The 144179-nt window shown below is 34.9% G+C and overlaps 1 long non-coding RNA gene across 1 annotated transcript; it reads left to right on the top strand.

Moving 5' to 3' along the window:
* The first annotated feature begins 27474 nt into the window (after positions 1 to 27474).
* LOC130853052 (uncharacterized) lies at positions 27475 to 95405 on the top strand. The gene is made up of 3 exons (XR_009053655.1): positions 27475 to 27528; positions 81907 to 81985; positions 95389 to 95405. It is a non-coding gene; the product is annotated as an uncharacterized LOC130853052 (long non-coding RNA).
* The last annotated feature ends 48774 nt before the right edge of the window (positions 95406 to 144179 follow it).

Here is a 144179-nt window from a genome sequence, read left to right as displayed (position 1 = left end):
TCTCTGCTGTAACAAAGTAAATATTTAATTCAACAGATATTTTGAATAGGTATGATTGTGTTACATTTTATTTAGAGAAGAGATTTACCCTTTTTTTAAGGATCTTATGGTTGAGTATGTGAGATTGTCCCAAAATAATAAACTTTAACATAAATAAGGGAACTTAGGGGAAGGTAAAAAAAGGAAAGCAGAGATAAACAAATAAAGGCTAAGGGCATCGTCATGAAGCTCAGCCTTGAAAAAATGGGCAAATGTTAATAGGCAGATAAGTAAGGAGTGAAGGAGGAAGGTGAAGTTCAGTGTGAAAGAATGGGGAAAAGTCATAAAGGTGTAAGAGTGAACATATATTTGAATATTGAACAATGTGTAGAAGTTCCAAGTGGCTGGAAAATAGGGTGCATGGAAGGAGCAGCAAGAGATACATGTGCAAATGTGTAACTGTGAAGAGCCTTAAACACTAAGTGTAAAGAGTTTAAAATCTTACCCTATAAATAATAGAATATGGTAAAAATTTTTGAGAGACCAGGATCTAACTTGTACTCTAGTTTAATGATGGCTGACAATTTGGGATAAGGTAGAAATTAAAGATATAAAGACCCAGTTAGTAAGCTATCACCATGGTTCATTTGAGATGTGATATGGATCTGAACTATGGTACTGGGAGAGAATGGAAAGGAAATAGAACATACAGATTAGATATGGATGATAAGAAGAACTGGATATGACTTCATAATTATCCAGAATGACTTGTGAGGGTGGAGATGTCATTAACCAGTAAAGAGAGAATAGGTGAAAAAAGGAATTTTTGGTGTAAAGAAAATTTCTCTTTGCTTACTTTTAGCTTTGCTTATGATTAATTTGTGATGTGGGAGGAGTTTAAAGTGGAAATGCAAGCTGACAATAGTATGTTAGAGTTAACACAAGTCTCATATTCAAAATCCTACCTTATACATACCTTAATATTTTGAATATTAGTGACATTAGCTATACTTTTTATAATGTTACTTATAATTACAAAATGTTATATATTGGTAAGGAATTGAATGTGTAAATCAATTGTCTATGCTGGGTTTAAACTTTAAATTATAAGTAATTGTTAGAAGGGAGTTCAAGAAATGGAGAAAAGTTGGAAAAGAAGGAAAATTAGTATTCAGTACTATCCAAAGAGAATGTTGAATTACTTTTACTCTTTCCACTTAAATTAAGAATCAATAGAAACACAGATTTTGAAGGATCACTAAAATATGTCAAGATACCAGACACAGGGACTTCCCTGGTGGCACAGTGGTTAAGAATCCACCTACCTATGCAGGGGACATGGGTTTGATCCCTGGTCTGGGAAGATCCCACATGCCACAAGGCAACTAAGCCTGTGTGCCACAACTACTGAGCCTGTGCTCTAGAGCCCCCGCTCTGCAACAAAAAAGAAGCCACCGCAGTGAGAAGCCCATGCACTGCAACAAAGAGTAGCCCCACTTGTCACAACTAGAGAAAGCCCATGAACAGCAATGAAGACCCAATACAGCCAATGAATAAATAAATAAATTTATATTAAAAAAAGATACCATACACAAATTATCAATGGTCTATTTTCTCCAAGAGAAGGATCCATAGACTTGGCTGACTGTCAAAGAAGCAGATTTTAGATTAATGTATTTCAAACTTTAATTCATACAAATCTAATGCACTTTAGTCTTAAGATACACACTCTGATATAGTCAGTCTGGAGTGGGATCCAGTATTCAGCATTTCTAACAAATGCCAGATAATGCTAAAGCTGCTGGTGGTGACTTACAGTGAGAACTTTGGAAGAGACGCATTTGATGATTTAAAATTCCCCAAAGAATGTTCTAGCAATCCACAGAAAAAAAGCAAGCTCTGGGGCTTTTTGTATTAAATTATTGAACTCATTTTTCATACCTAGTTTGATATGATTCAGATTCTGAACACTGGCCATGTAGCTGGAAGTGGCTGATCACACTGCAGAATGTGAAGTCACAGGTGTTTTTCAACCTCAGTTACCTGAAAATTGAATCTTGAGTTGTGACGAATTCTTAATCTTGGCTCAGCACAGGATGGCCTCAGGTGCCACACGTCCCTGGAAGCAGCACCTCCTGTTCTAATGTTGCTGTGAGATTTTCAACAGCTTCTTCATTTTTCCCTCTTTGCTTTGAAGTTTCTTTGATCTCTCAGTTACCTGAAGAGAATGGGCAAACTTTCTAGCCTATCAGGAAAATATCTCTCAGCCACCTGTACTGCAAATAAAAACAAAAAATAAACCTCAAATGCACAATCCATTTTTTTTTCCTTTTGGTTTTCTTTGCCAGATATTTGATAATGGATTCAGTCACAGACAAATTTGTGAAGTAGCTAAAGGTTAACTTTAATAACTTTCCAATCCTCAAAACCCCCTTCTTTATCCATTCCTAGGACTCCATAATCTTTATTTTTCCCTCTGCTTGTTAGCAAGCCATCTGTTTGATCTATGCACATGAAGGTAGACATGATTTGCAGCTGAAGAATTACTTCTCCCTTGAAGAATTTACACTATAGTTAACACAGACTAAGTTTTAACTGCTAAATTTCAGGCATAAAATCAAGAACACAAGAATTAATTTGGGATGTTCAGTCCTTCTCTATGGTTCTTAAACCACACCTATTTTCTACTAGGTCAATAGAAGACTATCAGACAAGGCAGTGTCCTGAAAGAATTCATACGCATGTATGACTTGATTAATAATAACTTAATGAGCACCTGACTAATAACCATTAGTTATTGGAGGTCATTTCTATTAATGCAGGACAAGGAAATTTGGAGTCTGCAATATGCCATGTCATTCCAATTATGGGCAACTGTGGGAAACAAAAAGAACCAAAAATTTAGGGTTTTAATGTCTGTATCCAAGTCAATTTTGTCACCTTGTTTCACTAATTTGGTGGCTTTTAAAGTTGATTAAGACCTCTGAAATTTTGTTTAGGCAAAAATTAAGTCATTTGCACTGTGAGAACTGCCATCTAACCCATGAATGTCCTCGATTGGTACTTAGCATCTGCATATAAATATGACCTTTCTATCTTTCTCTATCCATCCTTACCTACACAGTAATTCTTATAAGTTATACTGTGCTGCATTGAGCATCAATATTTTATGTTATAAAGATCTCAGAAATTATCCTAAGACATAATAAGAATCTATTGAGCTTAGACTGAAAATGGGCACTTTTTTCATCCTTGAGTGTTTCTATTTTAGTTTCTTGCCTAACTCTTATTCTAATTGTGACTTTGTGTTTCTGAAAACTAGAATATTAAATCCATTAAAACTATTAAAATTGGTCTAAGGAATTTCATATATATAGGAAATTCCATATGTACATAGATTTTAGGGCACTAGAGGAGATTTCTCCAAAATATGTTTTTCTTCTCACAGTTTCTTAGTTATTTAAAAGACCATACAATTGTTTAGCATCCAATAATTTTGAAGACTCTAGGGATTTTTCCCCTAACACTTATGCATATTAAAACATCTTGACTCATTATTCTGAATGTTTATGGTTATTCTACCTCATGTCTTTCATATTTAAATTGCATGAGTTATTTGTGCTTCAATGGAATGTTTGTTCTCTTTTATTTCTTTGTACTTCAAGAAAACAATTATCATAACACATAAGTAGAATTTTTTAGATTTTATTATTTCTCTAAGTTTTGGTGTACTTTTTTGTATTTTGCAAACCATGAGCACTTTGTTCTTTAGCATTGTATATGCTATAAGTTTCTGGTAACAGAGTATAAAGTAAATATATGAAAGCAGAGAGAAGCAAATCTCTGCTAGAATTGATTACTCTAAACAAAGGGATCAAGGACACTAACATTTTTACATTGTGTGAGATTAATTATTGATTCAATCCCATTTCTTATCTCTAAAGGAAGTATTTTGAATCTTGGGAGAAAGGACATTTTGATACTAAATTAAAGCCAGAATATATCTGAAATTACCCCTGAAGTTACTTTTAAAACATTTCAACATTCAAATATTTAAAATAAGATATTTTCCTATTACCCATATCTTGAAGTAGTTTTGATTACACAAGTAAATTTGTGAGCTTATGGTGGTGTAGAAACAGATAATCTCATTTTTAGAATTCTGCAAATAGATTTCTGTTCATCTTTTCCTACCAATCTTAATTTTACAGCCTCCTGTTTTTTTTTTCTGTTTTCTCTTAATAGTTATTTTTCCCAGTGAAAATCCTAATCTTTTTTCTATTTTCTCTATCTCCTGGTAATTCTAGTTGCCTAATTTTGAATATTCTTTTGCTTAACTACTATGAGAAATAATAAACAAAAAATAAATACATTATTGTATATTAGCATATTTGTTAAGATTTTTTTAAAAAGGAATTTTAAAAGAGACCAATTGGGAGATTTAATATAGATTTGGAAATAACCTTCTGAGCAAATGATATTTAAGCAGTATTTTCAGAGACCAGGAAAATAGGTAAGATTTAGCTGATTGAAAGTGAAAGGAATTACCCTCTAGGTAAAGGAAAAACATGTGCAAAAACCCTGAGGCAAGAACATATGTGGTGAGTTAATAGACTGAAAAGTGCCAGGGTTTTTAGAATGTAGTGAGAAAAATGTGAGAGGTGCATGGGATGCTATTGGAACAGTAGTTATTAAAGGCTGTGAGAAAGATTTGGTCTTTGGAAGACATTGGCATAAAATTTGTAATTGGCATAATATTTGATATTGAGGGAGAATTTTGTTTCTTTCCTCAGGTTCCCACAGGAAAGTTATCCTAGTTTTCATAAGTTCCCTAATAGGTTTTTTAAAGCACCTTCTTCTTTTAAAGAACCCTCCCTGGGTTCTCTTACCATATATATTTGTATTTGTTCTTTTCATATATATTCTTAAGAAACATATATACAAGTAGAAAATATAATTATTCTCATTTTTGGAAATTTTTTGCTTTATAACTTTTGTAAACATTAATCTAACATAAGGGTATCTTCATAATGTTATAGGTGATTTTCTATTGAAATCAAAAAGTCATCTTCCATCGACACAAGTACTGAAAAGCCACTTCATTACTGTATCCTCAGTAATATTTATTTTAAACTTACTCATACTCTGATGGAATTTTTTTCTCTTCTTAGACTATGTAGGCATTTTATTAATGAGACAATTCACTTCTTGGAGCTTTGGGTTTAGATGTATTTTAATTATGCCATATGCTTCACTACAAATGGTGCTATTATGGATATCATTATATTCAAACTTTTATCACAATTGTTCCAACTGGAAGGCTTTGCACAAAAAAAAAGATGTAGAGAAAATATAGATACTGAGTATAGTGTTATACCCATAAAATCCTTGCTGCATTAATCCTTTATAATTTTAATTGATTTAGATGTTGGACTTCCACCATTTTTCTTGGGAAGATCCCTTGGATCAAAATGATTTGTTATATTACCAACAAATTTTAAAAATACTGACCACATATTTAGTTTCAAGTGATCTTCTTAGCCAATCTATCAGCTGTCCTGAAACAAACTCTCTTTTTATTAATCCCTAACATATTTTGATATATAAGTATTTTAGGTTCTTTGGCCTTCAAATTGATATCATTTAAAATTAACTGGTATACATCTAATGTATTTCCATGATTTTTATCAGTGATTTTGTTGACTTTTACCAATTTTTCATCTCCAGATTTCTTTTAGTTTACTCATCTCTTTATAATAATGGAGTCATTGCTAAATTAGCTATGCTATCTAACCAGAGATTATATTAGATACTACAGGAGATATAGAGGATGTAAATTCTTATTCTTTGATAATCACTTTTTCATCTCAATCAGTTCAACACTGTTTATTTCTCTTTTTTTGTCTCAAATTCATCCTTCCTTGTTGTTTTGTTTGCTCTGCTAATTCATTTTATTTTCTTTGATCCAGAGATTTAAAAATTGTAGTTAGTTTTATAAATCTTAACATTGTAAAGATGTTCATTATTCCTTGATGGATAAATCTATAGATTCAATGCAATCTCAATTAATATTGCATCATTTTTTATTTTCTGTGTGAAAATTACAAGTTGATTTTTAATTTTATATTAACCAAGAATTCTTGGACCAGGTATAACTAAGAAAATCTTGAAGAACAAGAACAAGATATCAAAACATTTAGTAAAATTATACTAATGAAAACAGTGTGGGGTTATTCCAATTACAGACTAAAGGAACAAAGTAGAGATTTCAGAAACAGACTGACAAAAGTAATACAGCTGAACATCAGTGGAAAAATGTTTTTGTGGCAGCAGACATAAAAGCTAGCATGTTGGGTTTGTGACTCACATTGGAGTGAGTGGGGAGGGAGAAGGCAGAGGAAGTACCTACCAGCTTATTGGAAGCTGGACCCTTAGGCAGCAATTTATAGAATCTACAGTGAGATTCTTTTCAGAGAAAGACTGGGAAATGAATGTTTTTGCATACTTCCTCTGCACTGAGCTCTGGGGGAATAGTCTGAATGCTCAAACATTAGCCCTTTAACAATCACTTCATTGTTTGCTACAGTATTTTATGATGAAAGAATGCTAGTGCCATTGACTATTAGAGGCAAATGATCCAGGGGCCATCCCTTGGGTGGTACATACAAAGGCTGGAACATGAGTGGCTAAAATCTAGAAGACTGATTCTGCACAGCTTTGGCAAGAATGTAAGGCAAGTGGAAGTCTCATTTACTATAGGCAGGACTGTACATTGGCATAACCACTTTGGAACACTATCTCACAGTATTTACTAAAGTTGAACATCAACTTGCCTTATCATCCAGAAATTCTATGCCTAGGTATTTTCCAAAGAGATATTAATGTACCAAAATACATATACAAAAATGTACATACCAGTGTTATTCATAATGTCTCTCAACTAGACTCTATCCAAGTATTCATCAAAAGTAGATTTTGGCAAATATATACCTATGAAAGCCATTGAACTATCATTATTCAGAATAACATGAAAGAATATCAATAATTCATTGAAAATTCATCAATGATCTTAGCATATGTGATTTTAGCACCTTATTTGCTTGCATAGTAGACTGAGAAAATAATGTTAGTGTAGTTAAATATAAGCACTACACAAATAACTTACACTTTAAAAAGGAAAATATTTTAAATTTAAAATTAGAGGTAATAGAGAATGATAAGCAAAGAAAAAGGAGAGAAATAAATTAGAAATTGCAATATTTATTTCTATAAGTTTCTTTTAGCTGTTTGTTATTTTCACTGGAAAGCAGTAAGTGCTGTAAAAAATGGAAAATTAAATTAGTTCTTGTCTCGACTAAGAAAAAAAATTCAGTTGATAAGACTAAACAAAATGAAAAGAGAAGCAAATAAAAGTTTAAACAAATTTTGTTGGATACAAAGGAGAAGTGTAGCCAGGAATCAGGAATCCTGGAGGAAATGGCATTGGCATAGCTTTGGAGGATGGATAAGACACTGATGTGTTTTTATAAGGGAGAGTCCTTCAGAAGGGTTAATGTATTTAAGGAGGAAAGTGTAGGGCAGAGTTGGGAAATGAACAAATCAGGCATTTCTGGATTGCATGTGCTAGGATGAAAAAAGTGACAGAAAATGATGAGAAGGTAGGTTGGGTACAGATGCTGGGTAGTGCTGAATCACATTCTAAGTAATTTGGATTTTTTTCTGTCAACATTGAGTTCCTGTGGGAAGGATTAGAGTAGGAAGTTGATATTTGATTTACGTTTTGAAAATATAATGAAAAGAAATGTGAAGGGAGGATATAACTGGGGGAAAATAATATGATTTCAGGGGAATTTCGAGAGTACCCCTCCTTTTATTTAATAGATGATAAAAGAGGCTCATAGCAGTTGATAGCTCCGAAAACTGTAGAATCCACATTTCTGAAATTTTAACCCAAGAAATCCTTTCTCCAAAACTAGAATTAAGAACAGGTAGAACAGGTATACACTATTGTATAGTGTAGGTGAGGAGAGATGATGGCATGAACTAGGGTGGTGTTCATGACACATGAGAGAGATTTTGAACAGGTGTGACTGACAAGATTTGGTAAGTAATTACATGTGAGGACTGAAGGAGAAAATTTTTGGATTCCAGCTTGAATGACTAAAAGGAGGGACTTTTTAACTGAGCCAGAGAAGAGGGGAACCAGCAGGTTTGGGAGGTAAGAAGAGATGTCTAATGTATTTCTGCATACAAATCATTAGCTTTACCCAGGAGTCAGCAATAAGGTCAGAAGCCCTGTTCAAGACTTCTTTTCAGGGATGAGATAACATCATGTCAAAATGACAGGTTCAGCCTTTTGAATGATTTACTCAAATCAATTGCTATGAATTTGATTGATTGTTTGGGTAATCAGATTTATAAGTGCACTTTTTTTCATCTAGTTGTTTTAGTGCTATATAGGCCTATTAGGACTTTTCCCTCATAAAAACATTTCTAGTGTTTGTTTCTTTGAACTTTATTTTGGGCTTCATCTAAGTTAACTGTGGAAGGAGGAAAAAAGATGCATTGTTTAACAGCAGCTGTATTTTTCCTCTCAAAACAGCTTTTTAAATGCTCGATCGAGAATTCTGTCTATAATGATTCATATATTCAAAAATAATGATTGAGTTCTTCCTGTGATCCAGGCACTATGCTATCCCTAGGAATAGAAAGGTGAGCAAAAAGAAAAGATGCAGACCTTGCACTCATGGAACTGACTGAATAGTGTGGAAGCCAGGTCAATCAATTTATCACAAAATATAAATTTTTAATCATAAAGTCTCATTGGGTTATGTGTGTGAAGCAGAGAAAGGTATGCATCTCAATCTAAAATCAGTGTATAAAAAAGAATTAGCCTGAACAGTGTTTGAGAATCTAATTTGAATATGTTTTTTGAAATAGTATAAATAATATTACACTAAGAATCTAAACTAAATGCTGATTTAGATCAGTGAAATTTGTGATTAAATCTTGTTCTAATATATTACAATTTACTAAAAGTCAAATATATGGGTCATGGCATATCAGGAAAATTAGTATAAGATATTTTTTCCAATAAATGCACTTTTCACCTCAAGATACTTAATTCATTTGAATTTTTATATGAAGTGAAAATCTTACACAATTTAATTAATTCTAAATTAATTACTTGAAAAATACTACTTTCTAAACTTTACTAAAATCATCTGGTCTATTTAAATGCTACCTTATTTTTGTAGAATTTTATCATCAAGAAAATTATCTCTGTTTATTCTAACAGAAAATTTAAAAAATGACCTATAATCTCCCTAAACCCCAAACAAAATATTTTATGTTATATGCAGGATACTTTGGATTCTTGGAAGACAATCTCTGGATTGATTACTCATCTCCTTTGCCTGCTTCTTTTTCTCTAAGCTCTGCTTAAATCCGGGTTTCTACAAGTCTTGACCTCAGCTCCTTCTCATGTTATATGCCTTCTTGTGTAACCTCATTCACTCCTATGGTGTAATTATCTTCAGTAATAGAACTCTATCTTCATTTCCAGAACATGGCGATTTGCTGATTTTCCTCCAGGCATCTCATGGTGGAAATTCACTGATTTTCCTCCAGGCATCTCATGGTGAAGAGTTTGATTCTTTTATTCTTTTGCTTTCTTTTTTTTTTTTTTTTTAATGTGATTCTATGTCTTCCCCCCCCCCCCAGTTTTATTGAGATATAATTGACATACAGCACTGTATAAGTTTAAGGTGTACAACATAATAATTTGACTTACATAATCATGTAATGATTATCACAATTTAGTGAGCATCAATCACCTCATAGAGATACAGCATTAAAGAAATAGAAAAATTTTTTCTTGTGATAAGAACTTTTAGGATTTATTCTATTAACAGCTTTCATACATACTGTACAGCAGCATTAATTATATTTACATGTTGTACATTGCATCCCTAGTACTTATTTATCTTATAACTGGACGTTTGTGCATTTTGACTACCTTCATCCAATTCTCCCTTCCCACAACCCTGCATCTGGTAACCACACATCTGATCTCTTTTTCTATGAGTTTGCTTGATTGCTTTTATCTGAAGTATAACTGACATTATATTAGTTCCTGATACACAACCTAGTTATTTGATATTTCTATACATTTCAAAATTATCACCATGGTAAGTCTAGTCACCATCTATCACCATACAAAAATATTATAAAATTATTAACTATATTCCCTATACTGTACATTACATATCTGTGACTCATTTATTTGCTTCCATATCTTGGCTTTTGTAAATAAAGCTGCAAAGAACATACGGATGCATATATCTTTTCTAATTCATGTTTTTGGTTTTTTTTTGGATAAATACCCAGGGGTGTAATTGCTGAATCTTATAGTCGTTCTATTTTTAATTTTTTGAGGAAACTCCATATTGTTTTCCGTAGTGTGGCACCAATTTATATTTCCACCAACAGGGCAAGAGGGTTCCCTTTCCTCCAAATTCTTGCCAACACTTGTTATTTGTTGTCTTTTTTGATAATAGCCATTCTGACAGGTATGAAGTGATATCTCATTGTTGTTTTGATTTGCATTTCCCTGATGATTGGTGATGAACTTTTTCTCAGGTGCCTGTTGGCCATCTGTATGTCTTCTTTGCTAAGATCAATGTCAAAAGAGTGTATTCCCTGTGTGTTCTAGGAGTTTTATGATTTCAAATGTTAAATTTGTCTTTAATCCTTTTTGAATTTATTTTTATATATGGTGTGAGAAAATAGTCAAATTTGTATTTTTTGCATGTAGTTGTCTAGTTTTCCCAACACTATTTGTTGAAGGGGCTCTCTTTCCCCATTATATAGTCTTACTTCCTTTGTTGTAGATCAATTGATTATATAAATGTGGGTTCATTTCTGGGTTCTCTATTCTGTTTTATTGATCTATGTGTCTGTTTTTGCTCCAGTTCCATACTGTTTTGATTACTGTAGCTTTGTAGGATAGCTTCAAATCAGGGCGCATGATGCCTCTAGTTTTGTTCTTTCTGAAGGTTGTTTAGGATATTCAGGGTCTTTTGTGTTTTCACACAAATTTTAGAATTATTTGTTCTAGTTCTTTAAAAAATTCCATTGGTATTTAGATAGGTATTGCGCTGAATCTATAGATTGCCTTGGGTAGTATGGTCATTTTAACAACATTAATTCTTCCAATCTAAGAACATGAGATATCTTTCCATCTTTCGTGGTTGTCTTCAATTTCTTTCATCAGTGTTTTACAGTTTTTTGTAGTACAGATCTTTTTTTTTTTTTAGCTCTTTATTGGAATAGAATTGCTTTACAATCTTGTACCAGCTTTTGAGGTACACCAAAATGAATCAGCTGTACTTATACATATATTCCCATATTTCCTCCCTTCTGCAACTCCCTCCCGCTCTCCCTGTCCTGGCCCTTTAAGGCATCACCCATCATTGAGTTGATCTCCCTTTGTTATACAGAAACTTCCCACTGGCTATCTATTTTACAGTTCATAGTGTATATATGTCTATGTTACTCTCTCATTTTGTCCCAATTACCATTTGCCCCCTGCCCCCCCAACCCTATGTCCTCCAGTCCATTCTCTGCATCTGCATCCTTATTCTTGACCTGTCACTGGGTTCACAGGTACCATTTTTTTTCTTTAGATTCTGTATATATGAGTTAGCATACAGTATTTGTTTTTCTCTTTCTGGCTTACATCACTCTGTATGACAGACTCTCGGTCTATCCACCTCATTATATATAGCTCCATTTCATTCCTTTTTATGGCTGAGTAATATTTGATTGTATATATGTGCCACATATCCTTTATTCATTCATCTGTTGATAGGCATTTAGGTTGCTTCCATGTCCTGGCTATTGTAAATAGTGCTGCAATGAACATTATGATACAAGTTTCTTTTTGGATTATGGTTTTCTCTGTGTACATGCCCAGGAGTGGGATTACTGGGTCATATGGTAGTTCTAGTTTTAGTTTTTTAAGGAACCTCCAAACTGTTTTCCATAGTGGCTGTACCAACTTACAGTCCCACCAACAGTGCAGGAGAGTTCCCTTTTCTCCACACCCTCTCCAGCATTTATTGTTTCTAGGTGTTTTGATGATGGCCATTCTGACTGGTGTGAGGTGATACCTCATTGTGGCTTTGACTTACATTTCTCTAATGATTAGTGATGTTCAGCATCTTTTCATGTGTTTGTTAGCCATCTGCATGTCTTCTTTGGAGAAATGTCTATTTAGGTCTCCTGCCCATTTGTGGATTGGGTTATTTGCTTTTTTGGTATTAAGCTGCATGAGCTGCTTGTATGTTTTGAAGATTAATCCTTTGTCAGTTGCTTCATTGGCAAGTATTTTCTCCCATTCTGAAGGTTGTCTTCTTGTCTTGTTTATGGTTTCTTTCACTGTCCCACTTGTTTATTTTGATTTTATTTCCATTATTCTAGGTGGTGGGTCAAAAAGGATCTTGCTTTGATGTATGTCATAGAGTGTTCTGCCTATGTTTTCCTCTAGGAGTTTTATAGTGTCTGGCCTTTCAGTTAGGTCTTTAATCCATTTTGAATTTATTTTTGTGTATGGTGTTAGGAAGTGTTCTAATTTCATTCTTTTACATGTTGCTGTCCAATTTTCCCAGCACCACTTATTGTAAAGGCTGTCTTTTGTCCATTGTATATTCTTGCCTCCTTTGTCAAAGATAAGGTGCCCATATGTGCTGGGGTTTACCTCTGGGTTCTTCATTCTGTTCCATTAATCTTCTTTTCTATTTTTGTGCCAGTACCATACTGTCTTGATCACTATGGCCTTGTAGTATAGTTTGAAGTCAGGAAGCCTAATTCCACCAACTCCATTTTTCCTTCTCAAGATTGCTTTGGCTATTTGGGGTCTTTTGCATTTCCATACAAATCGTAAGATTTCTTGTTCTAGTTCTGTGAAAAATGCCATTGGTAATTTGATAGGGATTGTGTTGAATCTGTAAATTATTTTGGGTAGTATAGTCATTTTCACGATGTTGATTCTTCTAATCCAAGAACATGGTATGTCTCTCCATCTGTTTATATCATCTTTGATTTCTTTCATCAGTGTCTTATAGTTTTCTGCCTTTAGGTCATTTGCCTTCTTAGGCAAGTTTATTCCTAGGTATTTTATTCTTTTTTTTTGCAATGGTAAGTGGGAGAGTTCCCTTAATTTCTTTTTCTGATCTTTCATTGTTAGTGTATAGGAATGCAAGATATTTCTGTGCATTAATCTTGTATCCTACTACTTTGCTAAATTCATCAATTAGTGCTAGCAGTTTTCTGGTAGAATCTTCTGTGTTTTCTGTGTATAATATCATGTCATTGGCAAAGAGGGACAATTTTACTTCTTCTTTTCCAGTTTGGATTCCTTTTATTTCATTTTCTTCTTTTATTACTGTGGCTAAAACTTCCAAAACTATGTTCAATAATAATGGTGAGAGTGGACACCCTTGTCTTGTTCCTGTCCTTAGAGGGAATGTATTCAGTTTTTCACCATTTAGAATGATGTTGGCTTTTGGTTGCTCATATATGGCTTTTATTATGTTGAGGTAATTTCCTTCTATGCCCATTTTCTGGAGAGTTTTTATCATAAATGGATGTTGACTTTTGTCAAAAGTTTTTTCTGCATCTATTGAGATGATCATATGGTTTTTATCCTTCAGTTTGTTGATATGATGTATCACATTTATTAACTTGCATATATTGAAGAATCCTTGCATTCCAGGGATACACCCCACTTGATCATGGTGTATGATCTTTTTAATGTGCTGTTGGATTCTGTTTGCTAGTATTTTGTTGAGGAGTGTTGCATCTATATTCATCAGTGATATTGGCCTCTAATTTTCCTTTTTGGTGAAATCTTTTTCTGGGTTTGGCATCAGTTTGATGGTGGCATCATAAAATGAGTTTGGGAGTGTTCCTCCTTCTGCTCTATTTTGGAAGAGTTTGAGAAGTATAAGCATTAGCTCTTCTCTAAATATGTGATAGAATTTACCTGTGAAGCCAACTGGCCCTGGGCTTTTGTTTGTTGGGAGATTTTTAATCACAGTCTCAATTTCTGTGTAGTACAGCTCTTTTACCTCCTTAGTTATATTTATTTCTAGGTAATGTATTCTTTTCAATGGGATTATAAGTGGAATTTTTTTTATAATTTCCTTTTCCAATAGTTCATTGTTAGTGTATAGAAATGCAACAGATTTTTGTATATTAATTTTGTATCCTGCACCTTTACTGAATATCATTGATGAGTTCTAGCAGTTTTTTGGTGGCATCTTTAGAATTCTCTAAGTGTAGTATCATGTCATCTACAGTGACAGTTTTACTTCCTCCTTTCCAATTTGGATTCCTTTTATTTTTTGTCTTGTTGATTACTGTGACAAGGACTTTCAATCTTATGTTAAATAAAAGTGGTGAGCGTAGGTGTCCTTGTCTTCTTGCTGACCTTAGAAGAAATGCTTTTAGCCGTTCAATGTTAAGATGTTCTCTGTTAGCTTGTCATATATGACCCGTATTATGTTCACTGTATACTGACTTTGTTGAAAGTTTTTGTTATAAATTGGTGCTGATTTTTGTCAAAAGCTTTCTCTGTATGAATTAAGGTGATCATATAATTTTTATTTTTGAATTTGTTAGTGTGGCTTATTGCATTGCTTGATCTGTAGAACTGAACAATCCTTGTATCCCTGGGATAAGTTTCACTTGATCATTGTGTATGGTTCTTTTAATGTATTGTTGAATTTGGTGTGCTAATATTTTGTTGACGATTTTTGCATCTATGTTCAACATATTGGTCTGTGTTTTTCTCTTTTTGTGGTGTCTTTGTTTGGATTAAGTATTAGGATGATGCCAGCCTCACAGAATAAATTTGGAAACATTTCTTCCTCTGCAATTTTTTGGAATACTTTGAAAAGGATAGGTGTTAACATTTCTCTAAATGTTTGGTTGAATTCACTTATTGAAGCCCTGTCATCCTGGATTTTTGTTTGTTGGGAGTTTTTGTTTGTTTGTTTGTTTTTTATTGATTCAATTTTATTATAGATAATTCATCTGCACATATTTTCTATTTCTTCTTACTTATGGCTTAGGAGATTGTATATTTCTAGGAATTTGTCCATTCCTTCTGGGTTGTCCATTTTATTGGCATTTAACTGTTTGTAGTGATCTATTATGAACCTTTGTATTTCTGTGTTTTGGTAGTGACTTCTCCTTTTTCATTTCTGATTTTTATTTGGACCCTCTCTCTGTTTCTAGTTCATGAGTCTGGCTAAAAGTATATCAATTTTATCTTTTCAAAGAACTAGCTCTTAGTTTCATTGATCTTTTCTATTGTCTTTTAGTCTTTAATTTATTTCTGCTCTAATCTTTATGATTTCTTTCCTTCTATCAATTTGGGTTCTGTTTGCTATTTTTCTACTCTTTTAAGTGTAAGATTATGTTACATATTTGACATTTGATATTTTTCTTGTTTCCTGAAGTATGCTTATATAGCTATAAATGTCCTTCATAAAACTGCTTTTGCTGTGTCTAATAGAGTTTGGATTATTGTGTTTTGTTTTCATTTGTCTCCAAGTATTTTTTATTTCACTTTTGATTATTTCAGTTAACCCATTGGTTGCTTAGTAGCATATTGTTTAGCCTCCATGTATTTGTACTTTTGCATTTTTTTTTCTTGTAGTTGATTTATAGTCGCACAAATTTATGGTCCAAAAAGATATTTGATATGATTTCAGACTTCTTAAATTTACTGAGACTTGTTTTGTGACCTAGCATGTGTTCGATCTTAGCGCATGTTGCATGTGCATTGAAAAGAATGTGTATTCTGCTGCTTTGGATGGAATGTTTCATATATATCTATCAAGCTCATCTGAATTAATGTGTTGTTTAAGGCCAGTGTTTCTTATTTTTTGTCTGAATGATCTGTCCATTGTTGTAATTGGGGTGTTATAGTCCCTTACTGTTATTGTGTTTCACCAATTTCTCCTTTCATACCTATTAATATTTACTTTATGTATTTAGGTGCCCATATGTTGGTTGTGTATATATTTACAATTAAAATATCTGCTTGTTGGATAGATCCTTTGATCATTTTGTAATATCCTTCTTTGTCTATTGCTACAATCTTTGTTTTAAAGTCTATTTTGACTGATATACGTATTGCTGTCTTGGCTTTTTGTTTCCATTTGCATGGAATACCTTTTTCCATCTGAAATGAGTCTCTTGTAGGAAGCATATATATGAAACTGTTTCTCTTTCTATTAGCCACTATGTTTTGATTAGAGCATTTAGTCCATTTATCTTTAAAGTAATTATTGATAGTTATATATTATCACCATTAAAAATTATTTTCCAGTTGTTTTATAGTTCATTTTTGTTCTTTCCTCTTCTTATATTCTCTTCCCTTGTGATTTGAAAACTATTTTTAGTTTTCTTTTCTCTTTTTTGAATTTATCTGTTATAAATTTTTGGTTTGTGGTTACCATAATGTATATGTATATATTCTTGTTTCTAATTTCTTAAGTTCAAATGTATTTTAACAACCCTGCATTTTTACTCTCCCACCCACATTTACTTGTTTTGACATCATATTTTATATCTTTCTGTTTTGTGTTTCTGTATTGTGGATATAAATGTTTTTTTTTACTACTCTTGTCTTTTAACATTCCTATTAGCATTATAAGTGGTTGATGTACTGTCTTTACTGTATATTTGCCTTTACCAATGAGTTTTTTTCTTTCTTAATTTTCATATTTCTAGTTGTGGCCTTTTCTTTTCCTCTAAAGAAGCCCCTTTAACATTTCTTATAAAGTTAGCTTGGTGGTGCAAAACTCTTTTAGCTTTCACTTTTCTGTAATACTTTTGATCTCTCCATAAAAACTGAATGAAAGCGTTGTCAGGTAAAGCATTCTTCGTGATGGTTTTTCCCTTTCAACACTTTAATTATATTATGCTACTCTCTAGGTTGTGGAATTTTTGCTGAAAAGTCATGTGATAATCTTATGGAATTTCCCCTGCGTATAGCTAGTTGCTTTCCCCTTGCTGATTTAATATTCTCTATTTTTTTTGCCATTTAAATTACAGTGTGTTTTGATGTGATCCTCTTAGGGTTGATCTTATTTGGGACTCTCTTTACTTCCTGGACCTGGGTGTCTGTTTCCTTTCCCACGTTAAGGAATTTTCATCTATTAATGTCTTAAAAATATGTTCTTTGCCCTTTTCTTCTCTCTTCTCCTTCTGTGGTCCCTATAATGTGAATATTAGTATTCTTGATCTTGTCACAGTGGTCTTTTAAGCTGTCCTAACTTTTGGAAAATTTCTTTTCTCTTTTCTTTCATTCATTTTGAGTGATTTTCATTGCTTTGTCTCCCAGTTCATTGATCCATTCCTCCATATCATCTAATATACTGTTGATTTCTTCTATTATATTTTTTAATTTCAGTTATTGAATTTTTCAGCTCACTCTGTTCACCTGTTCTTCTCCCAAGTTCTTTGATTATCTTTATGATCATAACTGCACACTTTGTCAGGTAGATTGCTTATCTCATTTCACTTAATTCTTCTTCTGGTGTTTTATCTTATCCCTTCATTTGGATCATATCTTTTTGTTACCTCTTTTTGCCTAATTCACTGTTTTTATTTCTATTTTTTGGTGGGTTGGTTAGGTTTCCCAGTCTTGGAGAAGTGGCCTTTATAGGAAACATCCTGTGGGGCCCAACAACACACTCCCTCTTGCCACCAGAGTTGTATTCTCTAAGGGTGCCCTCTTTGTGGGCTGCATGGATCCTGCTGTTGTGATGGGCTGACTAATGTCAGTGCTCTTGTAGATGTGGTTGGCTTCTGGTATGCTTGGTTTCCAGGCTTTGCCTTGTAAAATACCTACTGGTTGCTGGTGGGCAGGGTCATTTCCTGGCATGGTTGGCTGTGGGGCTAGGGGTCCTGGGGCTAGTGTCAGGTTATTAGAGGTGGTGGGGGGCAATTCCTGACATGGCTAGCTGTGATATCTAGGGTGTCCCCAGAGCTGGTGGTGGGTTGGTCAGGTGTGTATTGCAATGGGCTGCTGGGCCTTGGTTGTTCTGGAGCTGGTGTCAGCCTGCTGGTTGGTGGATCCAGGTGCCAGTGTCTCTGGCTGCAGGACCCTGGGGATCCTGAGGTTGATGTTTGCTTGTAGATGGTTGGGGTTAGAGCACTCATTGTCTTGGAGCTAGTGCTTGCCTACTAGTATGCATGGCCAAGTCAGTGGCTGGCTGTGGGGATCCAGGAATCCCAAGGATTGTGTCAGCTTATTGGTGTGGAGGGGCCAGGTCCTCAGGCTTCTAGCTGTTCAGGAAGTCTTATTTCAGCTGGCTTGCTAGTGGGTAAGGCTGTTTCCCATCTCAGCTAGTTACTTGGCCTGGGGTTTACTAGATGGTTGGTGGGCTGGGCCCTGACACTAATAAGCTAAAGGGAGAATTTAAAAATGGCACTTGTCAGCACCAGTGTCCTTGTGGTAAAATTAGCTCCCCCAAATGGCTTCTGTAAGCATCTCTATCCCCAGGGTGAGTCCCAATTGCTCCTGCCTATCCAGGAGGCTCTCCAAGGTGACCAAGTATGTCTGACCAGGCTCATTTAAATTACTGCTTCTGCCCTGGGTTTTGGAGCGTGTGATATTTTGGGTGTCCCCTTTCAGAATGGAATGTCTATTTCCTATAGCCCTCTGGGTCTCCCCAATTAATCTCCACTGGCCTTCAAACCAAATGTTCTGGTTTGTCTTCCTGGTGTAAGACCCTTGGACTGGGGAGCCTGATGTGGGGTTTGGACCCCTTGCTCCTTGAGGAGAACCTCTACAATTATAATTATCCTCCTATTTATGGGCTGCCTGCCCAGGGTTATATGTTTTGAATATGCAGTGTCTCTGCTCTGCCCCCCATCTTGTTGTGGTTCCTTCTTTATAACTTACTTGTAGAAGATATTTTCTGCTAGGCTTCAGATCATTCTTATTGATAGTTGCTCTGTAAATACTTGTAATTTTGATGTGCACATGGGAGGAGATAAGTTCAGGGTCTTCCTACTCTTCCATCTTGGCCAGTCCCCCAAGATTTAGATAACTAGGTTTGAATTCTTACTTCACAAATTAGCAGTTGTGTGTCTTTTAAAGATGTTACTTAACTTCTCTGTGTTTTGGTTTCCTTGTCTGTAAAATGATAGAATAATGGCATATATACTATAGGGTTGTTTTGAGGCTTAAATAAGATAATATGTGAGTGCCTAAAACATCAATGTTTATGAAAAGAAGTTGCATTTCCAAGCTGCAGAGATGGAGAAATAATTATCAGATTTGACTTATTATTAGATTTGTTAGATTCTTATATATTCTTTCTTTCACTAAATACTTTTATGTCTGGTTGTAGATGGTATTATTTGTTGCAATAAGAGTCAAGGCAGTACTACATTATTTATCATTTAATGTGCCTCTTTTAGGACAAGATGGTAAAATGAATTAATGCTTACATTTAAACCTAAATGCTAATAACATTTAATGTAATAAGAACAAAGAGATATAGATAGGATCAAATAAAGGGCATCTTTTCACAGGGAAGAATGTGACCAGTGGTGAGAACAGCCAATTTTGTGCGTCTTATTGGCCTCTAGGTTAATAAATGAGTGGCAGATGCCAGAGTTTAGCTGCTATCATTAAAGAGCATTGAGGTTTTCAAATATTGGTTTTTCACATAAAATATTTCATTGAAAACAAAGATTAAGGTGTGGTACCCTGCTCACAATATTAGCAGAAAAAAACTGCCTACAAGTTCATTTTGAGGTTGTGCTGATCTCCAAAAGCCCAAGTATCTTGACTGGATCTGCTGTATCCCTCAACACCTCAGGAGTAAAGCCATATTCTTGACAGATAGGGCCAGCTATGGTATTGTTAAAACAGTTTGACAGAGGAGGGTGTTGTGCAGAGGGTGAGACACTCCAATAGTATATGCCACATGGTAAGCACTCAATAAATATTCCATGAGTAAATGAAAAAAAAGTATAGTGATATCTCTTATGAATATAAGTTTAAAGATAGGAAAGAAAATATTAGCAAATGAAACTCAGTAGTGCTTATAAAACAGTTTAAAATATTAGCAAACTGAACATAGTATGTATATAAAAATCACATTATGATAAAATATGGTTTATCCCAGTAGTCTGAGAAAGATCAATACCACAGAATTTATTACTGAAGTATGTATTTAGTTGACACTGTGATTACCACTAGCTACTCTTTCTAGACTTATTGACTATTTTCCTAGTGCTTGGGAATCAGTTAGGCCTCAGTTACTGGTCATTTTCAAAAATGACAGGCTGAAGAGAGTCACCTTGTCCGTGGTCAAGTCCCTTTTCCTAAATAACCTGAATCAAATGACTAGTCCATGAGGGAGTTTAAGTATATGGCCCCCACCCGCCGATTTAAGAAAAGTCTGATATACCATTCCATCTTAGCTTTGGAGCTTCCTGTGGTGTTAGCTGATGTTTTCCTTGAGATTTTTATTACAACTTAACTTCTTCCTTTGTCCAATCCTGCTTCTTTCCTTTTCCTTTCATAGATGATGATTCCAGAACTGATCATCACATGTTACTTTCCATCCCAGAATCTGCATGCTGGGAAGCCCAACTAGTAATGGAATAATATTAAAATATTAAAGAAAAATATACAAGGAAAACATTTGAAAAATTTAACATTTTTCAAGATATATATCTTAGGAAACTAGAAATTGAAATTATGTTCAAAAGTGATAAAATATATTAAAACCAGTAGTATATCTAAGAAAATCACAGTCTAGTGAATAATGATAAAATGAAGCAAGTGTTTTACATACAAGACAACATGCAAAAACTCAGAAGCAACCCTATACAATATTAAAAACTAGTAGAGAACATAACAAAAAACACTTTAATAATGGCAGTTAAGAATTTCTGAGTACTTTTTATTTGCCTGTACTTTGATAAAGACAATACATATTCCCAAGTAAGGTATGAATACGTATCTAGGAATAAACTTAATAATTATGGCAATATGTATATGGAGAAAATTATACAAGAGTATTTAAAGATAGAAAAGAAAATCTGAATAAATGGGGTACACACCATTTTAGGGATTACAAGATTCACAAAATTTTAACAAGCTAATTTTAATGTTTACACATAAGCTCTAAGATCGAAAAGAACGAAGGCATTTTTGAAGGTGTTGGAGGAAATTTCCTTGTATATAAGTTTACTATAAATCTGGGAAAATAAAGACAGAGTAGTATTAGGATGGAGATAAAAATAGATCAATGTAACAAAATAGAGATCTCTAGAGCAGTCTGTGGATATGTGGAGCCCTGATACATGACAAATTGGGCATTGCTTATCAATAAACAAAGAATACAGTAAATGGTCTGGAACAATTGACTAAACATACAGAAAAAATAAATTTAGGTTCTAATTATATCATGCATAAATATCAATTCTAGCTAGGTTATAAAATTAATACAAAAGAGAAAACTTTTAAAAACATTTAGAAGAAAATAGCTATTATATTTATAATCTTGTGGTTAACAAGCATAGTTTCAAGAGGATAAAAAAAAATTCATAAAATAACCAACTAATACATTGATTTCATTAAAATTTTTCTTTTGCACAGTAAAAATAACATTTGATTATTTTTTATTATTTCTTAACTTGCTCTTAATACTTTATAGATTTTCAAATAATATATACATATTATTATTTGGCAGGATTTTGCACATTTTATAAGTAATGTAATAACTTGTTTTTTATTTTCATTTAATAAAATATATTTTTAAGATTATAGATGTAGCTTTAGTTCATTCATTTTTAACTTCCATAACATATGGAGTTGCAAGAATATTCCTCAATATACAGATTGATGGGTCTTTAAAATTTTTTCCTTTTATCAACAATGTGGCTATGAACACTGTTGCAATATGACCTTGCATAAGATTTTCTCTAGAGAGAAGTTACCTAGAAAGGTAAAGGACAGATGCAGAGAAATAGGATGAGGGAGGACACACAGAATTCCATACACAAAAATAGAACAAAAGAAAAGAAAATCTGAACTAGATATGGCATAAAGTTAAGATTTGCAGAAGTTAAATGGAGGGTACATAGCTGTTCATCATGTCATGCTACATGATTTTAAAAATATATTTGAAACATTTCATGTATAAGAAAAATCTCTTTATTTTCTTAATTTTTTTGTCTGTATTTTAATTTTGGTACTAATATCATGAATTCTGCTTTTTGTTTCTCTCTGATGTATATTTGTATAATCTGTTACTTGCAACATTTCTGAATTATTTTCTTTTAAATGCAGTTTTTAAATACTACATAAAAAATGGGTATTTTTTTCTTTATTTAGTCTGACATTCCTTTTTCCTTCCAATAAATAGATTAGTTGATCCTACTCATATTTTTCAATAGCTTCATATACTGTACAATTCACTCATTTAAATTTACCCATTTAAAGTATACAATTCAATTCTTTTTTAGTATCTTCATTCACAGGTTTATGCAGCCAACACCAATCAATTGATATAATTTTAGAACATTTTTGCCCACCAAAAAAGAAATGCCATACCCCTTGCAGTTACTTTCCAGTTTTTTCCCACCATTACCCTCACTGCTAGGCAACCATTACTCTAATTTCTGTCTCTCTAGGATTGTCTATTCCATGTAAGTGGAATCACACAATATCTGGTCTTTTATGTCTGGCTTTCACTTAGAATAATGTTTTTGGTGTTCATCCACATTGTGGTATATACTATCACTTCATTCTTTTTCATTGCCAGATAATAGTGCATAATTAACATACCACATTTTATTAATCCATTCATAACTTGATGAGACATTTGGGTTGTTTCCATTTATATATATGTGTATATATATATAATATATATATATATTTTGAAGGCTTCTGTGAACATTCATGTACCATTTATATATATATTTTATATATATGTATATATTTTGAAGGCTTCTGTGAACATTCAGGTACCAAGATTTCATATGAAAGTATTTTCATTTCTTTCAGCTGTATACCTAACTGGAATTGCTGGGCACTATGGTAACATTTTGTTAATCATCTGTGTTTAACATTTTACAGAATTTCCAAACTGTTTTACAAATTAGCTGCACCATTTTACTCTTCCACCAGCAATGTATGAGGACTCCCGTTTCTTCACATCCTGGGCAATGCTTGTCATTGTCTGTTTCTTTAATTATAGGCACTAGGTGGGATGATATATTATTTCATTTTGATTTGATTTGCATTTCCTAAGTTACTAATGATGTTAAACATCTTTTCATGTAGCTATTAGCCATTTGTGTATATTATTCAATCATCTGCCTATTTTTGAATTGGATTATTTGTCATTCTATTACTGGATTATGAGTTATTTATATATTCTAAGTTCCATATCACATATACCATTTGCATTATAATCTCTTATTTGGTGGATTATACTTTTAGTTTTTTTTCTCCCCAGCTCCATGTTTTTCCCTCAAGATGGCTTTGGCAATTCGGGGTCTTTTGTGTCTCCATACAAATTTTAGAATCTTTTGTTCTGGCTCTGTAAGAAATACCATTGGTAATTTGTTAGGTATTGCATTGAATCTGTAAATTGCTTTGGGTAGTATAGTCATTTTCACAATGTGGATTCTTCCAATCCAAGAACATGGTATATCCCTCCATCTGTTTGTGTCGTCTTTGATTTCTTTCATCAGTGTCTTATAGTTTTCTGAGTACAGGTCTTTTACCTCCTTAGTTAGGTTTATTCCTAGGTATTTTATTCTTTTTTTGCAATGGTGAATGGGATTGTTTCCTTAATTTCTATTTCTGATCTTTCATTGTTAGTGTATAGAAATGCAAAAGATTTCTGTGTGTTAATTTTGTATCCTGAAACTTTACCAAATTCATTGATGAGCTCAAGTAGTTTTCTGGTGGCATCTTTAGGATTTTCTGTGTATAGTATCATGTCATCTGTGAATAGTGACAGTCTTACTTCTTCTTTTCCAATTTGGATTCCTTTTATTTCTTTTTCTTCTCTGATTGCTGTGGCAAGGACTTCCAAAACTATGTTGAATAGTAGTGGTGAGAGTGGCCATCCTTCTCCTGTTCCTGATCTTAGAGGGAATGCTGTCAGTTTTTCACCATTGAGAATGATGTTTACTGTGGGTTTATCATATATGGCCTTTATTATGTTGAGGTAGAATCCCTCTATGCCCACCTTCTGGAGAGTTTTTATCATAAATGGGTGTTGAATTTTGTTAACAGCTTTTTCTGCCTCTATTTAGATGATCATGTGGTTTTTATCCTTCAGTTTGTTAATATGGTGTATCACATTGATTGATTTGCATATATCAAAGAATCCTTGCATTCCAGGGATAAACCCACTTGATCATGGTGTATGATCCTCTTAAAGTGTTATTGGATTCTGTTGGCTAGTATTTTGTTGAGGATTTTTGCATTTAAGTTCATCAGTGATATTGTTCTGTAATTTTCTTTTTTTTGTAGTATCTTTGTCTGGTTTTGGTATCAGGGTAATGGTGGCCTCATTCAATGAGGTTGGGAGTGTTCCTTCCTCTGCAATGTTTTGGAAGAGCTTGAGAAGGATGGGTGCTGGCTCTTCTCTAAATGTTTAATAGAATTCACCTGTGAAGCCATCTTGTCCTGGACTTTTGTGTGTTGGGAGATTTTTAATCACAGTTTCAATTTCATTACTTGTGATTGGTCTGTTCATATTTTCTATTTCTTCCTGATTCAGTCTTGGAAGGTTACACTTTTCTAAGCATCTGTCCATTTCATCCAGGTTGTCCATTTTATTGGCATATAGTTGCTTGTAGTAGTCTCTTATGGTGCTTTTTATTTCTGTGGTGTCCATTGTAACTTCTCTTGTTTCATTTCTAATTTTATTGATTTGAGTCCTCTCCCTCTTTTTCTTGATGAGTCTTTCTAGAGTTTTATCAATTTTATTTATCTTCTCAAAGAATCATCTTTTAGTTTTATTGATGTTTGCTATTGTTTTCTTTGTTTCTATTTCATTTATTTCTGCTCTGATTTTTATGATTTCTCTCCACCTACTAACTTTGGGTTTTGTTTGCTCTTCTTTCTCTAATTTCTTTAGGTGTAAGGTCAGATTGTTTATTTGGGATTTTTCTTGTTTCTTGAGGTAGGATTGTATTGCTATAAACTTCCCTCTTAGAACTGCCTTTGCTGCATCCCATGGGTTTAGAATTGTTGTGTTTTCACTGTCATTTGTCTCTAGGTATTTTTTGATTTCCTCTTTGATTTCTTCAGTGATCCCTTGATTATTTAGTAGCGTATTGTTTAGCCTCCATGAGTTTATGTTTTTTACATTTTTTTCCTGTAATTGATTTCTAATCTCATAGCATTTTGGTCAGAAAAGATGCTTGACATGATTTCAATTTTCTTAAATTTACCAAGGCTTGATTTGCAACCCAAAATGTGATCTATCCTGGAGAATGTTCCATGTACACTTGAGGAGAATGTGTAATCTGCTCTTTTCGGATGTAACGTCCAATAGATATTTATTAAATCTAGCTGGTTTACTGTGTCATTTAAAGCTTGTGTTTCCTTATTAATTTTCTGTGTGGATGATTTGTCCATTGGTGTAAGTGGGTGTTGAAGTCCCCCACTATTATTGTACTACTATCGATTTCCTTTTTCATAGTTGTTAGCATTTGCCTTATGTGTTGAGGTGCTCCTATATTGGGTGCATATATATTTGTAATTGTTATCTCTTCTTCTTGGATTGATCCCTTGATATTTATGTAGTGTTGTTTCTTGTTTCTGGTAACATTTTTTATTTTAAAGTCTATTTTATCTGATGTGAGTATCGCTACTCCAGCTTTCTTTTGATTTCCATTTGCATGGAATATCTTTTTCCATTCCCTCGCTTTCAGTCTGTATGTGTCCCTAGGTCTGAAGTGGGTCTCTTGTAGACAGCATGTATATGGGTCTTGTTTTTTCATCCACTCAGCCAGTCTGTGTCTTTTGGTTGGAGCATTTAGTCCATTTACATTCAAGGTAATCATCAATATGTATGTTCTTAATACCATTTTCTTAATTGTTTTGTTTTTCCTTTTGTAGGTCCTTTTCTTCTCTTGTGTTTCCCACTTAGAAAAGTTCCTTTAGCATTTGTTGTAGGGCTGGTTTGGTGGTGCTTTTGCTTGTTTGTAAAGCTTTTGATTTCTCCATTGAATCTGAATGAGATCCCTGCTGGGTAGAGTATTCTTGGTTGTAGGTTCTTCCGTTTCATTGCTTTAATTATATCATGCCACTCCTTTCTGGCTTGCAGAATTTCTGCTGAGAAATCAGCTGTTAACCTTATGGGTGTTCCCTTATATGTTATTTGTCATTTTTCCCTTGTTGCTCTTAATAATTTTTCTCTTTCTTTAATTTTTGTCAATTTGACTATATGTCTTGGCATGTTTCTCCTTGATTTTATCCTGCCTGGGACTCTTTGTGCTTCCTGGACTTGGGTAGCTATTTCCTTTCCCATGTTAGGGAATTTTTCAACTATAATCTTCCCAATATTTTCTCGGGTCCTTTCTGTCTCTCTTTTCCTTTTCGGGACCCATAAAATGCGAATGTTGGTGCATTTAATATTGTCCCAGAGGTTTCTTAGGCTGTCTTCAGTTCTTTTCATTTTTTTCTTCTTTATTCCTTTCCACATCAGCAATTTTCACCATTCTGTCTTCCAGGTCACCTATTTACCCTTCTGCCTCAGTAAATCTTCTGTTGATTCCTTCTAGTGTATTTTTCATTTCAGTTATTGTGTTGCATATATCTGTTTGTTTGTTTACTCTTTAATTCTTCTAGGTCTTTGGTAGAATTTTCTTACTTCTTTTCAATCTTTGCATTCAGTCTTTTTTTCAAAGTCCTGGGTCATCTTCACCATCATTATTTTAAATTCTTTTTCTGGCAGGGTGCCTATCTTCTCTTCATTTAGTTGATTTTCTGGGGTTTTATCTTGTCCCTTCGTCTGGTAAAAAGTCCTGTGCCTTTTCATTTTCTCTATCTTTCTGTACCTGTGGTTTTCAGTCCCACAAGATGAAATACTGCTGATACTGCTTGATACTGCTGTCTGCCCTCTTGTGGACGAAGCTGTCTAGGAGGCTCTTGGGTGCTTTCTGATGGGAGGGACTGATGGTGGGTTGGGCTGGGTGGGCGAAGCTCAGTGAAACTTTAATCTGCTTTGGTGGGTGGAGCTCTGTAAAGCTTTAATCTGCTTGTCTGCCAATGGGTAGGGCTCTGTTCCTATCTTGTTGTTTGTTTGGCCTTAGGCTACCCAGCACTGGAGCTTACAGGCTCTTTGATGGAGCTAATGATGGACTCTGGGAGGGCTCACACCAAAGAGCACTTCCCAGAACCCCTGCCACCAGTGGCCCTGTCTCCTCAGTGATCCACAGCTGCCCCACACCTCTGCAGACAACCCCCAACACCAGCAGGTAAGTCTGATTCAGTCTTCTATGGGGTCACTGCTCCTTCCCCCTGGGTCCTGGTGAGCACACTATTTTTTGTGTGCCCTGCAAGAGTGGAGTCTCTGTTTCCTCCAGTCCTGTGGAGGTCCTGCAATCAAATCCTGCTGGCTTTCGAAGTCTGATTCTCTGGGGATTCCTGCTCCTGTTGCTGGACCCCTCAGATTGGGAAGCCTTATGTGGGGCTCAGGACCCTCACTTTAGTGGGTGGGCTTCTGTGGTATAAATGTTCTCCAGTTTGTGAGTCACCCACCCAGCATTTATGGGATTCGTTTTTAACCTGATTGTGCCCCTCCTACCATCTCATTGTGGCTTCTCTTTTGTCTCTGGCTGTGGGGTGTCTTTTTTTGGTGAGTTCCAGTGTCTTTCAGTTGATGATTGTTCAGCAGTTAGTTGTAATTCTGGTGCTCTTACAAGAGGGAGTGAGCGCACATCTTCCTACTCCACCATCTTGATTCGTGTCCTCTTCATTTACTTTTACCTTGGATAAGATGCTTGAACTGTATTGAAATTCTTTGAGTTCTCTCTTTTAAGCAGCAATGACAATGTGTTTCTGTCAGAGCTGTTGAGAGATTTAATATTAACAATACATATAAGATTTCACTTTAAGTAGGAAGATATACTAAAGTAGCAAATACTTATGATTATTTGTAATGATAATATCAAAAAATGTAATTGTCACTGCTTAAGATCAAAGACTTATAATGTATTTCATTTGTCAAAGAGTTGTTAATAATCATTGCTCTAACACATTTACATGGAGGCTGAGGGTGATGTGAAGTAATATTATAAAGGGCATGCGTGACTGTTTGCAAGTTTGAGGATGCACAGAAAAATGAAGTGTGGGATAACAATATGGGCAGATGGCACATAATCAAGAGCCTTATTGATGCAACATTGCTATCTTGCTCTAGTAAAAGAAGTTTCTGTGGAAAGGATTTTGTTAAACTTTTATGTTAGACATGTCTTAAGCCTTTTTATACAATAATGTAGCAAGAACTTTTTAATATACATTCTTGATTGGTTGGTTGGTTGGTTGTTTTGAATTATAATACATTCTTACACAAAGTAATCAGATTACATTGTTAGCAATTTTCAAGAGAAAGAGGCAGGGTTGAATTCACAAGGGCTAGCTCTGTGTAAATGGTCAATCTGTTTCCATGGTTACTGGCTGGCTGAGTAAACTATAAATTTGTAAGTGTTGGTTTGTGCCCTCTTATCTTAAAGAATCTCAAGAAGATTGCTTCTGTAAATATGGTTTACATCTCTGGGCTAAGTATGAGTTTGTGGATAAAATTAGGAGAGACACCTTTTAAGGTATATAAATAGCAGTTCAAAAAGATATCTTTCCTTGAATCTTGCACCATATTTTCAATATTAAACATGAATGTATTTGTAGTTTCCACTATTCTAATTACAAGGAAATCCACTTTATCACATCTTTTCTGAAGGCATCCATTTTTATGATTTTCTTGGCCACAGGTGCTAATGCAGTTCTCAGTAATGCAGAAGGTTGTCTTTTTAAATGCAATGTATTACCTTCTTTTCAGGACTATTACAGGAATGAATTTTAGCAGACACAGAGAGTTTTAAAATATGATACAGAAGAGATGTTTTCATAACCAAAATAAGGTTTAGGAACTTGCAGGAAACATAAATGACCATATTTGGGTCATATTTAAAAGCATGGAAATTTTTTTATTTCTTAGACCAGAAAGTGCATGGCTTTTTTTAAAAAAAATTATTCTTTTTATGCTTATTTTTTTTCTATGGAATAATACTTAGAAATTTATTTCTTTAATTGAAAATAGCAGTCTTGTCTCATTTTTTAACTTTAAAACCATTGAACTGTGTTTTTTCTCTTTGCTTTGATTTTATTGTGTTAAAGTGCAGTTTTTCTTTCTTCCCCATCCCACACCCCAGTCCCCTGCCGAGTTGAATTGACTGCAGAGCTACTATTGATTTTGAAGGGAATTCCATACCCTCAAAACCTCCCTGGCTGTGTATATGTGCACATAGCCAAGTGATAAAGTGGCTGAGAATTACTTACAGCATGTGCAAAAAGAAGATTAGAATAATAATTTCATCATTATCATGATTATTGCTATTTAATATTTATATAGTACCTTACTCTCAGAAGCTCGAGAAACTTTATGAATTCTAAATTATCCAGTGGGCGCTAATCTTAACTACACCTCTACATGCTGGGTAAGGCACAAAATTAATAATAGATTTGAGTGACATATATTGCTAGGGAAATCTAATTCCATTGCTGTTTAGCTCTCTTCTGTTATTGGAAAATGGCATTATATATTTGCTTAGAAAGTTGGATTGCTGTCTCATTATTTTAGTATTGGGGGTCCATTTGCTGTTTATTTTGGAATAACTCCAGGTGACAGCTTATTCAAAAGTAAAGAAGAGATACGCAATTTTTATTATATTTAGCATTAGTCATCAACATTCCAAACTAATCCTTAATGAAAAAAGAAAATTTTATTGCTTTTTGTTTTGTACTGACTATACTAGTTCTACATTCAATTCCTAAACTTAGATATATCTGAATAAATTTTCCTGGCCCTTTAAGGTAAATAAAACTGGATTCAGTATTCTGTCTTTGGGCCTATTTTATACATGGAAGTGAATTTCAAATTATTACTAGGAATCATTTGATGCTATTCTAATCTAAAACTATAAAAAGGATATAAAGCATCATGCATTTCATGAATCTAATGGAGTTATTAAAATATTAATTTTCTTAATAATATGTCACCAAAAAGCCCTAATTTCTTAGACTTTTAAAATATAATTTTAGCTTTATTGTATTTAGATGCAGATTTTAGATATTTTTTTCCTATGTAATATACTACTGATCTTCCCTAGAACTCTTGTGTTTCTATTTCTTTTTCTCCATTAAGTGGTAATAACAAAGAGCTTGAAAAAATTTTTCCAGAATTGGCTAATTATCCAGGAAGATATTAGAATAACCACATAAATAGATAGAGTCAAAGCTGTTATATAGGCTTGGACACATTTTTAAATGTTTTATTAGAATAAATACATTTATGATTGTAGTATAATCAAGTAAAGAATGAAATTTTGCAAGTGATTAGGAAACAGGAGGGGGTAGTGTGGCCAGGAATAAGTAGGGTAACATTACTGACATTTCTTCATTTAATTTAATAATCATAGATTCCAAATATATATTATTTAACTATTTTACACATAAGAAAGTTGAAACTGAAGAAAGCTAAGTAATTTGAACAAGGTCATACAGCTGGTGAGTGGTTGAAGAAATTATTCTCAAAAATCTGTGCCCCAAAACCTATGACCTTCCTTGTCAAGGAGGCTAATAATGGAATAGATTTTGACACAAAGGAACATATCTTGAGGACGTCTCAATAACTCCATTGTGTGGACACTAAGACAACATGTAACTTGTCCACAGGACTACTAATTTATGGCTTAGAATAATTGCTGTATTTGTCTTTATCCAATATTTTTTTATTTTTCTATCTACTCCCACTGTGGATTTTCATTTATAAACCGTTTTACATTTTACGTAAACAAATGAGGTTTGCAAGGATTTTCTATATGAATGAATAAATAGAATTCCAAATACTACAACTGCTACTTCAACCTCATTGGGTAGTGGGTTTTTGGTATCAGCTTATCTCCCTTGCCTGCTTGCCATGCATGTTTTTTCACATCATATGCACAGCAAAGCTGCAAATAACTACGTGGTATAGATATTCAAAGCCACTATAAACAGTAAGTCTGCTGTTGCTAAACCTCTACTAGAGTTGTCCATGTTTGGGTTTCATTTTATTTGCTTATATTTTTAAGTCTTGTTGTTAATTATTTGAGGAATCAACCCGCAATAAATATGGTTGTCACATGAATTTCTCATCACTGGAATCCTAGATAGCCATATGGGAGAAAGGCTGGAGAAGTCATTTGGTCATTATGTACCAGTAGTTCCAACACTTGGATTTCATATACAAGTGAAATATATATATACATATATACATATTATATGTATATGTACACACATATATGTGTTTATATTTAATATACTATATACGTATATACACAGTCACCACCATTCTAATTGATCTGAGTAGCTTCTGGACCTACAGGAATAGAGAAGTCCTTGTTACAAATAATAATGAAAACTCTGCAAAACTTGATGATACATCATCTCTCAAAAACTGGACTGTATTCATTAAGATAAGCATGACTGCTACATGTAAAACCTTTGAAGCTGAATCCTTAGAAATGGTCTAAATAAAACACTTCATATGCCTATAAAGAAACCCCTGCAATATATTTTTATGTAAATATGTATATTTAATTTACTGATATTTTATTTATAATTGTTGCTTCTATATTCATTAGTAAAATTGATATTTTCCCTTTTTATATCTTTATTCACTATGATAATTGAATCCTGAGATTATAAAGAATAAGGATGAAATGAAAAGTTCAAAGGGATGATGGTCTTTCTGTAGATACTGTTATTCACTCCTCATCGTTGCTGGCCACTAGTCCACTGTAGTAGACAAGACAAGTACCACCCAGATCCCACTTTAAGAAAGGACTTTCTGCCCAGGTACGCGGAGTGTGGTGAGCCTCCATCTGTCAGCTCCTTCATGGCCTTCATCAGAAGCAGAGAGCTGCCTCAACAAGGTCATGCCTTTCCCAGAGAAATCCACATCCAGGAACTGAGCCTGACAGAAGTATCAATACCAGCTTGATGCAGGTCATTCCTGACGGTAGTACTTGCTCTCCACCTCTCTGCTTGTTAGGCCAAATGTGTATCAGGCCTGCATCATTGTTCAATTTCTTCTTCTGTCCAAGTCTGCTTTCTCCACCATCTTTTCATAGGTATTGGCCTCTAATAAATGCATTGGACCTCAAACTATATCTTAGCTTCTGCCCCGCAAGGCCCCTGTCTGTTCATGCCTTGTGTGTGGGGCAATGCTCAGTTCAGTGCAATGTGGAGAGGAAAAAGGACATGGTTAGAAGTTTTCCTTTGGTCTTTCTCTCCACTGGGAACTGCCATTTCCCTCCAACAAAGGGGCATATATACATAAAATTTCTTAAAATTTTTTTTAGTTTCTCAGATCCAAAACTTTTCTTGTTGATCTGTCACTTCACTAGGGCTGGCTTTAGGAGAAAGAGCTAACAGTCTGCATTAATTCACCTTCTTGCCAAGAAACTTTTTGTGGGATGTTAAAAAATAAAAATATTTCAATTCTATTAGGTAGCAGTAGGCCTTCATATATTTTGTACTTCAATCATAAAAATACCAAGGACTTTTCATATCATGATATTGAAATCAAGTTTAAAAAAATTTAGGCTTGTAAGATTTGAATCGAATGAAATTGTTATGCCATTTATTCCTGCCAGAATCTTAGTCTTGATGGTTTATTTGTCTAAAGAAGCAGGTTTAGTACAGAACCTGTTTTCTAGCAGTTAAAATTTAATTGGATAATTTGAACTAAACTCATTTGAGGTTGACATTTTGTGTTTCCTTGTCATTCTTATCAATGAAATTCTGCCATAATAGCAAAATGTGACGTCAAGTGTATAATTGTAAGGCCGAAAAATAGGTACTTCATAAAATTAAAGGTACTCTCTTTAAGAATATACTCATTAGCAAAGCTCTAAGTGCATTATTAACCTCAGTCCACCATGCTGGATTTTCAGTGTCAAATGTGCAATTATTTGATAAAGGTACTATGAAGGAAACAAAAACCCTGATAAAACTTGCTTAGTAATCCCCATGGTGTAGCATGAGGAAACAATAAAAGCATCACCCCATAGACATTTATGTGACTAAATATCATGGAGCCAGCTCCTGGGAACAAGGCTGAGAGATAACACCAGGTGTTCTATTTAAATGAGATGGGCCTGCCAGTTAACTATTATTAGGAGTCATTCAAATGCATTGAACTAAGTCTCTGCCTTGCTGATTATTCCAATTAAGCAGGCATGCCATTTAGCAGGGTAATGAATAAGAGGAACTCTCTTAACTGGGGCACTCAGTTTCTTAGTCCATTCTGCTCAGCAAATTGTGGCGTAGAAGTTTATTTTCTACTTCTTTCACTATTACCATTTTCCCCAGTATGGATTCTTGGACCTTGATAATTACTTTTTGGGAAGTGATTTCTTAATTTTCATGGTGCCAGTTTCAATTTGACCACTGGCAATATGTAGTTGAATGGTTCTGAACAGGGACCCAGTCTCAGAGTTCTTCCGTAGCACTCAATGAGTCAGTATCTGGGAGATTCTTTCAAATTTTACATGTGTATACCTATATGGAAAATGTTAACTGTGGATATGTCTGGGTGATAGGATTACAGATAATTGTCATTTTCCTGTTGTGAGTCTTTGCATTTGAAACAATGAACATGTAGTACTCTTCTGTTAAGAAAAAGATAATAAATGTGATTAAAATGCATTTTCTTTAATTGGCACATTTAAATGAGAGCAATGAAAATGAAGGTTTTAGAATCAGGAACTATTAGTATAATTACTTAAAAGAAATTGTGCAGAATGAAAAGCAGAAGTAGATTTCCTTCTTTTATAAAATGTTTAGCTATCATTAGTACTGACTCTTGTTTTCTTTCATATTTCCCTCAGCAGAAGTGCCTGTTATCCATTTCTCTTACAGCAAACACATATAAAAGACACAGAAAATCTTACAGTTAAAAGAACCTTAAATTTCAGCAGTTCTCACAGCTTCATTTTATAGATGATGGTACTTGAGCTCCAAGAGTTTGTGTTGTAGCGGTGGGGTTGTCTCTTGATTTGTAGGTGAGGGAACTTGACTATAGTTGATTTCATTGCTTAATTTTTGGAAATCCGGAACTCTGGATAGAGCAACACTCTTTTCGTAATGTGACTTTACTACTCTGACAGTGTTAATATGACCTCTTAATTCAATTCTTGGTTATGAAATTCTAGTTCTGTTATTATCCCTTCCAGAGGTCACATGCTGACCCAGGTAAAATACTTGAAAATACTTCTTTAACCAGGGGTTAAAATCACATGACTTTTCCCTCTTACTTATACCTTTGACGAGGCTGTCCACTTCATTTTACCATCTTTAGCAAAATTATCTTTTTTTCCCCAGCAGCTCAATAAGAAAAATAATATGATGCTGAAGGATGAAATATGAGTCTGAAGATTTAGAAGTAATAGAGGAGTGAGTGAGAAGAATTGCTTCTCATTTATCCTGGGTTCTGTGCAGCTGCAAAGAACCAGTCCAACAGATGCAGCTGTTTAGGCCTGCTTTGCCTTGTGATTTTTCCATTGGCACTTCTCTTAAAAAGTGTCATTGACAATTATGATCATCGATCTTTTGTAAAAATAGAGTGCTATTTAACTGCAACAAAATTACTCTTCATAACTCTCTTCTCACAATAGCAAAATGAAGTAAAGGGAAGCTTTGTGTTCTTGTCACTGTAGGTTTAGCTGTAGTTTTTTACTGGCTACACTTCATCATCTCCATGTAGTTTGGTGGTTTCAGCCAGTGTAAACCCAAATTTTGGTAATCTTCATTTGTATTAATCCATCAGAATTCACCTGGTGTTAAAAAGCAGGATAGCTCTATGGCCTTTTTTGTTTTGTTTGTGTTTTTTTTTTTTAACCTCAAGTGGAAGAATTTATGTCAGGACTTTATGCATTAGAAAGAAAAAGAGGAAACAAGTCACTATTAACATCTCCAAGCCAAGGGTTCTTAATTCTCTTTTTTTCCAAGTTTATTGGACTGTACTGTAAGGTGATGGCCCGCAAGCTCTTTAATCCCAAGTCTGTAGAGATGTGAGAGATAATAGTTCTTAAAAATTGATTTGGAAATGTGTGTTTACTTTCAGTTGAAGTTCATTTTGCCAAATGTTGAGACACCCGAGAATCTTTAATAATAGTTCTCTTCTCCACTGAGATCTTAAAGCAATAGAGAAATGTGATGGTCAACACATGGAGGCCAAAATATCACCTTTATTTTATAAAAGGTTTGTGTTTATTGGCAATACAGAACTGAAGTAGTAGCAGCCTTAGCTATAGTGCTGGAATGAGGCAGGCCTCTACCTGATCTCTTTAGGGGGCTCCTTTAAATTTGGTGGAATGGAGAAGCAGACTGGCAGATGTATTTCCTAAAGGCAGTTCACTTTCAAGAAGGCCAGAAGCAAGCTCTGTTCTATTCATGAGCAATTCTTCTTTCAAACTCGTATTTAGGGGAAAAGTGAGAGAAGGAGTTGAGATTGGCCAGGGTTGTTATAGCCAGTGAACTGCTTCCCCATGGAGAGAAATATTAGAAAGAGGGTATTTCCAATATCACCCCACATGTTGAAATGATCCAAAAGTAGGATACGCTATTTTATTTTTTAAATTGAAGAATAGTTTATTCGCAATGTTCTGTTAGTTTCTGGCACACAGCAAAATGATTCAGATACACACACACACACACATTCTGTTTCGTATTCTTTTCCATTATGGTTTATTACAGGATATTGAATATAGTTCCTTGATAATTCCTGGTGCTGTACAATAGGACCTTGTTGTTTATCCTTAGGATATGCTATTTTAAAAGAAACACTTCACCATTTTATCTAAAAAATTCACATGGTGCCCTTTAATACATAAGTAGTATTTATCTCTTCTTGTTTCTTTTACTTTATTTTCTTATTTTGTAAAATAGAAGCATGATTGAAGACATTCAGGAGGGGAGGAACACCTCCTTTCCCTTGACTGACTGCCAAGTATGGCAGTTTGTGCCAGTTGGCAACAATATCTTACATGTCATTGTTCCATGCTATAAAGAATTAGGGGACATTCTGATCATATCCAGAGTTGCAACAGACATCTGAATCTGATTTATTTATCTTCTTGGGAACTGCAGATGGTCAAGTCTCTCTTTCATTGCCTTTGGGATCAATCCATTTCCTGAGCTGATGGAACTAACTAGCCTGTTCTTCCTGGTACACCTGTCCCTGCTGACGGAAAAGATCGCTGCTTTGCCATCAACATTCTTTTTAGGATCTTACGGCAGATGTTTGTTTGTGCTACCTGTCCGAGGTTAAATTATTGGGGGAGAAAAGACCTGGACAGTGTCTTTGGTTATAATTAATAACTTCATGTATATGAAAAGGTTATCTTTCCTCATGATCTTTTTCTTCATGTAAGCTTTTATTTTACTGTTGAATCACAATAAGTTGTAGTTTTTTCATTTCAAACATAGTCTGATATTGGCAATTTCATATGGTTCGACCTACCATTATCTGAATTCATTTAAAATTTACAATCTGCTACTTAACATGCTCTAAAGAACCTTAAATGTCTGTGTATATACACAACAGAATTCAATTTATGTGTAACATTTAAGATACATACAATATATATGTTACATAGATGTGTGTACATGCAGTGCTTAGTTTTTTGGAGTATGTGGACAGCATATCCTAAATATATAAAGGAAGTATTATAAATTAAAAAGAAGTTTATAACTTAGAGGTTAGTTGCAATGTAGAATCTGAAGCCACATTAAAGAACTTCCATAGTTTGTATATTCATGATAGAATGAAAGATTAAAAGGCAAGTAATGTCTTAGTCTTATTGTGAAAATAGTTTTGAATTTCAGTCTTCCCGAAAAAGCCTAATGGTCTCCCGAAAGTCCTTGGACTACACTTTGAGAACCCTGACTTAATAAAATATTCTAATGTAGTACAACATAATAGATAGGGGTGTGTTTGTGTGTGTGTGTGTGTGTTGGGGGATTATTCTATACAGAGTGGTATTTCTCTGAGGAAGTAAAGCAATAAACCTTGAGCTGATGGCTAATAATGAAGAGGATCCAGTGCATGGCCACCTGGGAGAAGGACTGTCTCTGCAAAAGCAGCAGCCAGTGTAGCTGCTGCTAGTGGAAAGGAGATGAAAAGTCTGCCTTATTGACTTATTCAGATCATTCCATACTCTCTTCATAGAAAAATATGGGTGTAAATTTCAGTCCCTGGAAATGACTTCAGTTTCAATTTAATAAAATGTTTGTCAGAACAAGGAATGTGATTCTCTCTTACAAAGATGCACTGATTTTATCAGATTGCTTTACTAATAGCCATTCTGTTCTGACTTGTGGAGTCTAAAGGATGTCTTATGCCTCTTTCTCTACTGATTTTGAGGACGTAAATTGCAGGGCATATTCATAGCTGTTTTCTCTAACTCAATGAAATAAAATAGTTAATAAGGATATATAGTAATTAAGCAACTAAAATATATGCCATTTTCCTTAATTTATGAATATGGTAACAAAATTTATTAGAATTAGCCACATGTGAAAGATTTAAATTTGCCTGTTCTCTGATACAATTATGTATGGTTACTTTTCTTAAGAATTCCTCAAGAAGAACTTGCATTTATCATTGAAATAAGTAGGTGAGAAATGTGACTTCTATGTATGATTTTATAAAGCAGGATTTACAAATATCCTTTATCCCAGAACATGCCTGAAAAATATTTGTGGGAGCATAGTATATTTTCTATTCATGTTTCTCTTAAATCTAAGTGTTGTTCCCTATCTTTTCTTGAAATCTTTTTATAAGAACATTTATTGGCGGCACATGAAAAGCTGCTCAACATCACTAATTATTAGAGAAATGCAAATCAAAACTACAATGAGGTATCACCTCACACCAGTCAGAATGGGCATCATCAGAAAATCTACAAACAGTAAATGCTGGAGAGGGTGTGGAGAAAAGGGAACCCTCCTGCACTGTTGGTGGGAATGTAAATTGATACAGCCACTATGGAGAACAGTATGGAGGTTCCTTGCAAAACTAAAAATAGAACTACCATATGACCCAGCAATCCCACTGCTGGGCATATACCCAGAGAACACCATAATTCAAAAAGACACATGCACTCCAATATTCATTGTAGCACTATCTACAATAGCCAGGACATGGAAGCAACCTAAATGTTCATCAACAGATCAATGGTTAAAGAAGTTGTGGTACATATATACAATGGAATATTACTCAGCTGTAAAAAGCAATGAAACTGGGAAATTTGCAGAGACATGGATGGACCTAGAGACTGTCATACAGAGTGAAGTAAGTCAGAAAGAGAAAAACAAATATCATATATTAACACATATATGCGGAATATAGAAAAATGGTACAAATCAACCAGTTTGCAAGGCAGCAATAGAGACACAGATGTAGAGAACAAACATATGGACACCAAGTGGGGAAAGCAGGGAGGATTGGGGGGGAATGAATCGAGAGATTGGGATTGCCATATATACATTACTAATAAGAAAAAAAATACCAAATTGTACACTCCAAAAAAAAAAAAAAAAAAAAAAGGGAAAAAAAAAAGAATCTTTATTGGAGATAACATTTTTAAAAAAGCTCCAAAATGCCTTGTGTGTTTAGATACACTTGATATTAGAATTTCTTCAATTTTAATTCAAAACAACAAATGAAGATATTCCTCAACTTCTTTTTTCCAATCTACCTCAATATGTGGAGCCTATCTTATTAAGCAAGGGTCCTGAGCTGTCACATCTAAAACCTATCATTCATTACTACCATCTCGTTTAAGTGCAGCTTTCCATCCTTAGTAGATGTGAAGGACAGCCAGTCTGAACTGCGTCTACCCAAGGGAACTTCTCAGGAACTTGTGATGTCTCAGGCTATAAGAATCTGATTAACTGCCTTCCCTAAAAAGTCACCAGAGTTACCTCCTCTGCCAGGCCATCTGTGACATCTGGGAATGTTGTATAGGAGGACCAGGAAGGTGATAGGAACCCTATCAAAAAATAAACATGGTACCTTTCACAGCTTTTGTTTCAAATATGATCCTTTCTGGTTTTGCTACTTATGATTCATTTCTATGTTTTTTCTGAATCATTTCAAAATCCTGCTATAGGAAGTGCAAGGCAAACACCACCTCCCTTGGGCAGGGCTCCTAAATCCTCTTTTATGCCTTTCTAACATTGCTTTTCATAACCAGATAAAGTTCTACTGAAAGATGCTTCTTTCAAAGCACTACCACAACATCTTTTATTTGCTTTTATTGTCATGCCAATCATATTGTGCTTTGTGTTAGAGTTATTTGTGGACAGTAAGCTGCTGAACTGCCCTGGTGCGGATAGTGGAAAATGTACTTGTCTTGGATTTAGACAGTGCTCGGTTGGAATCCAGTATGATGTTAGAAATCTTTTGTAATCTCTTTGATCTCTAGTTTCTTCAGTGGTAAAATAGGGTAAATATATATTTCATGATTTATTTGGTAATTATATGTGATTTTGTATGTACAGCATATTGAATATACTAGAAATGTTTAGTCCATTTACCATTCCCTCCTTGCCTGGGGGCCAGGATTATGTTTTACTCACTATTTAATTTCATAAAGTGCCATGCCTAATTTTTCAGGTTTCTAGAAAAAATTTAAATTCTGCTCTTTCTTTTTAAGTACTGGAAGCATTATTTCTATTATTATCTGTGCTCTAATCTGAGAAACATTTAGTTCAAAATATTACAGAGTTGAAGAATAAGTAAGTTATCTAGGGGAAGAAAGGGGTGTATAGGTAAGGTCTTGGAGGGTAGTTTTCCACTCCTGAAGGGAAGAGCAATTATGCCACATCTTAGAGACTTAACCAGGTAGAGTAAGTATGACGAGAGTTGTTGAAGAGAGAAGGAGGAAATAGGAAAATACACATAACTTGAACAGAGTTGGTCTTTCTGGATGTATTAAGGATTTAAGATTTGATCCTCAGGGTTAGAGAAGATATTGAAATATTTCAATCATCAGGGTAATATAATCAGAGTTATATATTTTTAGTGATCTCTTTAGTTAAAAAGTGGAGAAAAGGTGGGGTGTTAAGAGGGACAAAACAGAGATCAAGTAAGGATGTCATGGTACGAGCACAGGACACATTGTAAATATATATAAATATACACATATTGAAACATATATACATGCATATAAATATAAGCATATAGTATCTTAAACAACTTCAATTTCAATTTCTTCTCCCTGAGTGGTGCTATGAGATTATTTCATTTATCTTTACATTCTAGTTTTTCTATATAATTAGTTATTTATATGTGTAATAATGAAATATAACTTTATATCAAAGATTACTTTGTACAATTGGATTTTCATTAACACACATGCAAATCTAATGTTTTTGACAATTACATAGACTCTTTTTATTTAGACGTATAATATTTTATTTAACACTTTCCGTGTACTTTATTATTTTGAGGATTTTTACTCATTTCAAAAGTTTCCTCTCTCATCCTTTCAGTATTTCAAGTGATCTTTTTTACCCTCCTTGTTTTCCCATTTCTTTCTCCAACTACATTTATTTCCCTTATCTCAATTTGAATAAGGCTACATTTATTTATATCGTGAGCTTTCATTTTGGTTTGACTTGTTTTTCTGGGATGGATTCTGCTCTCTTCCCAATGACACAGTTCATCTTCTCAGATATACTTAAGTAGCAAACAAAAATCTATAATTACAGCAAACACTGCTGTAAGCATTGTCTGTTTCACTAAACACCTGAATCAGCTTTGTGTTTGGACACTACACAAGCAGATCTAAAACAGGAGTAGCCACCAGCACATTTATTTTGCCAACATACATTCCTGAACCCTACTCAGGTGTTTCTAATTCAGTAATTCTAGGCAGGACCTGGGCATCTGTATTTTATTTATTTATTTTTAAGGACTTTTATTGAGATATAATTGACATACAATAAACTGCATATATTTAAAGTATACCATTTAATTTTTTTTTCTTACTAGTAATATATATATATGGCAATCCCAATCTCCCAATTTATTCCACCCCAACCCCGCACCCCCCTGCTTCCCACCTTGGTATCCATATGTTTGCTCTCTACATCTGTGTCTCTGTTTCTGAATTGCAAACTGGTTGATCTGTACCATTTTTCTAGATTCTGCATACATACATTAATATACAATATTTGTTTTTCTCTTTCTGACATGTCACTTTGTATGACAGTCTCTAGGTCCATCCATGTCTCTACAAATGTCCCAATTTCGTTCCTTTTTATGACTGAGTAATATTCCATTGTATATACGTACCACATTTCTTTATCCATTCATCTGTTGACAGACATTTAGGTTGCTTCCATGACCTGACTATTGTAAATGGTGCTGCAATGAATATTGTGGTACATGTTTCTTTCTGAATTATGGATTTGTCTGGGTATATGCCCAGTAATGGGATTGCTGGGTCATATGGCAATTGCATTTTTAGTTTTTTAAGGAACATCCATACTGTTTTCCATAGTGGTGTATCAATTTACATTCCCACCAGCAGTGCAAGAGGGTCACATTTTCTCCACACCCTCCCCAGCATTTATTGTTTGTAGATTTTCTGATGATACTCAATCTAACTGGTGTGAGGTGATACCTCACTGTAGTTTTGGTTTGCATTTCTCTAATAATTAGTGATGCTGAGCAGCTTTTCATGTGCCTCTTGGCCATCTGCATGTCTTCTTTGGAGAAATGCCTATTTAGGTCTTCTGCTCATTTTTTGATTGGGTTGTTTGGTTTTCTTTTGATATTGAACTGGATGAACTGTTTATGTATTTTGGAGATTAATCCTTTGTCTGTTGATTCGTTTGCAAATATTTTCTCCTGTTCTGAGGGTTGTCCTTTTGTCTTGTTTATCGTTTCCTTTCCTGAAGAGAAGCTTTTAAATTTCATTAGGTTCCATTTGTTTGTTTTTGTTTTTATTTCCATTGCTCTAGGAGGTGGGTCAAAAAAGATCTCACGGTGATTTACTTCAAAGAGTGTTGTTCCTACATTTTTCTCTAGGAGTTTTATAGTGTGTGGCGTTACATTTAGGTCTTGAATCCATTTTGAGTTTATTTTTGTGTATGGTGTTAGGGACTGTTCTAATTTCATTCTTTCACATGTCCAGTTTTCCTAGCACCACTTATTGAAGAGGCTGTCTTTCCTCCATTGTATATCCTTGCCTCCTTTGTCATAGATTAATTGACCATAATTTATCTCTGGGCTTTCTATCCTGTTCAGTTGATCTATATTTCTGTGTTTGTGGCAGTACCATATTTTCTTAATCACTGTAGCTTTGTAGTACAGTCTGAAGTCCAGGAGTCTGATTCCTCCAACTCCGTGGGCATATGTATTTTAAACAGTCTTGGCAGATGATACCTAAATGAACCAGATTTATTTATTATGTGTTAGGCATTGTCCTAAGCACTTTAGGTAATGTTTAATCCTCATAATCCTATAAGTACTGTCATTATAACAATTACAGGAATATCTCCTTTTATTGCGTTTCACTGTGTTGCAGTTCACAGATAATTGTGTTTTTGTCTTTTTTTTTTTCTTTTAATAAATCAAAGGTTTATAGCAACCCTGCTTCAAGCAAACCTATCAGTGCCATTTTCCCAACAGCATTTGTTCACTTCATGTCTCTGTGTCACTTTTTGGTAATTCTCATAATGTTTTAAACTTTTTCATTATTGTTACATTTGTTAACAGTGATCTGTGATCAGTGATCTTTGATTTTATACCATGACTTGCTGGAAGCTCAGATGACAGCATTTTTTTTGCAATATTTAAAAATTAAGGTATGTACATTGCTTTTTTTAGACATAATGCTATTGCACACTTAATGGACCAGAATATGGTGTAAATATAACTTTTTTATGCACTAGGGAAACAAAAAAATTGTGCGACTTGCTTTATTGTGATAATTGCTTTACTGAAGTGGTGTGGAACCGAACCTGCAATATTTCCTAGGTCTGCCTGGATTTCCTATTTTACAAGAGGACAAACTGAGATATTACTTTCAAACAAGTATACATGGTAGAGCTGGGCTCCACACCTAGATAGGCTGATTCTGGAATGTAGGCTTTTAACCAGTATGAAACCTACCTCCAGGAATGTGCCTTTCAGTATGTATTAGACTACTGAGAGTATTTGCCTAATATTTGGGTAGGTGTTATGTAGATTTCATGATTTTACATAAGAAACATTGATGGTGAACATTATTAGGTAGAACAGAAGTATAGTTTGACTTGGTGGAATAAAGGTCAAAGAAATAATGTGCTGTCATAACCACAAAATTGCTTCTGAAAGATTTAGAGAGTGAGCTGCTCTGTTTTCTTATGCGTACATCCATCTTTGAATTAGGGGCTATGCAGTGAGGAAAGTGCAAAGCATCTTCTTGTCATTTTCAAGCAGTTTCTGAATCATAATGTAAAATCCACTGTTATGGACTGAACTGTGTCCCTTCAAAATTCATGTTTTTTTAAAATTAATTTTTATTGGAGTATAGCTAATTTACAATATTTCATTAGTTTCTGCTATACAGCAAAATGAATCAGTTATACATATACATATATGTGCCCTTTTTTAGATTCTTTTCCCATGTAGGTCATTACAGAGCCTTGAGAAGAGTTCCCTGTGCTATCCATTAGGTCTTTATTAGTTATCTATTTTATATATAGTAGTGTATATATGTCAATCCCACTCTCCCAATTTATCCTGCCCCACTTTCCCTCTTGGTAACCATAAGCTTGTTTTCTACATATGTGACTCTATTTCTGTTTTGTAAATAAAAGTTCATTTGTACCATTTTTTTAGATTCCACATATAAGCTGTATCATATGATATTTGTCTTTCTCTGTCTGACTTACTTCACTCAGTATGACAGTCACTAGGTCCATTCAGTCCTTGCAAATGGCATCATTTCATTCTTTTTTATGGCTGAGTAATAGTCCACTGTATATATGTACCACATCTTCTTTATCCATTCATCTGATGATGAACATTTAGGTTGCTTCCATGTCCTGGCTATTGTAAATAGTGCTTCAGTGAACATTGGAGTGCATGTATCTTTTTGAATTATGGTTTTCTCCAGGTATATGTCCAGCAGTAGGATTGCTGGATCATACTGTAACTCTATTTTTCATTTTTAAAGTCCTAACCCTCAATGTGATGATATTTGGAAATGGGGCCTTTGCAAAATGATTAGGTTTATACACAGTCATAAAAGTAGATCCTCATGATGGCATTAGTGCCTTTATAAGAAGAGACACCAGTAAACAGCTTACCCTTTCTTTTTCTTCATATGAGGACCATGTGAGGACACAGTGAGAAGGTGGCCATCAAAGCCAGGAAAAGATCCTTCATCAGATGCTGGCACTTTGATCTTGTACTTCCCAGCCTCCATGCAAATATAAATTTTCATTGTTTAAATCATTCAATCTGTGTTATCGCAGCCTTAGCTAACTAATACATCCAAGCATAAGGATGGAGCTTTGACATAAAAATGGCCAAATTTTATTAACTTCTTACTATGTAACTAGGTAGTTGTAAGTACTTTCTTTCTTTTTTTTGGCACACAGGCTTAGTTGCTCCATGGCATGTGGGATCTTCCTGGAGCAGGGATCGAACCTGTGTCCCCTGCATTGGCAGGCAGATTCTTAACCACTGTGCCACCTAGGAAGCCCTGTAAGTACTTTCATATATTTAATTTAAACTTCTAAATATCAAATGGCATACATCACTAGTGTCCTCCATTGATCCATTCTTAGGCTTCATCTTATTTGACCTATCAGTATCACTTGACACATCTAATGAGTTTCTTCTTTTCACTTATGTCACTGAGTATAAAGCCCTCAAGGTTCATCCATGTGGTTGCAAGTGGCAAGCTTTCATTCTTTTTTATAGCTGAGTAGTATTCCATTGTATATTCCATTTTCTTTATCCATTCATTTGTTGAGGGATGCTTAGATTGTCTCCATATCTTGGCTATTGTAAATAATGCTGTAATGAACATAGGGATACATATATCTTTTCAACTTAGTGTTTTCATTTTCTTCTGATAAACACCCAGAAGTGGAACTGCTGAATCACATGGTAATTATAAATTTAGTTTTTTGAGAAAGCTCCATGCTGTTTTCTATGGTGGCTGCACCAATTTACCTTCCCAGCAATAGTGCACAAAGGTTTCTTTTTCTACACATCGTCATCAGTATTTGTGAAGTGGCTATTCTTTGTCTTTATTGAAGTGGCTATTCTTTTTCAGTTTCTTTTGCTAGTTCTTCCTCATTTTCCCACCTTCCCACTGTGTTTCAGTACTCCATCCTTGGACCTCCCTCCCATCCATGTGCATTCATTCCCTTTGTGATCTCACCTAGTTTCACAGCTCTAAATGCCATTAGTAGGCTAATAACAGTACATTTGTTTCTGTGACCCAGGCTGCTTTCTTTGAACTCCAGAGTTGAACATAGAATTGATCACTTGGATGTCCACGAATGTCACCCTAACATGTCTAAAAACCTACTGCCCCTTAGTAACCTCATCTCAATTTATGACCAATTTGTTCTTTCAGTTCTTCAACCAACCATACTGATCTTGACTCCCACAAATAATTCATTGTCTAATCTTGTCAGATACAATCAGAACATAACCAGAATGAAACTACTTCTCAGCATCTGTGCCACTACTTTTTGGGTCTACCTTTCACTTGGATCATTGGGGTGAGCTCTTAACTGACCTTCCTATTTTTACCCTTATCATTTAGTCTATTCTCCACACCAACCAGCATGATTTAAAAAAAATATATATATATATTTATTTATTTTATTTATTTAATTTTTGTTGTGTTGGGTCTTTATTGCTGCATGCGGACTTTCTTTAGTTGTGGATAGTGGGGGCTACTCTTCGTTGTGGTGTGCGGGCTTCTCATTGCAGTGGCTTCCCTGGTTTCAGAGCACAGGCTCTAGGCACCTGGGCTTTAGTAGCTGTGGCACACAGGCTCAGTAGTTGTGGCTCACAGGCTCTAGAGTGCAGACTCAGAAGCTGTGGTGCATGGGCACTGTTGCTCTGTGGCATGTGGAATCTTCCCAGAACAGGGATAGAACCCATGTCCTCTGCATTGGCAGGCAGATTCTTAACCACTGTGACATGAGGGAAGTCCCCCAACCAGAGTGATCTTAAAATGTAGGTCAGAAAATTGCCAATTCTATTCTCCAAATCTGCCAAAGGATGACCAACTCATCCAGAATAAAACAAGTCCTTTAATAACCTGCAAGACCAAGACCCCACTCAACTTGCCCTCCAGCTCCCTAGCCCTATCCCTCTTTTATCACACTGTGCTCACCTTCCTGACTTCTTCCTTACTGCATTCCTTTTTAGTTCGCTTCAACATTTTGCTGTTCTCAGCAAATGCAAACACACAGCTGCCCTGCAACTTCGTCCTTATCGTTCTTTCCACTTGGAATTATCATCTCCAGGTATCCTCAGAGAGAGATCCCCTCAGGTCTTTCAGGCCATTACTTCTTGGTGAAGTTGTTAATGACCACCCTACTTAAAACTGACTCCAGAGAGAAAAGATGGCGGCGAAGTAGAGAGACGTGGAGTGCATCCCTCTCCACAGATGCATTGGGAATGCACGGAAGGACGCAGTGATTCCTACAGAGAACCAGCTGAACACCAGCAGACGGCCTCGGACACCAGAGAGGGCTGCGGGGAGCCCGACATAGCCGGTAGGGAGGCATCTACGAGGGCTCAGAGAGGGTGAAGCGGCGGAGCTGTGGCAGACGGGAGGGAGTGAGAAACATATGGAGGGGGAGGGTCCGTAGCGCAGCTCAGCATTCCCGGACCGAGACGTCGATCTGCGGCTGAACGGAGGGTCCAGGAGCGGGAGCGTGGGAACCGGAGAGCTGGTTCAGGGTGAGAAACATTGTTGCCGGTAGGGTGACGGACCGAGAGGACAGGAGGGAGGAGGTCCGCGGAGAGGAGTGCCCGTCCCTGAGAGCTGCCCGGCAATGATGGCGGCTGGAGGCTGCAGGCTCACGGGCAGGGGGGAGGAGCCTCGCGCTTAGCCTATCCCTCTCTTTCGGCGCCTCTGCAACAGGCAGTGGAGAGATGCCCTGCGGGCCACCTAAGGTGCTCAGGGAGAACAAGCACCCTCAGGCACTCCGGCGGGGCTAGATTAAAACCCCTTGCAACGCCAGCAGCAGGGAGGCTGCCGAGAGAAAAAAAAAAAAAAAAAAACCAACAGCATCAAAAAGAAAAAAAACCCTGAGAGAGGCCCAACTCTAAGACTTTCTGTTTACGCCTGAGCCACCAGCGCCCTCTGCAACAGGCACCTCCAAGCCTGACTGTAACAACAGTGCGCCACTGCTCACTCACTCCCAGGAGAAGGAGCCACTATTGTACCCTCTCCCTCCCCACACACCGACGCTTACAGACGAACAATAAAGGAACCTCTTCTGGTCACAGAATAACACAAAAAAAAACCCAAGGCAAGGAGAAGGACACTTACAGCTGAGACGCTAAGGAAACAGAAATAGTAGTATCAATACCTATTGAACTGGTCCATTCTGGGATCAGTTCTGGATTTTTTTTTTTTTTTTCTTTCTCTCTCTCTTTTTTTTTTTTTTTTTTGATTTATTGAATACGATCTTAGCCCTAAGGGATCTACAAGTTTTATAACATAATTTTTTAATGATATTTTTTATTCTTTTTTTTTTTTTTTGCCTTTTTATATATTTCTATATCTAGCTAAGTTTTTGGTAGTACAGACAAAATATCTCTCATACTTTCCTTTCATCCCTATCTTTTATACATTTCTATTCCTTTCTTTTTATTTGCATATTTCCAACCACATTACGCTCTTCTGTTCCCCTTTCTTCCAGCCTTTTTAAGTTTATTTTATCTTAACATACTTATAAGCAACACTATCAGTCTGCTCAGACTCCTTGCTCTATTCTCCACATGATGCACTGCCTTGGTATTTAATATTAGGCTTTTGTCTTTATCTTAGTTCTTAGTACAGTTGTCTAATTACATTCTGAGAATCTCCATTCTCTCTGGTGGTACTCCAGCTCTTTTCTATATTTGATCCTAGCTTACAAAATCTCCCTGGATTGATGTTTGTATGTGTAGGGTGTTATTTGTTGTTTGTTTGCTTTTGCTTTTGTCTCTGATTTGTTCTGTTTCAGTTGTCAATTTCTGCTGGGTTTCTCTTTGAATATCTGATAGCACACTGGGGTTCTGTCAGGTCTTTCTAGAGCCTTATGTCCTAACAGATTCAGTAATTGTGTGTCTTATACATGTATGTGTTTCCTAGACTGAATATTCGTTTAATCCAATACTTGGACATTAGTCTGAGGCTTGGACAGTCTTCTATAAACACCTCTATCACCAGGACAAGCAACCCCAAAAGTTTGGACAACCATGAGGAAACAAAGAAACACCATGCAGGCAAAGGAGCAGGAAAAAAACCCACAAGACAAAATAAATGAAGAGGAAATAGGAAAAATGCCTGAAAAAGAATTTAGAGTAATGATAGTAAAAATGATACAAAATCTTGATAACAAAATAGAGAAAGTACAAGAAACAGTTCATAAGAACTCAGAAAAACAAACAGCAATGGATAACAAAATAACTGAAATTAAAAATACTCTAGATGCTCTAACCAGCAGAATGACTGAGGCAGAAGAACGAATCAGTGAGTTGGAAGATAGAATGGGGGAAATAACTGCCACAGAGCAAGAAAAAGAAAAAAGAATAAAAAGATTAGAAGACAGTCTCAGAGACCTCAGTGATAACCTTAAACGTACCAACATTCGAATTATAGGCATCCCAGAAGAAGAAGAAAACAAGAAAGGGTCTGAGAAAATCTTTGAAGAGGTTCTAGTGGAAAACTTCCCCAACATGGGAAAGGAAATAATTCACCAAGTCCAAGAAGCACAGAGAGTCCCATACAGAATAAACCCAAGGAGAAATACACCAAGACACATATTAATCAAACTAACGACAATTAAACACAGAAAAAATATGAAAAGCAGCAAGAGAAAAGCAACAAACAACATATAAGGGAAAACCCATCAGGATAACAGCTGACCTTTCTACAGAAACTCTGCAGGCCAGAAGGGAATGGCAGGATATACTGAAAGTCCTGAAAGAGAGAAGCCTACAGCCAAGAATACTCTACCCAGCAAGAATCTCATTCAGATTTGAGGGAGAAATCAAAAGCTTTCCAGACAAGCAAAAGTTAAGAGAATTCAGCACCACCAAACCAGCCTTACAACAAGTGCTAAAGGAACTTCTCTAAGTAGGAAACACAAGAAGAGGAAAACACCTACAAATACAAACCCAAAACAATTCAGAAAATGGTAATTGGAACACACATGTCAATAATCACCTTAAATGTAAATGGATTAAATGCTCCAACCAAAAGACACAGACTGGCTGAATGGATACAAAAACAAGACCCTTCTATATGCTGCCTCCAAGAAACCCACTTCAGACCAAGGGATACATATAGACTGAAAGGAAAGGGATGGAAAAAGATATTCCATGCAAATGGAAGTCAAAAGAAAGCTGGAGTAGCAATACTCATATCAGACAAATTAGACTTGAAAGTAAAGATGATTAAAAGAGACAAGGAAGGACACTACATAATGATCAAGGGATCCATTCAACAAGAACATATCACAATGGTAAATATCTATGCCCCCAATATAGGAGCACCTCAATACATAAGGCAAATGCTAACAGCTATAAAAGGGGACATCGACAGTAACACAATACTAGTGGGAGACTTGAACACCCCACTTACATCAATGGACAGATCATCCAAACAGAAAATAAATAAGGACACACAAGCTTTAAGTGACACATTAGACCATCTCGACTTCTTTGATATTTATAGGACATTCCATCCAAAAACGACAGACTACACTTTCTTCTCAAGTACACACGGAACATTTTCCAGGATAGATCACATCTTGGGTCACAAATCAAACCTCAGCAAATTCAAGAAAATTGAAATCATATCAAGCATCTTCTCAGACCACACCGCCATGAGACTAGATATCAATTACAGGAAAAAACTGCAAAAAATACAAACACATGGAGGCTAAACAATTCACTCTTAAGCAACCAAGGAATCACTAAAGAAATCAAAGAGGAAATCAAAAAATATCTAGAAACAAATGACAACGAAAACACAACAACCCAAAACCTATGGGATGCAGCAAAAGCAGTTCTAAGAGGGAAGTTTATAGCAATACAGTCCTACCTTAAGAAACAAGAAAATGATTGAATAAACAACTTAACCTTACACCTAAAACAACTAGAGAAAGAAGAACAAAGAAACCCCAAAGTGAGCAGAAGGAAAGAAATCATAAAGATCAGAGCAGAAATAAATGAAAAAGAAAGGAAAGAAACCATAAGAAACATAAATGAAACTAAAAGCTGGTTCTTTGAGAAGATTAACAAAATTGATAAACCATTAGCCAGACTCATCAACAAAAAAAGGGAGAAGATGCAAATCAACAGAATTAGAAATGAAAAAGAAGTCACAACGGACACCTCAGAAATACAAAGCATCATGAAAGACTACTGCAAGCAACTATATGCCAATCAATTGGATAACCTGGAAGAAATGGATACATTCTTAGAAAAATACAATCTTCCAAGACTGAGCCAGGAAGAAATAGAAACCATGAACAGACCAATCACAAGTATGGAAATTGAGGCAGTGATTAAAAATCTCCCAACACACAAAAGCCCAGGACCAGATGGGTTCACGGGCAAATTCTATCAAACATTTGGAGAAGAGTTAACACCTATCCTTCTCAAACTCTTCCAAAATATTGCAGAAGGCGGAGCACTCCCAAACTCATTCTACGAGGCCACCATCACCCTGATACCAAAACCAGGCAAAGATGTCACAAAAAAAGAAAACTACAGACCAATATCACTGATGAATATAGATGCAAAAATCCTGAACAAAATACTAGCTAACAGACTGCAACAGCACATTAAAAAAATCATACACCATGATCAAGTGGGGTTTATCCCTGGGATGCAAGGATTCTTCAGTATACGCAAATCAATCAACGTGGTACATCATATCAACAACTTGAAGGATAAAAACCATATGATCATTTCAATAGATGCAGAAAAAGCTTTTGACAAAGTTCAACATCCATTTATGATAAAAGCTCTCCAGAAAATGGGCATGGAAGGAAATTACCTCAACATAATAAAAGCCATATATGAAAAACCAAAAACCAGCATCGTTCTCAATGGGGAAAAACTGGAAGAATTCCCTCTAAGAACAGGAACAAGACAAGGGTGTCCACTCTCACCACTAATATTCAACATAGTTTTGGAAGTTTTAGCCACAGCAATCAGAGAAGAAAAAGAAATAAAAGGAATCCAAATTGGAAAAGAAGAAGTAAAATTGTCACTCTTTGCAGATGACATGATATTATATATAGAAAACCCTAAAGACTCTACCAGAAAACTGCTAGCACTAATTGATGAGTTTAGTAAAGTAGCAGGATACAAAATTAATGCACAGAAATCTCTTGCATTCCTATACACTAACAACGGAAGAGCAGAAAGAGAAATTAAGGAAACTCTCCCATTCACCATTGCAACCAAAAGAATAAAATACCTAGAAATAAACCTGCCTAAGGAGGCAAAAGATCTGTATGCAGAAAACTTTAAGACATTGTTGAAAGAAATCAAAGATGACACAAACAGATGGAGGGACATACCATGTTCCTGGATTGGAAGAGTCAACATCGTGAAAATGTCTGTACTACCCAAAGCAATTTACAGATTCAATGCAATCCCGATCAAATTACCAATGGCATTTTTCATAGAACTAGAACAAGAAATCTTACGATTTGTATGGAAACGCAAAAGACCCCGAATAGCCAAAGCAATCTTGAGAAGGAAAAATGGAGTTGGTGGAATCAGGCTTCCTGACTTCAAACTATACTACAAGGCCATAGTGATCAAGACAGTATGGTACTGACACAAAAATAGAAAGGAAGATCAATGGAATAGAATCGAGAACTCAGAAGTAAGCCCAAACACATATGGGCACCTTATCTTTGACAAAGGAGGCACGAGTATACAATGGAAAAAAGACAGCCTCTTCAATAAGTGGTGCTGGGAAAATTGGACAGCAACATGTAAAAGAATGAAATTAGAACACTTCCTAACACCATACAAAAAAATAAACTCCAAATGGATTAAAGACCTACATGTAAGGCCAGACACTATAAAACTCCTAGAGGAAAACATAGGCAGAACACTCTTTGACATACATCAAAGCAACATCCTTTTTGACCCACCTCCTAGAATCAGGGAAATAAAATCAAGAATAAATGAATGGGACCTCATGAAACTTAAAAGCTTTTGCACAGCAAAAGAAACCATAAACAAGACTAAAAGGCAACCCTCAGAATGGGAAAAAATAATTGCCTATGAAACAACGGACAAAGGATTAACCTCCAAAATATACAAGCAGCTCATGAAGCTTCATACCAAAAAAGCAAATAACCCAATCCACAAATGGGCAGAAGACCTAAATAGACATTTCTCCAAAGAAGACATACAGATGGCCAACAAACACATGAAAAGATGCTCAACATCACTCATCATCAGAGAAATGCAAGTCAAAGCCACAATGAGGTATCACCTCACACCAATCAGAATGGCCATCATCACATAGTCTGGAAACCACAAATGTTGGAGAGGGTGTGGAGAAAAGGGAAGTCTCCTGCACTGTTGGTGGGACTGTAAGTTGGTACAGCCACTATGGAAAACAATTTGCAGGTTCCTTAAAAAACTAAAACTAGAACTACCATATGATCCAGTAATCCCACTTCTGGGCATATACCCAAAGAAAACCATAATCCCAAAAGAAACTTGTACCATAATGTTTATTGCAGCACTCTTTACAATAGCCAGGACATGGAAGCAACCGAAATGCCCATCAACAAATGAATGGATACAGAAGATGTGGCATATATATACAATGGAATATTACTCAGCTATAAAAAGGGATGAGATGGAGCTATATGTAATGAGGTGGATAGAACTACAATCTGTCATACATAGTGAAGTAAGTCAGAAAGAGAAGGACAAATATTGTATGCTAACTCACATATACGGAATCTAAAAATGGTACTGATGAACTCAGTGACAAGAACAAGGATGCAGATACAGAGAATGGACTGGAGACCTTGAGGTATGTGAGGGGGCAGGGGGTGAAGGGGAAACTGAGATGAAGCGAGAGAGTAGCACAGACATATATATGCTACCAACTGTAAAATAGTCAGTGGGAAGTTGTTGTATAACAAAGGGAGTCTAGCTCGAGGATGGAAGATGCCTTGGAGGACTGGGGCAGGGAGGGTGGGGGGGAGTCGAGGGGGGGGTCGGGGAAGGGAGGGAGTACGGGGATATGTGTATGGAAACAGACGATTGAACCTGGTGTACCCCCCAAAAAAAAATTAAAAAAAAAAAAAACTGACTCCAAATATTACTGCCGTTTTCTTTTTTTTTCTTTTTCTTTTAACATTTTATTTATCTATTTATTATTTTTTGGGGGGTAAACCAAGTTCAATCACCTGTTTTTATACACATATCCCCATATTCCCTCCCTCCCTCAACTCCCCCCCACCCTACTGCCATTTTCTTGTGTGAATTTTTATAGTTATTTTTAAAACTAGTTAAACCTACTTAAATCTCCATTAGCATACACTCTTCATATCATATTTGGGGGGGTGAAGGAATTCTTTGATATTAACATTATTTTCCAAATTTGACTTTTTTTCCTATTTTAGGCAGTTTTGATCATTCACATAATGGCAGTCTACTTACTCACATTGTAACATTGACTTGACATAACTTGTTTTTAATTCTGTGAGAGTAGGGTAGAAGAAACTACCTCATGTTTGTATTACTTGTATAATACCAACAGAAATTAAGGTATTACAATATTATTTTTAGGAAGATTATTAACCAGTGTGTATAGAAAAACATTTTCATAGGTAAGTTCAGGTTATTTTGGAATATTTGGCTGAATGCTTTGCATAATTTCAGCAATTGGTAGCTTTATTTATTTATTTTTTAAGTCCAGATTGGAGGATAGGAAACCTACTATTTCATCATGGCTGCATTCACTAAGCCTTCCTTGTGGAATCTGAGCCATTCAGAAGCAGGTGAAGCCAAAATTTGTAGCCTCAATTTCTGTTACTTTCTTGATACATCAGACCTGAATAGCTTGGAGATTTGTCTCCAAATTTTAGACTTAAAAAAAAAAAGTGTATGACTTTTTTATTTAATGGAGTAGTTGAGATAAACAGTAAACATGCACCTTGCTCATGGAGAAAGGCAAGACAACTAATTAGAAGACGTACTCATGAAAATCGTGTTCTGAGTACCTGTGAGATTCCATACATAGTAGCACAGTCTAAGAACTTGTCTATTTCTTCTGTTAAAAACATTGGAAGATAGTGGCCTGACCACTGATGTGTACCCAAAAAATTAATAGTACACCCTCTATTTAAAAAGTTTCTGAGACTTCCTTGGTGGTGCAGTGGTTAAGAATCCACCTGCCAATGCAGGGGACACAGGTTCGATCCCTGCTCCAGAAAGATCCCACATGCCGCTGAGCAACAAAGCCTGTGTGCCACAACTGTTGAGCCTGTGTTCTAGAGCCCATGAGCCACAACTGTTGAACCCATGTGCTGCAACTACTGAAGCCTGTGCACCTAGAGCCCGTGCTCTACAACGAGAAGCCACCTCAGTAAGAAGCCCACTCACCACAATGAAGAGTAGCCCACACACGCTGCAACTAGAGAAAGCATGCATGCAGCAACACTCAATGCAGCCAATAAATAAATAAATAAATAAATTTTTATTAAAAAAATAATTGCTTTATAGTTCATTTGAGTGTTTTACAGGGCATAATTATTGGGCCACTCTTAAGGATACATACTTATAAAATTTATCCCTTTTTTGACCTCCATATACATTCACACAGTTCATTATTTTCATCCCTGCTTTCTTTCCTTTGAAATCTAGAGAAATAGTGCAGAATTTTGCTGATATAATTAAGTGTAATGCAATATCACTTCTTTTTTATTGCTTTTGATGCAGCCTAAATTTTCTATATAAGTGTGTCTCAAATATTACATGGGATGTGCTTGTAAAAAAATTTATTCATTGTTTATCTGACATTCAAATTTAACTGCACATCTTGTATTTTTATTTATTAATTCTGGCAGCTCAAGGGAGTTTGTTAAATCTCTCCAAATGTTATAAAATACAAATATCAATAATTTTGGCTCAATATATGCATAAGAAAAAATACAGTTGAGGAAAAAGATCCAATAAAAAGAAAAAATGAATCAAACAGTATGTGGATCTTTCCATACCAGTGTAAGTCCATTTATTTTGACATCATATTGGTCTATTTTAAGATGAATATGGAGAAAGCTCTATAACTAAGAGGTTGAGAGTTCCATCGCTGTAGTTAGCAGGACCAGCTATGCAATTTGCAGGTCCTAGTTCTAAATGAAAAGGCTAAAACTCCTTGCTCAACAATTTTTGAGAATTTAAAGTCAGAGACAAAAAACACTTATGCAAGCACACAGTCCTTTGGAATGCAGGTCTCTGAGCCCAGGAAGCCAGTGCTGGTGGGTCCATGAGGTACATGTTACTGTACATATTGTTACAATTGCCCGTTTGCAGATGTGAGGTTTTGAGAGGTAACAAGTTACAAGATTTGAATCTAGATCATCTGAGACTAGAGTGCTCCTATCCGTGAACAATATTAAACTCTGTAATGCTGACTCTTAGAAAGAAATAAAAACAAAGGAGAAGATTAGTAGTTTAGATGGAATTGTAATGTCTATGGGGATTAGGCAGATCAAATAAATAAGTAAAGCAGATTAGGAATCATTATAGCAGGATTGGTGGGAATTGTGGCAAACTGGAGCTTATGGATAATGTGCAAATCCATTTAAATCCAAAGTGCTAAAGCTTGTTTGTGAACTAAATTTGACCAGGAAGGAGAGGCAGTTTGTGATCCTGTGGCCCTTTGTTTAGATATTGTGAATAATCATATTTGTTATTTATTTTTTTTAATCCCATGCTTCCTAAATAACAAGTTTGAAATAAATATAAGTAGGTGTTAGGAAGCCTTTTAAAGGGTGACAATAGCAGTTATATTTAAAAAAGGCTTTTCTTCATTTTGATGGAAAGGAATTTACATTATCTGCTCCAATGACAGTGTACAAAGAATTCTGGATTGCTGTATACTGACCGTACACCAAGCCCTTCTACTTTTGATGCTTCGGGCTGTAATCAATTGATTTTCATAAGGGATAACTAACTAAGTGCTGAAAATTGCCACATACTTTTCTTGTACTTCAAACATAAAACCTTTCTCTTACCCAGAGCTAGGATGTGAAAAAGCTAAGCATTAAGCAAAATGGATTAGTCTTCAGAAGGAGAGCTTCAGACTGTCAGTGCCAGAGGGGTTAATGGAAAACAGTGTGTCATATTTGCCATTTCCCCTAAATTATCTTGCCCAGAACACCTGCTTAATGAACTAGACATAAATTATCATACTATAAGCACATTCTTTAATAACAAAAGCCTTGTGGAAGCATTCCTTCTTGTTGAAATAATAAACTCAGAAAAATGATTTTGATGAAATTTTCTCAAATGCTACATGCAAAAAATGTAAAAAACGATTGATGATACTACTAGATTTTTCCTTTCTCTGGGTGTAGTAAAAATCAGTTTATGATTTTAAGTGGTTTATTTCAACTGGAATTTGAGTATTGCTCTGTCAGAGTCATAGAGCACTTTTGATTTAGTATATTCTTAAACCTATAAATGGTTCTTTAAAGATCTTCTTTTCCCCTGATGTTTCTTTCAGTTGTAATAATTCCTTTCTCAGTTTTCCCCTTTGAGAAATATAATATATATCATGGGTGTACATGATATATATATATATATATATATATATATATATTATATAGAGTTTTGTAAAAGGAAAATTTTTTAAATATTATATATTTATTGATGCTCATATATCAGTAATTAAAAACAAATTATGTTAATTAGAAATATATTGATAACCATTTGTCTAAGTCTAGATGTAATGCTGACACGTGGTACTTTTTTCCTTTGTTTTGATATTTTATTAGAATTTTGGAAAATAGGTATAGCTACATGAATTCACTAAACTAAATCATACCTCTTCTTAAAATGCTATATAAGAAATGAATTGAGGGGACTTCTCTGGTGACACAGTGGTTAAGAATTGCCTGCCAATGCAAGGGTCATGGGTTCGATCCCTGGTCTGGGAAGATCTCACATGCCGTGGAGCAACTAAGCCCGTGTGCTACAACTACTGAGCCTGTGCTCTAGAGCATGTGAGCCTAGAGCCCATGATCCACAGCAAGAGAAGCCACCGTGATGAGACACGTGCACACTGGGAAGACTAGCCCCCGCTCACTGCAACTAGAGAAAGCCCACGCACAGCAATGAAGATCCAACGCAGCTAAGATAAATAAATTAAAAAAAGAAATGAATTGAAATCTACTATATAAATTAATATTTCTCTTCCTCAAAAGCAAAGCACTTCTTCAAAGCATTGTATGTTTTTACTCCATTCATATTGTTCTACTTTTCCTGATCACTGCTGCTTTTTTCTCACTGTGTTCTGTGGCGAAAATTTTTTATCATGCAGACTGGATAATATAGGGACATAAAAATCAAGAGGGAAGGTATTACTAAACATTTTGTTTAAATATTTTCTTTCACTGAGAACTCACAACCAATAATCTTCACATGAAATATCAAAAAGAGATAACAAAAGTATTTTTTAAAAAACGCACAAAGTAAGAAAAAGTGTTTTGCGTTGTGTTCTTTCTATAGGATATTTGTTTTTCTCTTTCTGACTTCTTTCACTCTGTATGACAGTCTCTAGGTCCATCCATGTCTCTACAAGTGCCCCAGTTTCACTGCTTTTTACAGCTGAGTAATATTCCATTGTATATATGTACCACATTTCTTTTTTATGCATTCATCTGTTGATGGACATTTAGTTTGCTTCCATGGCCTGGCTATTGTAAATAGTGCTGCAATGAATATTGGAGTGCATGTGTCTTTCTGAATTATGGGTTTATTTGGATATATGCCCAGCAGTGGGATTGCTGGGTCATACAGTAGTTCTATTTTTAGTTTTGCAAGGAACCTCCATACTGTTCTCCATAGTGGCTGTATCAATTTACATTCCCACCAACAGTGCAAGAGGGTTCCCTTTTCTCCACACCCTCTCCAGCATTTACTGTTTGTAGATTTTCTGATGATGCCCATTCTGACCGGTGTGAGGTGATACCTCATTGTAGTTTTGATTTGCATTTCTCTAATAATTAGTGATGTTGAGCAGCTTTCCATGTGCCTCTTGGCCATCCATATGTCTTCTTTGAAGAAATGCCTGTTTAGGTCTTGTACCCATTTTTTGATTGGGTTGTTTGTTTTTTTTATATTGAGCTGAATGAACTGTTTATATATTTTGGAGATTAATCCTTTGTCTTGTTGTGTTCTTTCTAGAATTTTCCCTACTTCAGAATGAATTTCAGAATGAAGTGCTTCAGTGGCAGTGATACCCAGATTCCACAAGCTGGTATTAAAATGTAAGATCTTCCTTTATTGAGAATTTTCATATAATTATCCAATTTACATTTTTAAAAAGTTGGAATTATAATTTCAATGAATTAGCAACACTTTTTACCTAGAAAAACTCACTTTATTGCCCTCTAAAATTGAAGGCTATCAGCAGAGAAGATGCTACTTGGTAATTTTAGATCCAGGAAAGTGGAGTTCAAGGAAAGTAAAAGCTATGCGAGGAAATTGGGTATCATTGTTCTCAAACTGGAGGCAAAGGGGCTGAGATTACATTATTTCTCCAACGTTATAGAGAGAGAGTTACAGGCCACTCTTCAGTTGGGTCTTCAAAATTTCCAGGGGGTGCTTGGGGCGGACACTGGAGCTGCTTCTTGATACTATTTGGGAATAGAAAATACTCTTTAAATTTAGTTGTATAATTATTTAGTGTTATTTAAAGGTGTCTTTTCATATAAATTCATTTGTTTTGATAAGTAAGTCATAGACTCACTTTGGAGGGCTAGGAAGTAGCAAAGAGTTGTTATGGACTAAAAAGTTACCCAAACAGTCCCTTTTCTTAATACCACTGATAATCACAGAGAAGAGTTACGTTACTGAGTTTCATTTCTTAAGCCAAGTGGTCTCCATGTGTATCAGAGCAAATAGTATTTTGTACTCAAATGTAAAACAAAGCAAAACTATGTCTATACTTTGATTTTGCTCTCACTTAAAAAAAGATTCCAAGTAGCACTTATACAACCCAACTTTAATTAAAAAAACAAAGTTGACTCTAGATTACTTAATAGGCTTATAAAGTGAGATAATCAATTGCACAATTCATTATTTTGGGGAAAATAGGCAAAAAGTTGTGGTTTTGGTTGATTTATCTATTCACTCAAAAGAGCTTATAGTCTAACAAAGGTTGTGGATGGGAGGAAGCATGAGTGAAGGGAGCACTCATCTCAGCAGTTCATGAAATGGGCTTCACATTAGGTACATTGTGTTACAATGAATGATGCTTGGAGAAAATATTTGAAAAAATGAAGACTCTCTAAGGGGCTGCAGAAAAATGTTTTATTTTTGTTTTGTTTTTTAATATAGAACTTGGAGTATAATGACAAAATAATAATTAATGTATGCTAATACAATCCAATAAGCCTTTGTAGGGCTGGTTTACAAATACCCCAGGAGTGAATTCTCCAGTGAATATTTAACATGTAGGAAAAAACCAAAAAACGCTTATTGTTGCACTGAGCAAGGGTCATATGGTTAAATTACCAGAAACAAGAGGAGAGGTTTATTCTATTTTGATAGTTTAAAAGGCAAACTTCTATACTCAGTATGATCTGCTGATCTATATAAACACCACCTGTGGCAAAGATGAGATTTGTTCATCAACGAGAACTTTACATCACTCTAATGTACATAACAGAGATTTTTGGAGATCTCCACATTATGGAACATATAACAGAACTTTCAGTTAGAAACTTCCAGCTTGCAGGTTGGAAAATATTTTCCATTTTCCATATTTTCTTGGAAATTAGTGTGTGTCAAATGCATCCCACAGTGAGAATTATGATATATTAATTAACACTTGCTTATGATACTAGCACTTGCCAATATAGCACAGTAGGTGAGAATAAATTTAACAAACACAATTCAGACTCTCTCTTTTTTTCTTACATCATGCTATTCATTGTACAGTCTAATTAAAAACAAAGATTATTATTACCGTTATGAGTCCTTCTTTCTCACTTAGTCTAGTTTTTGTTATTCTTTCCCACCATGTCTGTTCTAATTTTTATTTCTTTTAAAATTTTCTATGTGCTATGCACTATATTTTAAGCCATAAATTTAATTTTGTTCATTTAAGATTAAGAAGATTAATTTCTAGGCCATTTAACTATGCACAAGCATTCATTGAAAAGCTGAATTTTGATATCACAAATTGCTCATTAGTAAGTTTGAATATCTTTAAACAACTGACTAAATATGATAAGTAATTTATGTTCTTATTCATCATTCAGTTTACTGATTTGTTTAAAAATTCTCCATTATTGCTAAAACATACTGGTGATGATTCAAAGGATCAGATTGTGAAGTCAAATGTACACAAAGCTAATATCTTATTCAGGGTACACTTTATTAATGATTATTCAATAGTCAAGAGAGACAGGTAAAACAAGATGTTCAAATCCCCCAGTATGACTCCAGCCCTTTGTTGTTCCATTTGATGCTCACTAACTCAAGTTATCAGATAGAGATAAGATGCCTTATACAGAGAGATAAATAGAACATTTTGAGCCAGGAAAGATCTTAATTTTGTGCTCTGTTACGAACTGAATGTTCTTTCCAAACTTATATGTTTGAAACCCTAATCCCCAGAATGGCTATAGTTGGAGATGAAGATGCTAAGAAGTAATTAAGGTTAAATGAGGTTGTAATGGTGGGGCCCTGATCCAATAGAATTAGTATCCTTATAAGAAAAGACACCAGAGAACTCTCTTTCTCTGGATGAGGAAAGATCATGTGAGAACCCAGCAGGAAGACAGCCAACTGCAAGCTAGGAGAGCTCTGAAGGGGAAACTGAATTTCCTGGCACCATGATCATGGATTCTAGCTTCCAGAACTGTGAGAAAATAAATTTCTGTTGTTTTAGCCACCCAGTCTGTAGCATTTTGTTATAGCAGTCCTAGAAGACTAATACAGGATCATATAGTCATATTGTTTTTCTGACACTTTCCAGGGAGCCATGCCCAATATATTTATAGACTGCAGGTTTGTTTACCATACCAATCTTTGAAAACTAGGTGCATTCTGCTAAAAGCATACTGAAGAAAAGGAATCTATTCCTAGCAAAAAACATTTAGCATAATCACAGGGAGAACAGACTGGACTACATGCATTTCTTTTCTAGGCGTGCTCCCCACCAAAATCCCTCCCCAGGTACAAGATATAAATGGGTTGAAATATGTGTAACCCACACTTCACAACACTGTTCACATTTTTTAAAAAAAAATTATTTATATTTGTAACGTGTTTTTATCAGAACCTACAGAAATAACACTTTTTTAAATGGCTATATGGTTTGCCCATTATATGAAAACACTCCATTTTGTAGAAGGTATTCATTACTTTTTTCCCCAGGGTTTATACATTTTATTGTTTTGTGATCCAATATTTTACATCAGATTCACCAATAACATGAAATCCAGAAACCAAACAAATGTATCAGATTTCCTTCACATTGGGCTCACAGAGGATACAGAATGCATGGCTTTCCTCTTCATCCTGTTCCTATCCATATACCTGGTCACTATTCTTGGAAATCTGCTTGTCATCCTGGCTGTCAGCTCTGACTCCCACCTCCACACACTCATGTATTTCTTTCTCTCCTTTACTGACATCTGTTTAAGCACAACCACAATCCCAAAGATGCTGCAAACATCCAAGCACAGAATCAGAGTATCACTTACACAAGCTGCCTCACCCAGATCTGCTTTGTTCAGTCTTTTTGCCTGTTTGGAAAAATTTTTCTTTGCTGTTATGGCCTATAACCACTATGTGGCCATGTATCACCCCCTGAGGTACATAGGCATCTTGAACACCTGTCTCTGTGATCTGCTGATAAAATGCATTCACTACTGATGGATATCTCGAGCATCTGTTAACAGAAACTGCTACAATGTGTTTGTGTGTTTAATTGCATTTGATTAGCTTATTGTGAGAATGTTTATTTACTCTCTTTCTCTTATCTTCATTGAGTCAACAAATTTCCTCTGTTTTGATTTCAGTTTCATTGCTATGACTTGCTTTGGCCCACAGAATGGGCAGAAGTGACTGTGTGCTGATTCTTAAGCCCTACACTAAGAAGCCTTGTATATTTCCACTTGCTCTCTGGAGCATCTGCTATGCACAGCAGAGCCAAGTCTCTCTAGCTAAATGCAGCCAAGATCACCTCAGATGCATGAGAAAGCCTAGTCTCAATCAGTAGAGCTGCCCAGATGAGTTCAGACTAGACCAACAGTCAGATGTGGGTAAATTATTGTTCAAGTGATTAAATTTCAGAATGGTTTGTTACTGAGTATTTTGCAGTAATAGCTACAACTTGCATGTCTATATGAAGGATATATTCTTAGAACTAGAACTGTTGAGACAGTGAAAATTTCCTTAATTCAGTGCATTATAGATTCCTTTTTTTTAAATCAGATCTTTATTGCAGTATAATTGCTTTACAATGTTGCACAGTTTCCACTGTATAACAAAGTGAATTGGCTGTATTTACACATATATCCCCATATCCCCTCCCTCTTGAGCCTCCCTCCCCTAATCCCATGCCACTCCTCTAGGTCATCACCAAGTATCAAGTTGATCTCCCTGTGTTATGCAGCAGCTTCGCACTAGCTATCTATTTTACATTTGGTAGTGTATATATGTCAAAGCTACTCTCTGACTTCATCCCAGCTTCCCCTTCCCCCCAATTTCCTCAGATCCATTCTCTGCATCTGTATCTTTCTTCTTGGACTGCCACTAGGTTTATGAGAACCGTTTTTTTTTTTTTTTTTTTTTTTTTTCAGCTTCCATATATATGTGTTAGCAGAGTATTTGTTTTCCTCCTTCTGACTTTCTTTACTCTGTATGACAGACTCTCGGTCCATCCACCTCACTATAAGTAACTCAATTTCTTTCTTTTTGTGGCTGAGTAATATTCCACTGTATATATGTGCCATATATCCTTTATCCATTCATCTGTTGATGGGCATTTAGGTTGCTTCCATGTCCTGGCTATTGTAAATAGTGCTGCAGTGAACATTGTGGTACATGTATCTTTTTGAATTAAGGTTTTGTCAGGGTATGTGCCCAGAAGTGGGATTGCTGGGTCAAATGGTAGTCCTATTTTTAGTTTTTTAAGGAACCTCTATACTGTTCTCCACAGTGGCTGTATCAATTTACATTGTCTCCAACAGTGCAGGAGTGTTCTCTTTTCCCCACACCCTTTCTAACATTTGTTGTTTCTAGATTTTTTGATAATGGTCCTTTTGACTGGTGTGAGGTGATACCTCATTGTGGCTTTGATTTGCATTTCTCTAATGATTAGTGATGTTGAACATCTTTTCATGTGCTTGTTAACCACCTGTATGTCTTCCTTGGAGAAATGTTTACTTAGATCTTCTGCTAATTTTTGGATTGGGTTGCTTGTTTTTTGATATTGAGCTGCATGAGCTGTTTGTATATTTTGGAGATTAATCCTTTGTCAGTTGCTTCATTGGCGAATATTTTATCCCATTCTCAGGGTTGCCTTTTTGTCTTGTTTATGATTTGTTTTGATGTGCAAAAGCTTTTAAGTTTCATTAGGTCCCATTTGTTTATTTTTTATTTGCATTACTCTAGGAGGTGGTTAAAAAGGATCTTGCTGTCATTTATGTCATAGAGTGTTCTGCCCATGTTTTCCTCTAAGGGTTTTATAGTGTCTGGCCTTACATTTAGGTCTTTGCCCATTGTGAGGTTATTTTTGTGTATGGTGTAAGGAAGTGTTCTAATTTCATTCTTTTACATGTAGCTGTCCAATTTTCCCATCACCACTTACTGAAGAGGTTGTCTTTTCTCCATTGTATATTCTTGCCTCCTTTGTTTGGTGTGAGGCATCCAGCTGGGAGCTGCTGGCAATTGGGAGAGCTGGGGCTTGGACTTTGATAGAGGCCTCCATGAGAGCTCTCAGTGATTAATCTTCCCTGTGGCTGGGAATTCTTTAATGGTCCAGCATCCTGGACTTGGTGCTCTCACCCCAGAGCCTCAGGCCTGACTTCTTCTCAAGGAATCAAAACCCTGTACATTGCTTTTCCTGGCAATAAAGGGGATTAAGAAAAAAAGACTAACCAAGCCCCTGACTAATGGTAAAAAATTAAATCAAAAAAATAAAAACTGAAACAAGGAAACATGTACATGCACAAAAGAAACAAAAGCAGGACTAAATAAAACATAAACCCGTAGAACAACCAGACAAAAGAACCTCAGAAGGAAATCAGACAATTAATAAGAAAACCAATAAAAACACAAAACCAATAAAACAAAACCAAAGCAGAGTGCCAACTAAAGACTGAAGCAAGGAAACAAAACACACCGATAAAAGTGATTTTAGAGAAAAAGAGAAAGGGTAAAGAAGACAGAACAGCAGAAGTGCAATGTAGAAATGGAAATATAAAATCATAAAAAAGGAAATGAAAAGAAAAAGAAGAAAGTAAAAAAGGAAAAAAAAGACAAACAAAACCCCAGAGAAATGGTGAAAACATAATCAAACAAAATTAGAAACAAGGAAACACACACTCATGTAAAAGAAACAAAAACAGGATCAAATATAACAAAGAACAAGAGAATAACCAGATAAACTGAAGAACCCCAAAGTAAAATCAAACAATTAGAATTAAAACTAAGAAAAACACAAAACCTAAAAACAAAAACCAAAGCAGTGTGTCAACTGAAGAATAAGGCAAAGAAACAGAACAAACCAATAAAAATGATTAAAAATAAAATAAGACAAAATAAAATAAAATAAAAAGGGATAAAACACAGAACAGAAAAGCAAAGTAGATATGGAAATATAAAAACATTTTAAAAAATTAAAAATATGTTAAATAAAAAGAAGAAAAAAGATAAGGGAAAAGAACACAGCATAACAGAAAAGCAAACTAGAAATAAAAATAAAAAATAAAATGCAAAGATCCTATAGGACTAAATTAAAAAAAAACAAAACACTAAAACAATGACAACAGACAAAAAATAAAAATAGCCAGAACCAATGACAGAATGAGTCAAAACAATAGAATTAACAATAATAATTATGTTTCCTTGGGGGTCTCAACTGTAAGTGTCCTTGTATATGCCTTGAGGCACAGGCAACCTCCACCTCCCCAAGAGGCCCTCCTATGCTTCTGGGTTGGACTCTGGACCTCCTGTGGGCCTTGTGGGTTCCACTTGGGCTCTGATCTGGCCCAATTCTTGTGTATGCTTGCTCTCAAAGTCCACAGCTGCCAGAGCTAGTCCTTTTTCATTTGTGGAAACCCTCATTGTCTTCTCAGATAATCCAAAGACACAGGGTCTACCTAGCTTTTTGCAGGGATCTAATCTGCAGCTTGTATAGCTGATTGAAAGACTTTTGATCCTGTTCCTTAATCCCCCGTCCCTGGCATTCAGCTTAGGTTTCATCCCCATATCTGTGTATGATCCACCCACAGGAATCTGAGCCGGATGCTGCCTTGGAGCTCTTGGGTCTGCCTCAGTGAGGACAGGGTGCATAGGTGGTATGACTTCTTGGATTGTGGGAGCCCTGGCAGCGTCAAATGTGCAGGAAAGCGGGTAGCCGCGGGTGTAAGAGCTATGGCCCTAGTGAGGGCCTTTGCTAGTGCCCAGCATAAGGCACATGAAGGCCAGCCCTCAGGAGGCTTTTTGTATTACTTGGCGACTGGTGTGTGATAGCCAGCCCTGGAGAAGGCTTCCCTTATTTCATCTGCAGGCACCGGTGTGTGGGGAGAGAGCGGCTACAATAGTGGCTCCTTTCCCTATGTGTGACTCAGCAGTAGCACCTGCTTGGAACACAGGAGCCCTGGCAGTGGTGCCAAATGTTCAGGCAAGCTGGCATCCCTGGGTATAAGAGATTCGGCCCTCGTGAGGGCCTTTTCTGGTGTCTGGCATAAGGCACATGAAGGCCAGCCCTCAGGGGGCTTTTTGTATTACTCTGCAACTTGCATGCAAAAGCCATCCCTGGAGAGGGCTTCCTTTATTGTTCATTGGGAGGCACTGAGAGAGAGGCCACGACAGTGGCTCCTCCCACTACATGTGACTCAGCAGTAGCATCCTGCTTCCATGGCAGCTCCGTCTTTCCCAGTAGGTATTCCCTGCTGTGGATTTCTTCCCTCCCATCCCCTCAGTCCATCTCCCCACAGCCAACAGTGGTTCTCACCCTGGCCCTGTTCTCCAGTCCCCACGCTCCAGCTCCCAGCCCCCTTGCACACCTGTGAACACACATCTCAGTCCAGGGCACATGGGGCTGTGGTACGGATCATCTGTATATGTCTCACTCTGTCCCATCTGCCACAGGTTGGCTGCTTCACCCTCTTCTGATAGCCCCATATGCCTCCCTTCTGGCTCAGTCAAATTCCCCAGTGGAGAGGGTGTTTTCCTGTCAGATGGGGGTTTCCCCAAATTCAGGAATCTCTCCTCTGCCTCAGCTCCTCCACCCTGGGGTGCAGGTCTCATTCTGTTTCCTCTTCTCTTCCTTCTCCCTTATTTTTTTCATCCTACTCAGTTATGCAGGGATCTCTAGAGTCTTTTCTGGTGTCCAAGGTCTTCTGCTAGTGTTCAGCCAGTTTTCTATGAGAATTGTTACATCTGTAGGTGCATTCCTGATGCATCCATGGAGAGAGATGAACTTCATTCCTTCTACTCCACCACCATCTTAACTCCTCACATTTTTTATTGATATTCTTAACATATATTTAATAGTAAAATATAGCCTAAATCATTAGCAGTCTCCAATTATAGTTTCAATATTTGGAAATTCACCCAAGCATGACACTATCCTGAAAATGTTTATCTTACATTATTTGTTAATTCCATTTATTTACATAAATTATAGATAAGTACAAAGTTCAAGATAATTTACTGCATAGAATAATAAAGTCAAATACATAAATTCCGTATAAATACATACATACATATATACATACATACATACATAAATTCTGTCTTGAAACTGTTTCCTGAGGGTACTCTGGAAGTAGGGTACACCTTAAATTTCTTACTTTCCCCAAGAAACTTTCTATCCTCTCAGATCCTTAATGTACATGACAGTGTACATAATAGGAAACGTAGTTGTATTTCAGATGCTCCAGGGAGTAAAATCTGGACCTGAGAGCTGCTCAAAGGCTACAAAATTCACTTTGAAAACAACTTTATTTGCTTAAGTATAAGTGATCCACCCACTTCTCCAGACATTCTAAGTACCCGTCAGGAGCCTCTGAGAGTTGTGTGTATCTAGATCATACTGGTTTCTCAACCAATTGCCTGATATTGAATTGTTTGCTGTCATTATCTTATACTGAGAGATACTAGAAGAAACTTCTATATGAAGGTCATTGTTGCACTTATTTTAAGTTGTTAATATTATTTAGTGTATAATACAGTCTTCTCTTTGAAATGTCATAGAAAACTTTCCCATCCTACTTCAACACCATATATTTCTTTGCCTCAAATTTTAAACTATTTTAAATTCATTTGGTATTGTGTGCTACTTGTATTTTTGAAAGCCACTCTAAGCCTTATAAGTACACAGCAAAGTACCAATGTGAATATAAATAAAAATCTGGTTGAAGTGTGATAAGGAGAGGCAAACATAAGAATGCCCTTTCTATATGACATTAAATTATGAGACAGAGATGGATTCTTCCACTCACACTTCATCCCTCTGCATAGCTATTAATTTAACTGCCTACTTGTTTTGGCATTAGGTTAACAAGAATGAATGTGTAGCACGGCTGCTCTCTGGTTCTCTGTTCCTCTTTGGAATATAAAGGAGAAAATACAGCCTGGAGAACAGTTGCAGGGTGATATTCATAAGATCTGTCAAGCAACTCCACTGATTCATGACATGTCACAGTCCTTAGGACACTAAAAATTATATAGTGCACCCAGATTTTTATTGGGTAGAGAAAGAGGAAAATCTTGGACAGAGCCATCACTCCAGTACAGCAGTTTAAATGATTATCTTATTCTTTTAGACTCAAATTGTCCATATAGAGACCCCCAAAATCAGTATTTCCAAATCATAGAGATATCAGGCATACATGCTTCATAAGGGTTTAAATAGGTAATGATTAAAAGTTTAGAACATTTAAAAAATACACAAATGTGTTTAATTATCACTGTGTGAATTATTTTTGAGTACATTTAATGATGAAAAAAGCCTTCCAGCAGAAATCTTTAAATGATTTGAACTATATATTTTTAAGATTTTGAGGTTATTCTTTGGCTTAACTTGCTTCAGTTAGCAAAGTAGGTTTTTCTAAAAAAACATAAAAATAAAAGAAAAATACAGTTCTCAAAGAACATCTGTTTGTTTTGGAACACACACATATACACCCACAAGATTTGCTCTCAAGGCATACCTAAAAATTTTTCAAACTCTGTGATATTTTTAATTTTTCCTTTTAGGTACTGGATGGCACTTGTCTTTCATATTTGATTATTACTTCACTTTGTTTTTAAAATGTAAACCATAATAAGTTATTTTATCCATTAAATCAGCATAATGTACTGATTCTTTTTATTATGAAATTATTAATTTAATTAGAACAAATAAAATAAGATTCAGCCTTGTAGAACAGATCATAACATCAAATCTTAAGTGTGGATGTTATCCCATTGTTCTGAAGAGGATAGATCTCACCACGTGTGTGAAAATGATTCAGGGAGAATAGTTGGAAAGATTACTGAGTATGAAAAGCCCAGGATGAAAGTGTCATGGGACAGTGCTCTAAATTATCAAAATATTAACTTCCAAAAAGTGAGGTTATGTTAATAGAACAGTCATAATTCCCAGTGTGAAACTTGCATTTAAAAATGTAGTGATAAGTTGTATATTTCCAGAAAAATAAGTAAAGAATTTGAAGCCATTTATTTATTTATTTTTAAGTAACTATAAATGAGAACTTACTTACAACAAAAGGAAGGGACATGATTCTTTGAAAGTACATTAAAAAAAATGAATAGAACCTGACCTAGACTGGGATGGTGAAGAGGTTATCAAGGAAGACTGTTCTGGGGAAGTGATGTTTCTGTTAAGAGCTGTAGGCCAAGTAGAAAATAAGTGACTTCTTCTCAAAAGTTACTTCAAATAACCATGTTCCTCCCTTTTGTTATAATTAAGTGCTCATTTATATTTATTTTATTTGATAATTTGATAATATGTCCTTTTCTAAGTGTTTTATCACCTAAATCTAGCACAATGTAGGGACTCAATAAATGATTTTTAACTTTATGAACAACTGAAATGATTCTTGCTGAATTCAATAAGATTGCTCTTTTCTATCAAAAACCTTTTTTTCTTTCATAACTGTGGGCTGAAAGGGGATGCATAATGTTTCTTATTTTATTTTGTCTTAAAATATATTATTACATAGTTTCTTTTGCACATAGCCAACATTACATTTTAGAAAGATGCTTTCTGTTATTAATATGGCTGGCTGGAATTGGGACTTCTTATCTGAGATAATTCTGTTTAATCTGCATGTCTTCTGAACCAAGGGAACTGACAGGCTTTGTCAATTATGTTTGAAATGCAGACATCTTTGGAAGCTAGAGATGCATCTTTCTCTTGGTTGGATGCAAATTTTTGTTTTCTGACCACAAATTTAAAGATAATGATTCTCTGTGGTCAAATGTTGGGCAGTTTTTAAAATTTTTTAAAGATTAAGGGCTTCCTAATTTTGAGGTTCCTTAGCTATGACAAAAACCTAACCCTTATATGACTAAACCTACCCCTTATGTATGTGATGCTCATGTTGGCCTGCCCCTGTATTACCCCACAGGACTTGGGAGGAAGGCAACGGGTACCAGTGTGGACATGAAGTTGGTATTGCTGGCTATGGTATAAACAATAAACTGTCTAAATCCATTTGGGTTTGTTGTCTCCTTCCCAATTCATTCTATGGAACTGTGGCAAACTGACCTAGCAGCTGTAGTCATTGATGTTATTTAGGGATTGGATAACTTTCTGCTGAAATGTTTAAATTTATGAATATCTATACATCTTTCAATTATGTTAAAAATATTGAGAAGCTTACAGGCATCCAAAGCATTATCAGACAAAATTTTAATGAAAGTGGGAACCCAGAATATTGTGCTAAGCAAAGGAATTATTTTTACCCCACCAGCTTTTGCCAAACATGGAGAATCTGAGTTTAAGTTTTTAGTCTATAATCAGGAAAAGAGAAAAGAGAAAAGAGTGAGGAGGTAAAACTGGTCTGGGCCTGCTGGAGGAAGGAATTCTTTGGTAGCAGGGTAGAGCTAGAAGAACTATAGCTTTTTATTATGCGTGAAGCAGGAGGAAAGTAACCATCCTCCCAACATTTCCAAGCGCTACAAGGAAAGTTGCCTTTTCACTGAACAGACAATAAGGGACAAAATCTTGTAGGACACTGTAACCACAAGCTTGCCAATGATGAATTACAGGACAAATCACATCATCCAGCCTGCCCAAAATACCTTGGGATGTGACTTTCATTTAAAGTGGGAGTGTCCCGGACTTCCTAGATGGTGCAGTGGTTGATAATCTGCCCACCAATGCAGGGAACACAGGTTTGATTCCTGCTCCAGGAAGATCCCACATGCTGCAGAGCAACTAAGCCCATGTGCCACAACTATTGAGCCTGTGCTTTAGAGCCCATGAGTCACAACTGTTGAGCCCATGTGCTGCAACTACTGAAGCCCACATGCCTAGAGCCTGTGCTCTGCAACAAAAGAAGCCACAGCAATGAGGAGCCTGCACACCACAATGAAGAGTAGCCTCCACTCACCGCAACTAAAAAGAAGCCCGTGCACAGCAAAAAAGACCCAACACAGCCAATAAAATAAATAAATAAATAAATAAATAAATAAATAAATAAATAAATAAATAAATATATTTAAAAAATAAATAAAGTGGGAGTGTCCCAAGGTGCCTTGCAGAAGCCAATGTTAATGCTGTCTGGAAAGAGGCCCACTGATTCTAGACATAACTCAAAGAATTCCCAGAAATAACTGGCCAAGGAAAAAGAACAGCTGACTATGAGCAAGAATTAAAAAAAATAAAATAAAACACTAGAAAGTGGAAATGACCTGCAATGACCTCAAATATTGGAGCCATCCATCACATATTATTAAATTATAATATTTAACATGCTTAAAAGAGACAAGCTTGGAAAGATCTTTTAAAGTGCAGGAAACTGCAAAAGTGGACCAAACAGATTTGCAAAAACAAAAAGAATATCTAAGAAATAAAAGATAAAATAATTGGAAACAAAATTGAATGGCTTAATGCATATATTTAGCATATAATTCGATGAAGCCATAGGAAAATTAGCTAACTACTAGACTGAAAAGAAGAAAATTATATAGAATGTAAAACAGAGGTAATAAGAAGGAAATCATAGAGATAAGTCATGGAGTATTGACATAAGAATGCCCAATGCATGTCCAACTGGAGTTCTAGAAGGATAGGAGACAGAAAAGCAGAAAATAAATAATATTGGAATAAATAATGTTTGGAATATTTTGGGAAATAAAAAATGCACTAACCCAGAGATTCTAGGAGGAGCAATTAGTCTGAGAGCTTCTTGGTATCAGGATTTTCAACAGTAGAAGCCAAAGAACAGTGATATCTTCAACATGTTAAATAAGTGCCTAGGATTCTATACTAAGTGAAAATAAATGTCTAGAAATAGGGTAAAGAAATGATATCTTAGAAGAACCAAATCAGAAAAAAATGTCCCCACCAACAGATCCTCATTAAAGGCAAATCTCAAAGTTGTATTTCAGGCAGAAGAGATTCCAAGGGAAACATTGGGGATTGTGAGAAGTTACAAACAATAAAACAAGTGGTACCTATGTCATAAATCTAAATGATCTTTAATCTTTAAAAAAGTAATGTTATTTGAGATTAAAAGGAAAGAAATAGAATTAAAACAAACAACAACATGTGAGGAAAAGTATTAAATGAAGTCCTTGCATGATCAAAGAGGAGAATAAGTGTATTGATTAGCTTTCAATATTGAGAAATTATAAATATGTGTTGCAATTTCTAGACTAACCTTAAAAGAATAGAATAGAAACCATACAGTCCAACAGAGTAAAGGGGAAAAGAATAGAATGTGAGAAGAAATTTTCACTCAAGTAAATGAAAACAACAACAACCAAAAGGCAATAACGGAGAAAAGAAAAAAAAGAAAACAGAAGAACTAAATTGAAAGTGTGAAATAAGATGGTAAATATAGACCTATATATATCAGTAATTAAATTAAATGTGAATGAAATAAATGTTCCAAATGAAAGTTAAGAAGAAAAAGGCTGCAAAACCCCACAAATTCCAATTATATACTATTTAAATGGTCACATCCAAAATATTAGAAATCAGAGAATTGAAAACGAGAAGTTGAAGAATAATACAATTCTGTCTGGCATGACTATGTTAATATGACACAAAATACATTAAAAGCAAAAATCATTACCAGGCATAAAGAAGATAAAGTATTCAAATAAAAATATGTAACAATTTTTGCTTTATAGACATTATAATAGCCTAAAAAAGCCCTTAACTGACAGAAACAATACCTTGTAAAACATTTTGAATTGGAATCATAAAATCTAAATGAAAATGCATTTTTTCTATATAATATTTATGTATTTATTAAAAATGTTTTTTGTTCCAGTTTTATTGAGATATAATTGACATACTGCACTGTATAAGTTTAAGATGTGCAGCATAAGGATTTGACTTACAATGTCATGGAATGATTACCACAATAAGTTTAATGAATATCCATTATCTCATATAGACGCAAAATAAAAGAAAAAGAAAAAAATATTGTGAGAGAACTTGGGATTTACTCTCTTAACAACTTTCACATATAACATATAGGAGTGTTAATTATATTTATCATGTTGTACATTGCATCCTTAGTACTTATTTATCGTATGATTGTACCTTTTGACTACCTTCACCCACTTCCCCCTCACCTCACCACCCTCCCAGAGGCTTTCTATATAACGTTTATACTTTATAACTTCCAAGTATTGAAGATATATAGCAATGTAAACATGTAACAGTAACATTTATAGTGTAATATGTCATTAATCTTATTGCTAAAAATATGATTAGAATACCTACTTAATTTTTAAATCACTGTTATTTATGGATATCAACCACAAAATTAACTGATAAGATGTGATTAAAATGTTGACAAAAATGTTTGTCACAGATTGTTTTAGTTTGTAGTTTGCTTTACAATTGCTGTAATGACTGGCCATGGCATACTCTGCTACTCTTATGCTGAGCTAACTCTTTTTAGACTGACTTCCTTCTCAATTTATGAGTATGTTTTTCCCCTTCCTTACTATGTGGTTGAATCTTAATTACTGTGCTGTATAGGCAAGCTTTTATTTATATAATAATTGCAGTCAATGGATTAAGTATTGTGATAACAGATTGAGATATGGATTTGAGATAAAAGGAAAAGTAGTTTTGGTGATCTTTGCAATTTTGGGTGAGACCTCTCAGGACTATTACAACTTGATGTAGAAAATGAAGAAACTAGAAGAGGAGATTGTTTCATCAAGTCCAGGTTAAATAACCATAGTAATGGTGATGCCGGTGGTAATGATAACTCTTTCTAGTTTGACTTATAGGCCTGTTCCCAATACTACCATATACTGAGTTTGAGTTTTTAAAATTATTGATTTGTAAACATTTCAAACATATTCTAGATAACATATCTTTACCAATTACATACACTGAAAATATCTGTTTCTTCTAAGTAGACTGTCTTTTAAGGGTCATTTGTTAAATGAATAATTAATTTCAATATAATCAATTTTATTATTATGTTCTTTTAGAATTTGTGGTTTTGTGCCTTGTTAAATGAAACTACATGAATGTTCTGTCTTCCCACTTATTTACTACTTATTTTACAAAAATTTTACTTATTTAATATTTTTATCCTTTAATGTGGTTATACATTTTTATAAAATGTACATTCAATGCTATATTCCAAGGTTTTTATAATTTAATCTACTTATTAAATAAATCTTCTAAATTATGTGTTCTTTACTTTTTCCCCCTAATGTATTGAAACTCCAATTGTTTTAAATTATTGATCTTGCTACCTGGCAATTTTGTTGAACTCTTTTACACTAGTTATTGTCTACACATTATTCCATGTTTGTTATATAAGTGATCAAATCATGTATACATAATAACACTCTTCTTTATGATTCTTTTCAACCTTTACACCTTTTATTACTATGTAATTTATTACTGCATTGAATAAAACCTCATTACAATGTTGAAAACAAATGATCCTAATCAACACTTTTGTCTTCTTTTTTAACTTAGCATAAATGTTTCTTACAAATCACTGTAAAGTATGAGGTATTTTGAAGGGTTTTGGAAAGAACTAGACCTTCTATTATACCACACTGACTTGAAAGATCATCTTAATATATTTTTTAGAGAAAAGAAACAATAATTTATGAGATGTCCTTTTTAATAATTTACAGTGCCCTTTGGAAATATGATGAAATATATGGATTTTCTCCACAGAAATAAAATGGACTTTCGTACATTAACACAAGCATTTTGTGTACAAATTTAAAGGTTAATGGATCTGCTAAATATTCTCTATTGACTCAAAGTTAAGACCCTTTGATCTCAAAGGTTCTTCTTCATTAAAACATTCAACAAGTATTTATTGAATATCCACTACGACAATGACTGTGAAATCCCCTGTGCACAGAAAAGAGCAATCAATACCCATGCACTCTACAGACTTATTTTGTTTTTAAAGAGAACTTTATTTATTTATTGTTTTTTGGCTGCGTTGGATCTTCATTGCTGCGCATGGGCTTTCGCTAATTGCCACAAGTGGGGGATACACTTTGTTGTAGTACAATTCTCACTGTGGTGGCTTCTCTTATTGTGGAACACAGGCTCTAGGCATGCAGGTTTTAGTAGCTGCAGCACGTGAGCTCAGTAGTTGTACACTCACGGACTCTAGATACTCCTAGTATAAAACAGAAACCAATGCAGATGTTAAAATAGGATACACGATATCTTTGAGGAGGATATATGAATTCTTATCCCAGTGACTTCTTTCTTTGGGTGTTTTAGTGATAGCGAACGGTCTAATTTCAAATACAATTTTGTTATTATGTAAAAGTTCCTGATATCAAGATAAGTAGAGTCTGGACAAGTGAGAATGAGTTCGTGAAATAGTAAGTTAATGTACTCTTTCTAGCCTTTCCACCACCGTTAGCTTTTTTTCCCCTTCTAAATTTCATATTTCAACATCCTTCACTGGTACTTACACTAGCACATGGTGGAAAGTGCTTTGTTTTGGTTCAGCCAATATACTGGTGCTCACAGCTTTTTTTTATTAGTAGTTTTGCAAAAATGTCTGCAGGTTGTTTTGCTCAAAAGGAATAACAGATCCCTTAGGCTTTTTAGAAGAAGCTTTTCTGCCTTTGCTTTCTAAAACGTCGCTGATAACTTGAAAATAAATAAATGGATAAAACGCTTTGGTTGAACTGATTGTAGTGATGGACAAGGCACCATCTCGGGGGAACTATGGCCTCAGGCCGTTTGTGCTGAGGATGGATTTAAAGTCTGGAACTTTATCTTACCTGCAGCGATTGTTGCCTCTCGGCGTGAAGAGCGGATGATTATTTTCGCTGGACCTCTCAGCTGGCTTTTCAGACCTCCTGCACATTTCACCGGTTTATACACACTCAGAGGAGGCATTCTGCCTGTGGCTGGATTAACCTTACTTTTTCTTGGATCTTTAAAAGGAGAATGTCAAATTGGTCAAAGCTTCCTTGGGTGTATTTCTATTCCATCAATCTTTTGAAAGGAAATTGCTTACACCTGTTTCTAGGGAGGTTTCAGGAGGGAGTTTTCATTTCAAATGATTAATACACGCAGTGTCTTCCGCACTAAAACTAAGGCTAAAAATAACACACAGAAATATCCCTTTAAACTAATTTTGCAGCAAGTTTGGGGGGAAGTTATAGTAACCAAATTTGTGTATGTATCTTTAGAGCTTATCAACTCATACTTAATTTTCATATGTGTGAGAGAGTAAAAGATTTGTGGGAAGAACAACTATAATGACAAGATGATAAAAACAATTACTCAGTACATCTATCACTACTGAAACTTAGGGCAACACATCAATTGACTAATCCTAAATATATGGTCTTGGACATAATTATGTTATGTCAATCAGTTTCTTACCCAGAATTGGTAAAATTAACTCAGTCAAAGTAAAATAGAATCCATTCCAAAGAGTGGTTCTGAGTAATTTCTCTAATAAATATTTAATATTCATATAAACTATTGGATCATTAGTTCATGCCCAGTCTTGAACTTGATCTAAGACTTAAAGCCTTGATCTTTTGTTTCATGAATATTTAATTGGACTGAACTCTTTTCCTTTTATAGTGTGAGTGAGAGTGAAACATATTCTTTATTGCTAAAGTTACCCGTTGTGCTTGGCATTTTAATTTACTTTCTTAAACTTTTTAACCAAGCACCATTTCAATTCCAATGAGCATACTTTATCACACTTTTTCAGATGATTACATTTTCTCTTTGAAGTTTTTTTTTTCTTTTTAATTCTTTGGAAGCTTGAGAATATTTCTCATCTAGTTCTAGCTTACTAACATGACGTTGAGGTCATACAGAAATCATTCTTTTATGGTTGGGGGATTTTGGTTGGTAGGTTTCATCCTTCTACAAGAAATTATCAAATGTGATCATCTTTATTTCTCTAACTGATTAATGGAATATGTGATCTATTCAGAATTAAGTGTATTAATATAAATAATTATGTCTTGAAAAGAACTTAATATAAATTACCTGTCATGGTTATGAAATTGTTTACACTTGTTTTGAGGGAGTTTTCATTTCAAGTGATTAATACATGCAGTGTCTTCCTCACTAACAATTAAGCAAAAAATAATACATAGAAATACCCTTTTAAAATAAGTTTGCAGTAAGTTTGGGGCAAAATAATTCTCCCCCACATATTGTCTATCTTCATTAGGTGGTGATGTGGACTGAGAAGCATTATATTGGACTGCTGTTTATATGTGAGGAGGGGGGAGGAGATGAATTTTTAGAGTACACTTCTGTATATCCTGCATATTTACTATATATGTGTGTGTGTGTGTATATATATATAGAGAGAGTTCGTGTTAATATACATTAAATATACCAAATATATATAAATATATTAAATATATATTCATATTTTAAGTAAATTAAATATATATAATATATAGTATATATAATGTATATCTCTATATATGTACATATATAGATATGAATTACAAAAAACACACTGAAGTTATTTATTAAAAAGTAATCATTATTATTAATACAATTTAATTATGATGCTATGAATTTAAGTATTTTATGACTTCCCAAGCATTTTCTTTTTCTCATTTTATTCTCATAAAAGAGTGATGAGTATATGATGTTCCCATGTATTTACTAAGTAATATAATCAGGATGAAAGAACATGTTTTCTGAAATTCAATCTGACCATTTTGCAGCTGTATTGCTGTTACATAAATTTCGGTGTTTTGCACATGTATGAAGAAAATCATTGACTATGTTTGGAACTTCATTTATTTAAATCAGATATTTCTATACTCTCTTAAACATAAACTTTATCCAAGTGTTACAGAGGTTCCAAAATGGTGATCACCAGCCGGAACTGAACCTGGGAATGTCCTTTGTTTCGTGCACTGTTTAATGTGCTAAAATAGGGAACAGAATTTGGATTGCAAGCTTCTCTTGAAAAGAGGGAATATTGGACAAGAAAGATTCCATGTCTCTGTGTGGAAATCATCAAATAGTGCTAAAAAGTTGCTGTCTCCTTGATATAAGGTATTCTGTTTTCAGCAACCCAATCCTTTGCGTCTTTCTGACACTGAAGACACAGTGTCACATGCAGAACTAAGAACAAAATACATTGACACTATATTACCAAAAGATTTTTCATGAGGCTCACTTTCCTCTTTTGTGTTGTGAGTTTTGACTACTTTAAGCTATTGATTTGTGACCTTTACTGAGTCATTTAATTCCTACTTTTGGGTTTTTTATATTGAGTTCTTATTTAAACTTCTCCATTGCTTATACATCCCTTAAATGATGGTGTTTTTATCTGGAAAAACAGATAGGATTGCATTGTGGAAGGCCTTCTTCTCATCCCACAAAATCTTCCTAGGAGGCTTCTGATCTCAATTTCACAGTGAAAAGTCCTACAGCTCTATCTCTAGACCATCTTCCTCTCTATTTTCTTTGATGTTTAGGTTTCTATATCTCACTTCTTTTTTTTAAATTGGGGTATACATGTTTTACAATGTTGTGTTAGTTTCTACTGTACACTGAAGTGGAGTTCCCTGTGCTATATAGCAGGTTCTCATTAGTTATCTATTTTATACACATTAGTGTATATACATTAGTCCCAATCTCCCAATTCATCCCACCCCACCCCACCTTGATGTCCATACGTTTGTTCTCTACATCTGTGTCTGTAATTCTGCCTTGCAAACCGATTTATCTGTACCATTTTTCTAGATTCCACAGATATGGGTTAATATATGATATTTGTTCTTCTCTTTCTGACATATTTCACTTCTTATTGCACATCCGCATTTGAGTTTAGTGTAGATATCTCTTATTAAACTGAATTTTTTCATACTATTACCATGCTTTGATCTTCCTTCTATATTCCTCAACTCAGATTATGGCAATATCATACTTTAATTACCAAAAAATAGAAACATTGACATTTTCAGTCTCTCTCATTCTTTTCCTCAGTTCCTAAGTCCTCAAAAGTAATCAGCTTATGTTCCTTTGACCTCTGAAATTCACTTTTTACTAAAATTTTTGATTTAAAATATGCTTACCACCCATGTATGTACTAGGAATGTACAATAAATATAATGAAAAAGAGAAAATTTTCTTGACTTCCAAATATGCTTAATTAAACCTATGAATGGAAAATTGCAATTTTATGTGACATGAAAAATGAGAAAATTATACAGAGGGTGTCACAAGCCTCATAAGAATGTCACCTCGGCCATACCGAGGGGGCTGGGATGAGTGCTGGTGGTGTTTCTTCAACTGAATGTTGCTACAATTGAGTTTTCCAATGATGAATTAAGGCAATGGGAACTCCATGTGAGGTGGATAACCTGAAGAGATAGAAGGGCAGGGTATACGTAGGAAAATTTAAAAGCAGCATAGTTTGCTTGGGGATAAAGTTTAACATAGGAAGTATGGTCGATAAGTTGGAGAAAAAAATAGGAATTGAATTATGCAAGGCCTGGACTTTATGTTCTCAGGAGAGGATTTGAAAACATTTAGATAAAGAGGTAATACAGTCAGAGATGCAGTTTAATAAGAATATGGTTGAGTGTTTTTATTTGGTACAAATGCCTGAATGGAAGGAGTCCAGTTAGGGAAATCATGCAATGATTATGAAAATAGATTTTAAGGGAGTGAAATCAAGTGGCTATGTTAAGGACATAGAAGTTTTGATCTGGTAAATATCTAGGAGTACAAATCTGATGATCAAATTAAATGTTGGGCTGGGACAAAGAGACAAATAAATAATAGCTTTTTAGTTTTCTAGCTTTGGTGATCGAGTAGTTGGTGATGTGCTCGACAATAGCAACAGCAAATGTGTATTGAACTGGAGAGTCGTTCGTGGTAACAGAGGAAGGCAAGTAGTTGTGTAATATCAGAGTATGATTCTATTTTTTATATGACATAAAAATAAAAATAAAACTCCCATAAGAATTTATAAGTATTAATATATCCTTACAAATTTTTTAAGTGGAGACATACATAGAAATGCTGATTATTCAATATAAATGTGGGTTGTTTATATTGGACCGGTTGGATGTGCTGAGTTTGAGAGCTTTACAGGGACTCTAGAGATATTTAGATGCTCAAGCTCTGCCATAAAGGTATGAGTTACTTTTCCACGGAACCAAATACATATTTTTATTCCTTTTGATAAAATCAGGTGTAATAATAATTATGATAACATAATAGCCAACATGTTGATACTGACCATGTGCAGGTATTGTGTTAGGTTCATAATGTTCTTTATGATTCTCATAGCAACCACAGAACATTTCACAGGATCAGAAGCTAAGGCTTAGAGAGTCTAAGTGTAAAATGTCAAATTTACACTTAAGTGCCTAAACTCAAAGCCAGTTCAGTCTGAATTCTTAAACACTACTTTTTATATCACACATATATGTAGCATGGCTGGCCACAATTAGGAATTGAGTCTTTCTGAAGTCTGCACAAGGGGAAAGACACCCTGAGCCATTTCACTTCCTTCTAGTTTATCTGTAGGTGCTTAGGAAAAAATACTAATGCAATATATAGGTACTATAATTTGTTTCTGGTAGGTGGCAGTTATAATAAGCAAGGGAACATACATATGAGGCTTGTTAGGGCAGCTGGAAAATGAGATCTCTGCACCCATTGGACAGAATATTTAGAGGACTTAATAGGGTTCAGTCACTATCCAGTCCAGATGGTCTCAACAACACATTACTCTCTCAAGGCTGCATCTCTGAAGTGGCTCCAAGTATGGGAACAATGGGCTGAATGTACATTTCAAGTACAGGGAGAGGGTAAGGAAATTCTGATTGCCTTGGTTCAGTTCACGGTTCAACCAGCAGTTATATCCTCTGAATGACCTGCTCTAACAAAGACTTCACCCATCGTGACCTGCTGTGACAATCCACATGCCCCACCTCTTTATAATGTGGCCTGAGTGGTCAACCAGTTGTATCATTAGCATGCAGGTGGCTCTTTTGGTGGCTATCTGGCTTCACTGGAGGTGGACGCCATAGCAACAATATTGGCGCATGTAAGAGATGGGCATGGAAGATTTACTCAGGGATTAGGATAATAATTTTTCTAATTATGAAAAGGAAGGTGTTTTTTATTTTACTTCCTACTTTATTCTTGTCTTCTGATGTTTTCCTGCAGATCCAGAATTTCATCCCGATCTTCATTGTTGCAACATAAGAAAATATCCCTTCTTGGGGAAAAAGTGCCTAGTACACAGGTAAGCATAATATCTCACAACTATGAATTGGGATACTTAGTAAATGTTTGTGAGTTAAATTTATATTAAGAACTGGTATATCAGATGCTAGAAAAGAAAAGGCTTAAAATGTGACTTTATTATCAAATATGGCTTTTGATATGTAAGCCATAGTACAGATTCTATCTAAAAAGCATGCTAACCTCATTCTCAAGGAAGTGATAAAGTTGTCCTTTTAAAATTTAACATAAAAATAAAAAAATATTATGAATATTCCTGAACCTTCTATGTAGACTATATGGCAAGGGTTCTGTGTGGACTTGACCTAAGGAACGATTACTTATAATCATTAACATAAGTGAACAAAGAGCATGGCACAAGGTTGACCCCATCTGGACTCCATTCAACACAAAGGCAACAAAAATACATGGTCACTCTCATGAAGCTGCAGAATGCTCATATCATTTCAAATTTGGAGTCAATAAGGAACACAGTAGAAGAGGATAATAAGTACAGTATTATAATCATGATTATTTTGTCTTTTGCCTTGCACAAAACAAGCTCAAAGTGGTAAGTGTACTTTCAATAACAAGATGTAATTTTACCATGAGCAGAATATTCCAAATAATATGTAAACTGCAAAGAACCATTATGTATAGATATAACTATATATCTATATCTCCATATTTATTAATGTGAGCATTTCTTCCAACTAATATTCCTTTACTGAATCTTTTTGTAACTCAAAATTGCCTTTAAATAATATTATCAAATTATTGGCTTTCTATTTGATAACAGACAATCTCCTTTCACAATTTCTTAACAACAACACTTTTCTGAAATTAAATTTCTCCATATAATCGTGAGTCACTAGCTTGTATCAAGTATACCAAGAACAGTTATAAAGCACAGACTTAAAAACAGAAAATCAAACAAACAAACAGAAAAACCATACTGATTGGAGGCATTGGAGAGTATCCAGGGCAGTCAGCAATTGTTAGGGCAATATCCTAATATAAGGAAAACAGAAGATGAGCCCTGCTTTCCACAAACATTCCTCTTGAGATATTTTTTATTGCTAAGTGGCTGAGGACATAGAGACTAAGCAGAAAGCAAGAACTCAGAACTCTTGGCAGTCTTACAGGACTAAGGAAACATGATAATATGTAGTACAAGTATAACCAGCCTAGGCAGAATTGGAGGGACCAGGCTCCTCAAGAAACAGAAAACACCGAGGATGTGTCTGATTTTCTAAGCTGACATTCATTGTAAGGCATTTGTCAATTTTAAACTGTTGTGGAGTGAGAGGCCAAGAAACTAAGAAGACAGCTGAAACTAAGAAGCTAAAAGCTTAAACAGATATTTTGTCTGGTTTAACGTGCTGGGAAAATAAAATTGGGAGTTTAGTCTGTCAAGGAGGAAAGGCCCAGGTAATTGCCCCAGTATTTTATTTGAGCTCCTTGAAAAGCTACATCTGAAGAATAACGGCAAGTCAAAAATAGACAATATCTCAAAGAGACTAAAACTCAGCTTCCTGGAAATTCCCTGTTGGTCCAGTGGTTAGAACTCAGTGCTTTCACTGCTGAGGGCCGGGGTTCAATCCCTGGTTGGGGAACTAAGATCCCACAAACTGCGCAGCCAAAGAAAACCAACAACAACCCCCTCATCCCCATGCCCCAAACAGCTTCCTATCATATTAAAAATTAAAATCCTGATAGGATCTAAATCATTTGTCCATATTCTAACTGCCAATTAGAGGCAAGTGAAAATCTGTAAGATGATAAAATCACCAGAGCAGAATTTTTCTAATATTCACAATGTCTGGAATTCAATTAAAAAATTACCAGGCATATTAGGATCAAAGAAGAAATGACTGCAAATGAAAATATAAACAGGTAATAAATACAGGCCTACAATCAAATATTTTACTATACTATTCACTCTAAAATATCACTGATTAATTTGTTCATGAAAACATTTGATATAACAGAAAATTTTATCAGAGAATTGAAATCTCTAAAAATAACCAAATTGAAAATACAGTAACTGACATTAAGAACTCAGTATATAAGTTTAACTATAGATTAGACACAAGAAAAAGGATAAGTGAACTTAAAGAAAAGAAAGTGGAAAATATCTTTATTGAAACATAAGAGGAAGGAAAATATAAAAGTTATTGTAAGAGATATATAAGTTGTGAAAAGCATTAATATACATTTAATTTGAATCACAGAAGAAGAGAGGAAGAATAGACAAAAGGTTTATTTAAATTGGTTCTAGTCAATTTAGTTATGGTCTATAAAGTTTCTTCAAACAGTGAATTAGTGCATACTGAATCATTGTTCTTGGGGGCATTTGGGCACAACATTTTATCTAACAATTCGTGGATAACATTGTTTTATGTGTGTTTCTGTTTAAAGTCACCTTATTTAATATATAGTTTGATTCATTAACATGAAATTCACAGCCAACAGTACTATAAATCATCCTTGAATGAGGATGCATATTTTCTCCAGAAGGCACGTGACAGCTTTCTTGCACTTAGGAACATTAGACAACACTGCAATACTACAATTGGGAGCATTTTTCAATAGAGAAATCACAAGTGAAAAAACAAAAATCTGAAAAATGTGGTACTAAATAGGCTGTGAAAAGGACACATTTACAGTATGATAACTGGAATAAGAGGGCAGATCATAGCCATGTTCCACTGTACCATGTCTGCTGTGGCTACAACAGTGCTGCAGCTATTGCTTTGGGGCTTACAAATAAATTTTTGTGAGCAGGCAAATTTGCAAGTCCTGAATCTCTGAATAATGAGGATCTGCTGTATATGCATTAGCAATATCATTAAATTGAGTCTTGTGAAATTCGTGTGGTTCAAACATGCAGGTGGAGAATTTAGCTTCCCTGTGAAACTGAAACTGTCTATTGTGTCATTAGATATATTGACTGAACTCTTTGAGGACAGCAGGCATTTTTTCTTGGATGACTTTTCGTGGTTTAATTTCCACAATTCTGTACATTTTTGGGTAACCTTCCCACCTTGAACCTCTCTAGGGTTTCTGGCTAACCTCTACTTTGACAATTTTCTACTCCTATAAAAAAAAGACAAATGCATTCCTCTCTTGCTCTTTCATAATATACTTTGATGTCCATTATTCATAAATCATTAGCAAAGTAAAAGTGAGTTTCATTTTCCAGGGCGAAAAGAACAACTTAATTCTCCAACTCTCATAGGACTGAGTGACAATATTTTATCTTTAGATGCAAAAAAAAAACAAAAAACAAAAACCAAAAAAACAAAACAAAAAAAACCCAAAAGAAAACAGCTAGGTTTCCACATTTAAAAAGGATAAGTATTTCTTATCTTAAAACGTTTCCCAGAGAAAATTCTCAAAGTATTTCTGAGAGCAACATACACATACACACACAAACACATATACATAGATATAATGTATAAAATTTTCAGTTAAGAACTTTGTGTAAGTGGGATATAACTTGTAACTACCAGGTCAAATAGTAAAATCATGAAATCCATACAAGTCTGCCTGGAAGACTGTACTATTTTTGTAATATCATATGTAAAATTTTAGAGTCACATCTGAAAAAAGTTTGTTTCTAAAATCTTAAACGTGGGTTTCATAGTATAAAATCTTTAATTTGAATCAGCATTACATTCTTTTTGTAATTCCAGACATACTTACATTTTTTTACTGATGAGGAATTTTTGGAAATATCATTTGATCATTTGTAATTCCCAAGTTCAAAATGATTTGACTAGCAAAACAACCTTCAAGTCACTCATGGTTAAATAACCATATTTTTCCAGTTTTTCAAAAGAAAATAAGAACTATTTGGAATAAAATGACAATAAATATTATAACATGTTGTATAGGTTTAAATAAAAAAGATGACTACAGTTTAAGAAAAATATTAATGATATGGATAATTACTTTTCCTTGGTACTTATACTTTTTTGAAAAATCTTTCATGCCATAGGACCACTCTACTTTACTTTTGGATTTGGCCTATGGATGTATTATATAGTGCAGGCTCATTATATATTCTTCCCCTTTTAAGAAAATTGAGTGACATTAAATTTGTAACGTATAGAAAAATTTCAGTCTTAGCAGATATTCATTAATCTGTCAACATTTATCTTTCTTTTGAGGCATCCAAGAAATTTAAACCAGTAAAGCTTGCTGAGAGGGTGCTAAAATGTGTATTGAAGAGGAAGGGCCACATCCTCCTAAAAGCAGGTTTAACATGGGCATTGGTATATTACCAAGTATCAACAGCACATCCCTGTATACCATGTATTAATTCTCCAGGATATCTTTGGGAATTTATGGCAGTTACATTTCTGCTCTCTTGACATGCAAAAATGCTATAGGTATTCCCAATGTTTTTTCCTACATATATCCAATGTTTTTGTTAATAAAGAAAATGTGTGACCCTGTGCACACCTACGTATGAGTGAAAGGAAATCAGTCATTTTGCCAAGAAGTAAAATCCTGCATTTTACATTTAAGAAACATATATTGTCCTTTATTATTTTATTATGTCATTTTACTCTCACAGTTTACAAATAACACTTACTAGTAAGGGAGTGATTCATAAGTCAGAAATGTTCCCAGCAATGACTGTTGCAATTTTTCAGCAATCAATAGACAAGCATATAGATTTGTCAAATGGAATGCTAAAACACAATATTAAATTGGGAGGTAGTGTTCTTAGAAAGCCATTATGATGAAGTGGCTTTTTTTTTCCATTAGTTTTTAAAATAGTTTTAGAATATTTAATTCGTTTAATTCGCCCTCTCTAATGTACAAGAGAAAAATCTCTTATATTTGCTTTTATTACTTACATTTTGCATATTATAAAATAAATCCACATTTATTGTAGAATACTTTTGAAAATATGCATAAGAAATGAAGCAAACTAAAGTCTTTTACAACCTCACTAACCCAAAATAATCCCTCTTAAAATTAGGAATATACAATTCCATTCTAGGTATACAGAAATGCATATATATACATATATATATATATATATATATATATATATAATATACAGTATAACCTTGGTTTGTGAGCATAATTCATTCTGGAAACATGCTTGTAATCCAAAGCACTTGTATATCAAGGTGAATTTCCCCATAAGAAATAATGGAAACTCAGATGATTCGTTCCACTACCTAAAAATATTCATATAAAAATGACTACAATACCAGAATATAACACAAAATAATAAAGAAAATACAAAATATAAACAAATTAACCTGCACTTACGTTTTAAAACCTTCCTAGCTGGTGTGAAGGAGATGAGAGAGGAGGGTTATTGTATATGACAACTTTCACTATCACTAATGGAATCACTGCTATCTATTGGCTCAATGCAATCTTTTTCTTTTCATGCAACTTTAACAAGGAACCTATCCAATGACACTTGCTTTTGCCTTCTTTTGAGGATTTTGCAGAAATGTGACATTGCATTGTCAAACAGATTCATCGCTCGCACTGCTACAGCCTTATTAGGTGGTGCTTTTCTACAAAATTTTGCACTGTTTCCCACATTTCCCTAATCTAATTTGAAGTGAGGGATTCTTCCGTGTTTTTCTCCTCCTCCTCTGCAGACGAGATCTCTTCCATAACGTCTTGCTCTTGCTCATGATGCAGATCCATCAGTTCGTCGGTGTTCAGCTTCTGGCCATGTTCCTCCACCAGCTCTTGAATGTTGTCCTCATTCACCTCCAGCCCCATGCTCTTCCCCAAGGACACAGTCTCACTGACAACTGGTGGCTCCCGTTCATGAGCGAGCCCCGCTCAGGCATGTCCAAGAACATGTGGCAATCAGGCCACAGTTTCCTCCAAGCACAATTGGAGAAATCCCGCAGTGAGAGAGAGAGAAGAATCATTGGTTCAGTTGTGCTCATGTGATTTTCGGTGTCACATACTAGTTGTATTGCAAGACATCGTGTGTTTATCAAGTTAAAATTTATTAGAAATGTTTGCTCGTCTTGCGGAACACTCACACAACAAGTTACTTGCAATCTGAGGTTTTACTGGGTATATATATGGGGAGGCAGACACGGAGAGGAAAAGAGAAAGAAGAACGCATTTGTTATCTACAAATTTATTTCTTACAACTACATTGCCTGACTTTATTATAGTTTATTTACATAAGCGCACATTTCTTGTCAAATGGCTGTTTTCAATATTTTATAATTGTCCATAATGCAACATTGTATATTTCTGTAGCTAACCTTTGGCTACATCTGTAATTATTTCCCTTAGATTAATTTCTAGTAGTAAAGTGTAGTTTATAGAGCAAAATATCTTTTAACCTTTTTTGATATATGTTGATACAAATTGCCAAATACATCAATTGATTCATTTTTCCAAATTGCTCTTACAGCACATTGTACACTTTTCCACATTTACCTAACTTTGATATTAGCATTAAAATATTTTCAAACATTTCAAAACATTTAAATTAGCATTGATTTAAGTAAACAAGGAGTTAAACATTTATGTTTATTATATTCAATATTTAAAAATTGTGTAGTAAAATCCTTTATACATCTTTATACATTTTGTACTGGGGTCTCCATCTATTTTTTGTAAATTTATATAGTCTTTAATTAAAAAGATATTGGTTTGTCATCCATTATATTTTATGTATTTTTTAGCCAGTTATTTGCCTTTTATATCACATCAACTATTGCATAATCTAAGAAAAAAATAATTACAAATACACAGGTAAAAATCATTTCTCACTTTTTCCCTTGGTATTTTTTCTCTTTGCTCATCTAATTCTCATCTAATAATCCTATTTCCTTTTAGATTTTAAAAATTATTTCCAATTTTTCATCAAGACTTAATTGATCAGCAATTTATTTCTGTGTTAGTATAGGTGAGGTAAAAATTGATATATCTTATTGAATAATCCATCCTTTTTTTATAATAGAATATGTGTATTTGTTAAAATTTTAAATATTGCAAGCTGTTTTTGAATTTTTAAATTTAGTTTCACAGGGCTCATATATCAAGCCACATATTTCTTTTTCATATTCTTTTTCTTGGCACCGTAACTTTCTTTTATATTTAAACACTTAAATACTAATAAGAAAGATCTCAAAGAGATTATCTGCACTTCCATGTTCACTGTAGCATTATTCTCATAGCCAGAACATAGATGCAACATTAATGCCCATCAACAAAAAAATGGGTAAAGAAAATGTGGTGTATACATACAACGGAATATTATTCAGCCTTAAAAAAAAAAGCGAATTCTGCCTTTCACAGCAACATGGATGAACCTGGAGAGAATTATACCAAGTGAAATAATCTGTTTCAGAATGACAAACACTGCATATACCACTTAGATGAGGAATCTAAAATTGTTCAACTCAGTCCCACAGAGGAGAATGGTGGTTGCCAGAGGATGCGAGGAGGAGGCAGGGGAAGATATTAATCAAAACACTAAGTTTCAGTTATATAAGATGAATAAGACCTAGACATCCTAGTGTACAGGATAGTATCTATAGTTAATAATATGGCATTGTATATTTAAAATTCTGCTAATGTAGTTCTCATGGTAAGCATACTTACCACAAATAACACTAATAATAAATACAGAGGACAGTAGAAAACTTTTGGAGGTGATGGATACATTATGGCATAGATTGTGATGATGGTTTCACTGGTGTTTACTTACCTCCAAACTGATCAAATAATTTACCTTAAATATGTACAGCTTTGTATATGTCAATAGTACTTCAATAGAGTGGTTGTGAAAAAGAATCTTTCAACCTTATTTTATTACTGGATAGAGGAACAGCTGTGTCAATGAGTGATTGCATAGAAGTAAAGAAAATTCAATTAAATATTCAGATGAGATTAGCAGACAATAAGCCTGAAGTTAAACTAATGGGCCCTGTGTTTCCACTAAGCCTTATATCAGAGACACATTATTTACTTTTAAAAAATCAAATCAATACAATTTTTCCTACTTTATGTGTGTCACTCTGCCTCTCACTCTGTTTTTCATTGCTCTCTCAAGATTTTCTCATTTAAGGTCCCCAAAGATCAGCTCTGATAAGCTATATTGCCTTGGTGTCTTCTCTTGTCACTTCTGACACTGATTGACCCTATCTAGCTCAGAGAAGTGGTAATTCACTGCTTTAGTCTTATTCTTTTCTTCGCTTCCTTTGTGACAAAAGGAAAGATTATGAACCTCTTGATAAAGGTTTGAACTAGTGTCTGTGTGGCCAAAATACAAAAACTACAGAGAAATGTCTTTTCATACATTTTCAGTTTTTTTTTTTTTTCTCTTCCTAAAGGGTCATGTGCTTAAATACATGAATTTTCCTCCCTGGCACATAGAAGCGTGATGTTTACCATTGTTCACTGCACACCCAGAGATATTTATATGTGAATTTCCAGGAAATTTCATCTTGGTCACATGAATAAAGAAATCTAATCAAAATGGACCGCTGCTTCAGAACAGTAATAAACTCAAATAAATGCAAACTATGTGCTAAATAACCTAAATTTTAGTGTTTTTAAATCTATTTATGAAATTGTTAGTTCTGTGGTCACTGCTTATCAAGTGACTTTGCTTATTGCAAAATACATAGGACAATTAAGTGTGATTTATTTGTAAATGCTTGATTCATTTGTCTTTAGAATTATTTTTATGGATTAGTTGCCAAAATTCAAAGAAGTCTCAAAGTGAAATAAGCTTAAGGAGTCTAAGTAGGGGAAGGGGAGGAGAGGCAAATAGACAATCGATATAGGGTGGTTTTACTACAGTTTGGCACTTCCTATCTTTCCTGGTCCTTCCTTTTCCAGTCTCTGACATTCTTTCAAGATCCTTCTAATCCTGGCTCCTGAATCCACTTTACTCCAAATTTAAACATACTCTAAGCATCAGGATGATACGGATTCTTTCGTCCAGCTAATGCTCATCTTTGTTTTGCTGCTAGTCAGCCCTGGTGGGTGACTCAGTTGCCCTTTCAGACTCTAGCTCCTTCCTTGGTGATTGACTGAGTGCTCCCTGAAATTCAGTTCTTTATCAACCGGCTACCTGATTTCTGAGTGATCTGCTCATGGTAAAACAATGTCAGTCTTTCTTATTGGGCATCCTTGTTCTCATTGACTGAGTTACCTCACTTTCACCATGACTATGTTCCAAGGATTTCCGATTTGCGATTTTTCTTTCCTCACGTGGACGCGTGCTGCCCGCGCACACCCACCCACACACACTCTCAACTGGCTCCTACTTAATTCTAACTCTTATTCCATACTTTTCCTTCAGTTATATCTATGAATTTATATCCCTTTATTTCTTTGTTTTAAAAGGATAAAGCCAAACCCTGCTTTTTAGAATTATTCTTTGTATATAATTTAAATTCCTAATTCTTTAAGTTGGTTCGAAGTGTGTGAGAAATGGGAGAAATGTACACTAGTCACGTCCATACATAAAGATGAATATATTAAATTTCAGGAAAAAATTATCACTACATGTAACACCTGGGAATAATAATTGAAAAGATAGTTATCTTTAGTTTGTCTGAAAAAAGAGGGAAAGAAATCACCCCAGACCTAAAGTGATTTCTGTCATCTAAAGTCTGCATGATAAGTTTTAAAACCTGAAAATATTAATAACATCCAATTCTTAGTAAATAAGAATATAGAATAGTCCTTAATTTAATTGATGTTTTTCTTCTAGAACTTGGTTTGTTTCTAAGATGTCTTTGTTTTTATTATGAAGAGTGTGTAATTAATTGTATTAGATTAATATCATATCTCATTAGACATTTTGATTTTTTCTCTTTTAAATACCATAGTTGCTACTTCTCAACTAAATATTTCATCTATTTGGTGTGTGTGATGCAACAGCTTTTTACTAAGAATATTTTTATAAAAATATTATGGAATTCTAGCTTATCTTTCAATTAAATGTGAACTACTGTGCATTCTTCAACAGAACACATGAAGGCAAAGGCATGTTAGCAGTTACCACATTGACAAAAATATTCTTGACACACAATAGGCATGTTTACTTTGTTTGTTTTGTTTTACATTGTACTTAAAACCTAACATAGTATGTACTTATTTGCATTTATTTTTATTTACTGCTTTTTCTGCTATAATTTTCGGGGTCCAATTAAATAAATTGTTTAAACAGTTCAAGTCACCTTTCAACCCAGTTTATATGAATTTGTCATCAATAAGATGATAGAAATATTGACAATTTTTAATATCAGAACAATTAAGAATGAGTGAGCAGATGGGAAAGAGAACTTTATGTAAATTGATACAAAAGGCCACTTAAAATCAGCAAAACAAATTAGGCTAGGGAAATTACATAGATGAATCAAGTTAGAAAAAAAAATAATGGGAGGCCGAGAAACAGAAATTAGCTTATTTTATAAAATATGTACTTAAGAAAAAAATATTATGAAAAGCATAATGTACAAGGCATATCCAACCTGAGTGCCCATGAAATTCATAATCTTACTCTATCCAACATTCCTGTAAACTAACTTGTTAAATAATGGAACTCAGAGAAGTTTCTTTTTCAGAAAAGTACTCTAACTATACACTCTCTAACTCTAGAAGTAACCACATGAAGGAGAGAGAAAGATCAAAGTACTTTATTTGTATGAACAGTGTTTCATACATCCAAGAGATATTACATTGGCCAAGTTAAACAGGCAAGAAAGACTTTATACAAGGTTATTGCAATAGGGGAGAGAGATTGAATTGAACTCTACTAAAAAATAAAAGTGGGAGAGCTTTTAAGCTCTGGGGTCATCTAGTGGAAAAGTACTAGGACTTTAGGAAGGAGGCTGGTTGATTACACCATCTGTGTTTGTTAATGTTGCCTGTGGCAGTTAGGCTCTTACCCTCCCACAGAGACTGGTTGCTAGGGGCTTTATCTTTCCTGATGGTTATGTTTCAAAGGGATGGACTCTGAGAAAGATATTCCTGGCTTATAAAACTGGCAAGAGGGTAAGAAGATTTACATCTCAAAGTAGCAGTGAAAAAATCTACAATTTTAAGTGTTCTAGAATAAGTGCTCTAAGGAAAGGGAGGGCAGGGGTCTATAGTTAGAAGGAAACTTGTCTAAAGTTTAGTCCAGCTGAGGGGCATGTTCAGCTCATTTTGGTCAGATAAAAGGAACTGTACTCAGGTCTCCACAATGATCTCTCTCTCTCTCACTCTTTCTCTTTGTTTCTCTGTCTCTCTCTCTTATTCTTTTATTTTCCTTCTAGTAGCAAATATTTGCAACCTAGAGAAAACCATTCTTTTGGTGTGGTCCATTACAGAGATAAGCAGGTGAATTTATGACCTCCATGTAAGACATATTCAAGGGACTTTTATTTTTTTCTTGGTGTTCATAATTGCAGCAAATGAACATGCCTGGTCTGAGTCCTCAAGATTAATACAAATCTTGATACAATTCTGTGACACAGTATATTAACCATGTAGAAAACTACATTATTTATGGTAGAAATTTAAATTACTTAGGTGTGTATTATTTGTTAGACATCAACATTCTGTTGGCTATTTCTAAATAATTTGGAAATGTTAAAAACTAGTCAACATAAGAACTATATCCAAGGGACTTGTTTACTTAGTGGTCACAGTTGGATATTAAGAGTAACTTGGGTTTACCTGCTTCAAGTGGACAAACACAAGCAAATACATGTATAACCTAATATGTTGTTAAGTAGGTACATCTTTCTATTAAACTATATATGTATTGATCTACCTATTCATACAATTATACACTGCTTATTATAAAATAAGTATGTACATATAATAGTATATATAATACTTTCTTTAGTTATATTATTTGAGGAAGATATATATATTAATATTACATTTTTGCTTTATCCAAATAACTTGAGAATATATTAATATATAACTTAAAATCAATAGGTACCTACTATTAAAATGTCATGATTTTAATTACTATTTAAATTACTACTAAATTATGATTTTAATTAAAATTTTACCTAATATAGTGGCAACAATGCATATAATATTTTGTACTTTTGTTTTTATTCTCATAAAGTTGAGTTAGACTTAATGTTTAATCATTAGTCTTAGAGGTCGATCTATTTACTTGTTCTGCATCATTGGTTCTAAGCAGCCAAGGAAAGACAAGCCTCCACTAAGAAGGTGTATTAGAGTCTCTGTTCATGAAATTTTTCATCATATTATTGCATGACTTATAAAAAATGTTGTGAAAACTATGTGTTTTCTAACCTACAAGTTTAATAACCTTTTATATACATGGTTTTTACTGATTTACTTCAAATTCTTTCCAGAAGAACAATTTGTATTAGATATTCTTTACTTCAATAAGTATATATTTTCCTCTTGAAAAGCTTTAAGTAATTAAAAAATAATTTTAAAAAATAAAGCATGGTTAGGTTTACCAAGCATTTATTGAACACTATAACATATAATGTGTTATAGACAGAAATACGAATGACCTGATTTTTCTCCCCTGATAAATCTTGGTAAAGAAATGAATTTTTGAAGGGACCATTCAGTGTTGTTTATGAGAAACAGTATTTGCAGAGATGGTAAAGCTAATGGACTCTGGAGTCAGACTGACTGAATTTAGATTCTCAGCTTTGCAACTGACTGGCTGTGTGGTGTTTTGCAAGTTTTTAACCCTTCTGTGTTTCTATTTCATTATGCATAAAGGATAATAATATTAACTACTTCATATGCTTGTTGTCTGGACTTCATAATTAATGTATGTGACATGCTTACCCTAGAACTAGAATTATATCATTAACCAAATGTAATTTATAATTGTGACTAGTGGGGCTTAGATTGGTGAAGAAGGTTAGGGATGACTTCTTGGAAATCTCTCTTGCAGAGATGATTATGGTTCTTGAAGGCTGAATAAAAATTCTTTAAATGAAGAAATGGGTTGTAGAGAAGCCCAGGAATGAAGAGGAATGAGCAGTTGACAAAGACAAATGGATGTGACATTATAATCTTGAAATGTCATCAGCTTTATATGACTGAATTGTAAAGAGTAAGGTAGGGAGAGTGGAAGGGGCACTAAAGAGATAAGCAGAAGCTTGCTCATAAAATGAATTGTATGTCCCTCAAAGGAAATTTGACTTTACCTTGTAGGTGATGGATATAAATTAAAAGTATGTTTTTAAAAGGGAGTGAATTGGTCAGATTGGATTTTGCCCAGGTCTCTTAGGATGCAATAGTTTGAGAGAAATAAGATGGGAGGCAGAAAACTGCTTAGGAAGCTATTGAAAATTGCAATAGATAATAAAGATTAAGTCGTTCTATAGTCATAAGGATTAATTTGCAGGTTTTTGAAATAATACCACTTATTTTCCTTACTTATTTTACATTTTGAAATTTCAGTGAGAAGAAAAAATACTAGCCACAGGGGAACAAATTCTCATGAGAATAGCATAAATGGGAGAAGAAAGTTGACGTCGTTGCTGACAATATTTCCCAGAAAGAAAAAGTTGGCTTCATATTATATTACTAGTACATTGATTTCTAAAAGTTTTTGTGGGAAGTTTGTAAGTATCATATACCATGATTATATAGAGACAGAATTAATAACATGATTTCTGCCCTTTTCTAATTTATAAAACTTGTAGTAATAATAGTAATGGTGGTGGTAGTGGTCTTATATCTTATTTGGTAAGGAAAATTAGATTATATTTGAATTATGATAATAAAATTTAAAAGCATTTAAGTTCATGTCTTCTCCTTTGATTAAGCTCTTGCATCAAGAATTATTTTCCTTTCTACTGTTTACATCTTCCCTTGTATATTTATGAATATCATTATTGTTTGTATTTTTAATATAAACATACTTTTGTTCAATAGGAAATCCTGGTGTTCTTTCTCTCATGTATAATCTGTGATCTTATGGAAGTCACTATGCATTACGTATATTGGGAAATCTAGAGTGAGCTATGCACAAAGTCCAGGTACTTCTGTAGAGCACATGCTAAGCTCACAACACCCTGTGTGTGATTCATACAACCCCTTGCTGAGGTAGAAAGAGCACTGTTCTCATTTTTTTTTTATCTGAGGAAGCTGTGACTCAGGCTGGTCAGATGACTTGCTCAAGGAGTAACCTGAAATTTATATCCAGGGTTTTGACTTTGCATCCAATGCTTATTTTCTATTATAGCATTGCTCTATGTCCTGAGAACAGTAGAAAAAGAAGTATTTTGAATGGCAGCCCAGATTCACAGATAACTAAACTTTAACCCTATTATTGAGGATGATAAAATAGTATTTGGGGCATTTGAGGATTTACTCTGAAGTAAGGGAGGTGGTGAACCTGTGAACTGAGTCAAAGGAAAGCTTTCACAGACCACTACAAAAAAGCAAAATCTAGGCATTGACATATGCTTAATTTCTCAGGCATATTATTTAATCTCTCTAATTGTCCCTTAAAATGTTATCTAGTGAGTTATAATAACAATTATCTCACAAATAAGTTAAGGTTAAATAATGAATATGTACAAAAGGACAAGTATAGTATGTGGGAATTTAAGTTATCAATACGTATTAGGTCTTTTTTTTTTTTTTTTAGTTAACTTTATAGATCTTTGATTGAATTCTTGAAGTAATAGTTCCTTGAGAAATGCCTGGCTTTTGACAAAGTTGCTCCTCAAAGTAAAGTATGGCTTAGGGCCAGTAGGGGGCAGCAGAGCACCAGTCCCAAAACCAGAAATCTGGGAGCTACCTCCTAAAGGTTTTATACAGTGCAGGTGAGACAAACCCTTGGACTTTCCCAGAGATCCAGACTCATTGGGAAAGAGCCGAAGAGCTAAAGCTGTAGTAAACATGCTTACACAACTACAAGCAAAGGTTTGACAAGGCAGACATCCAAACCAAAGACTGGAAAGTCAACTGAAATAAAAAACAGTCGGTTAAGCCACATCCGGTTGCACAACAAAGTCATAAAAATAGTTAATAAAGGGTGAGAAAGAAATTGAAACGGATGTGATGAGATCCTCAGTTTTGGGGCAGATGCATCTGGTGGTATTGGAAGAAGTTTTACTTGCTTCTAAAACAGGGCTCCATTTTGCCCTGTGGAGGACATGGCCATTGCATTTTTCAAAGTCAGTCCCTCAAGGCAACCTGCTCATACAGGTGCTTCAGGCTTGGAGTGGACATCATACTTATTAATCATTATCAGTAAAATTATCAATGGGTGAGAAGTTAAGAAAACCTTGAAGAAAAGCATAGACTCCCAGGTCAGGTTTTAAGACTTTGCCTTCCCTATGCATGAGATGCTAGAGATTTCACTGCTAGACAGGATAATCTAATGTTATAACAATTTTAATTTACTCTATTTCATTCATGAGTTCCCAGAATAAATGTACTTTATTGACACGATGGAAACCTTGATAGTAGTATGTGCAAAGTGTATGAATAGGGCACAGCTAAGGATGTCAACTTAAGGATGTACAAAACATATTTGGGGGACAATGGGTAAAGCAGGGGGCCCCATTAAGTTCAGGGTGGAATCAGATGCTCTGACTTCATTAAAGCAAAGTACGTTATGTTTTTCAGTTCTCTTGATTTAACAGGACAAAATAGCTCATAGAATAAAAATAAGGTAAAAATATAATAGCAGAGCTCAGCTTTTGCCATATCATATTTATACTTTGGAGACAAATCCTCTTTTGGAAATTAGAGGGATCTCAGTTTAATTTCACTATTCAGTAACTTGTTTTATTAACTCAAGTGGTAGGAAATTAAAATTCCTTTTTCTTATTGTAACCACATTTACATATTTACAGAACTACATAAGCTAAAAAGGTAGATAAACCTCTTTCTCTAGGATCATATGTGGCTGACCATTGAAGGTAGAAATGTTATCGTCTCAAAAAATTTTCTATCTCCTTAAACTCTTTCAAGAGTGTGAAAACATTTTCTTCATTTTTGGGCAAATATTTTGATTTGCTTCTTTTTTAAATATTCCCTCATGTGCAAGTCAGTGACTTGTTACTCAAGAGCATCTCCAGCACCACTTCATTAGATCTTTTAAGAAAGATGTCTAGTTCTGTGAAAAATGCCATTGGTAATTTGATAGTGATTGCATTAAATCTATAAATTGCTTTGGGTAGGATAGTCATTTCCACAATATTGATTCTTCTAATCCAAGAACATGGTATGTCCCTCCATCTGTTTGTATCATCTTTGATTTCTTTCATCAATGTCTTATAGTTTTCTGCATACAGGTCTTTTGCCTCTTTAGGCAGGTTTATTCCTAGGTATTTTATTCTTTTTGTTGCAATGGTAAATGTGAGTGTTTCCTTAATTTTTCTTTCTGATTTTTCTTTTTTAGTGTATAAGAATACAAGAGAATTCTGTGCATTAATTTTGTATCCTGCTACTTTACTAAATTTATCAATTAGCATTAGCCGTTTTCTGGTAGCATCTTTAGGGTTTTCTATGTATAATATCATGTCACCTGCAAAGAGTGACAATTTTACTTCTTCTTTTCCAATTTGGATTCCTTTTATTTCTTTTTCTTCTCTGATTGCTGTGGCTAAAACTTCCAAAACTATGTCGAATAGTGGTGGTGAGAGCAGGCACACTTGTCTTGTTCCTGTTCTTAGAGGGAATGCTTTCAGTTCATTTTATGATTTGTATGCAAATGCAAAATACCCTGAATAGCCAAAGCAATCTTGAGAAGGAAAGATGGAGCTGGAGGGATCAGGCTCCCTGACTTCAAACTATACTACAAGTTTACAGTGATCAAGACAGTATGGTACTGGCATAAAAATAGAAATATAGATCAATGGAACAGAATAGAGAGACCAGAGATAAATCCATGCACATATGGTCACCTTATCTTTGACAAAGGAGGCAAGGATATGCAATAGAGAAAAGACAGCCTCTTCAGTAAGTGGTGCTGGGAAAACTGGACAGCTACATGTAAAAGAATGAAATTAGAACACTTCCTAACACCATATGCAAAAATAAACTCAAAATGGATTAAAGATCTAAATGTAAGGCCAGAAACTATACAACTCTTAGAGGAAAACATAGGCAGAACACTCTATGACATATATCAGAGCAAGATCCTTTTTGACCCACATCCTAGAATAATGGAAATAAAAACAAAAAATAAACAAATGGAACCTAATGAAACTTAAAAGCTTTTGCACAGCAAAAGGAGACCATAAACAAGACAAGAAGACAACCCTCAGAATGGGAGAAAATATTTGCCAAAGAAGCAACTGAGCAAGGATTAGTCTCCAAAATATAAAAGCTGCACATGCAGCTCAGTATCAAAAAAGCAAACAACCCAATCCACAAATGGGTGGAAGATCTGCATAGACATTTCTCCAAAGAAGACATGCAGATGGCTAACAAACACATGAAAAGGTGCTCAACATCACTAATCAGTAGAGAAATGCAAGTCAAAGCCCCAAATGAGGTATCACCTCACACCAGTCAGAATGGCCATCATCAAAAAATCTAGAAACAATAAATGCTGGAGAAGGTGTGGAGAAAAGGGAACCTTCCTCCACTGTTGATGGGAATGTAAATTGATACAGCCACTATGGAAAACAGTATGGAGGTTCCTCAAATAACTAAAACTAGAGCTACCATATGACCTAGCAATTCCATTACTGGGCATATACCCAGAGAAAACCATAATTCAAAAAGAAACATGTACCACAGTGTTCATTGCAGCACTATTTACAATAGCCAGGACATGGAAGCAACCTAAATGCCCATCAACAGACAAATGGATAAAGAAGATATGGCACATATATACAGTGAAATATTAGAAATAAAAAGGAATGAAACTGAGTTATTTGTAGTGAGGTGGATGGACCTAGAGTCTGTCATACAGAGTGAAGTATGCCAGAAAGAGAAAAACAAATACTGCATGCTAAAGCATATATATGTAATCTAAAAAAAATGGTACTGATGCACCCAGTGACAGGGCAAGAATAAACATACAGATGTAGAGAACGGACTTGAGGACACAGAGTGGGGGGCAGAGGGGAAGTTGCGATGAAGTGCGAGAGTAGCATTGACGTAAATACAGTACCAAATGTAAAATAGCTAGCTAGTAGGAAGCTGCTGCATAACCCCAATCAACTTGATGATTGGTGATGACTTAGATGGATGGGGTGTGGAGGGTGGGAAGTAGGCTCAGGAGGAAGGGGATATGGAGATATATGTACACATAGAGCTGATTCACTTTGTTGTACAGCAGAAGCAGAAATTGGCACAACAGTGTAAAGCAATTGTACGCCAATAAAGAGCTAAAAAAAAAAGATGTTTAAATCTTAGGTTTCAAGACATTCCACTCCCAGAGGAATGATGACTTGTTATGTGCTCCTATTCAGTTTTGAATCACTCTGGAGGTCTTGATGCTCTTAGATAGCACTAGAGGGGTGTTATGCATTGAACTGTGTCCCTGCCAGAATTCATTTGTTGAAGTCCTGACTCCCTGAACCTCAGAATGTGACCTTACTTGGGAATAGAGTTGTTGCTGATGTTACTTAATAAAGCTGAGGTCATTATAATGGGCCCTAATCCAGTACAAGTGGTGTTTTTATAAAAAGGGAAACTTTGACACAGGGACAGACAGACTCACAGGAAGAATTCCATTGGAGTTATGCTGCCACAGCCAAGGAAGTACCAGAAGTCAGGGGAGAGACCTGGAACAGATGCTTCCTTAGAGCCTTCAGAGGGATCCTAACCCTGCTAACACCTTGATCTCAGATTCTTAGCCTTTAGAACTCTGGGAAAATAAATTTTTGTTGTTTAAGTCACTCAGTTTGTGGTACTTTGTTGTGGCAGCCCTAACAAATTAATACAAGAGGGAAGCACATAGCTCTGCTGAGCGCCCTATTGATAGTTAAAGTGGCTTATTCCTCGGGATAACATTCTCACCAGGACTGTATCTTTTAAGAAATGCTTCCTTGCCACTGACATGGCACCTGAAATAAAACCTTTATATTATATATAATTTAATTTCCATTTTTTCCTTTTACCATGGAGACGGTATTCAACTGCATCAAGATTCCCTTTAAAGTTAAATTCATAAGCTTAATACCTTTGTTTATAATAATTTAAAAAATTTAAATAAGGAAATGTATTCTATCCACCAAAAGAAATGATGTGAAGAATTGATGTCATCAGCTCTGACAGATCTAATTGTGGCAAAACATCTTATAAGCATCCGCAGGCCCCTAAATCCGCTCAAGCATTCTAGGTGAGGATAGTATTAAATGATAGTATTAAATCTACTGAAAGTCCTATGATTGTGTGTGTAATTATTTTCTGCACTTCTGTGTTGATTATTTTACAAACTTTTCTTCCACATTTCATTTGATGACATCAGAGTTGATTATCACTAAAGTTATGAGACAAATGGAAAATGCAATTGAATGTCATAAAAGTAAATATAAGACTTGTGAATATGAAAATAAATGAGAAAATAAGAAAGTCAGTAAAAACAGTGATCTTCAATTTTAGTGGTACATGAATATTCATATGCTGAAATAAAATATTGATTTATAACATTTTAACACTCAACTTATGAAAGTTAATATCCTATCTGAAAAGTATGGACTGGAGTCCTGAGGTAGCAAAGTGAATATGAAAAATGGCTCAGTGGATCCCTCTTTGGTGGAGGAGGAATCATTCAAGATATGTGTAGAACTCCCTCCCATGGCTGATTGGCAACCTCAGCTCTTTGAGATGGCAGCCAACACATCTGAGATAATCAAAATGTTTCCTTATTGGCCACGTATCTTTGCAATATGGAGAGGTTAGAATTGAAAACAGAAATGACATAATAAATCAAACCTACCATATTCACCCTTTGGTGTTAGAGTTAGTATTAATATAGTAATATATGTAACCGGCATTTTAAATGTTCACGATGTTTAAGAGAATTTGACTGAGGTTTTATTAGATTAAACCTTACAATTTAAAGTACACAATTGATTTTATTTTACTTTTTTTCTTTTTTTTTACCAATTTCTTATTCATCTCATTTCTGAGCATAGCATCATTTTATTTTATTTTATTATTTTTTTATCAGGGTATAGTTATGATTTCAAGATGAACAATGTAAAGGAATTTGGCCAACATCCTAAACTGTATTAGGACAATCAAAATGGCTTGAGTAACTGTATTTATAAGTTTAATTTCCTAGATTCTCTAAAGTTATTTTTAAGTACTTGGGAAGATTTCACTTGTTAAATCATACATTTGAAGAAAATAAAAATAAAGTAGAATTATTAAAGTTTTAAGTGGATTTAAATGTGAATTATAACTGGGTTGTCAATGACGCTTTTCTGAAGGGGTTTAATTTGTTTCATCTGAACTAATCAAGCAAAGAAAAATGAAAGATTATTGTCTTTTTTATTAGATTAATAAGTGGAATAATAACTCTGTACATTGAAATTAGGAAGAAAGTCATATTTCCATATTTGTTTCTTTAACATATTGAATATTAATTTTAAATCTAAGAAACTGTGGATAGTACTTTCTGTGAATAAAACGATCCTGAACATCATGAAATTCATTTTGACACCATGCCATAGCCTAAAATTTTGTTATGAAACAAGGACGTGAAAGCTGGCTATGCCCAGCTTTGAGATCTTACCTTCCCAGCAGTATCAAATGGTACAAACTCTGACAGGTGCTGTTGTCAGACTCTGTCAGTTTCTTCCTGCGAAAAAGTTTTGAATATCAAAGGACACTCAGTTCCAGTACCTCATTTTCAGGAGCTTTGCAAGATCTTGATTTTTTGACTCTAAATGTGGGAACCACTGCTGTTTGAAAAGTTATACTTTAGAGCTTTATTGCCCTGTGGCAAGATTGCTATTCTTTATGCTCTCAAAAGCATGGTTTTGAAGAACTATTACACAGCTTTTGGAAGTGACATTTTCAAATTCACAAGATTATCTCTTTTCGTGGGCTAAGAGAGGAATTATTTTACTCTTTGTTATATTGTGTATCAGGTAGACATTTGCCACTTAGGGAACAACAGGACGGCATCAACATAAATTAGAATTTACAAAGCAGTGAGTCCAGCCATGTTTCTGTTACTTGTGTTTCATAAACTGCTAGAGATGCCATTTAGGGAGTTTGGAAAATCATCCACATTGGAACTCTGTGTTATATTTCTGCTTCTTGAATTAACAAGTTCTGGGACTGAGGGTAAGCTGCTTTATCTGCAACTTTTGCTAAATCTGTAAAATGCATTATTTAAGCCACTGATCAATGTGGTTTACGTATTTTAACTTGCTGTAGATGGCTTCAAAATTTAGTAAGATGTGCATCATGTAATGATGTGTTGGTTTTCTCTCTGTGTTTTCATTTGCATTCAGTTTTTCTCTTCCTGCTAATGGAGCAAATTGTGATACCATCTCTTGGTCTCTCTCTAATGAAGAGGGGCACCAAGTTAAGCAGCTTTGATATGAGCCATGGAACAGAAAACCCTCTGGCCAAGGAGTGGACATTTGACTCTGGTTCATGAGACATGTTTTTGGTCAGATTGGTTAGCCTGGACACATTCTGAAATAAAATGAAAGTTGAAATAATCACAATGCCTTTATCCAGGTTGCTGAGGGAAATTTCTTCCCTTCTACTTTGTATTTTCCCAAGGCTTTTAAAAATGCTGCTTAATTATAGATTAAAGAATTACAGCAATGGGGCTTTACAATTAAGGTGGTTATAATTCAGTATGCCAGGAAAAGCATTTCTTAGTTTTATTTTTACATTATTTCTTTCTCAGTAAATTGCATGCTTCTGTATCTTTGTGTCCGACTTTCTCGAACAGTGTCTGGTGCGTGCCAATTTATAAACATTGGAGGGATAAATGAGTGAACCACCATTCTCTGTTAACTATAGTTACATAACAAATTGCCCTCAAACAATAGAGATTTATTGTCTTGGACAGCTTCTGTGGGCCATAAATTTGGAATTGACTTAGCCGTGTAGTTCTGGCTCAAAGTCTCTTATGAGATTACAATCAAGATGTCTGGATCTATTCTTAGAACCACTTACTTGTATGTGTTCACATCTTAGAAGCTGGCTTCCCCTAGAGCAAATGATCTCAAAGAGAACAAGGCATAAGCTGTGATATCTTTTATAGTCTAACCTTGGAAATCACATACCCTCATTTCTATAACACCCTGTTGGTGAAACAGGCCAGTCCTATTTAATATGGAAACACATTACCCAGGGGCATGAATACCAGGAGACAGGGATTACTGGGGCCAGTGTGGAGGCTGGCTGGTATGTATTTACAGAAACTTTACATTTAACAAAAGTTTTCACATTTACCAAGTCATTTTCTCACTGGTTTAAATCTTTCATGTTAACATGAGGCAACTGTGGCACAAAAAATGTCAATTGATTATTATTCTTAGGGTTCAAGAAATATACTCTCAATAAACTCTGGAAATATACAGTGAGCTGAAGAATGACGTTAACAAATGCATATCTATTCTACTTTTCCTAGCTGTTTGCCAAACCCCTCGCTGTAAAATTCTTTGCGTATCCGGATGGAGTATAGAATCTGAAGCATCTTTATCAATCTCACATTTGCCTAGTTAAAGCCTGAGCTTTCACAGGAATGAAACAACCTCAGTTAACATCAGTAAATCCCTTTAGCTTAAGTGCAAGAAGTCAATTACAGAAAAATCACAAAGCATAAAGTAACCCATAAAATAACACTGCCGGTTGGATCTTTCAGGGAAAACAAGCAGTGAGAGGGAAAGATGCTTTCTGGAAGCATGCAGAACCTTTCCTGGCAAAACAAAAGCCAAAAACAAATTACAGTGTATGTTTATGCTAGAATGTCTATTACCTTAAGAAAATCCAAAGCAATTTTCCACAAAAATAAGGTCATCACATCCCAGAGTAAGAATGATCACTAAACTGAGGCCAACCTTACTGACATATAAACACAGTGGTGGTGGGAGTTGAGGGGTGGGAGGGAGGGAGGAACCAAACCCTGAGCATTTAAGAAAACCATGAAATCAAAAATTACATTTTCTATGATTTTGGCTTTTGTTTCTTTTACATTTTGTTTTACGTGGATTTCCTTTCTAAACTTTTTGTTTGTTTGTTTTTTAATGGGAGTACCATATGTCCTCTTCTGTTTGGGAATAGTTAGCTAGGTGGTAATAGTGACACCCTCTCCGTAATTCATAGTAGTAAATTATTCAGAATGGAGGAAGTTATAGTTTTCCCATAAATTATCTATTTTAGCCTGCTCTGGTTGATTTGTATTTGAAGAAGTTTTCCGTCACAGATGGAGAAAATAGAGAAAAGAGCTCCCACTGTTTTTCTCCTTTTATGTGCCAGGCATTGTACAAAACAGTCTACTTTTTTAAATTTATTTTTTATTTTTATTTTTTGGCCATGCAGCACAGCATGTGGGATCCTAGTTTTCCAATCAGGGATCAAATCCATGTCCCCTGCAGTGAAAAGCACAGAGTCCTAACCACTGGACCACCAGGAAATTCCCTCAAAACAGTCTACTTTTGTTACCTCACTTAATCTCCACAACAAATTGATGATGGATAATCTGAGATACAAAGTGTGTGAGGAAGCTGAAGATTAGAGGTAGCTCTTGCTTGTGGTTGGTAGCTAAGAAGTGGCAGAGCCAGAATTTTGTCTGACTGCGGAGCTCTCTCTACTACTCCCTGCTGTCTCCCAGGAAAAATAAACATTCTGCAGTCTTCCATCTAACATCAATTAAAGACTGAATTAGGCTGTCAGATGGTTTTACCAGGAACCATAGAATCTGGAGAAAGGCAGAGAACTAGAAAATGATTTCCAAATTGTGTCACATTACTTTAAAAATGAGCAAAACTTAGTTTCCAAATAATTCTCTGCTTTCAAAAAGCAATAATGATGTCTCTTAGATAAAAGAACTGTAGTTTCAATGACATACAGGTACCATGACAGATCCTAATTCAATTGAGTGTTGTATCATTCATTCTTCTCTGAACGGTGTCACACTATTTAGTTTGGCATAATTGCACTAACACTATTTGAGCAGAATCCCCTTCCAGCATTGTACTCAAATTTGTGTTTAATTCTGGACCAATTTCTGTTGGCCTGATAACCAGGTGTGACTTCTATCTCTCATCAACCCTCACTTCAAATGTAGTCTCAGCAGCTTCTTGAGACTTGTAGGTAATTATCTAATGCTCACCACATCAGTATGTCCCAAACACTGGAATGATAGCTGTCTTAATTTCTTGGGAGTAAGCATGTCTAAGGGGGAAAACAGTATTTAAAGAACATTGTTTAAAAGTACATTAGAATTCTCCTAGTCCAATACCTTACTTTCATGAAAGAATTGAACATAAACACAAACACCGATTGGTAGCCAGTCCATGCTCAGAATTTGACAACTTCCTTCAGTTTCTTGCTTCAATCTTTCAACCATCCAACCATCGTGGTTTTTTTTCAGTGGCTTTAAGTTTCAAGGTACTCAAGTCCTCCTAAGCTCTTTTCAATCTTTTGTTTGCTTTCTCATGATCAATCCCCATGTATTTTATCCTTCAGTCTAAGTGATTCATTGTTCAATTAACATTTCTTGGCTTATATAAATTATTCCTCAATTAAGTTTAGTATAGGGTAATTGGTTTAACCTGTGGCAGCTCCCACCCATCTGCATGACCACAGAGTCTCTCTGTCTGAGAAGCTGTGCTGTTCTTGATGCCATTTGCATTCCGTATGCAGCTTTTCTTCAAGTAAAGTGCTACTGAGGTCTGAGGAAAGGTTATACGCTCATTTAAGGGCATTCTAGAGCGATTGTGCAGCATTTTCAGTCCTTCTCAAACTCATTCCTGTATGAATCTTCGTGAATTTATGTGACCCTCTGATACTTCATCATCACCATCACAGGTCACTGCTGTATCTCTTGCTAATTCTTCTTGTGTCTGATTATTTTACAGAATTTCAGAATATCAACATTTTCCTTTAATGAAAAGACCAATCCAAGATTGAAGGAAGGAGGCACAACCTGTCTGAAGTCTTTGGGTGTCTCTGTAGTATGTGCATGTGTAGACTCAAATGTAACCTCGAGAAGGGAAAATGCAAATGAAATGAGGAACGGCTATCTCCCTGCTGCTACAACAAGCAAAAAGAAGTTCATCCACTTGCTAGGGAGTGGAGTGGAGTGAGGTGGGGAGTCAGACAAAGTGTCAGAATTTGTTACCGCCTAGTTTGGTGCTTCTCAGTTTTTATTAAGTGTATTATAAATCACCTGGAGGTCTTTTTAACCTACAGTTTCTCCTTCAGTAGTCCTGGGGTAGAAGCTGAGATTCAGAATTTCCTACAAGTTCCTATGTGATGTTGACTTTGGCTTCTGGGTAGAAATAATTTGGTTAACTAACTTTGAAGAAGTCCCTTGTCCTTTGTTTTTGTTTTTTTCATTTACAAAATAAAATGGCTGGACTCAATAGTTTGCAGGGGACCTGAATTGTGCAAGCCCTCAGTACCTCTATTAAGATATACTAAATTATATCATTTGGTGATTTTGTCATAAAAGTACTTAAGAAGAGAATTTGGTACCTTACTTCTTTTCATGCCCTGATGAAGCTAGAATCACAGTTAAGGAAATATTTGAGGTTAATTAAAGATTTTTTGGTAATTAAATTATAAGCCATGACTTCCTGATACAGAAATATACTAAGAAAATAATTGAATGTGTATATGACAAAAACAGTGTATGTCTATATGGTCTTTATTTTTAAGAATATGGTACTTATCTGTGAATGCATATATATATATATATACATTTTATGAAAATGTAAATATATATACACATGTAAGAGAATGTATGTATGTATATTTGCTTGTTGATAGTAATTTTTAACATCATTTTATGGAAAGCTTCACAAATATAAAAATGCAAAAGAAACCTGTATACTAATCTCCCAATTTAAAAAAATTCATATTTTTACTAGTTTTGTTTTACCTATTCCCTATCCTCCCACCAACTCATTTTTTGTGAGGATTGGATTATTTTAAAGTAAATGCTACATATAACATAACTGCAACTATTATTTTAATACGTAATTTTAATACAAGTTTTACTACAACATTAAAAATCTTTCAAAAAGATTGTTGCTTTTTCAAGCCAGCCCTTTATTTGCGACTGAAACATTGTAATTCTGAAACATTGTAATTCTGAAACATTGCATAAATCCAATGGTGTACCAGTAGATGTTTAACAACTGGCTCTCTGAAAACAGCAAAACAAAATAAAAACCACTGGTTTGCTGCATTTACAATTTCTCTGGTGTAAACATTTCCACTATGGCAATTTCAAGCCAGCAACTTGACATTACTGAACGTGGATTTGAAGAGAGATGCTTACAACAATTCTCCTGAGTCAAAATAAGCTGCCTCTAGCACACCACTGTATAAACCTCCTATTGTTTGGGCATGTATATTTCCCTTTGCAACTCAGATATCAAAGTCTTGTGTCATTTTGAATGTAAAATGGACGTCTTATCTCTGTAAATAACATATGTCAGCAAGTTACCAAAGTTTTCTGTCAATTGCATGCCTGGGAGGTGTGGAATATACTAGGAGAAATGATTTAATTAAATTAAACAATATCATACATCTCTATCATGGCACTTTGTACCAACGGGCACTCAATAAAAATGAAATGCTGTAATATGCAAATGAGGTTATAATTATGCAAAAATACATATTCTCTTTCACATATAATCGAGGCAAAGAATTGGGTATTTTATTTAAAATAACATTCTTAAGTTATATAGGTGATTTATATTCAGAACTTAAAGTGCCTAGGGCTGTTCTGTTTTCTGGCATGTGAGTCATTTAAAATCAAGAGATGGAAATCCTGGGGGTATGATGTTAAATAATGCACGAGTGATATAATTTTATTATGTATCTCATTAGTAAAATGCTGCATGAGATAGTAATGTTAAAAAAAATAAATCTTTTTTTTAGACACCATTTTTTCGGCATCATCACTTAAAGGGTCAGTTTTCAGACAACCTGATGGGAAATCATATGAAGTTATAGTGCAGTACAGACATTTGCTATTCTGTGGATCGAAAGGAAAATCATGAATCTCATTTTTAATTCAAACTTCAGTCTCTTTCTCTCTCTTTATTTCCTCTCTTTTTAATCTTCTACAACAAACAATTTCAAATCTCCTCCACCTAATAAAATGTAAATTACCTCTTGGGTTCAAAGTTATTAGAGCGGTTTTATTAGCTTTTGCACTGTACAGCATTCTGGTAAGGAAATGGGTTATATAAATAATCATCTTTTCCCTTATCCCTTGACTTCCATCTATAATCAATGGTCTACATCAGGGGCCCCCAACCACCCTGTCCTGGTGGTCTGTGGTCTGTTAGGAACAAGGTGGCATAGCAGGATGTGAGCTGTGGTCAGACAAGCAAAGCTTCATTGGCTGCTCCCCATCGCTCGCATTACCATCTGAACCATCTCTCCTCCCCTGGTCTGTGGAAAAATTGTCTTCCACGAAACCGGTCTCTGGGCCAAAAAGGTTGGGGAACACTGGTCTACATCACCTTATCTTACAGACAACTGTTTCTTCACAAACAAATATGTGATCTGCTGCAGATGTGGCTGTGTCCTAAAAAACCAGTATATCAATTTGCTGCATTTTAAAGCCTACTACTTCATGCCCAACCCTTGGCATTGTAACCATAGTATCTGCAGTTAGATGCCAGATCCAGAAACACCAAATAGAAGGCTTATTTCCTGGGTCTGTGGTATACAGTCAAGAATCTAAAAGTGACAGATTGTGAGAGCATGTGTGTATACTAAAGATATTTATTATATTCTAAAAAATACCTACTTTAGGGAGTTTGTTACTTGAAGCTCTTACCAGAAAAATAATTCAAGCATGTTCGTTTGCTTTATACATGATCCTTGTTTTTAACAGCTTCTCATCGAATAAAAATATATTAGCTGGACTTTTCCCGTGTTTCTTTATTAAGAAAGAGGTACTGTGAAGAATAACTGAGCTGTATCTTTCCAATTTGTAGATTTTGACATAAAACACACACACGCACACACACACACAAAATATAAATGGAAAATTTTTAAAATTATGGTAACCTTATTCAGGTACCGAAGCATTTTTTAAAAAATCTCAGTGTGTTGATTAGACTCTGTGGTGGAATCTATTTTTATTTTTACTTTTTGCTGCTCAGCAGCTATTTCTCCTTTCTGACAACTTTCCAATCTACCTTTAGGAATCTTTTACACTCATTGGCATTTTGTTGGGGAAATTAATCCAGGTGCTCTACCTACAATCAACAGAAACTAGAGGAGTTCCTGCGAAGTCCTTCAGCTAATATCTCCTATCAGTGGTCCTCCCTTCCTCACAATTAAACTCGTGTGATTGGCAGTACCACGGTCTAATCTTGAGCAATAAGACTTTCTGTCTTAGGAATTATGAATGTTACTTCATACAAGAGATTAAAACAGAGACCAGTTTTGTTGTTGTTCTTGATGTTCATTTACTTGTTTCCTGTGTTTTCCTGTTTAAAATTTGTCTTAATTTTTTTACAGTAATCAAAAGAGCCATCAATGGACTTAACTAAACCAGATGCAATTTACTCAAGAAGAAATTTCTAAATATTTGTGTTATTGAAGCATAGTTGATTTACAATGTTGTGTTCATTTCTGCTATACAGCAGAGTGATTCATTTTTGTTTGGGTCATAAATTCATTTGTGTCATATTTTAGATTCCACATATAAGTGATATGTTGTATTTATCGTCCTCTTTCTGACTTACTTCACTAGGTGTGATAATCTCTAGGTACATCCATATTGCTGCAAATGGCCTTATTTCATTCTTTTTTATGGCTGAGTAGTATTCTCAAGAAGGAATTCAACTACTTCCTTTCAGAGCAGAAAAAGCTGCCATGTGATTTAAAATAATTCCCACCAGTACTTTTTTCCCCTCTGTCTATCTAGTATTATAAATAGATATTATAATAGAAAAAAAATGGTGTATTTATGTCCTGGATCACAAATTTCTGATACTGCCATCTGGTGACAATGTCTGTCTGGAGGCCATTAAGAAGTAAGACATCTTGGAAATATTCCAGGATGCTGTGGAACTATATAAGGTTAGAGGCTGGGACTGGGACTATATAGGGTCAGAGGCTGGGATTGTGACAACTGTGTCAAACCAGACTTACTGCCGATAGGTGGTTAACCGACACACTCATCTGCCGTGTTCTCAGAAACCCTATATGAACCGTATGATTCTGGGTGAGAAGAGCACATATTCTTTAAGAGTCATTTTATTACTCATTAAAGAGGAAAACTTTCTGTTTTTCTTTGGTTTGGTTTTCTGAAAAATGGCTGAAAGTTCTGAATTCTAAGCTACTTTTGGTTCAGACCAAGGACAAGACATATCCTTGTTTCACCTTAGGTAAGTCACCTACTCTGGACCTTGTTTTTCTTTACCTGTAATAAAATGTAGGCTAATTATCCATATAAAAATATGGTTAGTCTATGAGTTAAAGTGCTTTGCATTTTCTAGTTAAAATGAAATATGTAGTATAATTAAACAATAATATAATGATGATTAATCCTTTTTCACAATTTAATTATGCAATGTGTATGATTAATCATTGTAATTTAAAGGGTATAATAAGCAAGTAGAATAATTACACATAATGGAACATGAGGTGTAGGTTAAAAGGTATATATTAAAATTACTCATAAGTATCCTGCAAAAAATATTAAATGATATTATTGAATATGCCTTTAATGTAATTAGTCTCAGGGTTTTATATGTAAAAGGCAGGCATTTCCCTCCCCTTGCACCAGGCAAGGAAGCTTTCTCTTGTTTTCTCTATTTTCTTTCTCCAGCTAAGTGTATATTTTTAAGAGCTCTGCATTTTTTATTCAAGTCTTCTAAAAAGGGAACAGAAGGAGATCCGAGATTTTTGGAAGGACAGACAGGGTCAGCTCTCCTGGTAGAAACTTTAATGCTAGTCTTAATTTGAACAAACTATTTAAATGCAGACAGCTTCCATCACACCAGCACCTGGTCTTTAATTGACTGATTTGGGGGAGAGTTTATCCATACAATGTCAAGGAAAGGTAAGAGTTTTTAAAAATGTATTTCAGCAAAAGGGAAGTGTTCCATGAGAGGATGTGACCCCGCGTTCCCTGTGGTTCTTGCTGCTTCCTATCAAGAGAGGTGATTATTAACGTTTTTCCTCTGTTGTAATACATAGCAAAAGGATGCCTGTTTATTCATTAATTTAATTATTCATTTAGAAAATATGTGGATTATGTCCATGCTTCCTACAAACGTTCAGTGGATGAAATCTACATGTATAAAATGTCCACGCTGCTATCCAGTGCCTTCCTTAGTAAGGAAGATAAGTTCCCAGTGTCCCAAAGTGAAATTTGTGCTATAAATAATGGCTACATTTTCAACAGAGTTTACTGGAAAAAAAACTCAAATTATTTACAATATACTGAGCCTAATTTGCTGGATTAAGTCTACTCTGAGATTTTTTTAGCCTATTTCACGAAATTAACTGACATTTAGTAGTATTTTTCAGCAGGAAAGACATACCAAATTCCAGACAAATGCCTCAGAGTTTAATGTTGTAAAACAACTTAGTGGTAAGTTAGGGCCTGGCTATTCTAAGAAATACACCACAAGGATCATCATGTGTTGGCAGGGATAATAAGAAGATGTAAGCAGCATTTTCCTGCTTTAATAGCCTAGAATCCATGATACTTATACTGAGTACAGTGTTTCACTGAATAACTAAACAAAAGAAAAAAAAAGAAGGTTTGAAAAGTAAGTGTCATTTGTAACGCCTTCAGGGAATTATTCCTCAGTTCCACACTTGTGAATAACTACCAGCAACATCAGCAGGAATTAAACATGTATCTAAAAAGGCACATAAGCCATTTGAGGTGACAGGACACTCGCTGAGTCTTGCTATCATGAGTCATGCTAAAGCACAGCATCAGGCAGTGCAGCAGAGCTGTGAATGCTAGGTAAGAACTGCAGACAATGCATTTCTCACGAGATATTAGTAGAGCTCCTTGGTGGGGTAGGCATATGCAATGAGAAGGAGAGGAAAGGAAAAAAGAATGGAAAAAGGAGGTGAAACGAAAGCAGATGTAGTCCAAACAGATTCCCTTGCACAACAAGAAGCAGTTGCACTGAACTACAGAGGATGTTTTGATCTCTCCATCTATTTCTGCTCACTTTGCAATCAGGATGAACTTTTAGTAGAAGGAGACTGGTTTATGAAGTCGTTCTCTTTGACAAAGACCAATGTGGTCATACATATTGTTGACCTGCACTCGGACTCATTGTTAGAGTCTAGCTGGGGTAATAGTTCTAAAGATGAATAATAACACAAGGTATGGATGACACATGTAAATTAGCACTATAAACCCTACCTGTTATGGGAGTCCAGAGTGTGCTACCATCTAAGCAAACTTCACTCTGCAAGCAGGGCTTAAGTGGAACATTGAAGGCTGGCTATAGTTTAGACTGCAGGTGAGGAGAAGGTATACCACATGAGACGTAACACTGAGTAAGGATCAGGAGGCAAAATGCATCAGCCACACCAGGAAGATAATAAACTGATTATTTTCACGTGGGAGGAGAAATTCCACTGGATAAGAAACTGATATTCCTAGCGTTGGGCAAGAGTTAGTCATTTTTAGCTTCTCTAGATTCCTCCCTCCTCCCAGTCATAATGGCTTATTCTCCACAATTATTAATAGGCTAGTGAGTACATGGGTTTTCATTCATTTATTCATGCATTCATTTATTCAATTTGGAATACGTGATGGTGTGTTTGATACATCAACAGCCAGGCTATAGTCCACAGTTATTCAATCAAACACTGATTTTCATGTTGCTGTGAAGACGTTTTTAGTGACTAAAGTTTATAATTAGTTTACAGTAAGTAAGGACGATTGTCCTTGATAATCTGGGCAGGCCTGATTTAATTTGTTAAAAGCCCTTAAGAGTAGAATTATTGCTTTCCAGGGGAAGAAGAAATCCCGCCTCTGGATAGAAGCTTCAACGCCTGCCTTAGAGTTCCAGCCTGCCCTTCGTGATAGCTGATTTCAGATTTCTAACTTAGCTACCCAGCCCCACAATCACGTTAGCCAATTCCTTGCAATAAATCTCTTAATATATATTTGGTTCTGTTTCTCTGGTGGAACCCCGACTGACACAAAATGCATTAACAAATAGATTTGGGGGTGTGTAATGGAAAAATACTTTAATTTCTTTAGTAGGAAGATGTTTTGTGAAAAGTAGGGCTTAGAAAAGATTCAATCTAGTGATAACGCACAGGGAAGATTGCAGGAAGAATGTGTGTTGGAGGCAACCTGACTGGAATGTGGAGCTGATTCAGATGTCTCAGTTTTATAGAACTCGATGAGGAGTATGGGATTCCTGCTGAAAGAAACAAGGGACCTGAGGAATCAGAGTCACACTGAAGTTAAAGTCTGTTGAAAAAATTTGATGATTGAGAATATACTGGAGATACTGAATCCAAATGCAACCAAAGTTGGAGTCTTGGTGGCAGGTATTTTGGAACCAAGTAAAGCAGATCATAGATCGAAAGAACCACTGATGATGTGGTTCTAGGAAGATTCAAATTGGCTTATAGAGCCAAGGGTGGGATGAGATGGGAAGTATTAAATAGGTTATGATGCCATAGCAATATATCATAAATGAAATAACCCATGGCTCAATTAAGGCAGTGTTGAAAATGGGAAAGAATGGGATAGAGGAAGATGGCATTAAAAAAGAAAAATATTCATATTTGCCCCCAAATTACTACATTAACAGGAAAAAGGAAAGCAACGGCACTCACAACGTATTCAACCATGAGACAAAGTGTGCACAGAAACACATTTCTTTGTGACTCTTAACAGAGTAATGATCATCTTGGCACAAATATTCTACCATGACTCAAATATTCTAATATCTTATGCTGCAACAAAATTGTAGGCATATTAAACTATTGGGCAGTGACCTTACACTGCTTTATTCCAACCCAACTTTGCCTTATTTTCTTTTTTCTACTTTATTTTTCTTTATCAGCAATCTATTTCCCTGTATGTCACTAACTAAGACAGTAAGTTCTCCCATAAATGGCCCTGGTTGCAGATATCATAGCCCATTTTTGTTGCAAATAAAACTAGGTCTTCCAAGCACTGAGAGTTAATCTTTCTTTTACTCTCAGCTTTTGACAATCCAGAGAGACCAGACCTCTGCAACACCATCTCCTCTATGTGATCTCAAGGGTTTGTCTATGAAACAATCACAAATTTGGTGAGCTATCCTTGAAAATGTGGCCCTGGGTTGTATTGTTTATTAGTGTATGTAAAAAGAAGGGGAACAGTGTTAATTTCGACATACTTTTCCAGAATATTTTTCGCTTGAGGTCAGGTTATGCTGTACTCTAGGTACTTGTAGACATATGGTTGTTGGAAAGCATCTATTTGATACCCCTTGAAAATGGGGTAGGTTTAAAATTTATCAAGGACATATAGGATTAGATTTTAGAAAGAATATCACAATTGCAAAGCATTAGTCAAGGCCATAGAGAAAGAAAGAGGCATTTAAGAAAAGCTTCTGAAATTTATTTTTCTGAGATGATTGAAATCGAATTCAGTGCAGGGACAGGGTATTTATTTATTTAATTTATTTATACTTTTAGAACTTTTATTGAGATATAATTGACATACAATACACTGTGTATATTTAAAGTGTACAATTTGATATTTTTTTCTTATTAGTGATGTATATATGGCAATTTAAATGCCACCCTCTTGAAGTATTTGGCTGAATATTTATACAGTGCTTGGTAGTTAGAGTCACATGGGTTAACATTCCAGTGTCAGATCCACAACATATTAGCGTGTGCCAATGACAGATTATTTAACCTCTTAAACTCCATTACCTCATCTCTAAAATGAGGAGGTGGTGATAACATTGTCTACCTGTTAGAATTCTTATAATAAACACAAATAAATGTTTAGTGCCATGCTTAATGCTGTGGCCTCTATTCTCTTGTAATTGGTACTGATTGGCATAATTCTGCTAGTTCACCAGGCATGCTTTATTTAATAGACTGTTATTATGAGCTAGAGTTTGGAAGAAAGAAGCATAACTGAGATTTTTAGTTGAGTATATTAAAATTAGGTTACAGTCATATTACCACTAGATAATGTGTGTGGTTTTCATTTTAAAGCAGTTCTCTCATCTTTTCAAAATGATATGCTAGCAGCAGGCAAAGGATGTCCAGTGTGGCACAGGTACAAGGGTGAGTACTGCCTTATATGTCAAAACTTCTTACAAAATTACACTTAACCCTAGTGGTCCTAGGAAGCTGCCTCCCTAAGTGGATTATTGCATATTATTTGACCAGTCTAGCTGGTTCCCTGAAACCCTCAAGCTTAGTTTAATAGTAAACGTTTCAGGCCATTCCCAGAGAGTAGGAGTTGCAATTTAGACCCTTGGCAACCTCAGGCAACTGAGGTTATTCCAAAGGAGGTACATCTAAATGAATGAGTCCCCTTGTGAGGGTTTCAGAACAGCTGTCACAGACACACTGCTTGGAAATGAACAAACTCTACAGATTTAAAATAACAGTATAATTTGCCAAAAAGGGCTGTATGAAAGCTGTAGACAGAATAGAAGGGAAAAAAAAATATCTTGTGGCCTCAATGTGTTATATCAATTGCGGTGCAGATTAAAATTAAAGATTAATGCAGGCCAAAGATAGGAAACATTAGTAATGCTAATGACAGTGAGGAAACAGCAAATTTAAGATTCTTTCTTGGAAAATATCCTTGTTTTAAAAATTTGATGAGCAAACAATATGATCTTATTTGTTATTAACATTAAGAAAGCATTTTCTTTTCTTTTTCTTTCATTTAAAAAATTTTTATTTATTTTTTAAAATTTTTCTTGGCTCTTTATTGGAATACAATTGCTCTACACTCTTATACCAGCTTTTGAGGTACACCAAAGTGAATCAGCTGTATTTATACATATATCCCCATATCCCCTCCCTCCCGCGACTCCCTCCCACCCTCCCTGTCCTGGCCCTCTAAGGCATCACCCATCATTGAGTTGATCTCCCTTTGTTATACAGCAACTTCCCACTAGCTATCTATTTTACAGTTGGTAGTGTATATATGTCTATGCTACCCTCTCACTTTGTCCCAGCTTCCCCTTCGCTGCTCTCCCACCCCAACCCCGTGTCCTCCAGTCCATTCTTTGCATCTGCATCCTTATTCTCACCCTGTCACTGGGTTCATTAGTACTATTTTTTTAGATTCCATATATATGAGTTAGCATACGGTATTTGTTTTTCTCTTTCTGGCTTACTTCACACATATTTTGACCAATTTCCTTCTCTTCTCTCTAGGACTGTTCTAAGAATTGCAATAAACCATAGAAGACCCACCTGTAATACAACATTTCTATGAAGTTGTACAAAATGTATTCATTTATTAATGATCAATAATCTACATATCAAGTATACACATTTTAAAAAGTATTTTAGGTCATATTAAAAAACTAAACGTTCAACTTTTCCATGAAAATTTTCCTGCATCGTAGGAATGTTCAGTCTTGGTTATATCACCTAATAAATAGAGTTACAAAAAAATGATTTAAATGCTGCAAGGCTAAGGTCTTATCTATTATCAAAATGCCTTTAATTACATGCAATGGTTATGCTTTTCTCTCAGTGTATTGCATTATTTTTAGAAGGTGCTTTTACTATATATTAAAGTGTTGATTGAATACAGTTTCCCTTTTTAGTGTCTAAAAGTAAGCAGTATAAACAAAGAAGTCAATTGAGGTTGGTAGGTAGGGAGACTCAGGTTGGTGTTTATGCTGTTGTCTGTAGAAGCAAATAGTACAGGCAAAGCAATCAGCATAGATCAATTTAGCCTGTGGAGTCGAGTTTCTGGTAAAATACTTCTCTGCATTCCACCTCCATTTATACTTGCCCTACAGATTATTATTTATTATTGAACATTATTACAGATTCTTAAGGGAAAATAGTGTAATTCATTTGAAGTGATGCTACACTGTTGTGTAGGCACTACACTCAATTTCTTGCAATTACTTTTCTGACTTAAAGGGTAAGGAGTTGTTATTCAAAAGTTTCTTCTTGTGGTTCCAATTTTAACAGATTCATTCCTATTTCTTAAAATATTATGCTTATTTATAGTCAACAGGAAAATAGTCTTTAATTAAGTGAATTCTATGAATCATTATCTCTCAATAATTTTTATGTGTTTGTAAAATGAATTAAGCACCGTGTTTAGCTATAGCATATAAAAATCCATGAACTCTTTTGAGCTATTAAGTGTTGAGGGAATTTTTATGTGAATTGCATTTCAGAGGTTATAACACATTAAGAACCAACATTACACCCTTATTTCTAGGTCATATAGTTATTACAAGAGTGACGTCATGGTGTTTGTATTGCAAGATGAATTGTGCTTGCATATATGTTATTACTGTCAATAAGATATCAAGTGTTATCAATTTTTTTAAAGAAAATATGGAGTAAATTACACCTACACATTTATTGACTATCAAGGAAATCCAAACCTAACTCCAAAGGCTATGCTTTATTTTATAACCAAGCTGCTACATAAATTGTAAGTAGTTCAATTTATTAGATATATTTATCTTTGCTTTACTCCCTTCTAAAATAATATGACCCCTCTCCTATTTCTCATAACTCAGATGGGCATATTGATACATATTGATATACTATACCTTAGTATACAGTTGATGCAACCAAATACAGGCACCTGATGTAGGTTGAGTCAAATAGTTTCCCTTTCTATAGAAATTTGAACTAAGATACATAGAGATGAACTGAGATGATATTGATAAGTGGATCTATAAATGATGAGGTAAAGCCAGAATCACCACCATGAAAAGCCATGGCATGTTGCAAGTGAAAGTTAAGTGGAAGCAGAAAATAAAAGCCTTGGAGAAGAAGCCTGTCCATCGAGAAGAAAATGGAATAGATGTGGACTGAGATCAGAGGCACGCAAGGGTCTGTGACTTTGTGTAACCAAAAATGTCTTTGTTAGTTCCTCTTGCTTGAACAGACATAGGGCTCTAGGTTCAAAATCCTATTTTCATGGCAAGTTGTGAATTTTACATTATTTTACAGCACATTGTGGTACAGAGGAAAAGCTGCATCATAGTTCATTTTTATCTCTTTTTAAACAATTTGTTTTTTCTTAGTAGAAGCTTGCACATTTTGTTGTCATTTTTAATCTGTTTGTTATTGTTGTTGTTGAGGGCAACTATCTCAATGACCCACTCTGATTTAGCGATGCAGAAATGACACATTTGTTTAGTTTTGTTTAATGAAACTCTGCTGTAGTAATTTTCAGTGTGAATAGAAATATAAGGGACTTACACATAAGTAAAAGATATTGATTCTATCTGTTAGAAATAAATTAATCTTTTTCTTCTTTGTGAAGGAGCATTAATAGTAACATAATTTAAACCAAATTTTTTGCTTGCCTTAAGTCACTAGAAAAGTGATTATTTCCAAGAATTTTATAGACACCTTCATGTGTGAATGTTGTATAAAAACATCAAGACAATTTACAAACAGTGAATCTAGTGCATTTAGATAATAATTCAGTAGTAATAGTATGAAACGATTACTAGTTTTGGGTGCTCTATATGTAATAAATTATTTCTTTAGTATTAATATGAAATGTGACAGCAATTTCTGAGAATATCTATTGGCAATAAAAGTCTAATTAGAAATGAACATCATTTCTGTAGGGGGGCAATGGATTTTCATTTTATATGGCAATGTCACAAGGCTAGACATATTTTATAAAATGGATACAATTTATTTGTCTATTATTTTTCATTTTTCCTTTCAAAGATACTTTATGCAAAGGTAAAATGTGTAGATAGAGATTAATGCTCAGATCCTATAGGAATTATTCTACAAATGGCTGTAGATGGCTCTGGGTCTATTTGGCCACACAGAAAGGGGATACTATCCCTTCCCTCTTTAAGCAAAGTTATATCATATCTCAAGGGATGAGAAAGTAATAGGTGATAAGAGGAGGGGTTAGAAAGAACAACTGCCAAGTTTCTTTGAAGGATCCTAGTGAACTTGATTCTTTAAGTCACTATTTCTTCATTTAACAAATATATATTGGGTATGCCTGTTGTGGGACAAGCCCTCTTCTAGGTGTCCAGAATAGATCAGTGAACCAAACAGAAAAAAGTCTCTGCTCTTGCTGAACTGAGGCTTTTTCATGTGCCCACTTTCCACACCAAATTAAAATGTATCATAAATACTTGGCAGATTTCACCACTAACATGCAAAATTTGATGTGTATTTTTTCCTCTCTTTTGTATCTACTTAGTCATTCGGTTTGCTTGTTCTCTCAAATGTTATGAGGAAAAAGCTTGTAAATCCCTAGATTTTTTAGTACAAGATCACTTAACAGAGACCCATGGCAGTCCTACTCCAAGAACATGAAACTGTCATATAAGTGCTGACCCTGCCTAGGTATCATTTTTGAAAAATAAGCTAGTTGTAAAATCAGACAATTCATAGATGTTAGTTTACAAATCTAGTTTGGGATACCGTGAAAAAATCATGAGTGTGCTTGGAATTCCATTCACACATAGTACTTCATCCATATGATGAAAAATAGAGAATTCAAGGGAAGGTAAATGTGGGGATATAGTCAAATCCATGTGAAATCTCAGTCTCAAAATCACCATCAAGTCCTCGTTGGCGCTACAAAGACCTGGGAAGACATACACTTAAAGGGACAGGAAATCTCACCATGAGCTAAAATAATACTGTTGAGCGAGGATTGACGTTTCCACAGGGCAAAACGAAACTGAGAAAGTAAGAATATATAATTTTGTATCATTATGCAAAGTGTTTTCTGGGTACACTCATAGGAGATTTGGAAGAAATGCACAGCACAGCACTTGTCACTAGAAGAAATAGGCTAGAGAGGATGCAGTGGGTGACAGCACTGGGAAGTCAATCCAAGGGAGTCAGGTATTGCTTTATGTGCCTAAAGACACTAGAGAGAAACAAATTCCTCAAGGTCCTAGTGCTATAATACACTACAGATAGTTCCCGAAAGCAACTGTTAGTTTGGAGAGAAGAATTTCTGGGTCCTGCCACCAGACAACCACAGAGTTCTTGCCAGCAGCCAGCCACCAGAATCCACAACCATTAAGAGCCATTGTTATTTAGAAAATTTTACAGAAGCTGGAACGAACATCAGGAAGCATTTGCAATATAATATCAAGTGAAAATGAAAGATGCACAACTTTATATACAATACAATATTGAGAAATACATATGCCCATATGTAGAAAACAAAGAAGTGGAATACATATTTTCTTCAATGAACATGATGTAAATTTATAATCATGAAAATTATTTTTCTGTAATTCTGTTTAATCACTATCAATTTTTACATAATACACACTCCATTTGTTATTTAAGTTCCATCTTGATGTCCATTTGAGACAATTTTACAGTTTCGAGACTGGTTTGTTCTGTGCCTCAAAGTGGATTATTAAATATTAAAATAGAAGTGAATGGGGAGGGGGTGATGATTACAAAGTCCTGTATTCTTTATTTCTGTAACTGAGCGAAGGGAGCAATGGGGCAAAAAGAAGGATAACTGCCTCAAACACATTTTTAAGCAACCCTTAAAATATTAGTTCCAACAATGTGAATTTTTATGATTTGGGTCTCATTCTCATGGGAGCTGAAAGGAACTTATGGGGTTTATCACTATGTGCCTCCTCAGGATGGAGGTTGGAGATGGACACCTACCAGAGCTGCTCAGAGAGGTGTAAAGTGAGAAAATCCCATTAGAGAAATGACTGATGCTTATACTTGGTGGGGGGGGGGCGTGTCAAACAATTTCCTTCTTAAGTGGGTTCTGTCAGAAAGAGACAGTAAAAGAGGAACCCTAGTAACAAAGTCAGGTGATAAACAGGTGGAATGAGGATTGCTGGGCATTCTTTAAAATTATGACTTTGCTTTTCAGATAACTGACTCTTCTATCCTTTTCTTGAGAAGTGTTACCAGCCAAAATGTACCCTGACTTCCAAAGCCATTTTTTTCCCACTTTCTGTACAGAAAGAGCTCACCTGTCTCTTGCTTCATAGTATCATTTGCTGTTTTAATGAGCGGTTCACTGATTTATACCCTAGGTGAAAGATGATGTGTGTATGCTGAGCACCAAAGGGCTTAGTCACAAACTGTAAGAGCAGGAAGGCTAACGTCTAGACAATATCAGTGATGGTAGCCAGGTAAGAAGGAAGTAGACTTTTTAATCTATCTTTTTAGAAAGTTGGGGGGCACTGGTATCCCAGGGCTTAGGGATAACTTCCCCAGGCATGAAAGAGTGTATCCTTTCACAGATTATCAGGACAGTTTTGAGTGTCTACAAAAATCTGTATTAAGCAAATGATCTGTCAATTGGTCAGTTTTAATCCAGCAGTCACCAGAAAGAAATACTAAATAAAATGAGAATGAAAAAAGCTTTCAAAACTAGCTCTCACATATATTAAAACCACTTAGTTTTCCGATTGAAATAGTCAATTAACAACCCATGAGTGATGAAAAAAATTGAAAGGAAATAAATCTTAACTTTGTGTGTGACAGATTATTAATCAATCTAAATATGTTCATTCAAATTTACATGGCAATCAATACAATAACAGATATTGGAATCCAATTCCTACCATACACAGTAGGTAATTCATACTTTCATAAACATTTGCTGAACTCCTGCATGCTATCTTTTAGGCAAATGCTTTGCCTTTCATCTTGACCATGGGCTTGTTTTGCTGAAACATGAAGCATGCAATCAAGATGCATTGTTGACCTTAGTACAGATCAGTGAGGGCTGAAGTCTTCTCTTCTCAATTAAAAACAAAAGTTTGTTTGGTGAGTCTACCTGTGAAAGTTTATGTCCATCATTTGTATTTATGATACAGCAGGAACACAAGAATCTGAGTGCTTTTTTTTTCTTAAATTGGGGTACAGTTGCTTTACAATGTTGTGTTTATTTCTGCTGTACAACGAAGTGAATCAGCTATATGCAATCAACAAATCAACAAATGCTAGGTTAAAAAAAACTGCAACTTTGACAACAACGGTGAGACTGCATTTTCATTATTCAAAAAGCATGCTTGTGTCAAGTGAGAAGTGAGAAGGAAGTACAACCAAAGTAAGAATCCCCCAATTTACCTTCTTTCTCATGCTTTGTTTAAATAAATCGAGATGATTTTGTTTTGGACTTATTTGATTTGATTTGATTTGATCCATCAGTTCAAGATAGAAAACACTGTTTGACATCCTGCTAGAATTTATTACTAAATTTAAATTTAATTTTTTACCTAATTGTGTTTTAACTCTATATTCTAAAATAAAGCCTCTGAATTCTATATCCGAATATCATTTCTATCATAAATGTTATTGAGCACTGAAAGCTTGATCCAGCTCTCTAACCCTATCCAGTCCTGATCTCATGTAACTAGAGCTTTTAAAGTCTGTACTATTATGTCATGTCTCTGACACTTATTTTGAGTAGAATAGGATGAGCTTAAAATAAAACATGTGATACTTGTATGCAAGGTACACGACTTCTTTCTGGAAAGGTTCTTATCTTTTCAATAAACCATTGAATTTATTGCCTATGTTTTTTCTTTACAGGAAAACTTGACCTTATTTCATACCACATATTATTGACACTTACGCTGTAATAAAAGGGCTTCCTTTCTTTCTTATCGCTGCTGTCTTTTACAAAATTAAAAAAGGAAACTTCTCCCTACTGGTGTCTAATTCTTATCATTTTCTGCTATTTTTTGTTATTGTCAGAAAAGATATTATCAAGGCCATTTTCAAAGTTAAATTCATGTAGAAGACTTTTTCCTTCCCAAGGCCACAGTACAATTTTGTGAGCTCACTGCACAGTTGAAAGGAAAAACAAAATTACAGACTAAAGAAGTAGAAAAATTAAGTTTTATAAAAGTAAAACAACTAACACACATTGAGCTGTTGTTATGGACCAAGCACTGATCTAAATACTTTACATGTATCATTATTTGAACTGGCACAAAGTGAAACTGAAACTCAGAGAAAGTAAGTTGCTCATGTCACGTGTCATCCAGGAATTAGATGTGGAGTCAGAAATTGAGCATATATCTGTTTGAAAACTCTGACATTTTATGACTGTGCTATACTATTTTTAAATATTGCTTTGAATACTGACTTTCCATTGATATAAAACACAAAGCTAGACAAATGAAAGGCTTAAAAATTAAAGATATAATTTCACATGAAAGTCAAAAGAACTGTAACAGCATGTAAGTAAACTTGTACCATTTTATTTTACTCAACCATTTTATCAGAGTTCTGAAAAAGTTTGTTATGAAATGTTGACTTTTTAAAAAGGAAATATACAGTTGATGACTTTATAGTTTTCTTGTGGAGAATATGCATAAAGAATGATTTTCCTGGTTGCACAGAAAGATTCTTAGTTGATGTTTCTAGAATTCTCTGAAATAATAAACCATTACTTTTTTTATTGATGGTATTTACATTTTAAAGATTAAACATTTCCTGTTGTTAGGTGGCACATGCTTAATACTGAAGTGTATTGGGAAAAAAATTACAAAGCCAATAAAATATAGAGAGTTCATTACATAATATGCTAAAAGGGTTGTAAGAGAGGGTCTTTGTAAAGTATAATTAAAAGGGGACCAGTAGAACTATTTAATGCTCTCTGTTGTTCTGCTATGTTTCTAAGCAAAAAGAATTACATAGACATAAAACATCTATTTAAAAAATCCTCAGATTTCCAATTATGATCTTGAAACTATTAAAAATGGAAGGGTAAAACTCCATCATGATAGATTGATTTGTGTTCCTCTAAAATTTATATGTTGAAGTGCTAATGCCACAGTACCTCAGAGTATAATCTCATTTTCAGAAAGGGGCTTTCCAGAGGTGTGCAAATTAAAATGAAGTCATTAGAGTGGGCTTTAATCTAATATGACTGGTCTCCTTATAAAACAGGGAAATTTGGAAAAAGACATGCATATAGGCGGACATGATGGGAACATGAAGATGGCTATCTACACATTCAGGAGAGAGGACAGGAACAAATCCTTCTCTCATGGCCCTCTGAAGGAGCTGACGCTGCCAACATCTTGATTTTGAACTTCTAATGTCCAAAAGTGTGAGCCATTAAATTTTTGTTGTGCGAGCCACTCCATTCGTGGCACTTTCCTATGGCAGCTCGAGCAAATTTATACACCCATATTATCCTTTACTGGTATAACAGCACGTTTCTGTCATTGTTACACAATGGTTCAGCTGACCATTCCTTTAAGGTGTATTGTGAAGTGATATTGTTACTACTTTAAAATTAAAAAAAAAAAAAAACAGGAAAAAGTCTTCAAATCAGTGAGTACTCCAGTGTTCTTATGCTTACTTTATTCACTGTCCTAACTTCTTATATTAGAGAATAGTGCTTGATTATATGTTTGTCACTGATTATGCCTGGTTTAAAAGAAAATAATGTGTGTGCATATACTTAAATCTGCATAATTGACTGCTCTGTGTTTGTGTATATTAAGAATAAAATTTGAATTGAATACAGTGCCTGTGTTCTTACTTTGTTCATAATGTTGCTTAACTATGAAACATTAAATGATTTTTTCTTTTAAACCATAATAATACTAACATCAACATAACATTGATCTTTTATATGTTCTCTGAAATGAGTTGCTTTTACTTTCTACTTTACCTCTATTAGTTGAAATAACTGAGATGGGATTAAGAGGATACAGATTCTATTTTGTTCGCTTGTCTTCTCTACCCCCTTTTGATTTAAAGATGTTAAAATTACAGGAACAATAGTAACAGAAAAATTCATTAGGGGAATGAATTTTTGAAAATTATTCTTACTATCACTTAAAGCCTCTGAAAATATGTTATTTTGGGGAATTACACTGTATTGAACTTTAACATTGAAAAAGAATTGTAATCAAACAGCCATGGGTGGTTATTAAGAAATGTGATTTTAAAAAGTATTTCCATAAAAATTGTAAGTAGTAGCTTAGAGCCTTCCTCATTGCAAGGGCCTGGAGAAAGAAGTTGTTAGATATGCATTACAATTTCATTCTTATCAAGTGCCCCAGAATATATACATCTGCTGTTGAGTGCCATAAAATGTATTTGTTAAATATGAACTTGAAGGTAAAAGAGCCACTTAAACCACCATCTGTTCCCATCTCGACAAAAGGCATTTAGCAAAAGGCAAAAAGGCATTCAGTTTTCACCCAGTAAAGACTTGCTCTACAGTATTAACTTCTGAATTGAATATTTTTTTCCTGAATGATAGCTTTCCTCTGTCATCCAACTACAAAAAGCCTGTGGTAATTGTCATGGTATCTGATTCATTGTCCTTAGTAACTTCATGTATAGTTTTAATTGAATCTGGAAAGTTTCACTTCCACACTGCCAGTGGCTCAGCATTCTCAGGCTGCAGTCCTGGTATCCAGCTTATAATAGTGTCTCTTGCTGTGTTAAACAGCTATTCAGTATGTATAGTGGTTGGGCTTGACCTTTTCGCCTTCTAGTGTTCAGATTAACAGAAGGTAGAGTGGCTGAGAGGCCTCACTGATGAAATCTTTGTGCCTATTCTTAATTCAGAGTATGGTGTTAATAATAGTTCTTGGCTTAAGCACAATCCATTTTAAAAGTTCTATAATTGCTAAATTATAATAATCATAATCATGTGAGATGACTGCAAGGGAGGAGACCAGAAAATATACTTTCGTGTTTTAAAAGGATTTTTACTTTATCCATTTCAAAGTGTGGCTGCTTGAAGCAATATACAGCCAGTATTTCAATTATGCAATTTTCAAGAGGCTATTGCTACAATTACTTACTTGGAAATAATGAAGAACTTCTCATTTTATCACATCCTATAATATGATAGTGTGTGCACCAATCTTTGAGTCTACTGACAATCAGTAGCAAGATAGCAGTAAAATTTTTGAAATTGGTTAGGCACTGGCTTAAAAAAAATAGATGGAAAGAAAAAAGTATATTTATTTCCATTTATGTATATTTACTAAACTTTGTGCTCAGTTTGGAGATGTTTGGAGATCATCTCGCCTTTGCAAAGATGATATTCTTGTGACTTCATCACATTAAAGAAGGCTGTTTCTGGTCTAACTTACTAAATATTACTTTTAACCTTGGTGCACTTGACCTACTGTTTCCTCCACCAATTGTAAGCTGAACTAGAGTCTGAATGTTTTAGCCCTTTGTAGAATTTTACTAGATATACTCAAACTCAAAGGTTTAAAATTGAAAAAGATTTTAAATATTAGTATTTAAAATGCAAAGTTCAAGATGTTTTTCCTAAGTAAAAAGAGAATTTCACTGTTAAAGAAGACTGAAGTTTGAGTATCATAATGATAGTCTAAGAAAAAGTGATGTCAAATATACATTAGTGAGTTCCCTTTAATATTATGAACTGATTAAATTAGTATATTTATTTAAATATACTAAATAACCTAGTAGGTACTGATAAGCAATGAGTATAGCTCAAAAATGCAAAGCAATAGATAAACTTGTGTGTGTATTACAATGGTTTTACTTGCAGCAAGTCTCACTGAAAAATCACAAATTCTGAAGCTTACACATATGTTAGAGGTTATTTTAATCCCTGCATTTTCTAGACGACTAAACTGAAGCTCAGAGCTGTTAGCAGAATTGCCAATGGTCACAAAACTAGTAACAGGACCAAGAATATCAGCCGTTCTTCCATTTCCCATGTGTTTTCCTAGCCAGAAAGACCTAGTTTAGAATCTTATGTCTACTATCCAATGTTTTGAGGACCTTGGACAACTTACCTAAACCACACAGGACCAAGGTTTCCTCATTTGTAAATAATGAAAACATATGAGAAGAGGTGATAAATATTTTTAAATGTATGGTCATGTGTTATATACTGAACATTGGTAGATATTATTACTATTAAAGATTATCTATGTGACCTTTGCAAGTTTTAAAGTTACATATAATAGAAGGAAAAAGAATGAACTAAGGAATCTTTGGGCTTTCTCTGGATGAACAGAATACATTTTTCTATGGTGCCCCTCTGTTATAGACATTAGCATTTGGGGGGACTTCACTAAGTATTTAATTATTTAAAGGAAAAATTCCAATTCAACTCTGCTCTAGTCGTTGGTATTACTCAGGGGTAGAAAACCTACAAAGGTGTCTTTTCTTCTTTAGCAGAGATGCTTAGTGGGAATTGGGAATGCAGATCTGAGATGAAAAGTTAATTTCTGGTAAAAAGGTGGATGGCTAAAGAGCTCTCTTTGCAAGAGAGAGGGATGGGATTTGGGGACATAGAACACTGTCTGAGCGAAGGAGAGAGATTCAACCAGTGGAAATGCAATCAGCAAGTAACTACTTATTGGGAAAATGGCTCAATAATTTTAAGAACACATCTATCTAATATTAAAATTTATTCCACTGAGGTATATATAATACTGTCATAAAAAGTAGAATTTGAAATTGATTTTGCCTTTTTTTTAAAAGCTTTTTATTGGAGTATAATTGCTTTACACTGTTGTGCCAATTTCTGCTGTACAACAAAGTGAAGCAGCTGTATTTATACATATATCCCCATATACCCTCCCTCCCCTGGCTCCTTCCCACCCCCCCATCCCACCCCTCTAAGTCATCACCAATCATTGAGTTGATCTCCCTGTGTTATACAGCAGCTTCCCACTAGCTATCTATTTTACAGTTGGTAGTGTATATATGTCAATGCTACTCTCACTTCATCCCAGTTTCCCCTTTGCCCCCCACCCCGTGTCCTGAAGTCCGTTCTCTATATCTGCATCTTTATTCTTGTCCTGTCACTGGGATCATCAGTACCATATTTTTAGATTCCATATATATGTGTTAGCATATGGTATTTGTTTTTCTCTTCCTGGCTTACTTCACTCTGTATAACAGACTCTACGTCTATCCACCTCACTACAAATAACTCAGTTTCATTCCTTTTTATGGCTGAGTAATATTCCATTGTATATATGGGCCACATCTTCCTTATCCATTCATCTGTTGACGGGCATTTAGGTTGCTTCCATGTCCTGGTTATTGTAAATAGTGCTGCAGTGAACATTGTGGTACATGTTTCTTTTTCGATTATGGTTTTCTCAGGGTTTATGCCCAGGAGTGGGATTGCTGGGTCATATGGTAGTTCTATTTTTAGTTTTTTAAGGAAACTCCATACTGTTTTCCATAGTGGCTGTACCAATTTGCATTCCCACCAACAGTGCAGGAGGGTTCCCTTTTCTGCACACCCTCTCCAGCATTTATTTTTTCTAGATGTTTTGATGATGGACATTCTGACCAGTGTGAGGTGTTACCTCATTGTGGCTTTGACTTGCATTCCTCTAATGATTAGTGATATTGAGCATCTTTTCATATGTTTGTTAGCCGTCTTCTTTGGAGAAATGTCTATTTAGGTCTTTTGCCCATTTGTGGATTGGGTTATTTGCTTTTTGGAGATTAAGCTGCATGAGCTGCTTGTATATTTTGGAGATTAATCCTTTGTCCGTTACTTTTTTGGCAAATGTTTTCTCCCATTCTGAGGGTTGTTTTCTTGTCTTTTTTATGGTTTCTTTCACTGTGCAAAAGCTTTTAAGTTTCATTAGGTCCCATTTGTTTATTTTATTTCTATTTCTATTTCTATTATTCTAGGAAGTGGGTCAAAAAGGATCTTGCTTTGATTTATATCATAGAGACATCTATTTAATATTAAAATTTATCCCACTGAGGTATATACAATACTGTCATAAAAAGTAGAACTTGAAATTGATTTTATCTTTTCTTTAAACAAAAATTATTACCAAAACTTTACCTGTACAGAGTTATACCAACAAAAATCAAAATGACCATGATAATATTTTGATGCAATTTGAATATTTTGGGCAAACTGAAAGATCGATGCCCAGGAATAGTTAAGCCAAAGATTAAAATCTCTCCCCTTGCATTTTCTAAAATAAAATCTGAAAAATGGCAACAGTAGCCAACCAGGGGACTGACAAAGGGACTACAGAATGCTTGCCAGTGAATACCAGTGCTACTGTTATTGAATTTACCCCATGTGGGATGGTCCTGCTCTATTCTGTGAGAGACTATCTAGTGCTGATCTTCTGTAAATCTGTGGATGGGATAGTCATTCTACACTTAGAAGATCACAAGCTTAAAGTCTCTGACAAAGTAGTAAAACATTTACAGAGATTAGCAGGCTCTGTTTATGTTGTTTTTTGTTCCCATGTATTTTGTTCCATGACATTTGAAAGTGAGCATGTTTATGCATGTGCCTGTATGCATGTAATATTTATACAATATATATGTGGAGATTTATATTTATATATGTGCATATATGCATACATTCTCTCTCTCACTCTCTACGTACATAGATAGGTATAGAGAGATAGGTAGACTGATCAGAAATTACCCTTTACTCCAGGATCGAGGCTCAAAGAACCCTCTGCCCATCTGTGACAGAAAGAGAAAAAAAAAAACAGAACAAATCACATGTTGAATCTTCAGTTTCCCTAACATTTCACTGGCCATAGTAAGCTACATGGCCAAGCCTGGTATCAGTGGGGCAAGAAAGTATAATTATCTCCCAAGTAAGTTGCAGTAACTAAATACAAAACCAAAAACAGTCTATCTCAAACATTAATTAAAAGTATGTAACTTAGCAACAGGTACACAGTTTTTAGGTTAAAAAAATTGAGTCAAACATTCTATTTCTAGATATCCTCAGTACCTCGGTTTATAAATGAGACTAAATGTGGTTGAAAAACAGAAATAAAACTATTTCTGAAAGAAAACATACAAAATGTAAACAAATTGAGATTATTATACCCATTATAAAATCCTCAACTATACCACCAAATTCTAGAAATTATAGGGAATTTTGAGCCTGTCCTAATTTCTTACTAACTGATGAAATTTCAGAAAGAATAATTCTATATACTATTAAATCTACGAATTCTACTAATATGAAATGTAACAGATTAATTTTGTGAGTTATTTTAGTCCAACTAAGTTCGACTAAGGTAAGAAATAAATGTGACATAAATAGCTTCACAGTACAAAATAGTGATCACCTGAAAAATGGCAGCATATCTTTTGTACCACCCCTACCATGTCTCCGTATTGATTGGCCTGTGTCAACTCCATGAGAGGCTTGGACATATAATCTCTTTGAGAAGTGGCAGTAAGCAGTGACCTCTGCCCCAATCCTCTACTCTATTCCCATCTCCATTTTTTATTCATCAATATAGAAATACATCTCTGAGGATAATTGGATTGAAAAGAGGGAAGGATAGAATTCCAAAAAAGATGGTTCATTCTGAGAGGCATGTATCCCATAGCAAAGCAATATACATGAGGGTGGCAAGAGGAAAATTCAAGTCAATCAGCTGTTCAGCATCCACAAAGTGTGAAGCCCTGTGTTAAGACTGAAGGTGGGAGGAAAAGCATATATAGTTCCTGCATTCTTGGATATTTAGAGAATAAAAGCATGTTGTTACTATTGGGAATAAGTCAATGTTTGCAAGTGGGATGGAGGAAATTCTGGGGTGGTATTTTTAAAGCAAAGACATAAAGAATGAGTGAGAGTAAGCTAAGTGGAATGAGGCAGGAAACAGTGTTAGAGGAAAGGGGCAGAAACACTTCCTGTGGGTTAGAAGCCCACAACAATAGTGTGAGGGCCAGAAGCAGTTGGCGGTATGAATTACAATACAAACAGTGCTGAGGAAGACCAAGCATGGAAGGTGAGGAGAGATGGAGGTTAAATCCAGTTGAGGATGCAGAACCAACAAATAATTCAACATATGGTGGGTATTATGAACTGGGAAGTGTAGAGTACTATAACACTACAACATAAGCAGACTTACTCCTAGGAATTAGGAAATGTCTCCAATAAAATATGATACATATAGTGAGAAGTCAGTGAAGGCAATAAGGGAGTGAAATATACTGTTCTAAGTAGGGGTGACACTATTTGTCACAGGTTGCATCCCTGAGAAATAGAAAAGCAGGTTATTAGGATGTGCTCTTGGCATTAATGCCTGTTGATGGGAAGAGACAGAAACTGGAATAAACAGAAGTCAAGCTGTGATGCAGTCTCAACAGAAGACTCGTCCAATTCTTTTGGGGGCTCTGAAGTATAAGGACCCTTTGTAATTGTCCAAAGTTAAGCCTAGAAATTCAAGCTTTTATACCCCCTTGTCAATGAGTAATTGGGTACAGGCTACTCTCCCCACCCTGCCCAAAGAGGGCTTGGTTTTTGGTGAAGCAATACTTTTCAGTTTGTGCAATCTCTAAAGAGGGCAGACAGTTGAGATATGTCTGCTGGTGGCAATTCCTGAAGCTGAAGTAATAAATCTTTTATTTCTGGAATGGAATCTGGGAAACACCTCACAGTATGCACCACACCATATTTGAAAGATTGGAAGTTAGTTTGATACACTGAAAGAAGCCTAGGATGACTGGCAAAGAGAGAAACTAAAGGATGTGGCAAAGCACAAGACTGGAAACAACGTCAGAAGATATATCAGGAAGGACTTTGCAAACCATGTCAGGATTTTGGACTTCATTTTAGAGACAAAGAGAAGCCATTGGGATTTCTAAGAACAGGGGAGATATGGTCAGATTTGAAATGAAGGGTCCTTTTAGCAGCTTTGTGGAAAATAGGTTGAAGGAAGCCAGTAGCAACTTAGAGGAACCAGTATAACTAAGAGTCTAGGTGAGAGAAAATTGAAGCCTGGAAGTAAAATTTTAGTAGGAGAGTAGCACAGTTCCATAAGTTGACCTAACACAAACAGACTGCCTGATATTTCTCTGCCAAAGATGGAATTATTTGGAATTAGCAGAGAATTGCAATTTGGGGTCTGCAACAATGGACAGCCATGTGCAAGTCCCTGACCAGCAAGCGAAGGAGAACGCTTTTATAGAGAGGAAAAGGGAGCTGGGAGTGCTGTAGTAAATAGAGTCCATGACTTTTCATTGGTTGAGTCTTTGCCAGGAACGAGAAATCTTTCTTCTTTCTGTTGGGCTCTGTAATCATTGCAGGGTGCGAGAGCTCCCCCTCTGATCTCTCAGCTCTGTTTAACTGAGGTTTCTGTTTATTAAGTTTTTACATGTATATGGTCTGATATTTATGAACACTTTCATTGGGATTAAGAGTTGACTGTTAAGTCTAGGGAATGAATGATATCATGGAGGGAATGAGTGGATGATTGGGAACATAGAGATCCTAGGAAAGCAACGCAGATGTATTCCAATATTTATTGGTCAAGAAGAAAAAGGGGGACTGGCAAATTAGAGAGAAATTAGAGAAGCTGAAGGTAGGAAAACCAAAGTTGGGTTTCACTGAAAGCTGGAGCTGAGAGTCTTTCTTTTTCAAGAAATAAAGAAGTTCGGTTTTTGTCAAGTGCTGTTGAAAGATATTTGGGGATAGAAGAAGAAAAATTATTAAAAAGAACAATAACACTTGCTGATCATTTATTTATGTGCCAGGATTTCTGGTGATAAAATTATAACGTGATTGAACTAGTTGTGTTGTTTGTTTACTATTTATGTATTTGTATTATCTGTATAATTTGGGTGTAGGCAAAAAGAAAATAGTGGTGTTTAGCTGGGTAGATGCTAATAGAATAAAATAACATGGGACTTGAAGTTTTGATAAGACTGGCTGAAATGATGAATCAGATAATCAATTTTGGTAAGACAGGTATTAAAGAAAGGATCTAATTACATTTTATGGCGGAGACAACTTCTAAACTGCAAATACAGACAATTTTGAAACTAACAGCATGACTTCAAACTAAACATGGCAGACCAAATATACTTGTTTACCTCAGTACTCCTTGAGATACCGTGAAAATGACAGTAACATGAGTTTTCATAAAGGTGTTAAGTCTATAAGGCAAAGAGAACCTGAGGGAAGAGGTAAGCTATAATATTTGGAAAGCTGGAAGCAAAGGAAGTGATAACTAACTTGGCAGAGCTGAGCAAATGACAATTACGTCAGCCCAGGGACAACACAGAATCAGGCTGATTCAGGAACTCTGAAAGGCTCAGAATTTGGATGTACAAAGTTCTTCTAAGAGTGGGGCTATAAAAAGATTAGAACACATAAATATTGGTTAATATATATATATATATAAACATTTTTGTGGCATTAATTACAGTGTCTCTTCTTGCCTCTCCTACTTTTCAATAAGAACATTAGCAACTCTATCTTTTCCTGCACCTATTATACATCACATCTATACTTTTATATTATACTTTATGCTGTCTGTTTATGTTTGAATTTCATATTTGCACTTTTATATTATATAATGACACATAAAATGGTGATTCTTTGGGTATTAAAGGATGAGTAATTAAGAGTCTTTTATTATTATTCATGAGTTTGGAATTAGAGAGAGTGCACATGAGAGACAGAGAGAGAGAGAAGAAGGAGGAGGAGGGGAGTGAAACATCAGCTATACTACTGTTAGAAGCTGACCTAGAAAATAGGAGGGCAAGGGCTAATTCACTTACAACAGATTGAACAGAACAGCTATATGATATATATATTATATGAGTAAACTGTATGGAGAGAGAGAGCCAACCAACATGCACCTTCACTTAAAGTGAGAAGGAGGAAGAAGGGGAGAAAAAGGAAAATATTGGGATAAGCATAAGCAAATTATTCTCCTAGGGACACTGCTTGGATATAACAGGGTTTTGAGAAAAGGAGAGAATCTTGGGGTATTTCTCCCTTATTTTTCACATTTAAAAAGTCAAGTGATAATTCCTATTCGTCTTTAGCAACATTAGGAGTTGGGGATAAGTGTCCCTCCAAACAATTATAAAGTTAAAAGTGAATGATGTTTACATATTATAATTACATAAATAATTGTTTGTTGCCAAGTCAAATAGTATACTGTAAATGTATTCTTTTCTGTGTGCCTTTTATAATTTTTGTTTATTTCGTTTTTGTTTCTTCTTTTGAAATTTCCCTTAACTCTCCTGGAGTCAGACTGCTTGACTTAAAACCAAAGCTTCATCACATTCTAGCTGTATGAACTTACTTTCCTGATCTGTAAATAGTGATACTGATAGTATATCCTTCGTCAAGTTATTGTGATGATAAAATAAGTTAATATACATAAAATGCTTACAAGAATGCCTGACATATTATAAACACTCAAAATATTTGCTATGATTCTGCCTTTATTATGATATATATATTTTTTTATTTTTCAGTTTCTCCCGTCATATAATATTATCTAAATCATACAGACAGAGATAAAACTTTTCCTCAAAGACTTCTCCTGGTCAAAGCTGCACAAATTGTGATAAATGCCTACAGACAAGTGGCAATAGGGAATTTTCCTCTTGGGTTTTGTACATTGGATCCTCAGTGGTCCTTTATCAATTGACCCTCATTTTACTGAAGTACATTTTTAATAACACAAGAAAGTATGTGCATGAGGTAAATTGCTGGAGTCTTTACAGTTTGAAAAAGTCCTTATTCTCCTCTCACTTTCAGTCACTAATCTGTTTTCTGTAGGTTTTCTGCTATTTTCCCTCTGATCCCTTAAGGCATTATTTTTTCTTCTAACTGCCAACTTTGATGATGAGTGGTCTGTTTGAAGTCTGGAAATGACTTGTTTGTAAGAAATCTGTTTTTTTTTTTTCCTCTTTAGAATCTTTCATGAATCTTCTTTTTCTGAATGGGAATATGAAATTTCAGAGTAAGGGTCACTTATTTTTGTTCATCCTGGTCAATAATTTATAGAATATTTATTCTGATGATGAATGCCTCCCTTCAGCCTTGATAAATTATCTTCTAGTATTCTCACACTCCCGATTTTTTCTTCAATTCCTGTTAGATGACATCTCTCAAACAAAAAAAAATCCTCGCTTGGTGTATATGTGTATATTTTTTAATCCTTCAAATAATACTTCTGTTTTTATTTCCACTTTCCTCACTTCTAAATTCTGTTGAAATTTTGGTCTTTGATTTTGCAGCATCTGCTATATGGGCTGGCTGCCTACCAGAATTCTAGGTGATGTGTTCTTAAATTTATTTATTTATTTATTTAATTGGCTGTGTTGGGTCTTCGTTGCTGCACATGGGCTTTCTCTAGTTGCAGCGAGAGTGCAGGCTCAATAGTTGTGGCACACGGGCTTAGTTGTACTGCAGCATTGCATTGGCAGGCAGATTCTTAACCACTGCACCACCTAGGATGTCCCGAGGTGATATTTTCTTAATTCTACATCACAAGAATTAGTTGAACTCTCTCCTCCATTGATGGCTTTCATTTTATTTTCTTTTATTGTAAGATTATATTTTCTTTGTATGTTATTTATAATAATTTGAATTAGTGTCTTAGGCAAGCTATAGTGTGAACGCATGTGCTTAGCCTGCCATCTTGACCTGGGCACAAGCTTAGTTTTAAAACACTGAATGTATGTGGCATGTCGATTAGGGTAGAGGAAGAGCAGAGAATGGAGACCGGTTAGAAGCCTGGTCCAGATAGGTAATGGTATGTTGAATTAGACTGGCTCCTGAGGAGATAAAGAAATGAGCATAAACTTAGAATTTTGCAAGTAAAATTAACATTACTTATTTAGCAATTTAGTAAATAAAGTCAGGTTTTTCTTCATAGTTTTAGTAGTTCTCTGTTAGCTTTTGTTTTTCAGAATGAAAAGGTGATTCACTTCATAAAGCAGTAGCAATCTTTTAAAATTATTTAAAAGCATCTATTATTCTTTTCAAACTCTGTTATCTTTCTTAAAGAATGAGAACAATAAATGCACACAGTATTCATGGTGCTGACAGACATGGTGTTTGAAAATTATGAGAATGTAAGTCCCTGTAGCAGGAGGCAATTTCTGGCCCAGTCTTGCTTAAGTCAAGGTAATATAAGAAGCCTTACTCCCAGTGGGGCTAGAATACTCTTGGTAGTTATTAAGATTCAAAGTTATAAAGCTTTGATTCAGATTCTCTAAATCTTTACCTGTTAACTACCATGACTACAGATATCCTTTGGGAAAGATATATGCTCATAAGATAAGGTCAAAAGAAGATTTTATAACTAGCTTAAATTTGACTTTAAAATCTTGGTTGGGACACCATTAGTCCTGGTGATTTGCAATGTATCACTTCGGAGTGCATTACATCAAGAATTAATTTTGCACATGCTAAATCAAACCTGAAAGCCTTCTCAAGTCAGAAACTTTTCCTGAATAGGAGGGTTGCTCAGACCATGTTGTTTCTTGAGATTTACAGATGAAAATAATAGGTAGACAATCCAAAAAGATAAATTTTGAAAGGGGTAGAGGCAAAAAGAGTCCTGATTATTTTTAAAGAGAAATATTTTCTCTTATTGCTTTAGTCCATTCAATGTTATTGTATTTGATGCAGCCATACAAAAGTCCAACTTTTCTGAAGATGGAGTAGAGACTGAGGATTCAAGTTCCTATTAAAGATAGGTGTACTAATAAAATTAATTAGAATTGACAGGAGGAAATTGAAGCCAGAGATACAAAAGAAGTGATATGTAAATCTAGCTGTGCACCAAGCACCATTAGGATTTTTAAACCTGAAGGTGGGTTTTGGGGGTGAAGTGATTCTGAAAACTTCCACATTGAAAGTCAATAGATGTTTGGAGGGAGGTTAAATTTTAAATGCATGGTAACTTTAGACTGTTTCAGAATATGAGACTCAAATGGCTCTTGCTGATGATCTTTTTTTTTTTTTAGAGATATAATTGACATATTAGTTTCAGGTGAATTTATTGAAAATGCTATTCTTTCCCCTTTGTATGTTCTTGGCTTCTTTGTTGTAAATTAACTGACCATACATGCACAATTTATTTCTGGCATCTCTATTCTGTTCCTTTGATCTATTTGTTTTTAGCCAATACCATACTGCTTTGATTACTATAACTTTGTAATATTGTTTGAAAGCAAGAAGTGTGATGCTTCCAGCTTTGCTCTTTTTTTCTTAAGATTTCTCTGGCTATTCAGGGTCTTTGTAGTTTTGTTTGTTCTACTTCTGTGAAAAATGTCATTGGAATTTTGATATGGATTATGTTAAGTGTATAGATTGCTTTGGGTAGTATAGAGAATTTAATAACTCAATAGCAAAAATATTTAAAAATAGCAGATGACCTGAATAGGCATTTTTCTAAAGAAAACATACAAAAGGGCAACAGATTCATGAAAGGTGATTAATATCACTAATCATCAGGGAAATGCAAATCAAAACCACAGTGAAATATCACCTCACACCTGTAAGAATCGCTATCATCAAAAAGATAAACAATAATAAGTGTTGGCAAGGACTTGAGGAAAAGGGAACCCTCTTGCACTGTTGTTGGAAACATAAATTGGTTCAACCACTGAGGAAAGTGTTATGGAGTTTACTCAAAAAGTTAGAAATAGAACTATCATATGATCCAGCAACCTCACTTCTGGGTATTTCCAAAGGAAATGAAAACAGAATCTCAAAGAGATATCTGCACCCCCATCCTCATTGCAGCATTATTTACAATAGCCAAGATATGGAAACAATGTAAGTGCCCATCTATGGATGAACGGATTTAAAAGATATGGTGCATTATATACAATAAAATATTATTCAGCCATGAGAAAAAAAGACATCTTGCCATTTGCACCAAAGTGGATAGACTTTGAGGGCATTATGCTAAGAGAAATAAGTCAGACAGAGAAGAACAAACACTGTATGATATTACTTACATGTGGAATCTAAAAAAGCCAAACTCATAGAAGTGGTGACTAGGATGGTGGTTACCAGGAGCTGAGAAAGTAGAGGAAAAGGCAAGATATTGATCAAGGAGTAAAATAGTCTAGTTATAAGATAAATACATTCTGGAGATTTAACGTACAGTTGTCTCTCAGCATCTGCTGAAAATTGGTTCAGGGGGCCACCCACCAGATATATAGGGGACTTGAGCATCTGTGGAGTTTGGTATCTGGTGTTGGGGGCAGGTGTGGTCCCTGAACCAATTCCTCCTGGATACCAAGGAACAGCAGTACTTGTTTCTGAGCCAAACACAAAATAGTAGATTAAATATTAGTTATTGATGCTCTGCTTTTGGAACAGACTATTGAAATGAGATTACTGTTTTGGGAGCAAAACATATCCAATAATCACCTGAAAACAATAGTGATAGTGGTAAAATATTGTCCAGTTCCACCTTTTTCCTTAAGGTGAAGATTTTTTCTTCATTTAATTCCTAAAAATGTGTTTGGAAGATCAAACAAAGCAAATGTATTTATGGATAAATTTATCTCAAATGCCTTTTGTGGAATCTGTTGACAAGAAAAATAGCTAAATAAAAAGAAAGAGAGAAAGAATAAGATTGAGGGAGAAAAATATGAAGTAAAAAGAAATACCAAAACATTAATCAACAATTGAATCCAAAGATTTAACAGAAACTTTCAAGTTAGACTTTCTTTAAGCCACTGTCAAACAAAAATGACCATATATAGCATCTTGCCAGCATCAAATTGGCATAAATATTTTTATGTGGTGTTATGGTATCAGTTTTTATAAGTCATTTTCTTTATATTCTCACAGAGAAAGGTCTTTAAAAATGTATCTTTTTCCCTGTTGAATTTTATTCTTTTTATTTTCCTATATTCTTTCTTAATATCAATGGGGATAATTCATTCATATGTAATTTTAAAATTTAAGTAATCCTACCAGGCCATTATGTATGTATGCATTGTTTTTTTTTTTTTATTTAAATAAAGAAGTTTAAAAAAAGACTTGGCTTGATCATAAATATACAATATTCCTGCCAGAAGTACACATGTAGACAAGAGCCCCAAAAACTGGTCTCATTAACAAATAATCCCTGCAATGTGTAAGGCTTCCGGAAAGACACTTACATCTTTCAGTTCATAGATGAGTATTTATCCATACGAAGGTATGTAAGGGCATCTTTCAAAGCAGTTTGGAACATTGGGAATAACATGGATTTGGAGTCCAAAAACTAATGTTATCTACTGCTTTTGGATCTTTACTTGATCTTGTCCAAATTAGTTAACCTGAGTCACTGTTTATTTTTCAATTATAATGAAACTACTCTTTTCTGGTGGTGGGTTTTTTTTTTCCAAGGATAAAAGGACACATATTGGCAATGTGCTCTGATACTTGTAAAATGCTCTTCACTCATTCATTCCTATTATTGTATGGTATCTCCACTGGCAAATAGAATTCTTTGTGATAACAGACCTGAGAAAGTTAACTGACTCAATGCAAAAGCCTATTTTACCCTCAGTTACCTAAAGTGTGGCTTCAGGTAAGGCTTTGGTGAAGAGGGAGATGCGTGAGAACTTTTCTCTTTGGATCCTACACTTTGGATGAAATTTGCATGGAAATTAAGTCATTTGCAGTGCATCTTGATTTTTCTTGCTCTCCTCATACCTTCCTGACCTTCCTTTGCCCCTGAGCTTTCTCAGTGCTGAGTGATGATCACGTAGGTAGAGATCACATGGAAAGCATATCATGCGTGCAGTATGCACAGGGATGCAAGAATTTAATTTTCTTTCAGTGCGAAGCAGTCCTGCCTATTTAAAACTGATTTCCCTTTACAGCAAAATCTACAAAAGTGTATTGGGAGAGAAAGTTTTCCACTTTAAATAAATTCTGCTGCTTGTGCTTTACGTGAGGAGATTTATGAAGTTCATTTAAAAAATTGGCTAAGTAAAGGGAGTTTTCAATCTGAAATGAAGACAAACTAAGGGAAAAAAACATAAAAATATATGGGGATCTGACTCATCCTAGCCCATTAGCTCAGCACTGGTGCACGCATACATAATGTTAATGCAGGAGTACAGTTTTAAAACCTGATTAGAGTGTAGACTGGGAGTTCAAAAAATAATCAAAGGAATCAGCTTTAGAGTACACATCAAAGAATATTCTTTGTGCAGATGAGAATAAAGAGAAATAGAGAAAAAATCTTATATTTAATCCTTGATTCTCAGGACGAGTGTTTTAAGAAAACAGATAAAAGATTAAAGCCTGACTCATACACAAAATAAAAGAATTCCATACATTTGTATCCTGAAAAAAACAAATATCTTAATTCTTAATGTTAATTTCCAGCTAGCCATAATCTTCTAACTGCCAATTAAGCATTAATAATTGAAAGTTAATATACACAGTGATTTCTTAATTCTTATTTAAATTTTTGTCATTTAGTCTTGAATTTGTAGTTACAGAGCTCTTACCCAGCCTGCTTCCAGCAAAATAAAGATAAAACATTTTTATTAAAAATCTTCTTCGTTATTTTTTTTTCTCTTAGTTGCACAGTAGCAGTAAGAAGGCAGATTCCTCATATAGAGAAAAAAGAATGATGTGCTATGAATGAATGCATCAGCCTAATATGATTAGCATAGTTTGCAGGTAATTTTTTTTTCCTTGTGAGGGAAAAACATTCCATACCCTTGTCACATTTCTCAATTTATATAGAGGGAAATGAGTCATTAGGAATGGGTTATTGTCTGTGGATGAGACAGTCCACTCATCTTGTAGTTGTATGCATTTTCCGTTTTAGATTCTACACATTGCTTTGTTACCATGCATTGCCTAGGAAATTAAATGTCTTTCTTCGCACTGAGAAACAAATGCAGAGCAGCTCATTTTCTTTTGCTGAGAGGCAAAGCTAGAGCATAGGTATAAAAAGAATTATTCTTAATATAGATGGAAAATCTTTCCCCCAAAGTATTGAAAATCCCTTTTTAGTCTAAGCATAGTGGTTCTTAAAGAGAATCTTGCACAATCATTAACACCAATTTATGTGGGAGGTAATTTGAAAAGACTTTTAGAAAGCCTGGGAAAGTGAGACTATAACACATCTGTTCATTAACTCTCAGCCTAACTACCGTGCAGCCATTCACCCTCACCTTCCTGAATCAATGTTCCTATTAAATGGAGGATGTCCTTTTGTGGGCTCTGAGGAACTGAGACTCACTAAGACTTCGAGCACACATAAGGAGCCCTACTCTTGAGGTCATCTGTCTCATCTATCACTCAAGAGAGCCATAAGGGTAGTCAGTATTAATGACTATAAAGACCAAATGAAATAATTAAAATTTTAAGTATGACTTGAATTTGTCCATATTATAAGAACAGAAAATGATTGATCAATTTGTGATATATCCTGTGACCTTAATTTGGCAAAGTCATTGATATAGCAGATCAAATTTCTCTTGGAGGGTTAAGAATCAGTGAGTACTGTAGTTTCTAATCTAGATGTGTGTAATTTGGTGAGAGACAGCACAAATAGGCCTTTTCTATAACAAACTAGCATTCTCCAAGCCCAAAGGTGGTTCTAGGCAGTTATCTTTAAAAAAAGAAAAAAGAAAGAATGAAAGAAAGAAAGAAAAGAGCGTATTTAGGTGATATGTGTTCACTAAAGCTGGGTGTTAAACTGTCTAATCCCTTAAAGACTTAATTCATGTTATGCATATATTCATATTCTAAAATACTTGGCAGATAATGAGCTGCTGCTGTTTTTTGGGGGGAGTGGTAAGGGACAGATATCCCACCTATGCAAAAGGGATTTGGAATTTATTAACTTGAAAGCAAAATTATTTTAATTGATTTTAGATTTATGAGGTGTAAGCCTGAAGTCAATGAAGATGAAGAAGAAGCAAAATTTTAAACAGTAGCTAGAAGCTTCTCAACTCACCTTTAAAACAATTCCCAAATTTCAGAAGCTATTTTCCCCAAACCATAAAGCAAGTGGAAGAATTAAATTAATGATTATGATAAAAGTCACAAAGAATTTTATTGTGAATGTAGATCTTCAAGTTGCTTTGGATTTCAGAGGTGCAGGCTGAGGAAGACCAGAGGTGCGGCTGCAATCCTACACCCCCTTTTTCCCCTGACAGCTTGCATAATATATGTCAATAGATTGTTCTTCATGTACAGAACTCTGTACCAAATAGGAACCCAATAATCCTATTTTGAATTTTTTCAAGTGTGACATAAGTGGATATCAAGGAAAGAGGAAATTGGACAAAGACATTAAAGTGATTTAGACCTTCAAGACAATAAAGTAAAGTTTTGTGGGAGAAAAATTGTTTTGCATATTTTTAAGTGAATAGCTGAATTCATGTTTTTATGAGCTGAGATGGAAAAGAAAAACCACCCACCTCCAAGTTGTGTTTATTTTTCTAACAAAAGAAAAATGTTTGTAATTTGTGGCAAGACAGAATGTTGATAAACAGATATGAAGAATTATCAGATCTCCCTGTACAAAATATACTTGCCACTTTTCTTATAAGGTACTCACCTAAATAAATATAGAGATTCATGTCAGGTACAAAAAATGTGAAATCCCCTCAGCTTCAGTGAGATAGCCTGGATGACATGGAAAGATTCTTTTGACTAAACTGCATACAAGAGGATGGCCAAAACAGCCTCTTATACCAGAGCTTGTTTACAAATATTTATTTCAAGAAATTGCCTTATGTAATTTTGGGAGCTAACCAGGCAATTCTGAATCTGTAGGGTAGACTGTCTGTAGTTCACAAGTCCAATTTATTCTTTAAGGAAACCTCAGTTCTGCTTTTAAAGCCTTTAAACTGATTGCATCAGACATACACAAAGTATTCAGGATAATCTCCTTTACTTAATGTCAACTGATTATAGATTTAAATCACATCTACAAAATAATCTTTACAACAACATCTATATTAGTATTTGTTTGAATAACTGAAGACTAAAGCCTAGCCAAGTTCTTGGCACACGGAACTGACCAGGACAACATATATTTGAATAAAGGACAATGATTGCAGTATCTTTTCAACAGGTGCAGAAAAAACATTTGACAAAATCCAACATTTTTTATCATAAACACATACAGACAGATGGACACACACACACGTACACACATCACAAACACACTCAGTAAACTAGAAATACATGT

This window comes from Hippopotamus amphibius, chromosome 5 (assembly GCF_030028045.1).
Source record: "Hippopotamus amphibius kiboko isolate mHipAmp2 chromosome 5, mHipAmp2.hap2, whole genome shotgun sequence".
NCBI classification, from domain to species: Eukaryota; Metazoa; Chordata; class Mammalia; order Artiodactyla; family Hippopotamidae; genus Hippopotamus; species Hippopotamus amphibius.
Note: the sequence above shows the minus strand (reverse complement) of the source record. Positions and strands in the feature narration are given on the sequence as shown.